Genomic DNA, 136646 nt, shown 5'->3' on the forward strand with positions numbered 1-136646 from the left:
GACTAATGCAGGTTAGCCTACATCCTAGTTTACTAGGCTTGTCCTAGGGAAAGATTGGACGACTAGTGTAACTAGACCTATGGTACGGTTGCTATCCATAGCAAGCGTCCGTGATGAGGCTGAACTCCTAACTCTAGGACTCCCTAAAACCTAAGACTCTCTAAAACCTAGGACACGACCTGACACCAGTGTTCCTAAATTGGGCTCTAATGGTTCTTATATCGGAAACCATAATCCAATGGTTCCGAAAGACTCGAGACAAATCGATTTAAGCTCTTGAAGTTAGTTAATTTCAGATTTCAAGGATTTTCAGTTTTTGGACATTTAAGGATTACCAATGGCTCTAGGGTTCACCAATTTCGGCCAAGAATAGCATCCAAGGAAGGGAATCGTGCGCTCTTTCCTTGTGCAATTTAATACTTAGGTTATAGCATCTTATTGCCTAGCATATCTCAGGATTTCTGTGGATAGTAACCTCGGAGCCAACAACATGCTATAGCTTAAGTATTCAAATTGTCAAAGATCGGTTGCAATTGGGATACGATTATGGATGCACTGGCCATTTCTCCAGGGAAATCTAAGGATCCTAAGATTTCTGTTTCAATGGATTAAGGAGTTTAATATGTGACAGAGATTTAAGGTTCTTTAGAAACTTTAAGATGATTTTCAATTAATTTCAATTTTTTAATGGATTTTATCAATTTTAAACCATATGAGTGATTTTACAAGTGAAATTGTTGGAAACGAATTCGAAATGAATCAAAATTTCTACAGCAACAAGATGGGAATGCATGTAGCTTACTCGATGAATTTTGCAGATTTTTACATTAAGCTCATATTTAATTTTGATTTAATAACAATAAGACCAGATTGCAAAAATAACACAGAAACTACTAGAAATAGAAATCTAAATTCAATGAAATTTCTACAGTAGTAAAATATAAATAATAATAGCATGCTATGAGATTTTCATGAATTTAGGAAACTATTTACTATCAGTTTCGGATTTTTCAATTTTCAGACCAGATTATGAATTAACACTACATCCCATATGAAACAAGATCTAAATCACTTGAAAATTTTACAGAAACTAGATATATAGAAAATAAGACTACTGTAAAAATTTTGGGAATTTTATCTGTGATCGGATGTCCGTAAAAAGTCTCCCAAAATCTGATAATTTTCAAAGAAAGCATAAAATAATATACCAAACCACATCCAAAAATTCGAAAAAATTCATGGTAGAATGTATTAGTATCATATTAGTTTCCCACGAAATTTAATTAATTGTCGAATCCGTTTAGTATATAATTTATTTTTCTTCGTCAAAAAGATATTTTTGAAGAGTTTTCTATTTTTAAAACACAATTTTCGAGAAAATTACGACTCCGGAAAACGTTCTTTAATCTTGTTCTGATATGATGAACACAATAAAAATTTAAAATTCCAAAAAATAGATCATCCTAAGATGGCTATTTTTCGAATTTCGCAATTACTCAGCCATTATTTTAAATAAAATTCTATTCTTCACTCAAATTTTTGAAATCCCTTAATCCAATGTCCGATCCGATCCGATGGTTATTTTAGTCTATTTAAGTAGAACATCGTATTAAATTTCGGGACGAAACGGAATTGAAACACTCATGCAGATCATGATTTTTAGCTCACACATATAATATTGAATTAAATTCAATTAAATACTTAAAAATCATGCAAAAAATATAAAAAATACCAAACAATCCTGGAAAAATCTGAGAATCGTGTACCTACCTGTAGTCGAGATCCTCGCCGAATCCGAGAGCCGAAAAATCCCAAAAATCTCGCCGACGTGCGATCCGATCCGATTTACTTTCTTCCTTTTCTTTCTCTCTTTTTGTTTTTCTGTTTTTTTTTTTACTGTGGAGAGACGGAGTGTGAGAGATATGGAGAGGGTAACTGAGAGAGTGAGGGAGTGAGAGATGAGAGACAGAGAGGTTGAAAAGCAGAGAGAGAGTGGGATAACCGAGGGAGTTGAGAGATGGAGAATGAGAGAGAGTGTGTAACAGAGAGGGAGTTGAGAGATGGAGAGAGAGAGAGAGTGTGTGTAACAGAGAGGGAGTTGAGAAATGGAGAGTGAGAGAGATAAAGAGAGTAGGGTAAGAGATAGAGAGAGAGGGAGAGATAGAGAGAGAGGGAGAGAGAGAGAGAGAGAGAGAGAGAAACGCGAAAAAAAACAGAGCACGCAATGCTCTGTTTTTTTCATGTTTTTTCTTTTTTATTTTTTTTTAAAAAAAGTATTGTGAAGGTGAAGGAGATGAGAGGGTGAGTATGAGATGGACCGAGAGAGCAGAGAAACTGAGAGAGAGAGAGAGAGAGAGAGAGAGAGAGAGAGAGAGAGGGTCCAAGAGGGAATGAGAATGAGAGAGAGGAGGATAATTCGAGAGAAACTGAGAAAGAGAGAGAAGTAGATACAGAGGGTGAGTGAGATGGGTGAGAGAAGAGTGAGAAACAGAGTGAGATGGGATAATGGTGAGAGAAATGTCTGTCGAGAGATGGGGTGAGAGGGATTTGAGAGAATGAGAGAGGGAGGCCGATCACTTGATGCTATTCTTTCCAAAAAACCACAAGAACAGAGCCTCGGTTTTTTTCTTTGCTCGCTCTTTTTTCATTCTTTTTTTTCGATGGGCTGCTCCGGCTTTTGTTAGAGGGAGAGATCGAGAGAGGTTATGGAGGAGTAGGGGAGATGGAGGGAGTGAGGGAAATCGTCGGTCCTGTTTGGAGGAAGGAAATAAGAGCTGCCGCTTTTCCAGGAGAGACGAGAGCTGCCGTTTCCTTCTTTTTTTTCCCTCCTCCTTTCATCACTCTTTTCTTAGAATCCCTCCGCAACATCTTTCTACTTCTCAACTTTTCTTTCCTTACAAAATATCCTTAGATTAGAAAATTGCCCACCAAAGCAAAATTGCCGAGAGTCCATAGCTAGAAAGGCCAAATTTTTATTTAGCAATTCACCTACAATAGACCACCTGTATTTATGGTATTCAAATAAAATAAAATAATAGGAATTTTGAGTTGGTCTACTTGGGACCCACGAATGGCAATTTAATTAAGCTAGCTTGGCCACTTTCCCATATATCCGAATATCCTTCTTATATGAATAAAGCTGCCAAAATTTTGATTTTTAAGAAAATAGAAGCTGCTGAAATTAGGATGATGGAGGAGCCAAATAAAACATGCCCTACGTTCTGTATGAGAGAGGGAATTGGGTAACACAGGACTGTCCGAACCCTCCAATTTAATGGGCCATAAACACAAACAGGTTGTGTCCTCGCAAATCAATCCCATGGATTGATCCAAACCATCCATTTCAATGGGCTACCCTATAAATGATTCGATGCTCTAATCCATTGCCGCAAGCTGATCTTGACCGTCCAATTGATAGGCTGCAATGTGGATCGGTTACACCACCTCTTGAATCACTCTATATTATTTAATTGGTGGCCCACAAATCTTTTCCGTTAGATTTAAATACGGACCCCGGAGAATAAGATTGAATTACTTCGGGTGGGCCCCACGCATATTTAGTGGGCCACTCCATTTTAAATCTCTCAACCACCTGCTAGGCCTACTCCTTGGCTGAATTTTCCATGAGATCCACTCATCAAAATTAGGTTGGTCCGCTTGTTTCAACCTAGTGAACCCCACCCCATGTTGGGCACACTTATTTATAAAATTTGATCGTTAATATCCATGATAAACTCCGCAGATAACTTGAATATTTCTTACATAGGCTAACTTTCTCGATCCAAATTTAATCCAAATGCTCAATGCGGGCCCACCAAACGGGTCCCAATTCTCTCTTGCTTGGATTCTTCCAAATAACCCTTCCCAACACTTAGGGAAAAGAAAAATGCGGAACATTGCGGAAATGATCGGAAAGATTGAGAAAGCGTAAGGGACGGACACGGGAATGGAAAACACTGAAAAAGACTGATAACAAGAACACTAACTTCTTTGTTGATTAAAGCATAGCAAAATGGGGTGTTTACAGGACCCAATTTTAAAAGTTTCTATTTTTGAAGTTTGACTACAAAGACTTTCCATTTTTAATTTTTCCCTTTAAGGGTGAACCAATCTGAGGGTATTTTGGTCGCATTTGGATATCTAACAGTCAAATATGAGCATTTTGGTTCAAAAAGTTATTTTCCAAAAAAGATGGTCCGATCATGGGTGAGGGATGCACCATAAATGTCAAATGCGTTGGGTCCATATATAGAATGTTGAATTTAGAAAGATTTTATTGATTTTTTACGGAAAAACCCAAAACCCGTGTGAAATAGCCCATACCACCATGGTGGGTGGCCCACATGGTTGACCCACATGAGTTGATCACCCAACCTTGATGATGTCACAATGGTGACATCATATTTGTTAAAAGAAAAATAAAAAGAATAAAAAATGAAAAGAAGGAAAGAAGGAAAAGATGAATGATTGCTTAAAAAAGTTTTCTTCCAAAGAAGCAATGTGGAATGAGAATAGCATGTCTTGATTGACAAGAAATTAAAATTGGAATCAAATCCAATTTGGAAACAAGAAAGAAAGAAAGCAAGAGGGGAAAATTGGAAACAAGCCAAAAATGGAGCTCTCACATTGGAAATTACTATTTCTCTCTTAACCCTAGTTTTTTTTTTTTTTTTTGTATAAAAATCAAAGCAAACAATCCTAGAAAGGAGAAAAAAAATCCAAATTCATCATTTTTCTCTCTCCTCCCAAGAAAAAAAAAACTCTTTTCTCTTGAAGTGTGTTCATATCTCTCAAGGGTTCTTCACAAAAGGGATTCTTAAAATCCCTTTTCTTCTTTAACAAATCACACATCAAGGATCTTTGGGGTGTTCTTTTGATCTTCTTCATCATATAAAAGGGTGCGACAAAGCGTATACCTCGGATCTACGCACCCTAGAGAGAAGGAGTGCGATCAATGGTAAGATCTTTATCTTTGTAATATCAAAAGTAGAAAAGCATGCTAGGGTTTTACTTTTGATAGATCAAATCAATGAATTTTTTCTTGAAATTTCAGTATGTTATAATATAGAGTATAAGTTTTCAAAATTCAAAATTTCACCAAAACATTAAATTTCCTCCATCTAGTAATGATTTTCTTTCGCTTTTTATTCAATATGGATTTAAATCGGATTATTAAAGCAAGTGTTAGAAAACGTGGGTTTCTTTAAAAACTGATATTTTTTTAGATTTCTATAAAATAAAATACTACTGGAAACTTAATTTCCAATCGCGGTTTGGCCGTTTTAATTTTCATTCTATTTTTTAAACAATAACCCCGAAAGGGGTTATTTCTTTATGAATGAATCCAAAAGTATATCAAACCTTGTACAAAATTTGTGAAATCTTGTTTCCAAACCAATGTTTTGATTTCCAAAACACCCAAAAAATTTTGGATTTTTTTGAATTTTTTTAATCCGGTTTTAAATTATTTTAAATTTTGGTTATTTTTAATAAATATCAGAATGTTTTACAAATTGATGAAACTCTCCAAAATTAATGTTCAATAGTAAATTGAATTTCTCATGAAATTTGGTTTTTTGAAAAAAGGTTTTTTTATTTTTTTTCTAATCGCTTCTTCGTTTTACGTGCCGTAATTCTTTTTTGTATAAAATTAGTAAATTTTTGAAATTCTTCTTTACAAACCAGTAACTTAGGTTACTGGAATGTTAGATAAAAAATTTCAATTGATTTTGTAAATTTTTAATATGGTTTTGTAATTTATTTTAATAAATGGGTTTTAATTCCTAGGAAACAAATTCTACTTTTCTATTTAAAAATCGATTTTAAGGAGGAGATTTAATTTTTAAGTTTTAAAATTTTGATAAAAAATTTTATAGTCTATTATGTATCTATTGGAATTTTTTATTTGATTTTAGAATACTATTAGGTTTGCTTTTTAAGTAATTCTTTTGTTTCATCCGATTTTTGTGTGAATTTTAATTGAGATCAAATCGTAATAAAAGTCTATGAAAGTCATATAGTAGTCTAACCTCATGATTATCTTTATTTTGTGAAAGTTTGGATTAATTTGAAATTGATATGCTATAAGTTACTGTGTTAATCTATGAACTGATTTGAAGTTTGAGAAATTAGAAACTGATATCAAATCTTAATGAAAATTCATATAAGTTTTCCAGTAAGCTATAATAGTCTAGATTTATATGCTGTGAAATGTTGGATTAATTTAAAATTGATATGCTATAAGTTATTGTGTTAATCTATAATCTGATTTAAATTTTGGAAAATCGGAAATTGATATCAAATCTTAATGATAATTAATGAAATTTTTTCAATAAGCCACAATCATCCATATCTTGGTACTGAAATTTTTTAGCTGATTTGGGGTTTTATTTCTTAGGGTTTCTGTGTAATCCTAGCAATCTGGTCTTAATGTTAATAAATCATAATTTAATAGCAAATCAACACAAAAGTCAGTAAAAACCTCCAACAAATCTTAAATTTATATCATGAATTTAATCCCTAACTTTTTTGAAACAGAAACCTTAGGGTTCATAGATCTCCATTGTAAATTCGTTATACCGCGATAGTCTAACTGTCGAGATCGCAACCGTAATCGTATACTAATTGTGATTAATCCTGCATAATTGGAGTGCGTAAATTATAGTATGATATTAGCTCCGAGGTCCACTGTCCACGGAAATCCTGAGAACTATGCTAGGCAATAAGATACTATCGTAGGAACCTTTAGGGCCCCTTAGGAACACTTACGTCATGTTGTGTCCTAGGTTTTAGGAAGTCCTAGAGTTAGGAGTCCAGCCTCATCACGGTCGTTTGCTATGGATAGCAACCGTGCCAATAGATCTAGTTACACTAGTCACCCCTTTTTCCCATAGGACAAGCCTAGTTACTTAGGATGTAAGTTCACCTGCATTAGTCAAAGGGATGTCTTGCACTTAGATAGAACCATATAGCATCTTAGATGGAGTTCTAAGATAATAAAATCTACTCAACTTGAACTAAATAATTTTTCTTAAACTGTAAAACAGTCAATCCAGTCTAGATCAGTGTCTTAGATGAGTTAGGCATAAATAGCTTAGTTCAGGTGCACCGAACTACGATCGACTCTGATTCCAGTGAGGCTGGGATACGTACGCAACTTGGATACTTGAGTGGCATACCAAGCTCGAGTCGGCTCCACACATAAGTAGTGGGGTTTTGTATATTAATCCTAAATTAAAAGTAATAAAATCACTTAGGACTTTCTATGAAATTAGAATTTTAGGAGAACTTTCACTTAGATTGAATTCAAACAAGTTAAGAAAATCAAGATACACATTTAGGAATTACATTAAAATTAGATCTTAGGATGCATGTCACGTAGTTCGCATATTAATATAGAGTTAAATGAGCCATTTAAAAGAAATTCAAAAGAGTTAACTTTTGGAATTGAAGACCGATTATCGGCCAGGAATGGTGCATGTGGTGGTAACTCCCCATACCTTCCATTCTCGTAACCAGGTAACAAGTCTAGATTTCTGATCAATTATGGGTCCTAGATCCCTCACCTAGGTGGCGACTCTGTCACTCTCTTTTGTTTGGAATTCGGATTGCCTTAGTGATCCCAAGTTCACGGAAAAGATGAATTAAATCACACCTTGCTAGGCTGGCGGCTTACCCCTGCCCTTATGGGTACTGGGTTGCACGTTTGTTTGCACCCTATGGCTTGGTTGCTGCCTGCTTGGTTGGGTAATTAAAATCAATAATAAAAAGCACACGCCATTCGCGTCGAGAGACCAAGAGAGAGTGTAGCGCCTCGCACTCATTGCCCTCTCGCGGGATCGAGTCCCACATGTGGGTATTAGAATGAGGTAGTAAATACTCAGGTAGTGGCTCTTTTCATCTATTAATTTTGTCTGAAATGCCAATTAAAATGATGGTTTAAACTGAATATTCTTAATGATTTTTTTTTTTAAAAAAAGTTGCTTCCTACTTCTACTTATTTTCTTGGATTTTCAGTCTTACATGTTGAGTTTTGGGTCACTGAGTTGTTTTCTAATGTCTTTCTTTCCTAAGAATACTTCTAGTTTCAATTTTGGAATCATGTGTAAATTTTTATTCCAAAAGAACTGTGACATGGTGCAGGATTTATTCATATAGTTAACTTCATTTGCTTTTTAGAATTTAAAAGAAAAATCAAATTTTGGTCACTACATAGATTCAGGTTTCATTGTTTTGGGATGGTGTTCATCTGATTAGAGAAATAGTATTCGAAACATTAGTTGAAAACCCATGAATTAAATGACAAAGTGTAACCATTCAAAAAAATTTCATGTGATCTAACTTACTGTCCCATCCTTGATAATGGCAGCCACCATTTCATTTTAATATTTGCAGTCATTACATCTTGATAATAGCACTATTTGGGATTTTGTTGTTGATGATTCAATATTCTACTTACAATAGTGTTGTCGCACATACACAAAATGCTTTCATGTTGAGCCAATTTTTAATTGCATATGTCACAAAATGAGTAAAATTGGTGTTTAAAGGCAGATGTGAATAGTAATCTTAAGGGTGTGATTTGAATCCTCGGCTACTTCATTGATGATTTTTATGTTTTGAGAGCTAAAAGTTGCCGCACATCACATAGGGTTATTTTCATAGTCTAATGACTGTTTCTTGTTTCTTCCTATTTGATTATGCTTCAATGCAATACAGTGTTAGATCTTGGATATTATCATTAGTTAGCATGTCATTTTCTGAAGATTCACTCATTTGTTTGAGGTAGTTGAGAAAAATATCTTCAAACCCTTTGTTTCTCATACAAAAAAGCAAAGCATTTAGGGCGATGAAGGCGTTAGCCCAAGCCCATCCTTAGAGGGACTTACCGAAGCATAGTAGTACCCTCTTCCCTCTTCTTTCCTCTTTCTTTAGGAAGAAACTTTCTTAGTCCTTTAAATACCCTCAGACATAGGTTTCCTTGTTCATTGCAAGGGCAATGAAAGAGTTATCTAGAGCCCACCCTTTAGAGAGACATGCTTTGTCTCATAGAAAGTCACACCCTTTAGAGAGACATGCTTTGTCTCACAGAAAGCTTACCCTTTGGAGACATGCCTTGTCTCATTAGTGAGTCTGCTTATAGGCGACTGTCTAAGTCTCAAATAGAACATCTTCTACTAGTTGAATACCAACTTGGTCTATTAATTGCCAATTCCATTTATCGTTGCAAGGGCAATGATAAGGATACTTGGAGCCTAACTCTGTGTCTAGGAGACTTGCCCAGGCTCACAAATATCCTTACTTGTCTCCCCTTCTTCTAAAAGACATGCTTTGTCTAGATGGCACCCCCTCTTAGAGTCACCAGTTTGAGAGTCAGTCCATTAGCATATGAGTCTGTCCTTAGTTAAAAAGTCAGTCCTTTAGGAGTCTATCCTGTCACATAGGGGTTAGGATTTAGTCCAACCTTTCATCAAATCTTGTGATTCTGTCCAATCATTGCAAGGCTTAGGTTTCTGTCCAACCCTTGCAAATTCGTGATTCTGTCTAACCCCTTGCAAAGTATAGGATTCTATCAAACCTTTGCAGGATATCAGGAGTCTGTCCTACCCTTATGATGATAGAATTCTGTTCTCTTGAGTCAAAACTCAAAAAAACATCTGAAAAACCAAAAATCTCAAAATTCTTGAGTCATTAGGAGAGTAGTTAGGAGAGTCGGTTCCGAACTACATTGGCTTGATTCTCTTCCACGAGGTAGTAGGCAGCTTGGGATTCTTATCCCAAGTTCAGTCAAAGCTTCAAAAATAAACATTTCAAAATACAAAAATTCTTCAAAATATTTTCAAAAAAGATCTTCCCCTAGAGTTAGGAGTATGTCCTAGATGTTTGGGGTGTCTTAAAGTTAGGAGTCTGTCCTGATTGTGTTTGTTCTAGAGTTAGGAGTCTGTCGTAGCTAGGAGTAGGTTACGCCTCTGTCCGGTCAGTTGGCGATCCACATCGCCGATTGATAATTAGACTATGATGCGCTAGTGAACCCATTGTTTTCCCTAGGGACACAGCCTAGTTATACATAGGATGTAAGACCCACCTACATTAGACTAAGTTAACTTGCATCTAGTTAGGGCATATAGGAAGTCCTAAAAATTCATAATTTACTTGAATTTAAATAATTACAAAAGAAGCTTAACAACAGGTCAAGTCTTCTAGGTTGAGTCTAGGATAGCAGTCCTAGATGGGTTAGGCATCATAGTTTATAATAGGGCGAAGAACTACGTTGCCTTGATTCCTGAAAGAGGCGGGGATCCGTAGGCTTCTTTGGATGAGCATCAGATCATCTAAAGACTCGGATTTAGGCCTTAGAGTCTTAGGGTTTGTTGTTAGTACTTTAAGGCTTGTGTTTGTATATTGATTATGATTTCTTGCATAGGATTATGATAGTGTGTGATCATTTCTTTAGTTAGTTACGTGTTTAGTTGTAGCATTCACCTGCTTACTTGTCTTGATTACATGCTTAGCTGTAGCATTTACTTGCTTATTTACCTTGATCATATGCTTAGCTGTAGCTCATTTATCTTTCTAGCTTATCGTATTTGTTATATCTTGTGCAGACCATATACCTTTAGTTATAGCATGCATGTGTTTGCACACCAGAACTTAGACATCATTTAGGCATGACACTCATAACCTAGCTACTCTTAGGTGAGATTTCTTTCATTTATTTCGTGTGTGTTTATTATTCATCTCTGAGACATGCATGATTAGGTAGACGTCTTCTCGGAGATATATGTTCTCATTTCACATGATTTTTGCCCAAAACTCTTTAAAATCAATAAATAAATGGCATAAGAGACCAGGTGCTTGCACTTGGGCGGATAAGGTGCTCTTCGGACCTTCCAAATTTCGTAACCAGGCACAAACATTTTGCATCTCTGGTTATCCATTGCAACAGAGCATAGTATGGGATCTAGGGCCCACTTCCTTAGATGGTGACTCTTCTTTGTTTAAGGTACGTCTCGAATCCGGGCTAGTCCCTGAATCGAGAGGTATCTCACTTTACATCACCACTCATGCTGTGAGAGGCACTTTTTTTTAGAGTTCCTCGGTAGAGCTCTCCTTCACGTGGATGATCTAGAACTTTTGGGGGCTCGTCCCCCACCTCTCTCAGATCGGGGTCCACACCAACCTCGGACCTACTCCACTCCACCAACAAAAGCGTTGATGGCTTCATTACGGATTTCTTTAATGGCGAGGAATCAACCCAATTACAACTTGGTTCGGCTCTGCCTCGCAAGATTTGCCACGAACCGGAGAAAGCTCTGCGTCTCCTTGCACTCGCTCTTGGGATGGCTCCGCGTCCCTTCGCACTCGCTGATTTACAAATATGTAAAAGAAAATGAAATTAAAAAACCCTCTTCAAGGGTGGATGAAGCTCTCAAGGTTATACAAATAAAACTTGCTCAAAAGATGCACAAATTGAAGCTCTAGATCTAATCCCTTTAGATATATCCCAAATGAGGCACAAGGGTGTTAATCACTCTTCACAAAGATTAAAACATGTTTGGGAATGTAAGAGTTCTCATTTAAAAGGTCTTAAATGAGGTATATAAAGCCCATTTGAAAATATGACCGTTTGAGGGTAAAACAGTAAAAAACTAGGTTGAAAAAGTCAACCTGCGAAAACCCCCACGACTCTATTGCCAGACCATTGCGGTCGACCGAGCCACAGCGGTCGCCCGCCCATATCGGGCTAGCCTTTTTTATTTTCAAAGTTCTACCGTCGCGGTCGACCGAGCCAATGGCGTTTGTCCGACGAGGGCTACCTGGACTTTTTTTTTTTTTTGTCCAGATACCTATCTGCGGTCGCCCGGCCATAGGCAGTCGACCGGCCCGACCAAGCTGGATTGTTTCTGAATTTCCAGAAACACATCCGCGGTGGTCCAGGACGCCCAGGTCAACCGGCCCGCTATTGGAAGCCAAGTGCTGGATTTCTAAACGTGCTTCCGCGGTCGCCCGGTGAACCTCGATCGACCGCCCTGAGTAAAATTCTATTTTTACTTTAAAACAACAGGGACTTTTGGGCCAAGGTCTTTGGGCTTTAGTCCTATGATTTTCAAATACATTTTCATAAGTTTTCAAATACATTTTCAAGTTCATTTTCAAACTTAGTTAAGGCCTTTAAAACTCAATTGATTAATTGTGCCTCTAAAAGGGATACCCAAGTGAGATTAGACTTACAATCTAACTCAAGACAAATATAATCAAATCTTCAACTTTGAGGCTCTTCATGTCTTGGTCACTTCCATGGATCTTCTCTTTGATTCTTTGGCTCTTCAAGATGACTCCTTGATTTCTCCAAGCCTTAAAAAATCCTTTGGCTTCCAATGAGATGTCTTCAATTGGTTCATGCCACGATCCATGCTTCCTTGACTTTGGTGTTTGATTCTATGATTTCCAATACTTGCACTTTGAAACATCAAACACATTAGATAAACAACACAAATCAACTTGTGTTTGGAATCATCAAAACAAGAAGGTAATGCCAAGGTGGGAACCATTGAGCTTACAGTAGCTAACTTAGCTACACCGATGGATTAAAATACAGTGGGACCCACATTGTTTGGGTGATCCAAACCATTCATTTGATAAGCCCTCACATTGATAGGGTGTGCCCAAAAAATCAGCTCCATTGGATGATCCCAACCCTTCAAACTGTGGAGGCAAAAATGGACAGATTTGTGAAAGTTTTTACACGTCCATTTTTGCCTCAACAAATCGTAGGGTTGGGATGATCCTATGGAGCTGATTTTTTGGGCACACCCTATCTATGTGAGGGCCCATCAAATGAATGATTTGCATCACCGAAACAATGTGGGGCCCACTGTATTTTAAGGCGTCGGTGTAGCTAAGCTAGCTACACGTATGTGTAGCCACACTTTTCTCATATATATACATATGTATATATACATATACATATACTAGTAAAAACCCCGTGCGATGCACGAGCCAACAAAGAACTGTACAGACCACATCATAGGTTGACCCAAACCGTCCACAACATCAATAGGTTGTGCCCGTCAAATCATTTCCATAGGCTGATCCTAGCCCTCCTATCTATAGAGGTTTTCATAATTAAAAAAAGCATAAAGGAGGGGGGTAGGATTGAAATTATGTGGCTTTAATGGGTGCCTTTGTTAAAAAGCATAAAGGAGGTGGTAGGATTGAAAATATGTGGGTTAAATGGGTGCCTTTGTTACAAAAGAAAAAAAAGTGATGTGTAATTGTAGACACCCTCATTTTGCTACACTTTAACCAACAATAACCTAATATATTGATCCGTGGAATTTCACTAGTAAAATATGCATCCTCAAATTTCCTAAAAACCAAAATGATAAAGAGATGTACCTGTAAGATGAATAGATCCAAAAAATTAAAAAAATCTTCCAGCTTCCAGAAAAATCCTATTCTAAATTACATGGCTATGGTGTTTAGATTAGGTCTATTAGCTTCCAGAAAAATCCTACTCTAGATTACCTGGCTACTGAGTCTAGATTAGGTCTACCAGTTTCCAGAAAAATCCTATTCTAGATTACCTGGCTATGGTGTCTAGATTAGGTCTACCAGTTTCCAGAAAAAATCATATTCTAGATTACCTGACTATGGTGTCTAGATTAGGACTCCCAGTTTTTTAGAAAAATTCTATCCTAGATTACCAGGCTATGGTCTCTAGATTAGGTCTCCTATCATCATCTTTTCAATCATCTGTAACCTTTACCCACACTTCTATCATCACATCTTGCATCATTAGGATAGAAAAGCATGTTGTATGAAAAAATAATAAAAATCATAAAAATTCTGCATTAGGCTGCATTTAGGACTGCATTGCATTGGGGGTATCAGGTTGTTTTGTTTGGAATATTTTCTTAAAATTGCCATAGAAATATAAATTGATACATCACATCGTCCATCTGAATTGGGCTATTGTCAGTTAAAGTTCCGCAAAATGCGAATGTTTCTTTAGCTTTGGCATGCGGTTACTAAGTAACCTTTGCCAAAGAGGGGCATCTGTAGACACCCTCATTTTGCTGCACTTTAACCAACAATAACCTAATATATTGATCCGTGGAATTTCACTGGTAAAATATGCATCCTCAAATTTCCTGAAAACCAAAATGATAAAGAGATGTACCTGGTAAGATGATTAGATCCGAAAAATTAATAAAATGCCCTGATTGGTGACTTTAGAGTATTAAATACATGTAAGAGTCACTCTATTATAGATTTATATGTTTAGGTCATTAATGTCTCGATCGACTTTACGGATCTTCAATCGGGAAAAAAATAAGCTAGGGTCACTTCACAGCCCGGGACCTGATTCCATTCCGAAACCCGATTTTCGTAAATCGTTAGATCAAGGGCAGATCTTGACCTGGGTGTCTTTCTTTACCAAGAATTTGTGATCATTTAGTGAAAATAATACCAATCAATGTTAATCTCAAATCAGGATTAAACATTGGGTTACTTAACTAAGTAAAAAACTAGTAAAAACTCACGGATCAAGGCGGGATAAGCGAGATCCGTCGAAATCATCACATTAAATAATTGATAACAGAACTTTTTGATGTCTCAATCATTGTCAATATCATGGTTTAATGATTTTAACCGTTGGCCCAAAGTTGATCGAATCGGTTGGTTCGTTTAGATCGTCGATTTGCTCGATCTTTAGAAAAACGATCTATAGGCGGAGATTGGGAGCCCTCACTGGTCGAAAATTTCAAAATCAGTATTTCTATGGCAATATTGGGCTTAAAAGAAAGAGAAAAAATCAACGATTCCAATGGCGAAAGAATTATCGAAATCGGACTTTAAAATCTCCTGAAAACCGCATTTTTTCGATTTTTACATTCAAAATATTTGGAAAATCTTTCACAAAGATTCTAGGAGATTTGGAGGCATCATCTCATCCATTCTTTTGATCTACTAAGGATTGCAATTGATCTCAACCACACAATCCTAGTCCATATTTTTGCAAAGATTTCTGGATATTTGGAGACCTCATCTCGCCCGTTCTTTCGATCACATGGAGATTTCAGTTAATCGCAGCCATCCAAATCGTTGCCATTCTCTACGAAGGCAACCAAATTGATCGTTTTCCTTGTCTTGAAATTTGCTTCCAAATACACAAAGATTCGAAGGACAAGTAGCGTCGTCCTAGACCTTGAATTATTCCTAAATCTTTAGTGCTTGATCCTGGTCGCATAAGTGCCTGCCATTTTGAACATGGCCATGGCTAAAATGGAAGATGCCAAAGAAGAGGGAGAATATTCTAAAAAAATTTGATCTTGACCATCCATTCTCCTTCCTTTTTCCATCACTCAATCTCCACCCTACACCTCTAGGACCCAAAGATGGCAACTCACTTCCTCCCTCACCTATAAAAACCCCCTCCTCCCTCTCATTGAGTAGGAGAATTTTTCAGCCCTCTCTCTCTGTCAAATTCGTCCATACCTCTCTCTCTCTCCATCATTTTCCTCTCTCTTTTTTATTGTGGAATCTCGCATCGAAAGCAAGGAATCATCATCGAGGAATCATCTTCATCGAGGATGGACACCAAACAACGGAGAGGTAGGCCATCATAATTTTTCCAAATTTTAAGAATAAAATAAGAGGGATTTGTTAGGGTCCATCGGAAATGACATTTCACGGAATGTCTGTTGCATAAGAGAGCAGCCACATGGGCTCACTTTCCAACAGATTTTGTCATGAGGTAGCTGCTCTCCATGCAACAGATGGATCCTAGCAAACATCATAGCTTTCTATATGCCTTTCCTCACCTCATGTGATGTCCACAAATAAATACACACCGTGTGCATTCTTTCATCATAATCCAAACCTACACACTGTGTGTATTCTTTTAACCAAAATAGGGTCACATCAATGCATTACATATTATGTGCTGTGGTCATTAGTAAAAATCCAACCGAACCATATGGATTTCATCATCCACACCCGTGTGGGTTTTAATTATATGCACTGTGTGCATTAGTTGAACCCAAAACCTACAAAGACCTCGCCCCAAGCCGGACCCAACCCAATTCAGATTGCACCCTCCTGCCCCCCTCACCCTGCACCACAACCCAACTCGGGTTCCACCCTGCTTAGCCCTTGTTTCACCCTGGTTCCCTGCTGGTTGCACCCTACTTAGCCCCTGATTGCACCCTGGTTCCTTGCTGGTTCACACCCTGGTTGCATCCTGCTTAGGCCCTGGTTGCACCCTGGTTCCTTGCTGGTTTGCACCCTGGTTGCATCCTGCTTAGCCCCTGGTTGCACCCTGGTTCACCCTAGTTCGTACCCTGGTTCACACCCTACTTGCCCCTGGTTAGCCCCTAGTTAGACCCTGGCTAGTCTCGGGTTTGCCCCTAACTTAGACCCGACTCACTTGCCCCTAAGCCGTACCCAAATTCCGAACCCGAACCGAAAACCCGCGGCCTATCTGGCCTTAACCCAAACCCACGGCCAACTCGGACTTGATCCGAACTCATGGCCTACTTGGCCCTGACACGAAGCCTTAATAGTCCACTCAGTAAGCTAAACCCAATCCCTTCCCAATCCATTACATCATCACATCTCACCCCATTTCTACATGCATCAGACCCCATGTACCATCCTCTCACATCTCATATGCTTATTAAAACAAAGTCACTACCCTTGTTACCATGCCCATAGCCGCTAACCATGTGCCACGCCCATTCACATGATTCCATCCCAAATAGACTATAATATACCTCATCCCCCATCCATTTAATTCACTCCATCTCACATCTCATAGCTATCATACCCTTAGCGTACATAGAAAAGCATTCATCTAATCCATCATCCCAACAACCCATTCGGTTACCCCATTGGACTTCACATTCACATTCCCATCCATACAGCACATTCCCCATCTCATCTCCACTTAATTTTGTATCCAACAGAACCCAAACCCATTTCAATCGCAAACCCAACCCTCAAACCCAACCGAGTCAACTTAAGTGACTCAATCCTCTGTCCAATCAAGTTGCAGCCCTTCAACCAAGTTGACCCACACAATCAACCCTTCCTAACTGAGTTACCTCTACTTTAACCCAACCCGAGTCACATTCCCACTTGAAGCTTCATACTTTACCCCAACTTAGTGACCCCTTTACACTGAGATTATGTTGCACTCTTGGAGCCCAACCGAGTCACCCCAACCCCATAGACCCACCTCCAACATTCGAGTTAACTTACCATGCCCGGCCTTCGCCTAGATTAGTGTCCAACTCACGCCAACCTTATCCTACACTAGTGCCTAGAATGTACCCAACCGAGCCTAGATTAGTGCCTAATTCGTGCTCCAACCCGTGCCTAAAAAGTGCCTACAACTGCCTATCAGCGCCCACCAGTGCCAAGAGTGGTGCCCACCAGTGCCTGTCATGGTGTGCAACCAGTGCCCAGAGTGGTGCCCACCAGTACCTATCCTGGTGTGTACTCAATGCGCACTAGTGCCAAGGATGGTGCACACTAATTTGCACTCAGTGCACACTAATGCCTTAGATTTTGCCTATCTCAAATGCGTCGGTGCCTAACAGTAGCATGCACCAATGCCTAAGATAGTCCATAACAAAGATGACTACGTTCACTTCCAACCCAAACCGAGTTGCACTCACCCTTCTTCTAACCAAAACAAACTCACACCCCATGACTCACCCGAGTCATGCACCCATCCCCAACCCGAACCGAATCTCACCCCTAGACCCAATCCCTAACTAAGTCGCACCCTTATCCTTAATCAAGTTGCATTAGGTTGGTCGAATCTCATGAATCCATCTTTAGATTCCTAAATCCAATTCCTTGAAGCCTATTCTTGACTCAAAATCCAAATCCCCAATTCCATGTTCTCAATCCATGTTTTTAATACAAAACCCAAGTTTCAAATTCAAATCCTAATATCATTCGAATCCAAATCCGTCAATGGAACTACGTGTGGCTTGATCCTCACCACGGGGTACGTAGGCAACTTGGCACTCCCAAGTTCAGTCGCACATTTCTCCATCCTTCTCGTTCCCCTACACCCTTCTTCATCCCTTCCATTCCCTTGTTCACCATTTCATTTTCCTTAAGCTTTTTTGCATGTTAGATGTTTCTTTTTGCTTAGTTGCATGATTAGTTGCATGTTTAGATCTCTTCATAAAGTTTTTATCGTATGCTTAGAATCAGATGCTAGTTGTTTTGCTTTGCTCTTTGCCTGTTTTGGTACTTTGCATGCTAGTTGCTTTCTTTGCATGATTAACTGTGTTTGTTAAATTTGGAACTCATAATAATTCAAAAATCCTAAAGAATCTAAGAACTCCTAATCATCTAAGTTGGAAAATCTCAATCTCCAAAACATAAAGTTATAGGTTCTAAACTTAGAAATCACACTCTAGGTCCTCAAAATAGAATTCTTAGAATCCAAAGTTCACAAATATAGTAAAAATACAAATTAGGTCAATTGCATTAGATCTAGGTTCATATAGCATAAGTCACTTCACTTCAAATTAATCAATCAAATTCAACATCAACCAAATCTCCCAAACCTCATAAAATATAAAAAAACACTCACATAGGCATGTAATTGCATGTAGGATGAACTCCTGGCCCGCATGAGTCTAAACTGTGAACGGCCAAATCATAAGTAATATTTAGATTTTCCAAATAAAACTTACATTTACCCCCTTTAGTTAAAACTTAAACAACTAAAGCATTTAAAATGTAAAGTCTGATTTTCGTCAGGCAAGATCGGTGTTGTACACATCGTGCGGTACACCTTCCGATCTCGTAACCAGGTAACTTACCCAGAATTTAAATCGTAGACCAAATATACAGAGTTAATTATGGGTCCTAGATCCCTAATCTAGGTGGCGACTCTGGTCATGACTTCTCTCATAAATTAGGATTTTTATTCCAAATTTACGAGAAAAGCAATCATATTCAAATCCAATAGACAAAGGCGCTATCATCATCATAACACACACCCCCGTGGGTCATCCTTCGGGACGGGATCCACAGTAATTCTCATAGAATTTTGGGAGAAATTCAAATAATTCTCTCCTTTTCTATTCTGCTATATATATATATATATATATATATATATATATATATATATATATATATATATATATATATATATATATATATATCAGGAAAAGGTTTCTGAGGTATCGCGCAGACTGAGCAGCCCTTTGAATACACGATCTCCCATGGTTGTTTCACTCATCCAACCCATTCATGCTATAGGTTATAGTTAGGATTATGGTTATGGTTATGGTTATGGTTAGGATTATAGGTTATGGTTATGGTTATGATTTGTGGAGGTTTAAAATGGATGGCTAGAAATTAGGCTCCTATAGATCAAATTGTTAGGATTATGGTATGGAGATGGTTTGTTAAGAACACCCTATCTGTGTGAGGTGCTATAAAATGAATGGGTTGGATGAGTCAAACAACTATGGGAGATGGTGTATTATGAGCTTGCTCAGGCTGAGCTATAGCTCAGAATACACCATCTCCCATAGTTGTTTGACTCATCCAACTCATTCATTCTGTAGGGGTTCTCATAGATAGGGTGTTCCTAACAAACCACCTCCATATCATAATCCTAACCATTCGATCCATAGGAGCCCAATTTCTAGCCATCCATTTTAAACCTACACAAATCATAACCCCAACCATAACCTATAATCCTAACCATAACCAAAAATCATAATCCTAATCATAACCTATAGAATGAATGAGTATGACGAGTCAAACAACTATAGGAGATGGTGTTTCGGAGCTCTAGCTCAGGCTGAGCTCGAGCTCAGAAACCTTTTCCCATATATATATATATAGGGAAAATTATTTAAAAAATGTAAAGTTTTGGCTAAATTGTGAATCAAGGGTAGACATTTCAAATTCATGAAAGAGGGGCTGTTAGGTACGGTCAGAGAAGGAAAATGACAAAAATACCCTTGTCATTTTAAAACCCTCTTTGTACCCATCTCTTTCACCCTTCTCTCTCTCTCTCTCTCTCTCTCTCTCTCTCTCTCTCTCTCTCTCTCTCACTGTTCTCTCTCCTCCATTCCCCTGAAACGAACCCTTCTCACCTGGACGAACATTTTTCTTGCCGGAATCCATCTCCTTGCCGCCGGAATCTGTCCCCTTCTCGCCGGAAATTGTGGTGGAACTCTGTGAAGGTATTTTTGAAGCTTTACATTTAGGGATTCTTTTTTATTTCATTTTCTTGTGGAGGGGTTAGATGTGAAACACTTTGAACCATGTTTGACGGTCTTAGAACCTCTTATAAGTGCCTCCTTGCTTATAGTTGGAACGGCTTTGATTGGTTTGTAATGTTTGAAGGGTTTGAAGTGCTTAGGAAATGGTTTCATTTGGTTATTTTTCATTTTTTTAGGGTTTCAATGGTCCCAAACCATTATTTGTTAGAAACAACATATGCTTTTAGGGTTTGAAGGATCTAATTGAGCTTTCCAAGGATTTTTGTTTAGGGTTGTAGGTTTTCAATGGTTTGGGTTTGATTTTGTGTTTCAAAGGGTTTCATTTAGGGTTTGAAAGGATGTAAATGTTTTCATTTATGGTTTGAATGGTTTAGGTTTCATTTAGGGTTTGAATTGTTTAGGGCTTCATATAGGGTTTCAATGGTGTGAATGGTTTCAATGGTTTTAAAGGGTTTCAATGGTTGGAAAGGGTTTCATTTAGGGTTTCAATGGTTCCATGTAGGGTTTCAATGGTTCCATTTATGGTTTCATTAGGGTTTCATTTAGGGTATGGATGGTTTCATTTAGGGCTTAAATAGATTCAATGGTTTGAAGCGTTCCATTTAGGGTCTAGAAAGTAGGAAACAATATTCCATGGAAGTTGAATCCATGGAACCACATATTAGAAAGTTGGAACCAGTATTCCATGGATCCTCTATCCAGTAATACGTGTTCCAACTGTGAAATTTGTGGTTCCCTGGATCCCCTATCCAGTAATACTTGTTCGAACATTCTAATATGTGGTTCCAACTGTTGTATTTGTGGTTCCAATGCTTTCATTTATGGTTTGAAAGGGTTTCAATGCTTTCATTTACGGTGTCAAAGGGTTTCAATGGTTTGAAGGCTTTCACTTTGGGTTTCAATGGGTTTGAATGGTTTCAATGGTATGAATGGATCCTCTCTGCAGTAAATACTGATTCCAATTTCGTAATATGTGATTCCAAATGTTGTATTAGTAGTTCCGAGGATCCTCTAACAATGGTTTGAAGTGGTTTGAAGTTTGTAAATAGTGGTTTTGTTTGAAGTCTCTAAATGTTTGTAAATTCAAGTATCTATATAGTGTTCCATGTGTCTAATTGTAATTAAATGTGGTTCCAAGTGTGTTATAGTGCATCGTAGTTGTGTCAATGGAATAATAGTGTTTTTGAAGTTTCTTTTCCTTCAAGTATCTTGTCATGGTTTCTATATATAAGAAGTGCAAGTGGTTCCCTTTTTCTTTTTGCAACCCCCTAACAATCTAAGCTGAAACCCCATATAGAGATCATGCCGCGCGCGAAGAACGTGAAGAAGACTGTGACTGTGCCCGAAGGATCTTCCAGCCGCAAACAGCATAGGAAGGCTATCTGTGAGCCCTCCCCTCCCACACCTCCCTCCGAGGAAGCCGAATATATGGGCGAAGGAGAGGAGGACGTCGAGGTCGGCTCCGTAAAGGCGGCATCCTTCGTCCATCGTATAGAAAGGAAGGGCATATTGCGAGGTAGGAAAATCATTTTTGAAGATCTCGCCGCATATGATGTTGGATCCCTTTTTGTTGCCTTTGGATGGGTCAATTTTCACAAAGTACACATCGATTTGTACCCGACTCTTGTCAAACAATTCTATGCCAATTTTAGAGTCGACGAAGATTATAAGTTCTTCCACTCCACAATCAATAATAAAACCTTTCGCATGACCATCGAGAAGTTTTGTGAAATCGCTTCTCTTCCCACCACATGCGACAAGATTTTCTTCTGGCCCAGTACCTGTGGACCCCGATCCGAGGACGAGTGAGGGAACGGGTCCCTACCACCCTCAGGATCTCCACAACGTGAAGGAGAGCTCTGCCAAGGAACTCTCGAAACTGTTGCCACCCTCACAGCATAGCATGGGTGGCGATATATGAAAAGAATGAGATACATCCTTATCCGGAGCCAGAGCTCGAAACCAAGATATATCTGAAAATAACTCAGAGTCGTCATCCATGGATGCGCCATGGAACCAAAACAAATGCTCTGTTTGCAATGGATAACCAGAGATACAAAAGGTCTGTGCCTGATGACGAATGGAGAAGGTCCGAAGAGCGCCCCCAATTCGCCCGAGTGCGAATACTTGGTCTCTTATGCCATTTTTCATTAACTTCAAAGAAATTTGGGTAAAAATCATGTGAAATGGGAACAAATATCCCCGAGTGAACGTCTACCTAATCATGCATGACTCGGGGATGAAATAATAAACACACATAAAGTAAGATAAAAGATGTGTCACCTAATGACAACTAGGTTATGAGTGACATGCCTAACAGGTGTCTAAGTTCTGGTGGACGAACACATGCATGCTACAGCTAAAGGTATAGGTCTGCACAAGAAAGTAAGAAAACACAACAAAATATACAATATAACAACACAGCGAATTCTAAGACTCTAAATGATTTAGCCCGAGTCCTCGGATGGTCTGATATTCATCCAAAGAAGCCTACGTATCCCCGCCTCCACGAGAATCAAGGCAACGTAGTTCTTCACGTCTATTCTAAGCTAGGATGCCTAGGACACCTAGACATCTATCTTAGACTCGATCTAAAAGACTGGACTAATTATTAAAGCTTCTTGAACGATTATTTAAATTCTAGTGAATTGTAGATTTTAGGACACCCTATATGCCCTAACTAAATGCAGGTTAGCCCTAAGCTAATGCAGGTGGTTCCTACAACCTATGTGTAACTAGGCTGTGCTTCCTAAGGAAAACAAAGGGTGGACTAACGCATCTTAGACCTAGTCATCAGTCGGCGATGTAAATCGCCAACTGACCGGACGGAGGCGCTCCTAGCTAGGACAAACTCCTAACTCTAACACAAACACACAACAAGCACACAACAAAAGACAAACTCCTAACTCTAAAACTCTCTATCTAGGACAAACTCCTAACTCTAGAGGAAGATCTTGTTGAAAACAAGGTTTTGAAGAAAAAGGGTTAAAACATTTATTTACAAAGTTTGGCTGGACCTGAGATAAGAATCTCAAGCTGCACTACGTACCCCGTGGAAGAGGATCAAGCCAACGTAGTTCAAAACGAACTCTCAAACTACGCTTCTAAAAGAAACACTTTAGATTTTTTTTTAAGGGTTTCAAATATTTTTGAAGTGCTTTTATATTTTTGACCATTAAAAGGTGTGCTAACACCCTTTGGCTAAAGGGGATCCGATAGAAGAGCCTCCTTACCCACCATATCGCGGTAGAGTAATTTAGAGGGAAACGGGATCCCTAAAGCCTAAGGGGGAAAGAAGACAAACGAGGGAACTAAAATTCCGATACGAGAAAAAAAAAAAAAAACAATCTCAAAGAGATGACCAAAAGCTGACGAGGCTTAGCCAGCAACCAAAAGAGACGAATTCTAACCTGCGAGGGAAAACCCTAAATAAACGAAAGATGAAGAACCTCTAACCCAAAGGGTAAACTTCTAAAAAAAAGGGGACAGATAAAAACTCTATAAAAAGATCTACTAAATGATCAGTCACTTAGGAACGGTCCTAACTGGCTAAACACTCTAAGAGGAGAGAATCCCTTAACCTACGAAAACTCTAAGGCAGGAAGGGAAGAGGCTGGCTCAAGAAACGTTCCATCGTTGCCAAACCCAAGAGAAGCGTTCCCAAAATCGATGGAATCCTGAAACTCGAAAAGGATCCCGAGGAACGTGCAAAGAATAGTCCCGAAAAGAAAGAAAACCCCTCAAACCCTGTGAAGACCCTAAGATGGGAAAAAATGATAAGAAGGGCAAGTGGTTCGCTCAAGAAATATCCCGTCATCGCCATAACCCGAGAAATGTGCTTCAAGATCGATGGAATCTTAAACTTCGAAAGTGATCCCGAGGGACAAAGAAGAGAAAAGGATTCCCAAAAACTAAAGATAAAAGGGAAGAGCCAACACTTGGAAATCGAGAGGCGGCGATTAGGACCTGTCCATGGTATAGGAATCTACTATTGAGGTGATAATATGGGCCATGAATATCCTAACCAAAAGGTGAATCTGATATACTCATTAGAATGAAGCAATGCCAATATCGTCCTATGACACCATTATCCGCATTACAATATTTGGATAAGCTCACTGTTAGTATTGCCATACACTCATCTATTTGAAGGTTGATTATATTAATGACATGGCATGCAAAGGTTAATCATTAAACCTGATGAGCGTAAAACAATATGACAATGCCGTTATCACAACAGAGTAGTGCAAATATGAACCCTCTAACACCACCTTGGGGCAGTTACATCACCACAGTTGTACTCTCGAAAGCTACAGACATGCTCTACTTGGGGTTTGAGCTCCGATATGAAGAAAATAGAAACATATCCTTCATCCATACCGCTATAATGAATACCAAAGATGAAAAGAAATGGTAATTCAAACTGAAAGTGAAACAAGGCCTCCATCATATACAAAGGTAATCCAAATAAAAAGTAAACAACAAATCTATTAACCCTAACCCCTGAAATCAGATTACAGAGGAGAAGCCAATGATCATAAGAGCTGGATTTTAAACCATGGGAAGAAAATGCCCTAAGGGAAACTTGCAACAGAAACAACCAAAGTTCGCTTTCTTAGACAATCAAGACATAAGGCTAGTGTAGAATGTAAATTTAAGAGGATCTAAGAAAAGGCTAGATCTAATTCATAAGACCTGCTAGAATTTTGATGGCATGGGGAAATACAGATTACTAGAAATGACAATAAAAATGCAAATCCAACTCCATAACAATAGGCATGATTCCGACTCCATAACAATAGGCATGATTCCAACTCCATAACAATAGGCATGATTCCAACTCAAACATATGTTAAAAGAGGGTAGCACAGATTACCTGAATTGTCACCCAAGATGATCTTGGAATCAGCTAAGCGAGGATGCTTTGCAGACGCTATGTAGAATAACCAATCCAAAGATGATTTCCAAGCCGTGCGAAGATGGCCGAAGTTGCATGAATGTAGCTCGGATCGAAAAAGATGAAGACGGCTTACCAGAGCGAGGTGTCGGTCATCAAAATCTGCGAAAACTCTCCAGATTGAATGAAGAAGATGGTTGCTCGAGAGGGCAATTGAGGTGGAATTAGGTTATTTGGGCATGGGGAAAAGAGGGTACTGGTAGTGACGGAAATGGCTTGTGGTGGAGGCCGGAATCCATGGAGATGGTGGTCGGAGGTGAAGAATTGAGATGATCGGAGATGATGGTGGAAATGGGCAAAGGCTGGCTGGAGATGTGGTTCGCCGGAGGGAAGAATGGGGTTTTGGGATGGTTTTTTTTTTTTATTTATTTGAAGTGATTGGAGGATAAGAAGAGTATGGGTGTTGGAGAAGAGGGTTTTGATGGAATCTAGGGGGATGGGTTTGGTGACGGATCAAAAAGGGGTTTGGCAAGAAAAATGGGGAGATGATCGGCTTGGGGATGGAAGAGGGTTTTGATGTGGGTTTGCAGAGGGGTGGTAAAGATGGGGGTATTGTGGTGGTTAAGATGGGTTTCCAGGGGAAGAAGAAGAAGGAGGAGAAGATTCGGATTTGGGTTTTGGGTTAAATGGGGTTTGGTAGTAAAAATAGAAGAAGAAGAAGAAGTGGAGGTGGCTGATGGCTTGGTCGGAGCTCCGGCAACGTTGCCGGAGAAGAAGACCTAAGACCCCTTTTGCTCTCTCTCTCTCTATCTCTCTCTCTCTCTCTCTCTCTCTCTCTCTCTCTCTCTCTCTTTTCAACGAAATGGGTTTCAACAAGGGTGAATTGCAAGGGTTTGGGGGAAATAATGGTGGTGGCCGAATTCTGGTGATGTCCACCGGAGAAGATGATTGAAATGGTTTCCCATAGAGGCTAAAATGACAGGGGTTTGAAGGAGGGTTTGGTGGATGATGGAAGCTATAAACCATGGGTGAGATTCAAATAGGTTCGGTCGGATTGGGGATGGGAGATGGGGTAAAATGAAATGGGTTTGGTGGTCGGATTTGGTAGGAGTCACCGGAATCCATGGAGGTTGGAGGTGAACAGGATCTTGGTCGCGGATTTGATGGAGATGGTGGCTGCTAGGGATGGAGAAGAAAAATGGTGGCTGCTAGGGGTGGAGAAGAAAATGGTGGCTAGCCACCAAAACCCTAATCCCTCCCTCTCCCTCTCTCCCTTTCTGCTCTGCGCTGCCTCTCCTCTGTTTTCTTTTTTCTAAAAAAAATCTCCTCTTAAACCCAGTTTCGATGGGTTTTGTAAAAAAAACCATATATATATATATATATTTGACCCCTCCCTCTCCAAGGACAGCCCCCTATGGTGTATGTAAGGCTACTCTTTTGCTTTGCAGGGGTGTCTCAGGCAGAAAACAGGGGTAAATATTTGCTTTTTCTCCACAAATCCTAGGCCTTCATTTTACCTCTTGCATTGGATGGCTAGGATCAAAAGAAGACTAACCACCTAGGAAGCTTCCTAAGATTCCCCCTAACTGATTTTGTTACACACTAATCTGTATACCCCCGTATCTCCCTGGACAACCCATTATGGCAAATTTGAACTGGCTTTTTAGGTTCCAGAGCACCCCCTTTTCAGGCTAAAACGCTACCCTTCCGAACTTGTACCACGAAACTTTCTGAGGTTTGCTCGCTGGGCAAATTAGCTCGGATTTCGACGAAATTTTACAGGGACCTCGGTGGGACCCTGAGCTAGCCTAGAGTGTAATTTGGGGTCCATACACACTGATTTGAAAAAGTTATGCACAAAACAAGGAGGTGCAGGGCACGGTCAAAATGGGGTGTCTACAGTACCATGGATGACTTTGATCGTTATATGGTTGATCCTGTCACCGCTTATGGGGAGCTTGGTTGCAGACCCCACCTAATGACGGGTCAACCAACGTGTCCTACAATTCCCTTAGCCGTAGGCGCAAAGTCCTACACAAGATTCTGACCAGCAATATCACGCCTCGCGAAGGCAATAGTGACATGGTCAGGCCTTTTGAGGCGTTTATTATGTATCGACTTCTAAAGGGCCATCCTCTTCACCTTGGCTAGTCTACCATTTGGGATGCTTCTGACACGTATCTTCCAACATGAGAAGCTGATCCAAGGTAGCGAAGAATGCGTTCGTCCTTCTAATCCAATGAATCGTACAACTATGAAGGCAATGCAACTTGATGAGCATGGGCCCGCTTCACCACCTCATCCGCTGGCTCAACTTGTAACGGCAGAGGAGCTCGTTGCACATCGTCAGTACTTTGACGAGAAGTTTACTGCCCTTTCTCAACTTCTTGCATCTCATCATGAGGACCATGTTGTGACACAGTAGGCTATGATTGCCATACAGACCGAAGTGTCCACCCTCCGGCAGGAGTATGGGACGTCATTCACCTCCCTCTCAGAGCAGGTTTCTTCATTGACCGAGTTAGTCCACTGCCTGCTGCCCCCAGATCATTAGGCTGGTGCTGCTTGTCCAGAGCTATAGATGCTCCCTTTGATGTTATTTACCTATTTTTGTATTCGCTAGCTGCCATGTTTATGACTGAGTTATGTTTTGATTAGTTTCTAGTATAGTTGTTATGGATATTTTTGAGGCTTTGTTCGCTGTGGAGCATTTTTTTGTTATAGTTGTTATGGAAAATTTTCATTCTCTTTACCTGTGCTTGTTTCAAGTGAGTTGGAGATTCATGTGTTGTTTCAAATGTTTTTTCTGGTTTAAGTTTCAAGGATTACCTATGGTTGGCCTTATTGTTGTTTGAAGTGACTAATATTGTGTTTCAAGTGATTGTTGGTGGTTTCTGCAGATTCTGTATAACTTAAGGATAGCAAGGTTCCCATTCCCTTCCTTGCGTCAGAAACGTCTCCATTCCCTTTTGCATCTACTTAAGTTTCTACTTCAACTTTTTCCTAATAGCTTTTTTTGCGGGCCAAATATGTTTTATCTAGATGATGTCCCTCCCGCTTCCAGGAGTCTCTAAAAACGTTTCAGTTACAGGATGTGCATAGGAATTTCATAAATGAGACCCCATTTAGATATGTGCTACTACACTAGGACCTCGAGGATGTCGAGTTGCGCAAGAGGATTTTGACGACATTGGTCACAAAGTGGGATCCAAAGTGGAAAGCATTTAGACTGGGTGGCATTGTAGTTCCTTTCTTAGTTAGTGATGTAGCCAAAATATTAGGTTTAAATATGAGAGGGGAGAGGCCGCAATTAGATTGGGATAGCATGAAAAGGGTGGATGGTTGGATGTTTGAGCTTCCAACAGCCACCTTCCAAGAGGAAGTAAATGTTATCCATGCGGAAATGGATTCAAGCGAAGAAGAGTTGATAAAGTCGACAGTGAAACATGTGATCTTATTATTCTGCAGTACTGTCTTGTTCACACAGAGGGATCATACGGCATGTTCTTGCATGTTCCCCTATATTGATTTGGGGACTATAGGAGATGTTGCGTGGGCTTATCTCGTTCATGAATTCTTGGTCGGGTCCTTAAATTCACATGTTGCACTTGGTGGGAAGAGGCATATATTGGGTTGCTCTGTCATTTTACAGGTAATTTTCCATTCATGCCTTATAGTTACATGTTTCTAAATTATAGGAGTGTATAAATAATGTAGCGTGATTTCATGTATGGCTATTTGAGCATACCACGTTCTGGGTACCAGATTACCCTGATGCTTATCCACGTCTATGTAAGTGGATCGGTGAGATGGATACTAAGAAGACGAAGCATAGAAAGTTCATTGACCGTGTTGGTGATGGGACGGTGAAAGCAACAAAGATGAGAGATTACTAGTAATTGGTCGTTGTATGTATGTCTTGCATGTTTTCTTACATTCGTATTTCTAATAAAAAATATGAGATTTATTTCAGGTGCTTATGACGGTTGAAGCTATGGCGAGGAAGGAAGCCCTACTACTCGTCGAGGTTCAGGATGACGTTGTTGGTATTGCAGAGAATTCAGTGGGGAATTCGATCGGGGCAATTGCGCCTGCAGTGGGGGATGCGATTGGGCCAATTGTGGCATGTAAGGGGAGGGAACGAAGAAGGGGAGGGAACGAAGAAGGAGAGAGAGGAAAGTAAGAGAGAGACTTGTGAAAGAAGCGAAGGAATCCGCATCTCATAGTTCTTTGTTGGAGAGGGTAGTGAAACTTAAACGTGAAGTGAGTGAGCTAAAAAGTCAGTTGAAAGGGACAGATTCATTGAAGAAGAAAAGTGTACAGTTATCGAGTGAGGAGGAGAAGGTAGTGAAGGGTAAAAAGAAAGATGCTCGAACAAAGAAGAAGCAAAAAAAGGAAGATGAACAAGTGGATAAAACAGGACATGCTGAAAAGAAAGGTGGGGACGTTGGGATAGGGAGTGATAAGGGGTGAATAGGGGAGGGTGGATTAGTAGAATATTCAAAGACGATGGATATTGTAGAGTATGGGCATGATGTTGGGAGTGATAATGGGCGAATAAGGGAGGGTGGATTAGTAGATGATTCGAAGACGATGGATATTGTAGAGTATGGGTATGATGTTGGGAAAGATGTGGTTGTTGATCCAATAGACCATACCTATATTAATAGTCAAATTACAGAGGTTGACAGGAAGGCTGCAGCTAATATAGTTGCTATATTGCTTGACACTCCCGAAATGAAGAGTAAACAAAATAAGAGACCTATTGGGAGCATTGAAAACAATGTAAAGCAACGTCGAAGGCGAACAACACCTAGTAGAGCAGTGAGTTCACGATATTACATAGGCAAGCGAAAAGCAAGGATGATGTTGGCAAAGTCACCGGGCCAGTAGTGAACAAGGTGGATGCATTGGAAGAGCTTGAACCTTGGTAAAGTTCCTTACAACGTAGACTGTGTTAGCCTTCCCTTTTCATGTTTTTCAACTCTACGTAGAATAATACGAGCTTTCGATACATCTCGACCAAAAAACTATTTGAGCTTTTAATATGTCATAGAGGGAAATGACTTGTTACTTTTTTGTAGTGACAAAGTCATTGAAAGCGATTGCTACTACATGTGTAAAGAGGACTTGGTTATACTAACCAATCCTATAGGGAGGTTATCATCCCCGGTAAGATATTACGATATTTGTTAGATATGGTTCAGGGAAGTAACGATAGATTGAGCTATTCTTCGTTAGACATTCCTTGTTCAGTATGGTTCATTGACTTATGATTTGTTCTGTAGATTGTGAATGTATATACCGACTACATGAACTGTCGGGATGAAGGTGTCCGAAAAGACAGAAAGGGAGAATGTGTTTGCCTTTCTACCCATCTATACGTAAGATAAATGTCACTTACAGTTGAAGTTTTTTTTTTTGTATCTAAGGCTGCATCGAATTATGACATTTCTCTTGGTCGTTGCAGCAAGTTGTAGTTGTCAGTAGTTGTCAAGATCCTGAAGTATGTGGCAAGTACGTAAGCCGTCTACAAAACATCCCCGTAGAAGAGCTAAGAAAAGTTATCATTCCAATCAACTGTGACATGCACTGGGTTCTTCTGGTCTTAGATATGGGTTAGCGTACCTTCTTTCTTTACAACTCTCTTGTCGGTTGCACGTATTATGGAAGGGTGCAACCCCTTGTGAGTAGTAACCCATATTTATTCGTACACTAAATATTAATTTGGAGTCAATACTGCCCTAACATACGCAAATTATTCAATTGTAGGTTAATTACCTTGTCGAATGGTTCAAAAGGGTGAAGGACATTGATATAAGTGAATTCCGCTGGGAAGAAGTGGCTTCTCGGCCCACACAAGAGAACATGTGATGTAACTTGGAATTACTTCACTTAGGAAACATACTATTAACTCTTAATTCTTGATGTTGATAGTCTTCCTGTTTTGCAGCTACGAGTGTGGGTTGTTTGTTTTGAAAGAGATGGAATACCTCACCCGTGACGCTAGTTTAGATTTTACACAAGAAGATATTACAGCTATAAGACCTACTCTACTCTCTGAAATGTTAAACGGGGTGTATGGGACGGTAACCCTGTAGGGGGTCCTGAACGGAGGAAATGAGATGGTTGTTTTGGGACGAGGTCATGTTGCTTTGTAATGAAAATGAAACTGATGTTCATGTTATGGTTCTTCTGTAATGAAACTGCTTATCAGAATGTTGTATGCAAGTCATGTTGTACGGTTATTCTGGGGTTATGCTGCTTATGTTGTACAGTGTAAAACTTTTGGATTCAATTCAATGCATTTGTTTTGTTAATCTTAACTCACCAACATGTACTCAAAGTGCTTCATTGCTCAACTTGTGCGGGTTTATATGATAATCGACTCATGAGAGACATGTTTTTTTTTGTTCATTTAACTTCGTATTTTTTTGCTCTTTTTTGGTTGTTTTTTTCCCTGACTGGAACTCATTCGGACTCCCGAAGGCATCATTCGGACTCCTGAATGATGCACAGATTTGGTGCAAAATCTACTGGACATCATTCAGGAGTTTGAATGACACCTTTAGAAGTCCGAATTGTTCCCAGAGAGGAAGCCAAGTCTACTGGAAGTCAATCGAAAGTCCGAACGTTCGTTTGGACCTTCGATTCGAACTCCCGAATGATGCCCATAATTGGTCGAATTTCTACTGGATTTCATTCGGGAGTTCGAATGAACCTTCGGACTTCCAAAGGTTCACTCGGACTCCCAAAAGAACCCAGGATTCAGTGCCAACTCTACTGGAGGTCATTCAGAAGTCCGAATGAACCTTCGGACTTCCGAATCGAGTGAACCTGGCAAAGGTGCCCAACTCTAATGGAGTTCATTCGGTAGTCTGAATGAAGCCAAGTTTGAGTGCCAACTCTACTGGAGTTCATTCGGGAGTCCGGATGAACCTTCGGACTTCCGAATAGTACTTCTGAAGGTTCATTCGGATTCCCGAATGAACCCAAGATTCAGTGCCAACTCTGCTGGAGGTCATTCGGGAGACCGAATGAACCTTCAGACTCCCGAGTGAACCCAGAAAGGAGCCCAACTCTACTGGAGTTCATTGGGACTCCCGAATGAACCCAGAAAGGAGGCCAACTATACTAGGATTCATTCGGGAGTCCGAACGTTCCTTAAGACTTCCGACCAAAGTGGTTCCCACGTCCAAATATTAATTCCATTAGGATAAGAGTGGTTCTGAGGTCAACCCTATCATTTCCAGTGTCAAAAGAGTGGTTCCAATATGGATAGAGAGTGGTTACAGTGTCAGGACAATGGTTCCAAATTCAGAAATAGTGATTCCAATATGAAGAGAGTGTATCCAATATCAATTAAATGATGCCCAACTCAAAATTGTGGTTCTAAAAAATGTACACTTCCGGCCAAATAGTGGCTACAACGTTTAATTTCTACCAATTCTATGTGAGTAAGTATCATGTGCAGTAATAAGGGTCCCAAAATCAATGCCACTTTGTACACAAAAAACCAACAACTACATCCCTAAGCAAAGAAAGGAGGTGCGAAGGACACACCTGGCCTACAAAAAAAAGTTGCAACAATCGATAAAATGATGGATTAAATATGGAAATCATATCGAGTGAGTAATAATGAAACATACATGTTTTGCGTAGGTGCGGAACCACTAATTTACACTCTTAGAACCATAATTTACACTCTTTGAACCATAATTTACATTGTTGGAACCACTACTAAACCCCTCAGAACCACTAAATTGTGGTTCCGAGGCATACGTAATGGTTCCAAGATGTTTAAAACGCAAATGATACACTCATGATCACTTTTACAATGAACCAACCACTACTTGCACTCTTGGAACCACTATTTAACCCCTCGGAACCAATAAATTGTGGTTCCGAGGCCTACGTAATGGTTCCAAGATGTTTAAAACACCAATGATACACTCATGATCACTATTACAATGTACCAAGTACTACTTTCACTCTTAGAACCATAATTTACACTCTTCGAACCACTATTTAATCCCTCAGAACTACTAAATTGTGGTTCCGAGGCCTACGTAATGGTTCCAAGATGTTTAAAACGCCAATGATACACTCAGGATCACTATTACAATGTACCAACCACTACTTCCACCCTTGGAACCATAATTTACACTCTTGGAACCACTATTTACAAAATCGAAACCACTAAATTATGGTTCTGAAGCCTACGTAATGGTTCCAAGATGTTTAAAAGACCACAGATACACTACTGATCACTTTTACAACCAAAACAATACTATTACGATGTACCAACCACTACTTGCACTCTTGGAACCATAATTTACATTATTGGAACCACTATTTAACCCCTCAGAATCACTAAATTGTGGTTCCGAGGCCTACGTAATGGTTCTAAGATGTTTAAAAAATAAATGATACACTCATGATCACTTTTAGAATGTACAAACCACTACTTTCACTCTTCGAACCATAATTTACACTCTTGGAACCACTATTTAACCCCTCCGAACCACTAAATTGTAGTTCTGAGGCCTACGTAACGGTTCCAAGATGTTTAAAACACAAATGACACACTCATGATCACTTTTACAATGTACCAACCACTACTTGCACTCTTGGAACCACTATTTAACCCCTCAGAACTACTTAATTGTGGTTCCGAGGCCTATATAATGATTCTAAGATGTTTAAAACACCAATGATATACTCATGATCACTATTACAATGTATCAACCACTACTTTCACTCTTCGAACCATAATTTACACTCTTCGAACCACTATTTAACCCCTCGGAACCACTAAATTGTGGTTCCGAGGCCTACGTAATGGTTTCAATGATACACTACTACAATGTACCAACCACTCATGATCACTATTACAATGTACTAACCACTACTTGCACCCTTGGAACCATAATTTACACTCTTGGAACCGCTATTTACAAAATCGAAACTACTAAATTATGGTTCTGATGCCTACGTAATGGTTCCAAGATGTTTAAAACACCACTGATACACTCATGATCACTTTTACAACCAAAACAATACTATTACAATATACCAACCACTACTTGCACTCTTAGAACCATAATTTACATCTTGAAACAACTATTTTTAGCCATCTGAACCACTAAATAAGAGTTCTGAGGCCTACGTAATGGTTCCAATATGTTTAAAACACTAATGATACACTCTTGATCACTTTTACAACCAATAAAATACTATTACAATGTACCAACCACTACTTGCACTCTTGGAACCATAATTCACACTCTTTGAACCACTATGTAACCCTTCGGAACCACTAAATTGGGGTTCTGAGGCCTACGTAATGGTTCCAAGATGTTTAAAAGACCAATGATACACTCTTGATGACTTTTACAACCAAACAATACTATTACAATGTACCAAACACTACCTACACTCTTGGAACCAAAATTTACACACTTGAAACAATTATTTAACCCCTCGGAACCACTAAATTATGGTTTCGAGGCCTACATAATGGTTCCAACATGTTTAAAACACCAATGATACACTCATGATCACTTTTACAACCAATGCAATACTATTAAAATGTACCAACCACTACTTGCACTCTTGGAACCATAATTTACACACTTGGAACCATTATTTAAAAAATGGAAATTACTAAATTCATGTTCCGAGGCCTATGTAATGGTTCCAAGATGTTTAAAACACTGATGATACACTAGTTTCGAGGCCTACGTAATGGTCCCAATATGTTTAAAACACCAATGATATACTAATTATCACTTTTACAACCAATACAATACTATTACAATGTACCAACCACTACTTAGACTCTTGGAACTGTAATTTACACTCTTGGAACCACTATTTAACCTCTCGGAACCACTAAATTGTGGTTCCGAGGCCTACGTAATGGTTCCAAGTGTATACTATGTTTAAAATACCAATGATACACTCATGATCACTTTAAAACCAATACAACAATATTACAGTTTACCAATCACTACTTGCACTCTTGGAACCATAATTCACACTCTTGGAACCACCATTTAACCAATCGAAACCACTCAATTGTGGTTCTGAAGCCTACGTAATGGTTCCAACTATATAAATAGTATCTCATATTGATTAAAAAGGGTCATGAGTGTATGTACACACTCAGAATAACTATTTCTATTCTAGGAACCACTATTGATTGCTTTCGAATAATTAATAATGGTTCCGGGGTATAAAAAGTGGTTCCGTGACTAATAAATTGGTTCAAACATGTAACCAAACATGATTGTATACATAGGAATTCCATTCAGGCTTACACACACACACACACACACACACACACAGAGAGAGAGAGAGAGAGAGAGGTCAAGATAAACATGGCAACCAAACAAAGAGCCTGCTAAAGAGGATGAAAATAAACCAAAGCACAAAAATATATGAAAACAAGATGTAAAACCTATTCAAGTATAGGAGAATGGACCTACCGGAGCTATGTTTATCACCCAAATAAAAATTTGTGAGAAGCAATGGAGTTTTTTTTTTCCTAAAATACAGGCAATGGAGCTTGAAATGTATGGCAATGGAGTTTATCACGTTGGAAGGCTTGAGGAAGCAGAAAGAAAAAGGTGAAATGGGTAGGTGAAAATAACATGGGGATTACAGCCTAAAAAGACGTGGGAAAAGCAAGGGGGATATACTTGTCCTAAAAGCCATATTTTCGTACCTGACAGCCCCTTTCTCATGAATTTGAAATGTCACCCTTGATTCACAATTTCACCAAAACTTTGCATTTTTTTAATAATTTTCCCATATATATATATATATATATATATATATATATATATATATATATGAGGAAAGTGTTGGTGAGCTTAAGCGCCCAATCACATGGGGGCGTACTTTGTTAGGATGATCCAAAGCATTCATTTGAAAGGCCCTTACATAGATGGGGTGTGTACCAAAAATCAGCTCCATAGGATCATCCTAACCCATCCATTTGTGGAGGTCAAAATGGACAGACATTGTTTGTCAACAAATCTGCCCATTTTTGTCCTTCACAAATGGAGGGGTTAGGATGATCCTATGGAGCTAATTTTTTGTACACACCCTATCTATGATAAGGCCTTGCAAATGAATGGTTTGGATCACCATAGAAAATGTGGGACCCATGTGATTGAGGCGCTTAAGCACACCATAAGTTTGGTGAGCTTAAGCTCACCAACACTTTCCTCTCTCTCTCTCTCTCTCTCTCTCTCTCTCTCTCTCTCTATATATATATATATATATATATATATATATATATATATATATATATATATAGAGAGAGAGAGAGAGAGAGAGAGAACGGTTTCTACACACAAGTGTAGATAAGTTATCTACACACTAGCTTAAAATACAATGGAGGCCCACATTGTTTGGGTGATCTAAACCATTCATTTGATTGGCCCTCACATAGATAGGGTGTCCACAAAAAATCAACTCCATAAGATCATCCTTTAACCCTTCGAACTGTGGAGGCAAAAAATGGACAGATTTGTGAAAGTTTATACACGTCCATTTTACCTCTACAAATCGTAGGGTTGGGATGATCCAATGGAGCTGATTTTTTATGGACACCCCATCTATGTGAGGGCCAATCAAATGAATGGCTTGGATCACCCAAACAATATGCCCTCCACCGTATTTTAAGCTAGTGCGTAGATAACTTATCTACACTTGTGTGTAGAAACCGTTCTCTCTCTCTCTCTCTCTCTCTCTCTCTCTCTCTCTCTCTCTCTCTCTCTCTCAGAACGGTTTCTACACACAAGTGTAGATAAGTTATCTACACACTAGCTTAAAATATCGTGGGGCCCACATTGTTTGGGTGATCCAAAGCATTCATTTGATGGGCCCTCACATAGATAGGGTGTGCCTAGAAAATCAACGTCATAGGATCATCCTAACCCTTCGAACCGTGGAGGCAAAAAATGGACAGATTTGTGAAGGTTTATACACGTCCATTTTACCTCCACAAATCGTAGGATTGGGATGATCCTATGGAGCTGATTTTTTGTGGACACCCTATCTATGTGAGGGCCAATCAAATGAATGGTATGTATCACTCAAAACAATACGTCATTCACTATATTTTAAGCTAGTGTGTAGATAACTTATCTACACTTGTGTGTAGAAACCGTTTTTTCATATATATATATATATATATAGAGGAAAGTGTTGGTGAGCTTAAGCTCACCAAACTTATGGTGAGCTTAAGCGGCCCAATCACATGGGTCCCACATTTTCTATGGTGATCCAAACCATTCATTTCCAAGGCCCTATCATAGATAGGGTGTGTACCAAAAATCAGCTCCATAAGATCATCCTAACCCCTCCTTTCGTGGAGGACAAAAATGGGCAGATTTGTGGACATCCTATGTAAGGGCCTTTCAAATGAATGCTTTGGATCATCCTAACAAAGTAGGCCCCAATGTGATTGGGCGCTTAAGCTCACCAACATTTTCCTCATATATATATATATATATATATATATATATATATATATATATATATATAGAGAGAGAGAGAGAGAGAGAGAGAAAACGGTTCCTACACATGTGTAGATAACTTCTCTACACACTGGCTTAAAATACAGTGGGGGCCACATTATTTGGGTGATCCAAACCATTCATTTTTAAGGCCCTCACATAGATAGGGTGTCCACAAAAAATCAGATCCATTGGATCATCCTAACCATTCGAACTGTGGAGGTAAAAAATGAACTAATTTGTGAAGGTTTAAAGACATCCATTTTACCTCCACAAGTCGTAGGGTTGGGATGATCCTATGGATCTGATTTTTTGTAGACACCCTATCTATGTGAGGGCCTTTAAAATGGCTGGCTTGGATCACCCAAACAATGTCGGCCCCCATTGTATTTTAAGCTAGTGTGTAGAGAACTCTCTACACATATGTGTAGGAACCGTTTTCTCATATATATATATATATATATATATATATATATATATATATATATATATATATATATATATATATATATATTTGTTTTCGTTTCAATATATGTTCCAATAGTTTCCTATAAGTTTCATTAAAATTTTAAAATCAAAACGCATAAGAGTGTTGCTCTTGGCTTAAAGTCACTCCCCATTGACGCAAGTTCAAATCCTCAGGCGTACCCAATGTATGTGGTTTATGGGTGATTGCACCCATCCGTAAGGAAAAGTCCCGACCTAAAAATTGGGGTGAGGATCATAGGGAAAAAAAGAACTTTAAAATAATGTTTCTTAAAGAAACTGGTTTTGCTGCAACTATATTTTAAACAAGACACATCTAATCGACCTCCAAGAACTGCAACTTTAGAAGAAAAAAAATTTTTAACCCTGTATCTTTTGCTTGTTAAAATCACAATTTCCTTTTTCAAGCACATGATAAGTTCATGCAGTTTTTCTTGTTCGACAGTCTTTGATATTAGATTCTTTATGCCTCTAGACTTGGACTTCTTGTTGTTCGGCGTTACAGATGCAGTAAAGTGGAGCTCAAGATAAAAGTTTTGATTTTACTTGGAGACACGGGGGAGAGAATCTCAATGGATTAAGGATATTAGTGATATGGCATTGCGAATTGCGAGTCTAAATCACGCAGTTTTTTCCAAGTAAAATCTTATAATCTCTTTCCTATGTTGCCATATCTTTGCAGAAGGCTGATATATTCAGATAAAAAATTAAGACATATCACAGCTATCTTCATTTGGGCCCATACCACAGGAGCCACAGGCAAGCCGGCAACCAACAGAAACAGTTGATTCATGTGGTTGTTTCCGTTGCATAGGCCCAAGTTCCGGCCATTCTTCTCCATCAACGAGTGTAAAGAGGAAAGTGAGCTGCTGGAATAGACTTCAAAGGCATGTGTTACCTATCTTTGTTCTGCAAAAATCAGTTTGATGGCGAGCATTGTCTAACCAAACTGCTAAATTTTCTTAAATGGGTTCATAACCCCCAAATTAATCTGGTGTGCGCCACTAATTGAAGTAATGAAAGCACCATGTTCCATTAGAGTTAATCTACTTATACAAACATTGAATAGAATCAAGAAATAAAAAGAAGAATGAAGGGAATACACAAGATCCATGGATCCTATACATCTTCACTCAAAAGGTGAAGCCCTCATACATTGATGCTAGCAACAACAATACCTGAATTGAGTTAACCCACTTGATTATATAAGTAGAGTTTACACTGCAATAAATAGAATACCTGTAGTTGTTTTGCAATCAAGAATCCACAATCCGAAATGTTGTGCGCGCAGAAATTGATCGCTGTGAGTGGAGCCATCCCAAGTACAGTGATGCAATGCAATCGATCATGGTGATGCACAACTATGGTCTTTATTGGTGCAAGGCAGGAACAGCTGGACGTGATCTGACAACGTTCAAAACTCCTCTCGCGGTTGCCTGTTGTTAGATAAGGTGCTATGAATTTTCTAAATCTTACTAGAACAATATAATATGCATTCAAGGTATGCAATTACCTCAAAGAAGGAATTGAAATTTAGACGCAGAAGGAATTGTCGCAGGAAAGGGGCTCGCTGGTGTCCCGCAAGCCTGCTACTTCGAAGTATTGTGTATAAAGCATTTGATTGCTTGTAGAAGTCCTGACAATGTAATGAGAAGTGAGAACTCATTAAAGTTCAGTAGCAAAGAAAGCTGCAGTAAGTTTGGTAAACAGAAATCCTGAAAAAGCCAATAGAACTGCAATGTCCCAATTCAAAAATATCCCTAATCATTAAATATGACATAGGTGGAAAAAATTAATATGCCCATAAATTCCATCAAACTGATAATGAACAAAATAGAAGGATGTAGAAAACTCCCTAAAGACTTCGATCTGCAGTCAACTACTTGTCACTATCCATCGCTCATAAATTTGTGTAACCTTGGATACACTTTGAAGGCTTGTGGGTCCATAGCGGCATCAACTCCTCTCCCCCAGTGAGAACTTGACTCCGCTGAGTTATACTGTTCGCTGTTGGAAGAGATCATTATCAAGCTCCCACAGCTCTTGTAAAGTGAACAACGTGTTTTCAACAGGTGAGTTGCCATTCGACTTTACAAGAAGTTTGTCCTTCACACCGACTGTAGTGAAGAGTCTTTGACTCTAAGGGGCCGTTTGGATTCGTGGATTTTAGAATCCAGGTTTTTAGTTTGAAAATAGTGTAAAAGAGGGTTCACGATCAAGCTGTTGTATGACAGCGTTTCTTTGATTTTAAGTGAGAAATTCAGGTTTTAAAAATCTCTCCTGCATCCTAAGATTTCTAAAACCTGGAAATATAGGGCGAGAAGTCAAAAAAGAGTCAAAAATGACGGCGGGTCCACTTCTTCTCTTGTCTCTTGGCTACAATTTTGAAGAAATCCCGGATTCTAAAATCTGCGTATCTAAACAGCCCCTGTAAAGACTCGGCCCCAAACGGGCCTTGAAAGTTAATAACCTTAATTAAATTTGGACCGTAGATCCCTAGACAAAAAATCAGTGTATTTTCGTTTCTTTTAGTATAACCAATTTTTGGGGCATCAAATCTTGTCCATTCGACATGATTTTTGTCCCGGTAGATGGGTATTTCGAATACCTATCCAACGGACTTAAGATATAGCGATTCGGACGTGATTTGAGCAAGTTATGACCATTTTTTCTGTCAGGGTTAGGCATAGTTACAAGTTGTCTTATTAGGCAACTTTTGGATTTTTATTTTTATGGGAAAATTATTAAAAAAATGCAAAGTTTATGCTAAATTGTGAATGAATGGTAGACATTTCAATTTTATAAAAAATGGGTGTCAGGTACGGTGAGAAGAGTGTTAGGACAAGAACACCCCTCCTACCTCTTTTTCCCTTCACCTTTTTGCACCTTTCCCTATGCACTTTTTACCTTCTCACCTACCACCTTCTTCTTCCTCAAGGCTTAAGAAACGTGGAAAACTCCATGCAAGGGTTTTGAAGCTTGCCATTTACCTACCACCTTCTTCCTCTAGGCTTCAAAAACGTGGGAAACTTCATGCAAGGTTTTCGAAGCTTGCCATTTACCTACCACCTTCTTCTTCCTCAAGGCTTCAAAAACGTGGGCAACTCCATCCAAGGTTGTTTTCATGTTTTCTTTTTTGTGATTTTTTGTTTATTCTCATCCTCTCTATGTTGGTGTATTTGTTTGGTTATTCTCATCTCTCTCTCAATGGTTCCATGGTTCAATGGTTCCAAAGTTCTAAATGATTCAATGGTTGTAAACCCATTATCCAACCTATTTGGTGACTCTATTTAGGCACTCATAAGTCATAACAACCCATTTACACATTTGGAACCATTATGTAGACCTCTGAACCACAATTTAGTGGTTCCAATTGATTAAATAGTGGTTCCAAGAGTGTAAACAAGGGTTCCTACATTGTAAAAGTGATCATCAGTGTAATAATAGTGGTATACGTACTCATAATCAGTAAGTATACACTTGGAACCATAATGTAGACCTCGTAACCACAATTTAGTGGTTCCAAGAGTGTAAATAGTGGTTCTAAGAGTGTAAACAAGGGTTGCTACATTGTAAAAGTAATCATCAGTGTAATAATAGTGGTACAGGTACTCATAATCAGTAAGTATACACTTGGAACCATAATGTAGACCTCGGAACCACAATTTAGTGGTTCCAAATGTGTAAATAGTGGTTCCAAGGGTGTAAACAAGGGTTGCTACGTTTTAAAAGTGATCATCAGTGTAATAATAGTGGTATAGGTACTCATAATCACTAAGTATACACTTGGAACCATTATGTACACCTCGGAACCACAATTTAGTGGTTCCAGGTGTGTAAATAGTGGTTCCAAGAGTGTAAACAAGGGTTCCTACATTGTACAAGTGATCATCAGTGTAATAATAGTGGTATAGGTACTCATAATCAGTAAGTATACACTTGGAACCATTATGTAGACCTCGGAACCACAATTTAGTGGTTTCAAGAGTGTAAATAGTGGTTCCAAGAGTGTAAATTATGGTTCCAAGAGTGATCATGAGTGTATTATAGTGGCTTAGGTACTCATAATGAGTATACGTACAATCGAAACCATTACCTAGACCTCAGAACCACAATTAAGTGGTTCCAAGTGTGTAAATAGTGGTTCCAAGAGTGTAAATTATGGTTCCAAGAGTGTAAATAGGGGTTAATGCACTGTAAAAGTGATCATGAGTGTATTAAAAGTGGTACTAGGTGCTCATAATCAGTATGTATACACTTGAAACCATTATGTAGACCTCCGAACCACAATTTAGTGGTTCCAAGAGTGAGCATGAGTGTAAACAAGGGTTGCTACATTGTAAAAGTGATCATCAGTGTAATAATAGTGGTATAGGTACTCATAATCACTAAGTATACACTTGACAACTCTACTGGACTCCCATAAGAAGTCCGAGGGTTCCTTTGGACGTCCGAGTCGAAAGTCCGAAAGAACCCTCGGACTTCCGATGGGAGTCCAGTAGCGTGGGCAACTCTATTGGACTCTCATCGGAAGTCCGAGGGTTCCTTCGAACTTCCGACTCGGACGTCCGAAGGAACCCTCGGACTTTCGATGGGATCTAGTAGCATAGTGGTCAAGCTTCTTTGTATTTAGGGGTGCAACTTGAGCCGGGTGGGGTCAACCCTAACCCTAACCCGGGTCGGGTTAAGGGCAACCCTAGACAACCAAAAGACCCAAAACCTCAACCCAAACCCGAGCCTCAGGTCAAGGAGGGTCAACCCCAACCCTAACCCAACCCGCCTTTAAATCTCTCAACCCTAACCCAACCCGATTTTCCAAATTGGGTTTGGGTTGACCGAGGCAAAAGCAGGAAAAAAATAACCCCATAGCCCAACTCGGCCCATCTAATGGACAGTTTGGATCATCCTATGGTACGGTCCATACCGTATTTTTCATAAAGTGAGGAGTGCCCTCATCAAAATATAGTAGTGCTGATAACATTTCCCTAAAAAAATGACACAAATTTCAATTTTTTAAAACCATTCTTTTGTTGGGCAACAACATAAATAGGTTGCACCCTATATATCATCTCCACATAATGATCCTGACCGTACGATCTATAGACGTTTCTATAAAGGGCAGTCCCCTATAGATCGGATGGCTAGTATGATCCTACCTTTAAAGATCGGAGCGTTAGAATCATCCTGTGGTGATGGACTACAGGGTGGAACATTTTTAAGTTGTGGACCAACAAATGAATGGTTTGGATCATCCAGTGAAGCTGACCCACTGTATTTTTTCAAAAATATTGGACTTCACTCTTCCCTTTGGTTCAAGTTTTTTGTCCCGTATTTGTAGAGAGAGAGAGAGAGAGAGGGAGAGAAGGGTGGATGTGATGGGTAAAAGTAAAACTATGTTTTTAAAAAGAGGGGTATTTTCGTCCAAATGCATCTCTTACCGTACCTGACAGCCCCTCTTTTACAGTATTTGAAAAGGTACCCTTGATTTACTAAATTGCGGTTCCGAGGCTTACGTAATGGTTCCAATATGTTTAAAACACCAATGATTCAGTCATGATCACTTTTACAACCACTAAAATAGTATTACAATGTACCAACCACTACTTGGACTCTTGGAACGATAATTTACAGTCTTTGAACCACTAAATTGTGGTTCCGAGGCCTACGTAATGGTTTCAATATGTTTAAAACACCAATGATACAGTCACCACCACTTTGACAACCAATAAAGTAGTATTACAATGTACCAACCACTTTGGAACCATAATTTACAGTCCTGGAACCACTATGTAACCTCTCGGAACCACTAAATTGTGGTTCTAAGGCCTAAGTAATGGTTCCAAGAGTCCAAGTATACATACGATGTCCATTCAGGCTTCTCTCTATACACACACAGAGAGAGAGACAGATAGAGAGAGATAGAGGGAGAGGGAGAGAGATAGAGGTCAAGATAAACATGGTAATAACCAAACAAAGAGGCTGTCAGAGACTATGAAAATAAACCAAAGCACAAATAACATGAAAATATGAAAACATAAAAAGATGTAAACCCTATTCAAGTAGAGGATTATGGACATACTTGGAGCTATGTTTATCACCCAAGTTCAAATTTGTGACAAGTAATGGTGTTTTTTTTTCCAAAATACAATGGGTTTGGAGCTTGCATAGGATGGCAATGGCTGCAATGGTTGTTTTTCACGTTGGATGGGTTGGGAAAGAAAAAGGTGAAGTGAGTAGGTGAAAATAGCTTAGGGATTAGAGCCTAAAAAGATGGTGGGAAAAAGCAAGGGGGGTATATTTGTCCTAAAAGCCATATTCTCTCACCTGACAGCCCTTTTTTATAAAATTGAAATGTCTACCCTTTATTAACAATATAACTAAAACCTTTGCATTTTTTTAATAATTTTTATATTTTTATTTAAAAACTTTAGTTTAGTTGTTAAATTTGATAAGTACACCCTTAGGGAGTTTTAATAAAGATTGACTCTTACTAATTGTGGAAGACTTAGATTAAGAAACTAACTTTTAACATTAAATCTAATTGAAAAACTAACTTTAAGCGCAAAACTCATTAGCTATTAAAAACCCAAAACATGGGCTTTTGCGACCCTACTCGTGCACGTCCAAAAACCAAGAAGAGAGAAAAAAGAAGAAAAGAACAGAAAAAGAGAAGAAAATGAGAAGAAGAATTGATGTTTTTCGTCGTTTTGGGTTTTTGTCTCCGAGTAAGTGCCCGAAAAACCCATTTTTCATATTTTTTGCTCAAATTGTGAATTTTTTTATTTGTTCTTTATTTGATCTGATTAGGGTTTCTAGTAATGTTTTCTTGATTTTGTAATTTTCTATTAAATCAAGAACCTTGTTTTGAATTTTTCTTTTTACGATTTTATGCCCAAAATATATAAAAAACATATTTTCTTCATTAAAAATATTATTGACTGCAATCTAAAATTTCCAGGGCATTGTTGTTGAAAGATTGGAGCTATGCGTGAGATCTTTATATAGTTTTAGCTGTTTTTTATACAAAATCAGCATGTACTAATTTCTGTTTTTCGAGCCCGAAAAATCCGTTTTTCATATTTCTTGCTCGAATTGTGAATTTTTTTTATTTGATCTGATTAGGGTTTCTAGCTATGTTTGCTTGATTTTGTGGTTTTCTATTAAATCAGGAACCTTGTTTTGAATTTTTCTTTTTAAGATTTTATGCCATAAATATATAAAAAACATATTTTCTTGATGAAAAATATTATTGACTGCAATCTAAAATTTCCAGGGCATGTTTTTGAAATATTAGGGCTATGCATGTGATCTTTATACGGTTTTAGGCTGTTTTTCATACAAAATCAGCACGCATTAATTTCTGTTTTTCAATTAATTCGTTATATATTTTCACATGGTGTGTACATGTTACTATTCACAAAGAATATATTTTTCTAAAAATCAGCACATAAATGCTATAAATTTAAGCATTAAAGAGTATCTTTTGGGTAAAACATCCCATATATGTAATAGAATATATATTGTAAAATCGTTTTCGATGAGAGAGGATTAGAATATGTAAGAAGATTGTTTACGCCTATCTTTTTAATAAAAACATTCTCTAACCGATGAATATGCACCCAAATATATATGTAAACCAAGATAATTAAGAGTCCTAACAATATATAGTTTCACACAAGCCTTGGCTACGTGTATGTGTATATCATTTGGAAATCTGGGTTGAGAACACAGAATGAATACATTTTGTTTCAGATCCAGTAGCGAACTCTATTCAGACATATGATTTTCCCACTCTTTCGCATCACAAATAACAAGTAGGTGGCGGTACTCTAAACTTACACTCTTGGACAATGATTGATTTAATCGTATGCAATGAAGATTCTTAGTAGTTCATGATAATGACTTGTGGACATAACTGCTGTTAAATGACATATATTTCACTCTCATGTTTTGTCATATTAGTAGCATGCAATCGATTTAATAATGATGCTATGCCCATAAATAATGAGATGCTAATGTTCACAAATAATGAGGTGCTATGATTCCTTGTTAAAGGAAAATATTTTGGAAGCAAGAAAATTGCTAATGAATATCTTACGAATATTGAAAATGGATGACGTACCAGAAAAACCGGTAATAAATAAATGAAATAAATGGCATTGGGAAATATGATTTGGTGGATTGGGCGGAGGTATGAGTCATTCAGGAATAATGAAATTCCGCGCTGGCCATGGATTTTTAGCGCACCCCATGGTGGCAAATGCATTCTCTTAGACCGTGATGTTAAGAGGCGGAGTGGCCAGTAGGCACGTCGTAAAATGTCCCTCATGCCCACTACCTGCAGACGAATGTAGCGGAATGTATTGGGGGCGGGACAACAAGCTAAGGGGGCTTGATTGTCATGGATGAGTCGTCCCATGCATTACAATAATAATAACAAACATAAGTTACTTGTAAAACGTTGTTTGCCTTGTTAAAATAACTGTTTGACATTGTTTAAATGCCATAACATGATCCCTATTAATGTTTCTTTAGAGATGATTGTTGTTACGTGCTCACCTAATGAATTAAGTTGTATGCTTTAAATTCAAAAGTTGTTTCAGTGTATGTTTATTACCGAATGAATCTACATAATTCTTTGAACTAACACCAAAAATCCCCCACAGGTTTTGCTACAATTGATGACATTGAGAAAAATGCTAATGAGGAAATCGAGAATAAAAAGGGGTGTGCAAGAGCGAGGATAGAGTAATTGGTGTGGCCGTGTGGCCTTGGCGGCTATTCGTCTTATTCTTAGTTTGTTTCTGTTTTTGGTAATTATGTCAAATTCTCTTGTTAGACTCTTTAGTAAGCTTTTAATTGAGTTTTCAAATTTGTAAAAAAAAATTGTTGTCTTTTGTTAACGGTCTGGGTTTAGAGTTATCCAAAAATCTGGGTCATTACAGCCATGGTTTAAATTTTCAATTTCGGTACCGGTTTCGGACTTCCCAAAAACCGAAATTTCGACAAAAATTCCGAAATTTTTGTAATAATTTAAAAAGAATATTTAATTGATTTCGAAATTTCGGACCGAAATTCCGAAATTTGGTAAAGGCCGAAATTCAGAATTTCGGGAAATTTCGGTTTCGGTCTCCACAGAAATCTGAAATTTCGGATTTCGGTCGAAATTTAAAACCATGGTTACAGCCCCTAAATGTTTTCAACTAGTTCGTGGTCTTGAGAGTTTACCAACATGAGCACGACATCCCTAATGTGATATACTGTAATTGTAGCCCAGATAATCATATAGATCGGCAATATTAAAGATGAGAATGGCATTATAATCTTTTAGAAACTCCAACATGTATGCATTCGGTCAAACCTTCTTCACAATAGGCCTAACCTTTTAGCCTTCAACATATGATAATTGGCATGTGGGAATATCTCCTTTCACATGTACACCATAACCCAACTGCTAATATCAGATTCCTTGACCCTCCTCATATCAGCCCTCGCCTTGGACTTGCATTGCTAGCCTCAATGGTTTTCGTAAGTTCATGTAACCGCTTTGAGAAAAAGTTGAGCGGTTAAGATTGTTGTTATATGCATACTTAGCTTGGGCTAAAGATCTGATCCCAAGTAGAGACGCGCTCGACCACAAGACACATTAATAAATACCCCAAAATGCAATTACTCACCTTGGTCTACCCACCAATCTGTGAATTATGGGTTGTGGAACACATGAGCTCTGTAACAAATTTCTTCCATAAGGTCATCGAAAAGTGTCACATAAATTACACGTCCTCACCCAAAATATGGACTTCGACCCCATGCAAGTGCACAACCTCCTTAAAATATAAATCAACTACCAAACGAGCATCAACAGTTAATAAACATGGAATAAAGTTGGCTGTTTTCGAGAATCTATCAATTATCAAGAAAATAAAATCATGCTTTCAAGAAGTACAAGGCAGCCCCCCAACAAAAAATGCATGCTGATGTGAAACCAAGGAGCAGAAGGGACTAGAGGCGAAATATAAAGACCAGTATTATGCTACTAACCTGTGGATAGTTGGCACGCTCAACAATGCTTAACTATGCGCTCCACATCACGATATATGAGGATAATAACATTTTTCTAGAACCAGTGCAGCAATTTTATACCTTTCAAAATTCTCACCAAAGCCATCATGTAGGTCACAAATAATCAGCCCTTGAATCATCTGGAATAAATAATTGAACACACGAAACAAATAACCATCTTCGACGATATAATGGTCAATTTCGCTTGGATTGGCCAAACCGTACCGATATACCTCTCCAAAGCAAGAATCATCTGCATATAGCTCCTTAAATGCCTCAAAACCCACGATTTAAACTGAAAGAATGCGTGAAAAAGTACAATTCAGCTGACAGCATGTGCTATATGATTCTGACTCCCAACTTTGTGCTCAAGTACAAATGTGTACTGCAAATATGAACTCCACTTCATACGCCAAGGATTATGCTTCTTTTGAGACTGTAGATATCACAATGCTTTGTGATCTGAATATAACTCTCCTTGTGGATAAAATATGCATGCCAATGTAATCGTTGCCTCTTTCAAAAAAATATATGCATGCCAATGCCTCAATGCCTACACCACCGGAAAGTACTCAAATTCATAAGTAGAGTACATCTGACTGTTGGATTGAGCTCCATGCAAAAGGAGCGTATAGGATGTCCATCTAGGAGCTCCAATACAAATTTGAGATGAATCACTCAAGCTAGAACACTCGGATAATCCTGAAGTTCAAGAATCGGTGCTTCCATCATGAGATGCTTCATTAGCTAAAAACTTTCCTCGGTTACTGTACTTCATGCAAGGGTATTACCCTCCAAACATTCTCTAATTGGTGTAAAAATAGTGCTGAAGTTGCAAATAAAATGCCAGTAAAAAGTGATCAGAACATGGAAACTGGGAACATTTCTAATGGATCTAGGTGTCCACCAATCAACAAGGGCTTTCAACTTCTCAACATCGACTTCTACACCTTCAGATGAGATGAGACTACAATACTCGCTCAAAAACACAACACGGTCCTCCAAAAAAGCAGCACTTTTAAGATTAATGTAGTGTTTTTATTGTAGTAAAACCCTCATTAACTAACAAAGTTGACCAATGTGCTTTACCAGATTTTTGCTATAAACCAATATATCATCGAAATAGACTATAATAAATCGACCAAAGTACCAACATCATCATTTGCATGAAGATAGTTGTGTTGGACAGCCCAAAAGGCATCACCAACACTTCTTACAGGCCATCTTTGTCTTCCATTTGTCTCTAGGCTGTATATGAATTTCAGGGTACCTGCTACAAAAATTGATCTTCGAAATGATCAAAGAACCAGCCAATATGTCAGCAAATCAACAAGCCTTGGGTTGGGGAACAGATAGTTAATGGTGATTATTGATTGTCATATTGTCCATGCACATGCACCTTGAGCCATCCTTTTCTGGTATTAGAACCTAGAACTACAGGATTAGCACATGGGCAGTGCACTCTCAAATCAGTCTCTTTTCTAAAATCTTTCCTTATTTCATCAAGCTTGACTAGATTCATACGATCATGGGCCAGGCTGGGAAATTTCACACCCAAAAATGAATCAAGATAATGTTGTACATGTCTCATGGACAGCAAGACACATGGAAGATCGTCTAGCATACATTCGTGCAATAATTCATGAATTTCCAAGATAGCATCTTGCACATCTGCCTCTCAGGTCTCTTCGACAAATCTTCATGTGGTCATAGGATCTGCTGATTTTTCCTCCATTGGATGATGTACATGCTTCTCCATAAGAGGATTTAAAGTGACCTTAACTCCATTGGATGATGTCATCTTTCTCACATACCCACAACCTCCCAATCGGCAATCGGACGTATCAATGGGTGCGACATCACATCACATCGAATCAGAGTACTTATCTCACACAGAAAATTAATCAGACATCTCTAAGTGATGGGGTTTAAGCCTCCTGGAACCAAGGTTTTAAATTTCAGTTTCACTTTCACTTTCGGTCACATTAAAAGGGAAACATTTCAGCTTAGGTTGGAAATTTTGGTCGAAATCGTGTAAAATCACGGAAACATATGGAAACTTATGCAAATAATACAATTTTAAGATGAAACTTAAAGAAATGCTAGAATAACATAATACACACTTAGAGACCATCACATAAGCAAAATAGCCATCCATAATGGTTCAAATTCAATAACATCAAACACCCAGTGACATGCACTATTGAGCTTGTCTGATAATTCAGTACATACCACATTTCACATGTAATTCATATAAATATGTATACATAGTACACACGACACATTTCACATGCAATTCATAAAAATATATTTTTGTAACACAATGATATATAGTATACCACTAGTTAACTTAAGATTTTGATTTCCATATGCGTTTCAGTTTTGGTAAGATTTCGGGGGTGATGGAAATGTAGACATTTCGATCGTTTCGTAAATGTTTTCTCGTAGGAAGCAAAGCATCTGCACCATCTCCAAGTCGAATAATTTTTTACCACTCTCATCAATAATAGTCACATACCATCCTATTGTCCTATTGCCAAGAAGCCACATGCAGAAGATGCTTTTGCGCGACCAATAATCACCCGTGTCTTCCGACACCATCACTTGTCTCATAACCAATAACTCTCCCACACAGGATTAATCAGTACTTCGTCCACCTATTCACTACAGAAGTAGTAGGATTTTCTATCTTCATGGTCGTTGTCATCATCTTCTTCCATCTCAGCTAGATTTGTCTGATGACTTGATCATTCAAACGATATGTGACCAACAACACCACACGAGTAGCAATATTGTCCAGACCCCTGAATTTCTTCCCACATGAAAATTTACCTATTTCTCGCTTTAGAATTTACCCAAAAGATTTTTTTTTAATTAGGAAGCACTTGATCTACCATGATTGAAAGTCAATCTGGAACCAACTCTTATTGCCAGTAACTACTCCACTATAAGCTGCCGAGGATTTTTGTATTTTTGAGATGTTCCTCTACCAGTAAAGCTGGCTCATATGCCTCGTCAATTATCCAGACTCATGTAGCAAAAAAATGATCACTAATATGTATCTTCAATCCCAACAAATACCGAGAAATGGCAATCGCTTTAGATTCAAACAACTCATTGTGCAGACAAGTTGACTGCATATTCATATTCAACCATTGTCGCGTCCTTTCTGTCAAAGGTTTTGGTACCTATCAAAGAAAATTTTCTCGTAGTCAAGGTTTAGAAATTTCATTTTAAATTTTATCATCATCTGCTCCAATGTTCGGGTCCTCAGGTTCCTCACCAGAGCCTGAAACTCCGAAAAAATGCTGTCACCATATAGTTACAGCCCCTTTTCATTTTGCTTTAACAAAAGGCACCTTTCGATCAGTCAGAATGTCTTTCAACTCACACACACACACACAAAAAAAAAAAAAAAACCTATTCATTCATGACGTAGTTGAGGAAACTATCTGCATGCATTCTACCATCGCACTCCAGCGTATCGAGCCTCAACCATTTTTTATAGTGATGGTACAATCTCTTACTTCGACCCCTTTCTCTGCGATTTTGAGGACCTAATCCACTTCTTCCATGCCCCTCAACACGAGTCCTTGGGTTGTGCTGCGCTTCAACATCCTTATATTAAGTATTAATGTCAGCTCCTTCCAGCAAAGAGCCATCTAAATGCTCTTGTTCATGTTCTTCATCCAAGTTACCTTCTGGCACATCCTTGAGATGCAACGGTCATTTGTTTCTCGGCACATGACCATCACCAGATTGCCCCCTCCACAGGGCTCGAACTTGGTCTGATATGGCAGCCACTTGCTAGGAAGCACGGGTACTCTCCCGGGGCTCCCGCACCAGCACCCGACACGTATGGGGTGCGGGTACATCCGAGGTACGTACCCCATTTTTTTTTTTAAAAAAAAAACTAGTTTTGGTGGTTGGGTACGTGTCGGGTGCGCACCACGCGTACCCGACACGTCCTGCTTCTCTTTCCTCTCCTATACTCGGTATTTACATGTAAACCATTTAAGTAAATGGACAATACCATTTACTTAAGATTTACATGTAAATAACGGAATACCCCCATTTTGGATTTATTAAAAATAGTTTCAACACCCAAATCTAAAAGGAAAAAAAGTCAACTCTCCAGTTCTAGTACAAAATTCAAAGAAAAAGGGTCGGGTCAAAATTTTAACTTTCTTAACTTCCAAACGGTGGGGTATTTTTCAAATTTTAAAAATTCATAAAATCTATTTTGTCCAAACATTATTAAATCCCAAAAGTCCGGTAAAAAAATCTCATAATTTGGTCTCTAAAAATTATTCATCTTGTCAGGCACTGGTCAACACACTGGTGACAGACTTTTTTTTTTCTAATGAATGATGTATTGATGCCTCATGTTATGAAATATGGAACTTAATCACTTATGAAATGAAGAGTAATATTAGAATTTTCCATTTTGGTGATGTTATTGTTATTTGATTGCTCTACAATTTTTTTTTTTAATTTTTATAAATATATAATAAAATATTAAAATATATTATTATATTCGGCGTACCCGAACGTACCCGCACCCGGTTTTTTTGGCAAATCACGTACCCGTGTCGTGTCGTACCCGTGCTTCATAGGCCACTTGTTCAGCGAGATCTAAAATTATATCATCCCTTTGACGTTGGGTTAACCTTCATCGGTATGCCATATTTGAAGCAAGATGAAACAAAACTTTGCTCTTATGCCAGAATTTTGATGCATCCTAAATAAATTTTTTCCCATGCGAGAGGAAACTCCTTCTCACAATCTCAGTTAATCCCCATCCTCGTCCCCCCAACCACCACCACCATGACACACACTACCACCACCACCCCACCCTTTCACTAATATATGCCGTTAAACCTCATAAAATTAGTAATAAACTAAATAAAAGGATGAAGAAAACTAGAAAAGTCATTAAAATATGCAGTTTGTGTAGGCTGCATCATAGGGCCTTTTTACAATAATAGATGGCTGCATCATAGAGTCTCCCATTTCTCCAACATATCTGTCAAAGCATTGGCACCACTGCCATCTTTTGAAAAAAAAAATCAGTTTCTCATACAAGCCAAATTCTTTACTTTTATCAGAGAAATGGCTTCCTAGGAAAATTTTAAATATTGACGTCAATCCACTTGTTTAGGAAAGTTGTGGTATGCCAGGTAAAAACAAGTTCATCGTTTGGACGTGGATCTGAGACGGTTAACCAGTTAACCTTTAATTGACGTCATTGGGGGGGGGGGGGGGGCATGACGACTAAAATAGCTAGGCAAAGGAATTTTGCAAGTCATGGGGGGGCCATGGCTCCCCTCAAGCTATATGTGCCTCCGCCCCCCCCTGCAATGCTCAATATAACAAGGAGGCCTGCAAAATTTCTGTAGAGAGCATTTAATAAATGCATTTACCCAAGTATTTAAATATATAAATTAGTATTTCCAGAGCACAAACTACAGGCGGTATGAGTGGTGTGGAAGTACCTCAGTTATGCGTTCCAGTTCGACTGTATTTGGATTGCTTTCCTGATTTTCAATGTTCCAGCAGAACAGTAAGCAAAGTTTCATTATGCTGCCCAGTATCTTAGACACAGACCCAATGTCCAAGAAGGACTGCGAAATCAAAGCTGACAAGTATCTGCAGGTAATATTAACAAATGTGTAAGAATCAGCACTTCTACCAACATTAAACAGTTGTAGACCATTAAAAATCATGAACAAGTCTAAAGACTTATAGACACAATTGGTTATAAAGCTTAAAAAGTGAACGCTGTTAGGAACTAAAGAGACTATACGCTACCTAAGGACATACAGAAGACACCGTAGTACATCTTCTGAAGAATTATAAATATCGGTACCTTATAAAAATGCTAGGAACTGATATTATTCTATGGAAGATAATTAGTATTTTCTAATATGCAATGTCCAATACTAATATAGAAAAATGCAAGTTAGTATAAGTTATCAGATAACTATAAGGTGAAGGAAGAGACGAATCCGAGTAGAACATGTAGAGGATTTAAATATTTTTTTTTTGACGGGTGGATTAATGAAAGCTAAACCATCAGTCAACCGAGACAATTAAAAATTGAAACCGACGAGAACAAGAACAAGAATGATTATAAATTTTAGATTAGGGTTGGGGGTGTGAGGTCTTGGATGTTTGAATCATTGTCTAAATCTAGAGGGTCAGTCAGGAAAGGAGAAAAGAGTGCTTTGCGTTCTTCTAGAGTTCCAATTCTAATCCATTGTTAGGAGAAAAGAGAAAGTAAAATGGAATTGGAAAAAGTTTTTTTTAAATGGCAACACCCCAAGAAAAAAAAAAGGAACCTAGTTCAATCCTAATGTTCATGCAAAATATATAATGAAAAACTCTTTTTTAGACTAGTTTGGAGTTACGATGATTTATTGTTCTGATTTATTAATATTTTTATGCAAGCGGGTGGTAATTAAATTACAGCCAGAAACACATGATCAATTAATTAATTTGCTGGAAGTTGCTGACTTTTTATTTATTCTGGACTAGGGTCATTCAGAAGTTTTCTCTGTTTTCGTACTATTAATGCAGAAGTTACCAATCAATTTAATTGTACCATCAAATGGTTGCGCACTGATAATGTAAGAGTGTATTTCTCCAAATCAAATGGTTTTGATGATTTCCTTTCCACTAGTGGTATTCTTCATCAATCTTCATATGCTCACACCTCGCAGCAAAATGGTGTAGCCGAACAGAAGCTGAGATCCTTACGAGATGGTGCCCGCACTCTTCTGATACAAATGCAGGTGCCCAAGAGTTACTAGGATGATGCCGTTCTTAATGCAAATTACCTTGCCAACAGGCTTCCTTCCTCGCTCCTTGGAGGTTCATCACCCTTTGCTATTTTATGTCCTCGTCATTACCCTTTCCCTCTGACTCCTCGGATATTTGGTTGTGTCCGCTTTGTCCACAACGTGTATTGCAACGCAAACCACTACAACAACAACAAGTGCAAAAAAACTACGCAAGGCAACTACACGTGTAGAAGCACCAACAAGGTGGATTGCAACGCAAACCACTACAACAACAACAAAGGCATAAAACTACGCCACGCAGTACACTCACATGGAGAAGCATCAACAAACACGACTCGCAAAGCGAGTCCACCAACAACCAACCACAATCAACCATCTAACAGTCCAACCAACCAACCTACAAACAACTAACCAACAACCAATCAACCAACCAACCAACCAAGCAACAATCCAACCAACAAACCATCCAACCAACAAACCAACCACCACACAAAGCTCATAGTAAGCTTAAAAATGGCAAATAAAGTGGGTGCGCTGAGAATATCAGGTCCCTAATAATATTGTATAAAAGCTATGATTTGGGGACATGGGTTCGAGGGTCAATGTACATACAAACAAATACGGGGTGTCCGACACAGCAACCCCGGCATGAATCCCCCTTTTGGAGCATAATCCAACTTACTCATTCGATAGAAGTCTCCCCAAAGTACTCCAATATAGAATAGTAGGGGCCCCTATCACTTGGATCTCCTCTGGTCCAGCACTTTGGTGCCCTCCTTTTGATCGTGAGTGATTACATGGGAGTGAGTGAAATATGGATGATTCTGAGTCTCGATCATAGGTACCATACGAAGAAAGGTCTTCCATTCATTGAAGAAAAGAGAAAACGAATAAGAAAGTATAATTACTAATTAATAACCATAATTTGCAACAAAAAAATTATGGCATTCATTTAACAAACTAATAAACAAATTCAACAACCATGTCTAAAACAAGCATGAGATAATCAAATAACAATACATCTATCAATCTAATATAGTTGTCTTCACTCTCCAATATGCAGCAAGAAGGAGAGACCAATAGAATACTATGAATATATTGTTAGAAGAAGAGTTTATTTAGCATTTTATGTTTAGGAGAGGGGGATGCCAACGAATATTAGTTACATAAGAGCTTATAATAAAACAAGAGGTAAACACAATATTCAAGAATAAAACATTCAAAAACGTGTCGACATGACCACAAGTCTGACTCTTCTAGTGGTACCGTTATAAGTGTCAAATGACATACTGATACTTGTCGACACGTGTCGATATGCGTGTCAGCAATAAATTCAAAGTGTCGGCGAAATCATAGTTTAAGAGGAAAAAGATTTACTTACTCTTGATGAAATCTAACAAGGTCAGTGAAATCATGAGAATCTTGAACATGAGCTTGCAATACATTCCACTGAGATTCAATAACATCAACCTGAAAAGATACGATATTTTATTATGATAAAAGAGACAATATGATTTACAAAACCAAAGTCTTGCCTTCAATCAGAAATATGTCCCATAAAATTGTACGGTATAAGGGACATTAGCAAAAGCGACAATAGAAACTTCACCGTGAAACACAAGTGTCTTATGAAGTGGCATCCCAATATTTTCAGAAATGAAATGGCAATGCAAAATATGAATGAATCAGCAAGATACTAGACATAATTATTTTAAAAACGCATAAAAGTACACTGGCAGAAAGAAATTTGAGTTGCAATCCAGTTCTGAAGTTTCCAATACAATGGAAGAAGTTTTACAGTTTGGGGTGCAATAACATTGTGATTTAAGGCAAGGAGTTTGGGGACCATCAGCTGAGAAACGCAAGAAAGATAGGCATGGGCCAAAGTTATCCAACAAGTGTGGAAGCGGGCCAACAAGTACAAGAAAAGAAATCTCAAGGAGAGGAACAATATCGAATAGCTGCAACATGTTAGTTGATAGGGACCATCTTTCACGAGAAACAAGGACTTAACTAGGAAGATGAGTCAATCAAGAAGGTTAAAAGACTCTTTAATTTAGTCATGCAGTGGTATTTAAGTCGTTTTAAGTAACAGGGGGTACCTAAGTCTGTTTATTATGAAATCACTAGGGGTTCTTAAAGTCTCTTTATTATGAAATCACTTAAGACACTTATGTGAATTCATCATTGAAATGGGGCCCATCAAATATTATGAAAAAAATTTAAGTGTCATTTTTCTTATTAGGGTTCTTGTCTTGTTCGGAGTCCATGTTAGAGTTTCCAAGGGTCCTAGTTTACATTGAGGCTTCTTCTAAGAGTCTCTGTTAAAAAAATAGTCCATGTTTTGGTCAATAAAGAGTCCTTAGATAGTTTTCACTTTGCAGTTGCTTCTTTTAGTAAGTTGTTTTAATTAGGACTGTTGGTTTGATTGTTTTAGTAGTTTCCAAGTTTGGTTACGAGTCTTTAACAAATCATAGGGAGAAATTATATACATTTGTAAGGCATTGACCATTGAATGATATAATGATTGATGAATAAAAATAAAGTTTTGCAACCTTGCAAATTATCGAGGAGGTGATTTCTGATCTTCAAGGTGCGATGGCTTGGAACCTTGGGTGTGATGCCCAGGATTGCCCTTGATCGACTTGTGATGTCATGTCATAATATCCTTCGGTGTGATATCCTAAGAAACCCTTCATGTTGGTGTGCTTCCAACACAACTATCCTAGATATATTTTTTGATCGTTCTTGTTTTATCTTCGTTCAATGTCAAGCTCTTCTTTTTTTCCTACCAATCCCATTAGATCTTAGGTTTTCTACCTTCACCTTCTTTAGGACTGTCACGGTATACTTCACTCCTGCAAGCTGTTTAGAACCATTCTCAATCCCTATGACCAACCCAAACCATGAGTTTTCTGTTTTATTTCTTACTGTTAATCCGCACAGGCCATTGAATGATATGATGGATTTATGGATAAAAATATAGTTTTGTAACCTTTCAAATTATCATGGAATTGATTTCTGCTCCTCAAGGTGTGAGGCCTTGAAAGCGTGGGTGTGATGACCAGGACTCCCCTTGAAAGACTGTATCTACCCCAAAACATGGAAAATACCTCATCTAGATTCCGCAATACTGCTAAGCTATATTTAATTCTCGGATAAGAATAATATCTTCGGAAGAAGTTTATTATTCTGAGCACAAAAAGGACTCTAGGTGACCCATTGTTTGTTAAAGTGATGCTCTTGATGTGCTATAACAAACAGCATTCATATTGAAATATCAATAACATGGTCTGCGAAAAATATAATCATTGCAATCAGAAGTTAAATCAATAGCCTTAGAAAGCCATCCAGCCCATCACTATTTATTGGTGTACTATTATGTCAACCAAAAAAAACAGCACAGATTAAAAAATTACGATAGGACGAATGGAACTCGTCTACATGGGCTATATATTCAACAAGCAATTTCTAAAGATATAATGCAATAAAAGAAAGGATTAGCATCAGCCTCATGACCTGGATGTAAAATTGGAGATTTCTAATTAAAAACGCCATATGCTCTCGAACGCGCCACATTGGTCTAGAACGTTGACGGCGTTGCTGAGATATGGAGCAATTCATGCGATCATTGCGATGTTTAGCAAAATCTGTGTGATCTTGATGCATCACCGAAGCCCATGATTTCTCCAACTCCATTTGTGTCCGTTTCAGCCTGAGCAAATACTTGAAGACCAAGTTGTACCTGAACCAGATTCCTTGTTCTCAGACATGGTATATCAACAGAATAGGTAAGTGGTTGTGATTGAAAAAATGAAATATTTTCAAATGACCTTCAGTATGAAAACTTTGTTAAGTGAATCCTAACTTTTAGAAATTACAATAGGACAGATTAGCAACGGCACTTAGGGGCCGTTTGGATACACGGATTTTAGAATCTTGGATTTCCTCAAAATCGTAGATGGGAGACGAGAAAAGAAGGAGACCAGTCGTCATTTTCTGATTTCTCGCCCTTCTTTCCGTCAACGAGAGTAGGTGATCATCCCATGTTTCCAGGTCTTAGAAATCTCAGGATGGGGGAGAGATTTCCAAAACCTGGATTTCTTACTTAAAATCCAAGATTGTATAGAAAAGCGAAACGGACGGTCTCCTTCTTCTCTTGTCTCCCATCCAGGATTTTGAGGAAATCCAAGATTCTAAAATCCGTATATCCAAACGGCCCCTTAAAGATAGTTATAAAGCCTTACATTAAAAGCACATCTCGGGTAAAGAACAACTGCAGGGGCCAATCAACAGAATATTCAAGTATGATATCATTCCAACCATCAAGGGACCGATCTGAATCAACATTTCCTTTTGAAACAGCAGCCAACTTTCCATCAGCATTAATTTTCACCTTAGATAAATCAACTTGAGAGGATGTGACAGTAACCCCAGAGGAAGGCATCCTGGTAGTGGCAGGGAGACAGAATTTATGAACCCCATCTTGTTCTTATAACAACTACGTCGCACCAAAAATATCTCAAGGGATAATTTGAAGACTTATGCTACTTATAGTATTAGAAAACAAGACTACTCAGTACAAAAGCACCAACCCCAGTGATACTCTTGAAAAGTATTTGTCTTCATCACCTATGGTCTTTATTGCGGCCTGCATTTCAAACAATTAAATGACTTTATGTTGTACAGTGCCTTTAACAGCTAGGCAAGAGACGGTGGTTATGTAAATTAAATGCAAGTAGATGAAAATAAAGAACAAACTCTGATACACATTTTTTCTTTAAATGATACACATTTATCACATAAATGATTTAGCATATAGCTACAATGAAACTGTTGTAACAAATAAGTACTACAGAAAGATGAACAGCTGGAGAAGAAACATGTGCAGTCACTGCTGCAATGGCAATGTTAAAGTAAAAAAGGGAATGGATAAAAGATGTTTGGAGAAAGAACTCAAGGAGAAGAAAGAAGAGAAGAAGAATAGAAAGAGGAGAAAATCCATAGGGTTTTGTAGGGCTTACCTAAGAATGCTATCAGCATTATCGATACTAGTGAATAAAAATAATACAAGTTTGACTCTATCTATGATGGGGTCCATCATAAAAACACATATAACAGAAATAAGCTTATCCTTTAACAATCCTCAAGCTGAAACATAGACATCATCCATGCCCAGTTTGGAATAAATAGTATGAAACGTATCACGACCAAGTGCTTTGGTGAAGATGCCTGTTAACAGATCTTTGTAGTTTGTACTGCTAAGGAGTGGAAATTTTTTTTACTCGAGATCTGTTTTCGAATAAAGTTGTGGCCACGGGTTCGAGTCACGAAAACAGCCTCTCTGCAAAGCAAGGGTAAGGCTGCGTACATCTAGCCCTCCCAGACCCCGCAATGGCAGGAGCCTCGTGCATTGGGCCGCCCTTTTTTTTATCTGTTTTCGAATAAAGTGGCAATCAACCTATGTTTGGTCCTCTCTAGATAAACTGAATATAGCTTATTATATGAATTGATGCCATGTTGTAGCAAAATATCTTCATAGGTTCATCAACCTTAGAACACATCCCAGATAAAAGTCTTTTCATCCACACTAACTCAATTAGCATCACCCATCTCCCCGTAATCACCTCAACTTGATCTGCCAACCAAAGTATTTCTTATTTCATAGTAAACACGTTTCCCCCCACAACTGCAATTATCCAGTAGCAGACCTTCTATCAAAGGGAGACATTGTGCAGTCAGTGTCTGAGTTAACACTCAAAATTTAAGTGACACCTGGGCTTCAAAATAATCATTTTACTTGGAACAACTTAGTTATTGTAAGATGTGCCTAAGTGCTTGCCAATGGAGATATATGTGAATGCATGAACTGAATTACCACACAGACTGAAAAAGCAATATCATGACAAATAACAGTAAAAAAGATAAGCTTCACAACAAATCGCATGTAGCTGATTGAATCATCAGAGAACTCCCCATGATCCTATAATAAGTGTACTAGGATCCACAGCAGTATCCATTGGTTGAGTGCCAAACAATCTTGTATCTTGTAACATGATATCAGTATTGAATCGACCTATTCAAATGTATTGGGCAACAAAATTGCACCAATATCGATTGGGTATCTACTGATATGAGGACTATATCGTCATATTGGTTCCCATATGGTGACGTAACACATCTTCTTTCTAGTGATTTGATTTCTGCATGTTTTTGTAGAGGAATATCGATCCTTTTTCAAAGACGAAGAGCCTTTGTTTCCCATCAGAAAACACAAAATAAAATCACTGAAATCAAGCAATCATATCAGTGAAATAGCATACCCCTTGGTTTTTTTTTCGAATCTTTTGATGGCTACAAAGCTCCACAATCTGGAGTTCCCCATCTTCATCTTCTTCGGCTCTTCTTTATCTTCTTTCCTCTTTCAACCCGGAAATCCCAGCTTCTTGGATATCTTCTTCCTCCATTCAATTAAACTCATCAGAGATTGCCCCTCTTTCCATCATTTATCATTCATGGTTCCTCACATTACTCTGGGCCACTTCTTTTTTTCAGTCGCAGCAAGAGCATCCTTAATGTTTCACACATGTGTTGTAATCTCCGACAGGTAAGCCTTTCTAGCTCTCCGCCTCTTCATTCTTCACTTAGTTCTGTTAAAGGATGAAAAACCTAAAATACTCTTATGAAATTTTAAGGGAGTAAACTGAGTAATGTAAATAACAAAAGCCACACAATCTTGTATTTGTGACTCAAATGCAATGTTTAATTATTCAGAGCTATTATTCAATGTAGATGATTTTCATGATATTTTTTATTTAAGGTCGCAGTGCCTGCTTAGGACTTGTTAGCAATGACTGACTCAAACCTGCTAAAGTTAATTATAGCAGTGAAGAAAAGAGGAGAGGAGTGTTAAATGCTGAGGTTTAGAGGTCTAGGAAATTAGGAGTGTTAAACGCTGTGGAGTTAATAGAAAGGGTGCCTGGGACTTGAGCTCGTGGACTACTGGGACTGGGTTTGGATGGACTGTTGCACACGTCTCTGTCAAACTGGGCTTGGTTGAACTGGGATGACCGTGAGATGGAGAGCTACGGAGATGTCAAGAGAACTGGATATAATGGACGATGGGATGGGGAACAGATTGGATAGATCTGGTTGAGGATTAAAGAGTGAAGGTCTAATGTAGAACTGTTCTGGATTTCTAAGCAGACCAAGAAAAGGGACTGATGTGTGGGTTTTCCTGTCTGTTGCAGGACTGTGGTTAGTCATTGTAATAGTGATTATGGTGTGGTTTGGGGAAGGGAATGCATGGACTGGCATAGGTATTTTGGACTGATAAGAGAATTCAGGACTGTTTTTTTATCTGAATTCAGCTCAGGAACAGTTTCAAGGAAGTGGTTTGGGCAAGCTGTCAGTTGGGAAAACGAAGAGAAATAGGTTGGGGAAAGGAGGGTGAAAGTTTTTCAGGGGTAGTGTATTTTTTTTTCCTGACGTAGAAGCTATAGGATTTAAGAACTGAAAACAGCAGCGATTAAGGCAGAAAGAGGGGGAAAGAGCAAACATAGAATCACTCTAGGGTTTCTTAGCAGTCCACCTAGGGTAGAATATCCCACTCCAAAGCTCGAGATTGTAACAGCGGAAAAGATCTTCAAATTTCAAATCTCAAAGGGTCATAGGCCTTACATATTGATAAGCAAGGTAAAATTCACAAAATTCTGTTGTGGGATCATAGAACTCAAATCCTACTCTACTTCAAAACATAAACAACCAATCTTTTTTTTATTGAGAGGTCCATAAACAACCAATAGTTGCAACATCGGCAAGGCTAAACATGCACTTTTTCAAACATAAACTCCCCTAGGACTTGGACTCTTATTTACCTCAAACATTGACTCCTTTGTTGATCAAACCTGAAAGAATAAAACTCCTAATTTCAATAGGAGTCTAACCCATGAAAATTGGACCCTCGCCTTTACGTTGTAAGTATATTGTGCCTCTCTCTCTCTCTCTCTCTCTCTCTCTCTCTCTCTCTCTCTCTGGGTTCACTTAAATAAAATTAGTGAATTAAATTCATGTGGGCCCTCTCGGATCACTTAAATGACTCAAGTGACTTGATAAAATGACCAAACTGCCCTGACAACTAAAAGGAAAGACAAATGTCATCATTAACTAGTGAATTTCCCACGTGGGCCTCCTCCATCATTACATGCCAAACTAGACGTGTGTAATGAGTCTAATGACAACATTTAAAAAAAACAAAGAAAATAATTTATTCTTTTAAAACTTTTATTCTATTCTAGTGATCTAATTGATAAAGGCACCCTAATTAACATACTTTAATAATATTAGTATACACACCCTATTTAGTTAGTAGGCCCCAGTAATTAACAACTTAAAGATCAAAAGGGATATGGGCATATTAGTAAATATGTAAAAAGAGAGACAAAATCTAAACTAAATAACGAAATTGGGGAAAGATCCCAATCTCCAAAATATTAGCCGCACACCAACTCCCAAAGTTGGAAGTTGCGCACGGATTGGGAAGGAGCACACCAAATTCCACAAATCCAAATTTTGGGAAAAATCCCATGAAATCTTGAATAAATGCTAAGGTTAAGATGCGATACTAAAAATAAGGAGTTGAAGAATATCTTTTGGAGGGAAAGAGTTCCCATTATTGGGAAACTTTCTCCCCTTAAAATAATATATATATATATATATATATGAGTGTGTATTCTCCTCTCTCCCCCTTGCGCACGCAAGTTGAGAGAGAGAGAGATAAAAGGAAGAGGGAGAGAGATAGTGGGAACCGACGGAGAGAGAGAAAGAAAGGAAGAGAAAGAGAAGAAGAAGAAGAAAATTTCGGGTTTCCTCCGATCGGATTTATTTTTGCAATTTGAGTAAGGGCCCGAAAACCCGGTTTCTTGTATTTCCTGCGCAAATTCAGTGTGTTTGGTTTTTATTGTTTCGATTTGTTCAAAATAGGGTTTCTAGTTATATTTTCTTCGATTTGGCTTTCTTTTCGAACCAAGAATCAAGCTTTTAATTTTCCTTTTAGGATTATATGATCTAAATACATGTAAATTCGATATTTTTCTTGTGCAAAACATCTTGCGTGTAATCTAAAGTCCTTAGGGGATTGTTTTTGTATGACTGAGGCCATGAATGTGATTTTAAAATGGTTTTACGACTGTTTTTCATTGAAATCAGCACACAAAATTGAGCTTGATGGACTGTTTTGAAATGATTTCATCAAATACATGTTATTCAAATAGTATGTGGTTGTTTCCCTCGACGTATATGATATGTAAACATGTATATGAGCCTCAACAGGCTGACTTTCACCAAAATCAGCACCTAAATATGTTAGAAATTATTTATAAAATACGTTTTCAAAAATCATATATATATATATATATATATATATATATATATATATATATATATATGTTAAATACAACTCATATAGCAACTGTTTTGCGAAAAATCAACACTCTGCGTATATTTTTGATGTACTAACCCAATTGTTTTCGGTAGAAACAGCCCTTTACATATGTATTTTAAAGATAGGGCAATGATTTATTGAAAAATCCGTACTTGTGGGTGTTTCACATGCTATATCAAATAATTTTGTAAAAACAGTCCTTTCAACTCAACTCAACTCAACAAAGCCTTTGTCCAAAACTAGTTGGGGTCGGCTAAATGAATCCTTTAGAAAAAAATCATAAATAATGTAAAAGGAATCTACCCAGCTCTAATCCTGGTTCTAGTTGGTTTCTTCTACGTGGATCATTTTCTTCCATTCCATCCTATCCAAGGTCATGTTCTCTGTTATGTTCCTAGCTATCAAGTCTTTCCTCACTATTTCTACCCAAGTTGTTTTCGATCTGCCCCTACCTCTTTTTACTCCATCAATTTGGCACGAGTCGCCTCTTCTCACCGGAGCATCCAAAGGCCTATGTTGGATATGTCCAAACCATCTTAAAAACAGTCCTTTCAAGTGATATTTAATTCATAAACCGGAATCTCCTTTGAAATTATCTCATTATATGTATTATATATGATGTATAATACCGTCTCAAAAAAAATATATATGATGTATAATTTATATAAGATGTGGAAACAGCAAATATATGTCGTAGATTAGTCATCTGATGACTTTTTGTGAGAAACATTCCATGTGTGTAACATGGATGGTTTCTAGTGTGTTGACTTTGAAAAATCAGCACTTTGCAATATAGTTACGCAAAGCATATTTTTGAAAAAAAAAATAGATTATTTATGTATTTATGTATTAGCCTGGAGGGGAGTCTTACGAGTAAAGACAAATAGGTTTGAGGGAAGTCGTGTAATCTAGAAAAGAATCTTTGCCCTTAGATGATCGACATAATACCGTTGATATGTAATCCTTTCAGCTTCACTTCCGTGACCGATTCACTCAGAGACTTTCATTCCATTCGCAACTCGAAATCCAAGTCAAGTAATGGTAGACTTGTATGATAATAGTAACATCAATAGCTTGATTATTATGACTCTGTCTGTTACAATAATGTGTTTTACTCATTGATTGTTTATATTATTAAATGAGAAATGAATTATGTTGTCTTCCTTTCATAAAATAATTAAATGAGAAAGATTGAGAATGAATTATAGAATTTAATGAGGAAGTATGAATGATAAAGTTTGCAAGGAGAAGAGAAATTTCATCTCGTGACTAATAGAGAAGAGGTACGTGTAAGCATGCATGTGTGTGCCATAATCTAGGATTTTAAAAAGAGGGAGGGAGGACTAAGGAGACCCCGTAGATTCAACACCTTGGGCAAACAAGCCAAAAGCCACCTAGACCGAGAGCGTATGACATATAGCTGGCGATGCATGTATAGGTGGAATCTATAAGGTGACCAAAGGGGAATCCTAGAGAGGATCACATTCCAATAGGGAATGGAGGGATGGTCAGTGATTGCCGGCTAAGCTATAAAGCCACCATAGCAAAAATGAGAAAACAAACATATGAGAATAGGCCGTTAGATCACTAGGGATACAGAGTTGCATATTGTGGTTGTTCATTTATGTATCCATGCATTGCATCTTTAAATTATTGTGCTTCATATATTGAATCCTTTTTTAAGGAAATTTGCAATTGTTCATTATTATGTTACTTCATTGTTGTAAAGAATGGTGTTATAATACCATGTTATTCTTGTTGGCTCATATTGTGCAAGACTTTTTCCAATACTTTGCTCTAACCCACCTTCTCTACAGGAAATGTAGGTGACAAGAAAGGAGCATTCGCTAGCGAGAATATATAAAGATCTAAACGGGAATGGGGAACGCTAGCATCGAGAGTTGTGGAATGACACAATATTCGAACCAAAAGTCATTTAGTTTTATTCGGAATTGGATTTTTAATTGGTTTTAGTTTTCAGACTTTAAGTTAGTTTGGTTTAAGTTTAAAGGTAGAGATGATGGCTTTTATGAACATTATGAGAATGGATGTTTTAATATTTATGAATGGTATATTCATTAAATAGTATTCTTATCGCTTCCACTATTACTGCGATTGGATTTAGAAAAAAAACATTTACCGATTTTCACTTGTCATTTTTCCCATAATGACCTTGATGCAGATATTAGGATTTATTTCCTCATTATTTAGTTTCTAGTATTTTTATTTCCATGTTATTAGTTTTTCTAGGATTTTATTTTCCATGTTATTTTTAGGAATTCTTATTTTAGTAGGTTTCTATCTTTTAAGTTGTTTATTTGCCTATATATAGGCCTCTTTACAGCTTATTTTGTAACTTTGATGATTATTGAATGAATTGAGATTCTCCCTTCTAATTTCCTCTCTTCTTCTCCCCCAAGTCTTCTTCTCCTCTTTCTCTTCTATTCGTCTTTTCTTCTTCCCTAAATTCGTCTCTTCTTCAAGTTATTTTCGCCTCTTCTTCCCCTATTCTTCTAATTCTATCCCCTTTCGTCTATTTCTCTCCCCTTTCCTAAATTTTTCTTCACGGTGCTACATCAATTTGGTATAAGAGCTAAAGAACCAAGAGTTTATGGCGGCGGAAATTTGTATTTTCACCGAGAAGATCGAAGTTTAAACTTCACCAATCAGCCGTTCAATGTCCCAAGAGATTAGTATTTTCTCCATCCAATCATCTCAGCCCACCATCCTTCTCTTTTGTTACAACAGATCCTACAACCCAAAATCACCAAATTTCAGCCCCTTCTTGATTCCATTAAACCCAGCCCCAACTTCTCTACAAACGACAAACAAGTCCACCATCTACCATTGTCCAACCCCTTGCAACCCCAACCAAAATTCAAGAACCCTAACCATTACGCTAACCCTTTGAGGCTTTTCATCAAACACCTTAAGCACATAAATTCGTAACCATAGTCACCCTATTCTTTCATCCCAAACAACCCTCAACTTTCAGCCAATCAATACCTATCCTTGTCCATTCGAACCAGCCCAAGACCCTCTTTACTATCACCCATCTCTGTGTTGAACAAACTCCTTTCTTGATTCCTTAGTAAGCCAAAGATCCAAATCCCTGATTTCTACTGCAGATTCAATACCCCAACTGAGACCCTGATTTCCTTGAATCCAAGGAACAACCAGCCATCCAACTTGGTACCTTCAACCATTTTTTCCGGCACTTTCCACTCTGTTCCGTAACATAGGAAGAAACTCTCGGATTTCTGTGACCATCGAGGGCATATTTCCTTTTCTGTTTGCTTGTTCCGTACGGGAAGAGGAAACCCACGTTTCCTTATTCCAGAAGTTAATAAGGTAACTTCTCAGTGAAGTTATCTTATAGGATATTAAAAGAAGGTAAAGGGGCAGGCAGTCACGTGCTTACTTTATTAAAAGAAGGAAGGATCCTTCTCATACAAGTAACAGGAAAGCAAGTGGGCCCCGTATATTAACAGCTGTTAGAATTGGTGGTAAGTAACTTGCACCACAAGTTTCATGAAGGGCCAAAAGACGAAAGCAAGCTGCCCAAATAAGTCTCGTTACTTGTATCCCAAAGTTGCACTTGTCTTATTCTACACCCCCACTTCTTCCCTTGGACAACCCTTTCTCATTTAGGAATACCAAATTAACATCCTTCTTTTTCCCACTAGGCACCCCCTCTCCATTTGGAAAAGACCAATTAACACCCCCCCCCCCCCTCTGCTTTTACAGTAGGCACCCAAAAAAAAATCAGGAAAAAAAAAGAAGAGAATAGACTTCTGTTTTTCTCTAATCTCTCTCTTTCTAGCCTCTCTCTCATCTCTCTCTCTAGCTTTCCCCTTTGTTTCGGGCTATTTCCACTCGAATTGGGCCCGCGCCTTCAACACGAAAGTTGAAGTACTTGGTTAGTAGAACACACCCATATCAGTTTCAGCTACAAACAGTGATTTTCAGCATAGTTTCAGGAGCCATCTCAACCGTTGATTGCGGCCCTCTTCCGATCATCAACTTTCACTCATCCGATTTCAGATCCGCAACAGATGTTGTGCTTCTTTCGACATGCCAGACAGATCAAACAATTGAATTCAGTTTTCATCACAGATCCCTATGGCTCCGCCAGCAGCTCCATATTGTGCTAGATATGATCCTTGATATTCTTATGCATCACAGGTTCCATATTTCTATGGTTATGATGACTGCACCTATGCCTATGGAGATGTTGAGAATGCATGTCTAGATTGGATCCAGGCACTTAATGCATACCATAGGTACTGTGGTTATGATCATCAAATAACAATTCGCAAAGTCACGGATACAGTGTGCCGCGAAGCCAAGTTGAGATGGAATTTCTTCGTTAACGAGCGTCGTGAGTTTTGTAAGCCTCCATTTTGTCGATGGGAGGATGTTCGTTATGAGTTTACATACCACTATCAAAATCAACAGAGATTGAAACGTGAGCGAACAGCGTATGACCAAAGATTGATGCATGAAGAAGCCGCTCGACGAGAAGAAGCAGCTCGCCGTGAACGACAAGCCGCAGCACGTCGTGCACGAGATGCTGAAATTGCTGCCGAAAACCGATATTTCGAGCGTCGCATGCGCGAGTCATATTTGCAGAGCCACTTCACTACTTCAACCGTCCCACCTAACGTTGTTGTTATTCTTACGGAGCCCGAAGCTGGTATTGATGAGATCATCGATGTTGAGCCTTTGATTCCATCAAATTCAGATTTAGAATCTGAGATGGACGATCCAGAGCCTGAGACTCCCTTGATTCCTAAGGTCGACATCATTGAGCATGACGATTACGGGATTTCTGCCGCACCGATTGCCGAGCATCGAGCGAGCCAATTTCATTCTTCTGAGGCAGATATTGTGGCATATCCACGTGAGGCTGATCCATTGCCTGAGTCCGAGCCGAGTGACCTGACTTTTGATGCATTACTTGAGATGGATGTTCGAGAGCATATTGTTGAGGATTGCACTATTTTTTAGCCGGTTGAGCAGATTGTCGAGATTTGTGCTGACAGAGAGGAGCTTGCTATGCAGATTGATCACGAGGATTGCCCGCCTGATATCACTATGCCATATACGATTTTAGCTGATATTTTATTGTTGATTCCGTTGAGCCGGATTTGATACCAGCAGGTGATATCTTTATTGAGGCTAGTCATGAATTGGTACTGTCCCTAGCTATTATGCCGATCCCACCGATCCCACCGATCCAAGAAGAGTACGTTGCCATCTTCCCAGCTTATTTGATTGTCAAGCGAGGTTCGCGTCTTTATGATTCAGCATAGATAATTTCTTCTATATTACTACGCTCACGTTCCATACAACTTTCATCACGAGCGTTGTACAATATTCCAGAGTTTGGAGGATTGCGACTCATGCTACTTGAGTGGGTCGTCTAGGTATTTGATCTAGGCGGATTAGAACTCGAGGGCGAGTTCCTTTCAAGCGGGGGAGAATGATGCATATATTAGGATTTATTTCCGTATTATTTAGTTTCTAGTATTTTTATTTCCATGTTATTAGTTTCTAGGATTTTATTTTCCATATTATTTTTATGAATTCTTCTTTTAGTAGGTTTCTATCTTTTAAGTTGTTTATTTGGCTATATATAGGCCTCTCTTTACAGCTTATTTTGTAATTTTGATGATTATTGAATGAATTGAGATTCTCCCTTCTAATCTCCTCTCTCCTTCTCCCCCCAAGTCTTCTTCTCCTCTTTCTCTTCTATTCGTCTTTTCTTCTTCCCTAAATTCGTCTCTTCTTCAGGTTATTTTCGTCTCTTCTTCCCCTATTCTTCTAATTCTATCCACTTTCGTCTATTTCTCTCCCCCTTCCTCAATTTTTCTTCACGGTGCTACATCAGGACCTGATATAGGAATTGGGTTGTTTCAGTTGTGGTATCAGAGCGAGGCCAAGTTAAACCAGTGAGGAACCTGGTAAATGAGTCTAGGGTATGTCTTAGAATGGGCTAGGCAAAACTGAGCTTAATTAAAAGACATCCATTCCCTTAGTTTATTCAAAGACACTTACAGGAAAACACACACCAACATAGATTATTAGGATAAATATGAATAAAATGCACCAGCACACCCATAATATGTTGTTTGTTTGAATTAAGAAGAAGGTTTCTCATAATAACTCATGTTAAATTTTATCCATCAGCTGAATACTTATCATAGAAGAGGAGGTGCAAACCAGGCTGATGGTCATGAAGGGGAAGGCCAGGACCCTCTGCGTGTGCTTCCCGGCATATTAAGAGGTCAAGCGCAATCTCGGGCGGCGAATCAAGTAGCAAATCAGACAACTCTGCAGAATATCACAGCAAGTCTTGCTATTCGTCGACACCGGAATGATTCGTCCCAGCGGAAGTTCGTTGATGGTCTTCGCCCTACCCTAATGGCGAACATCATCAATTTCAGGTCTCGAACCTTAGCTGAGGCTTGCGAAAAGGAGAAGGTAGCCGAGAGGAGCGAGAAGATAGTTCAGGCGGCTAGGGCATCTGTGTCTGGGAGTCAAGTCAGGCACCATCTCAGAAGAAGCAAAGGACAGAAGGTGGCCCCCAATCGTTACCCCAATGCCAAACATGTGGAAAGTGTCATGAGGGGCAATGTTGGAAGACGATGGATGTATGTTATGCTTGTGGAGATCTTAACCATAAACAGATTAATTGCCCCAAGTAGGGTAGGCAGACAAGTGGTAAACCAGCTCATCAGCCTCAGCAACCTCAACCCTCGAGACAGCCTAAACCAGCCAATCCACCCGTCCAAGTGCAAAACCAGTGGAGGGGAAATTTGAACCGACCTCAGAATCATTCAGTCGGCCACAAATCGGTTCTTCACAATTCCTTCACAAGAAACCAAGTTGGTTGATGTCATCGAAGGAGGTCAGTGTCTATTATTGCAATTTCATTTACCTTTGCTTAAATTTCATGGTGTTGCTGCTCATCCCCGACTATTTTAGTTGAATTCAACTCCTATAATGACATTAGTAATATTGGTGAAACCTCGCTATGGGAGAGGGGGTTAGCAACGTTGGGGAAACCCGGAAGGATATAAGGGATCCTTAGGGAGTCAGTGTCATTAGAAAAAGGGTAGTTTTGGGATCATTAGCTTCGTAAGGTTGGTCATTAGGAGATATTAAGGAGAACATGAGAAATAATCTCGGATACAAATGAAGAGATCTTGACGAGAAATGGTGAGAATTTTATTCAATAAGAGTGCCACTATGAAATAGAGTTAGAGGAATCGACACGTATGAACTATGATGATGTTTAAATCGATTGGATTCACTACGATATATGGTTATTGGATTTTGATCATAATTTGTTGATGAATGGGAAGTATTTGGTTTGAAGTTGTTTTTGACATGAGATTAACCATTTCCAAATTGTATATGATCCGGCCTGACAATTCCGTGTGTAACTTTTTAACTATATTTCTTTGAAGAAATTCAGGATGGTGCGTACGAAGCTCAAGAGAAGGAAGTCAACGACCAAACAATACCATCACAACATGCAACTTAAAAAGGCTTAGGAAGAATTGAAGGAGCGAGAAGTTATAGTGATCAATGACTCTTCACAGGAAACTGTACTCAAGCCTAAGAGGATTATCAGGGAGCCTGACTGGAAGAGGCGATGGAATATAAAAGCAAAAAGTGATTCATCCTGTTCTGCATACTATGTGAGGGGAGGAGAACAGACCCCTCCTTTCTCTGGAATACAAGTATCTAATATGAGCAGGAAGAAGCCAAAGTTGGAGCTAATCGATGGCGAATTTGTTGGTGATAATTTTTCGAGCGATTCAGAGGTATGCTTTAGTTTTATCATTAGCATCATCATTATCATAGCTATTAGAGAATTTCGAGTTAATATGGTTGATTGTTAGAATGGTCTTTTATCAAGAGTAAGTAGAAAGGAATTCCGGGGACGAAATTCTTTTAAGGGGGGGCAGCCAGGATAAAGGAGGGTAGGCGTCAGGTTGGCAGCCGGCTGTAAACTTTCCCACTTTTCTATAAAATGAGTTGAGAATGTAACGACCACATTTTTTTTTAAATAATAATAATAATAATTTATTCTTTTAAACCTTTTATTCTATTCTAGTGATCTAATTGATAAAGGCACTCTAATTAACATACTTTAATAATATTAGTATATTTAGTTAGTGGGCCCTAGTCATTAACAACTTAAAGATCAAAAGGGATATGGGCATATTAGTAAATAAGTAAAAAGAGAGAAAATCTAAACTAAATAACGAAATTGGGAAAAGATCCCAATCTCCAAAATATTAGCCGCACACCAACTCCCAAAGTTGGGAGTTGCGCACGGCTTGGGGAGAGGCCCACCAAATTCTACAAATCTAAAATTTGTGAAAAATCCCTTGAAATCTTGGATAAATGCTAAGGTTACGATGAGATACTAAAAAGAAGGAATTGAAGAATATCTTTTGGAGGGAAAGAGTTCCCATTATTGGGAAACTTCCCCCCTCAAAATAAAAAAAAAAAATATATATATATATATATATATATATATATATATACTAGTAAAAAACCCCGTGCGATGCACGGGCCGACAAAGAATTGTACGGACCACACATCATAAGTTGATCCAAACAGTCCATGTGATGGAACACAACATCAATATGTTGTGCCCGTAAAATCATTTCCATAGGCTGATCCTAGCCCTCCAATCTATAGAGGTTTCCATAATATGTTGTTCGTCTGAAGGTGCCCGAAATATGTAAATATTTTTACAGGTGTACGAAATTCGTAATATCCTGAAAAAATTAATAAGGAAAAGTAGTTTTTTCGTAATTGTCATACTTTGATACCTCTTCTTTGTAGTTTTTTCCATAATTGTCATATCCAGGTACCCGTTGTCCGTAATTTCCCCCCCAAAATTTACTAAGTAATAATTATTATTGCTAGCTTCTTTCTTTACGTATTCCCTCCCAACCTTTCAAGAAATAGTATTTCCGTGCAGTTTTTCATCACATCTAATAAGACAGATCTATGAATACATACAATTGCAAAGGATGGGCGAGACATAACGTTTGGAGAAGGTGGCTAGCGAACATTCATACCTTTTTTACCCTCACGGAGGGCAAAAAACGGTAAAAATCATCCACATTGACGTGTTAAATGGACAAAATTCTCTCCTTTTCTCTTCTGCTATATAGTAGTAGATATATATGTGCGTGTGTGTGTTCTCCTCTCTCTCTCTCCCTTGCACATGCAAGTCAAGAGAGAACGAGAGAGAGAAAGAGAGAGAGTCGAGGGAGAGAGAGAGAGAGGAGACAGAGAGAGAGTCGAGGGAGAGAGAGAGAGAGAAAGAAAAGGAGAAAAAGAAAAGGAGAAAAAGAAAAGGGAAAGAAAAGAAAGAGAAGGAAGAAAGAGAAGAAGAAGAAGAAAAACAAAATTTTGGGTTTCCTCCGATCGTATTTTTTTTCACAATCCAAGTAAGTGCCCCGAAAAACCCAGTTTCTTGTATTTCTTGAGCAAATTCGATGAGTTTGGTTTTTATTGTTTCGATTTGTTTGAATTAGGGTTTCTAGTTGTATTTTCTTCGATTCGGCTTTCTTTTTTAATCAAGAATCAAGTTTTTAATTTTCTATTGAGGATTATATGATCTAAATACATGTAAATTCGATATTTTTCTTGTGCGAAATGTCTTGCATGTAATCTAAAATTCTTAGGGGATTGTTTTTGTATGATTGAGTCCATGAATGTGATTTAAAAAGGGTTTTAAGACTGTTTTTCATTGAAATCAGCACACAACAGTGAGCTTTATGGACTGTTGAAAAGATTTCATCAAATACACGTTATTCAAATAGTATGTGGTTGTTTCCCTTGAAGTAAATGATATGTATGTATGCATATGAGCCTTTGCGGACTGATTTTCAACAAAATCAACACCTAAATATGTTAAAAATTATTTATAAAATACGTTTTCGAAAATCAGATTTATATATATGTTAAATATATCTCATATAGCAATTGCTTTTTGAAACAAATAGGTATGAGGGAAGTCGTGTAATCTAGAAAAGAATCTTTCACCCTTAGATGATCGACATAATATCGTTGATATATAATCCTTTCAGGTTCACTTCGGTGACCGATTCACACAGAGACTTTCATTCCATTTGCATCTCGAAAACAAAGGCAAGTAATGGTAGACTTGTATCATCATGGTAACATCAATAGCTTGATTATTATGACTGTCTGTTACAATAATATGTTTTACTCAACGATTGTTTATGTTATTAAATGAGAAATGAATTATATTGTCTTCCTTTTATAAAATGATTAAATGAGAAAGATTGAGAATGAATAATGGAATATAATGCGACAGAACGAATGATAAAGTTTGCAAGAAGAAGAGAAATTTCATCTTATGACTGATAGAGAAGAGGTCATGTAAGCATGCATGAGTGTGCCATAATCTAGGATTAAGAAAAGAGAGAGGGAGGACTAAGGAGACCCCTTAGCCAACCTTGGCCATAACGCTAAAAGCCACCCAGACCGAGAGCGTACAACATCTGGCTGGCGATGCATGTACGGGTGGAACCTATAAGGTGACCCAAGGAAATCCTAGAGAGGATCACATTCCAATAGGGAATGGAGGGTCTTTGATGCTCAATGCTTGCCAGCTAGGCTATAAATCCACCGCAGAAAAATGAGGAAAAAAATATAGGGGAGTAGGCTGCATGATCGCTGGGGATGGTGAGTTGCATCTTTAAATTACTTTGCTTCATATATTGAATCCTTGTTATAAAAAAGTTGCAACTGTTCATTATTATGTTACTTCATTATTGTAAAGAATGGGGTTATAATACCATGTTATTCTTGTTTGCTCTTATTGTCCCTTTTCCATTACTTTGCTCTAGCCCACCTTCCCTACTGGAAATGTAGGTGACGGGGAAGGAGCATTCGCTAACGAGAATATATAAAGATCTACAAGGGAATGGGGAATGCTGGCGTCAAGAGTTGTGGAATGACACGATAGTCATACCCAAAATCATTTAGTTTTATTCGGAATTGGATTTTTAATTGGTTTTAGTTTTCAGACTTTAAGTTAGTTTGGTTTAAGTTTAAAGGTGGAGATGATGGCTTTTATGAATATTATGAGAATGGATGTTTTAATATTTAATTATTTATGAATGGTTTATTAAGTAAATAGTATTCTTATCGCTTCCACTATTATTGCTATTGGATTTTTAAAAAAAATTACCGGTTTTTACTAGTCATTTTTCCCGTAATGACCCGATGTAGGAATTGGATCGGTACAACGTACAACTTGAGTCGGGCTCAACCAAACCTGAAGGGTTCAACCCAATTTCAGCTTGGTTTGGGTTGTGTTCGGTTGGATTAGGGTTGGGAAAACCCAACCCTATTTAATTTCGGGTTGTGTTAGGGTTGATGCATTGGGCAACCCAAATCCGAGCCCTTCATCCAATTTTATTGTGGTTTTAAAAATCTTAGTATTTTGTTTTTTTTCTTGTATTTTTTTGTTTTTATCCTATCCCAATCCGAACCCAACCCGACCTGAATTGGAAAAATCGGGTTGGGTGGGTCGGGTTAGGGTTGAGAGATTTAGAGGCGGGTTGGGTTAGGGTTGACACTCCTCAACCCGAGACTTGGATTCTTCCGGGGTAGGGTTGAGGGAATGCTACATTGTCTCCTTTGGTATACCTTCAAGGGCTGTTTTAGATTCCTATCAGTGACCACCGGTTTTGCATGGTGAGCCGGCAATGCCTGACCTATCAATTTGTCCAAACTACTCGGGCTCACGTGCATCATTTTTTAGCCTATGACATAGTTGAAGGCCACGATGTAAAGAGTTTCACCTTGAGTCTTCTATATATTAACTTCTTTCCAAAAGTATACTTGTGTCTTAAAAGATGCGGAACATAGCATCCATAGTAAGGTAAGATGTCTTGTGAACAAAATGCTTACCAATTTCTCATAGGTCACACAATAGAGAAAGAGCATACAAATTACAAGCATATACAACAGATATTAGACAAACAATATTTACGAATCTAAAATTATTCAAACCAAAGAACATAAGGAGGGTAGTTGTGCCAGTTAAAATTCAATACACATGGCTACTAAAATTCTACAAGAAAAAAGAAAGTAAATTGGAAAATGAGAACAAAACTTAATAATCCAAAGGCTAGGTAAAACACAAAGGATTTTGTAGCGGAGCATATTAATATATAGAAAAATGTGATTTTCTACGCATGTTTAGAATCTTGAAACTCGACTCTAATTGAAATTGGACTAAAGTTGATTACCTAGTGTCAACCACGGGCCAATTCGAACCTTTTGTTTTTTCTTAGTATTTGTGATTTTATTGACTCCATTAAGGCTTGGCCAATATATCTTGAGTAAACTAAAAAAAACCAAGCCAACCATGTGACTAGACTCTAGTGCAGCCAAGAGCCCAAGACAACATTCCAAATGCCCCAATCAAAGTGTTGATTTTATCAGATCACATGAAAAGTGTGGTGTGGTTCTTGCTTGCAAAGAGCAGCAAGAAGCCACAGACAACATTTAATTCAATTTTATATAATAGAGAGACTGAAGGTCCCAAAAATGGAGTTCTAGTTTTGCGCGTCTTCCAAGAAATGCGGGATAAAATCCGTAAGGCCAATACCAGCATGAAGATAAAATTGCACAATTAATAAATAATCTCAACTCAACTCAACTAAGCCTTTCTCCCAAACCAGTTGGGGTCGGCTACAATTAATAAATAACAAATGGCAAAAACAGGAAGCCTTCATTATTATAGGTGCGAGAACATTATTAAATGCTTAAAAACATCTCGTACTCTTGACAAATAGAGAATTAAGTCAATTGCAGGACACAATGTACTGTGCGTGAAATCTTATAAAATGATAAAAAAAAATCATATTTTAGTTAGAGACGACAGTTATAATCTTACCAGCTGAAATGGGACCATAAGATCAGCTGCAGGAGTTGATTGGCGAGGTGGTAAACGCATTAATTGGCGACTCTCCTCAAGAAAACACTGCGTGGCAAGTGAGTTTTACATTTGTAAGAAACAAATAGAGAAGAACTTTTACAAAATATGAACACACCATTACTTCATCATCAATAGGATAACTATAGTGTGTCCTGCATTGATAAGGAGAGTAAACTGGAAATTAAAACAAATGTTCCGACCCATTAGAAACGTGCCAAAAGAGTTCAAATAATGCAGACGGTAAAGGTATAGCCAAAGGATTCAAGAAAAAAGATTCCTACATGCCATATTAACAAGAAAAATGTGAAAACATGGCAGCGTAAGAAATGAAAAGCAAAAGCAAAAAAAAAAGATAACATTCCGAAAATTGATCATTTATAAATATACAATTCTACAAACCCAATAAGAGAATGCAAAATAATTTCAACGAGTTATGAGAGGTTAGATTCAATCCATACAAATTACAAAATAAAATCAAATGTCAGATAAGAATATGGAACTGTTATCCAATAAAATTCAGCATATGTTGTGGATGGATACCTTCCTCTCTGATTATGGCTAAATCGTGTGCATCAATGTGCATGGCATAAGTCAAAATTCATTTTAATCTTGAATTTTCCTAGATTCGCAGAAATTTGTAATACTTTTTGTTGATGGCATTCGTCGGCAACATGTTCTTTGTCACTGCTCACAACAGCCTTAGCAATACTCTAAATATAAACAAAATATTTTGTTTGAAAACCCCAACAAAATGCATTTACCTAATTCAGGTGTTGCTTTTAACTCATCGACTTGCACCATTCAGGAGTTAACTGAAGTATGAATTTAATGTGAGAAAATAACAAAGTCATGACTAGTCGAGTCTTCAAAACTTGTATGAGTCACTGATAAATGCCTCGAAAAATATTGGGCAAAGCCAGCATTCTTTTACATGAATTATACCAGTTTTTGACTGGGTTTGTTGACAAAATGGACTGACTTGGGTAAACCATGAACCAACTAAATGAGTTATTCAGCCTTGATGCAAACATTTGCATAACCTTAGTGTGTGGGAATTAGATCTCGAGTGTTTCCGGCTATTTCTAATAAGAGACCCTTTTCCCATTCCCAAGGTGGTTTGCCCAATAAAAAAAAAAGAGAAAAGGAGTAAAGGCTCACAAAGTCACCACCATTGCCAAATGGCTACAGATAATTGATAGTTCTGAGTATCAAAGACAATACATCCTTTACCTGGAAGAAATCTCCTTTTGCTAAAAGAAAATAATCTTTAAGGGCCTTCAGGTGGCCATTCAAGTCGGCACGTATAACAACAAGCTGTAGATAAACACAAACAGTAAAAAAATGTACAAGAAAGCTAAAGAAAAATTGTATTATGTTCATCACCTGCCAAAGATGACTGGCTGCAATAGTACGAATGGAGTCAACAGCAGATTCAAATGATCTCTTACGGAACTCAGCCAACTTCTACACACGGAAAACGACATAAATCTTAAAAGATTGTATCATTGGTAGTAGAGACACAAGAATAAAGAAATTTGTTACCAAAAAGACATGAAAAACATTAGTATTCTACATGAAAACATGTGTAAGCTTTACGACATGTAAGAAATGCAACATGACACAACCAATGTAACAAGGAATGGGGATTTTTTCAATTTATCGAAATATAGTATTATTTGGAAAGAATTAAATTCCAATATTACTTTGCAGTATTGAAAAAATATTGTCCAGATATTTCTCACAAAGTATTGCAATATTTTCAGTTTCTAATTATTTTAATTTTAAAAATAGGATCCCTTCATTAGTTAGTTATCTTTATATATGTTTACTTATTATATGTACGATATTTTCCAATTGATATCCCGAGTAAATTCAAATTTGACACCTTTACAGAAATTACAAGACAAGAAATGTCAGAGAAAACTATTTGTTAAGAGTGCGACGCGTTTCAGATGGATAAATATAGTGATTCATTTACTAAAAATGTCAAACCTTTAACTCTTGAAGCATGGCATCAATTTTATCGGCCTCAGATTGTGGAAGTAGTTCCTCTGTCACCAACTTGGTATCCATGGAAGGCTCCTTCAAGAAAGCAAAGCGTCCCATAAACCCCTGAACTCTATGAGATCCTTTCTGAATTTGCTGATGAACATCCTCACATCGGAAAGCAGGATTTGGATTTCTAAGGATTCTTATCGCTTTACCAGCAAAAAGAATAGATTGTGCAACACGCAAATGAATATATTCTGGTAGCATGTCCTGCATAAAGAATGTGAGCAACATTATAAATCAGCTAGAATGAACTTCTAAATCATAGTTGGCCATTAAAAATAGAAAAAGTTGGCCATTAAAAATAGAAAAAACAAGCATTTTATACATAAAACATTTGTAGAAGGAAGTAATGATGAGCATTTACAAAGTTACGGCCCAATATTTGATGAGTACTCCTGAGTCCTGACTACCAAAGAATAACATTGAAAAACAAATGGATAAAATCAATTGAACATGTCAATGAATGTAGAAGGAAGGCCGTAAGTGAAACTAAAGATTCAAAACATGCAAGTAGTTTGAAAATTAAGACCTAGAGGTGAGAAAGACCAGTAGAGGACGCAAGATCAATGAAACAGCTTCAGCATGTTTTTGCACCATTACTCACAACTTACTCTAACATTGACGAATACCCATTCCAAAGGCTCCCTTGATTGACAATCAATTGAATTTCTATATTCCTTTCCATAAATTAAGACAATGTTATCCCTTTTTACTTTTATCTTGACTTGACAAATTCCGTTAATGAAGGATAATGGACTACAAAAGCTCCCATTAAAGGCCGGAAAAAACACAATACGAAACCTGACAAAAAAGTGGGCACAACCATAAATGACGATGTCTGCAAAGAAGAGAAACAACAACCTCAAACATGGATCTTCCCGATGATTATGGTAAGGGAGATGATATTTTCACCGCCCCCCCCCACCATCCCGCATTACACGCACGCTCCCCTTATAACGTGATTTGATGTCAAAAAACGTTAAAGTTACCCACTTTTCAAGTCAAACCACACTATAAGGGGAGCGTGCGCATAATGCAGGGGGAGTGAAAATATCATCGCCCTTATGGTAAACATAACAAAATTAAGTTGGGGGAATATGGATAGAAAATATGAGCAACTATAGGATCAGATCTCCACATAGACATCCTATCACTTTGTGTTACAAATGACATTAAATGAATCTACTTCAATTTCCATGCCTTCTAGTGGACAAGCTAAATTGCTCCAAACCTTCCCTGACCACTCCAATGTTGGCCACAATAACACCTAAAGTTTCGACTAACATTCAAGGAGTCCCCTTCAGTTCCCACCAATTTTGGTGGAAGAGTTAACTTCCTTCAATCCTTTCATGGGCACTCTACTTTTAGTCACAGTAACACTCCAAATTTTACATCAAGATTCAAGAGAGAGAAGACTGATGCTTAACAAAGGCGTGCCAAGTACCAACCATTTGATGATAGAGACCTCTTTCGATGAAGGGGGCTTTCATAAAGTCAATTTCAATGTTTTCAAAGGAGTGGGAGGCATGTGCCTCAACACGAGGCACACAGAAAACACCTCAAAATGCAACAAAAGAGGGCGAGATAGTCCATGTAGTGGCCACTCCTCGACCTGTGTCCCCTCTGAAGGCAAAACCATTCTGAAAAATGATCTCAAATACGCGTAAGATTGTCTGTCCCTGAATACATTGTGGTCGTTTGCTCCCAAACCTCCTTCAACGACAAAAGATACATCAAGGCGGCGGCTATGGTGGTTTCCATACAAACCCAGAGAAACGATCTAACGACGGCATCATCTTCGCGCTATTGATCATACTGCAGACCAGTAGTAGCTGGCAGTACACGTTCTAGAAAAAGGATTTTCCTACGTCCAAGGAGATAAGTGTATACGGCCATCTTCCACGGTGGATAATTTGTCCCATCCAACCTGATGGACGTCATCTGAAGGGACGTTCCACATGCGAATAACTTGATTGGCCCGTAGAAACCGAAGAACTGGCCTCATCAATTCGGGGGGCAGCAGTTTGGTAGTAGGTTTGGTCCTTAGAAGCCATAATGAAAGCACTATCAATCACCAAAAAACAACAAAAATCACCGTAGGGAATTAACCAAATCCCACAACCAACAACAACCAGCAGCTAACCCAGCAAAGTGCTCGAACAACCACTACAAGTACCACAACCAACAATCAATTGTAAAAAGTCACCAAAAAAATCTTGGAACCATCAAACGACCCCCTTCAACAACAATCACCAGTAACAAACAACGATAACCCATACAAGAAACCAACAACACACGAACGAGCAAAATCCATATGCGACAGAATCAACAATAATATAAACTATGCGAAGGGAACAACTCACATTATGAGAGGAGAGGGTTAGGGTTTGGGTGAAGGGTTCTGGCTAGTGTGTAGGTTGGAATAGTGGGTGCGGTTAGGGTTTTGGCTGTGAATAAGAGGTGCGGCTAGGGTTTGGGTTTTGAATAGGGGTTGTTGGGTGTTGGGGAGGTGTGGCTAGGGTTTGGCCACCTTGGTTTGGGGGGGTTGGGTAGGGAGGGGTAATAGAAGGTGTGAATAGGAGGTTGTAAGGTAAGAGGTTTGATGATTTGGGTGTAATTAAAAAACCCAAAAAACTTCAGTCAAGAAAAAAAAAAGAGGTTGTTAGGGTTAGGGTTTAGGGAAGGAAGAAGGAAAACTATAGTTGATGTACCATGTAACTTTACTATGGTAGTGAGAGAGAGAGAGAGAGAGAGAGAAACGAGAGGGGGTAAAAAGTGAGAGAGAGAGAGAACCAGTCGAGATAGAGAAAACAGGTGTGGGTGTGGGAGAGAACAAAATTAGTTCTCTCCCACACACACGACTAAGATATATATATATATATATATATATATATATATATATAGCAAAAGAGAAAAGGAGAGAATTATTTGAATTTCTCCCAAAATTCTATGAGAATTACACATCACTTTTTTTTACTTTTTTTGACAAAGGCACCCATTCAACCCACATATTTTCAATCATACCCCCTCCTTTATGCTTTTTAACAAAGGCACCCATTAAAGCCACATAATTTCAATCCTACCCCCCTCCTTTATGCTTTTTAATTATGGAAACCTCTATAGATTGGAGGGCTAGGATTAGCCTATGGAAATGATCTTACGGGCACAACCTATTGATGTTGTGTTCCATCACATGGACGGTTTGGATCAACCGATGATGTGGTCCGTACAGTTCTTTGTCGGCCCGTGCATCGCACGGGGTTTTTTACTAGATTGCGTGTGTGTGTGTGTGTATTTTTTTATGTTCCCAATATGCCCTTACATATACGTGTATTTATTCAACAAGATTGTAAGCAATAAATAGGTATTGTCTCTTACTCTGATGGAATCCAGTCAAGTGGGGAAAAAACTTACAAGAGAGAATGCAATATGTTTGTGTAAATAAGTTGTCAGATCTGACTAAAAGTTTACCTTAAAATGCAAAATCACTGGCATCCGTTCACTTCCAAGACAAGTAATTACAAATGATTCAAGTGTTTGCATAAATAGTCAAAGAAAAAATAGATATATAGTTGTAAACATATATACATCGGAAAAGAAAAAAATTAAGAAATGTGTCATTGGTATAGGGAAACAAAAGGTGAAAAAAAAACACATATTTTGCTCTAAACTTCGAGCAGATGGTTGTTGTGAGTGTCCATTCGCTTCCTACTTTCCACTTCTTAATAGGAAATAATACCATAGCATTTACCATTAACAAAGCAAAAAAGACTGAAATGACGAATAAAGTAACAAATAATATAAAGGAAAAGATGAAAACATAAAGCAATTAAAAATTTAGCATTAAGAAATAAGAATCACAAAAGACGAAATAAATAACAGAATAGGGTTCTACTATGGGCAGGGAGTGGTCAAAAAGATGACCCAACATCTCTTGTATATGGCATGTATATGGTGGTAATTGAAGCCATTGATCTACAAATCCACCAGCAATCCATACAATTGGCATTTTGAAGTTGATCAGATGCTAAAAAGAAATGCTATCCCCCCCCCCTAAAAAGGACGGAAAAAATGAGTGGTTTAAGGTTTCTAAACATAAAATCAATGATCAAATACCCTCTTCACACATCAATATGTGGTGGCGATGTTGGGACCAAACTATTTTGAACCATTGAACTCACCCCATCATTTCTCAACAACAAAATAGCATATCATTAACAACTAAGAAACATAAGAGAAAAAGAATATGCAGTAATAATGTAACATTAAAAAATAAGAACAATGAAGGAAACGAAAAATGAAATGATGGATAAAAAAGATAAATCTTGGAGGCTTAATCGATTGGAGACTATGTGGATGAAAAATATTATAACTAAAGAGAAGATCCAGGTGAGTGTACCAAAAGAATATCGAATCCCAAGCGCCAACCGGATAGTGATGCATCATTAGGAGACTTTTGTGTTAACTTTTCAGACATATCTGGACGAGATGATTCATTCTCTACATCCCTATCTTCCAGTCTGCAAAATGAAAATAGCTAAATTTTATTTTAGAAAGAAGTATGTAGCCATCAAATCCTAGATAGCAGCAATTGTTACAGCAATATTAGAAGAGGGCAATACAAGGATTACAAAATAATGAAAATTAAAACCCTCATAACAAACGGAAACCATTATTTCTCTCTTAATGACTGGATAATACAGGCCGACTCTTCTTATTTCAGTTCGCTACAATTACATGCAGAACTCCTTGAAATGTGTGTGTGTGTATGATTATGGATAATACAGGCCAACTCTTCTTATTTCAGTTCGCTACAATTGCATGCAGAACTCCTTGAAATCTGCGTGTGCGTGTGACAAAGGCTTAGTTGAGTTGAGTTGAGTTGAGTATCCATTTAAGGAACTTTCTAAAGGAAATTAACCACTTAGCAAGTTACTAGATCTAGAAAATATGACCATGTAAGACTGACCCACTAAGACCAATTTCATTTCTAGATTATATGGTAGAACCTAATAATGAAATGAGGAAGAGATCGATGAAACTCCCCTTGAGTTGTAACATATGCTTAAACAAGAGGAGGAGCGTCGACCTCAGCCCTTCAAGAGTTGAATTGAAATGATAAACATTGACACTGAAACTTTAATTCAATAAATGCCAATTGGAAATACATTACCCTCCAACAGAACGTGAAGAATTAATACACCCGTATCGAGGGTAAGAGGATTGTATAGAAGCGCTACAACCTATATCAGGGGTAAGGCCTCGATGAAAAGTTTAAAACAATAAAGGAAGTGAGCGACATATGTTATACAAGAGGCATGGATTGGAAACAACTTTCATATCTCCAGTCGATGTCTTTGGTTCCCAAATTCATCAAATGACAATGTCAAGATGACAAACTCAAGATAAGAAAGTTCAGAAGCAAGCATCGAAAAGCGATCATCATATATCAAAAGTTACTGATTCAGAGATAAATGATATCAAAGAATTAGTTTGCTCTCTCAAAATCAAAAGAGTATATCAAAGTCCAGAAGGAAGAAGACCAATCATCTCTAACCTGGAAATGCCGTCAAACTCTGTGAAAAAAAAAATTATATATATATATATATGAGGAATATGTTAGTGCGCTTGAGCTCTAACATCAAATGGTGCGCTTGAGTGCACCAATCACATGGGTCCCACAATTTCTGGGAGGATCCAAACCATTCATTTGCAAGGCCCTATCATAGATAGGGTGTGGACCAAAAATCAGCTCCATTGAATCATCCTAACCCCTCCAAAAGTGGAGGGCAAAAATGGGCAGATTTGTGGTCTGTCCATTTTGACCTCCACAAATGGAAGGGTTAGGATGATCCTATGGAGCTGATTTTTTGTACACACCCTATCTATGTAAGGCCCTTTCTAGTGAATGCTTTGGATCATCCTAACAATGTGGGCCTCATTGGTTTGAGAGCTCAAGCACACCATAAGGATCCAACGCTCAAGCTCACAATCCTTTTCCTCTATATATATATAATATATATATATATATATAATATATATATATATATATAATTTATCAACCTAGATCAATTCCAAACTTGAACATTGGCAAACCTCCTTTGGCCGAACAAATCCCAAATTCGTGACCCAATGTCAAAAAGAATACCCGTTTGCAAGCCCTTTGAGCCTGAATAAAATTCCTTTGAATACCCACCAAACTACGGGCATCCGCCCCGAACTACGCGAGACCTGATCCCTACACTCGGGTACGTAGGTAACTCGGTCAAACTGAGTTCGGTCATTTCAAAAAAAAAAAAAAAAACTAATCGTTGCAAAAGAAATCAATCGAACAAAAAGGAAAAGAAAAGTGAGTCAATCAAGAAAAAAAGAAAAAAATTAATTTAACTTCAAACTAGGGGCATCCGCCCTGAACTAGGCACGACCTGATTCCTACACTGGGATACGTAGGCAACCTGTTTACAGGTTCGGTCAAAATTTCTGCACAGTCTTCAGCATTTTCTTTGAAGAGCCTCATCCTACCTATAAAGTCCTTCCGGTGTTTAGAATCAAGGATCTAGGTCCTAAAACACAAAAAAGAAGAAAAAAATGAAAAGAACGGAGTTTGAAGATCTGCTAGACTGAAAATCTGAAAGGGCGATTTAAGCAAAATTTAAGATCATTCACTGCTAAGTTGACCACCCGAAAGGGCGGCTTAGGCAAAAGCTAAGGGGATAGCCTGCTGGATCAAAAACCTGAACGGACGATTCAGGCAAAAGTTAAGGCCAACACGATCCGCCAAGTTAAAAACCCTAAAAAAGTGACTTGGTCAAGGTAAGATAATCATTATAAGAAGGATACAGCCTGTATCAAGACTGGAGATCGAAAAGAAGTTTAAGCGAGTTCAAGTGTCATCCTAGAAACTGGAGGCATTGAAACCAAGCAATCCTAGGAATAGTAATCAAACCCTTCAGGCATTACTGTTTTAAGGAAGAAGTCCAGTGTTTATCAATTGAGAAACTACTCTTTGAAAGATTAGACTTGTCAAATAAAATATTAACTAAGTCAGAAGCATCAATGTGTCTGTCAGTGTAGTCCGTCGATCTTTGTTATTCTAAGTTCACCTTTTCAGAGTTCCTCAGTCCTTTGAATAGTGTCTTTTATCCCAATTCCCTCTTTAAGAAGAGTCAATCGCCGTCCTTATATCCAAATGATGCAACTGTCTCGGTGAAAGAGGCTCGGTGTCATCAGCTTCTTGCATTTGTATCAGAGCCAAGTTAATCCTAAAGGAAAGATCTCGAGAATCTAGTCAAAGAGCTCCATTCCAAAGAAGATCAGCTCAGAAGCATTCAGAAGTATAAACATTGGAAAGTGCAGTTTCCATAAGAAGACCATGCCCCAGAAAGGCACCTGAGGCTTGGGAGAATTTCATATGTGATGATGGTTAGGCCAATTTCTCAGAAAGATGAACCATTAAAATTTAGAATTTTCTTCCAGCTAGTTGAATACTATCATGGTCAAGAAATGTTTGTCTAAACACATGTGAATGGAAAATTTATGCTTCCCAATTTTCAGTATCCAAGAGAGTCATTGTTCTAGATTACCAGTTCCAGTTATTTAGATCAAGGTTTCAGTTATCAAAATCCCCAGCAGAAAAGACCAACAGTCTCTTTAGGAAAAATCTTGTTGAAGCTTCTTGAAAGCGTTCCTAAAGTTTGTCGTCTCGTCGTTTGTCAAAGTCTAAGTTTCCAATATCTTCAACGAGCACGATCTCTATTGTCCCCGATTTCATCCCTCACCAATTTCAAGCATCTAAAATTCATCAAATTCAAGTTTACCTCGAATTCAAGTTCATGAAAAATCTCCAAATTCTCCATCGTCAAAGTCATCAATTCGTCTCAATCAAAGTCATCTCAATCAATCAACAATTGATCAATCAAGCAATCTGAATCTCGACCTCCCGTCTCGCTCGCAGACAGGTCAATCTTCTTGACCCTCAGGCTTGCTAGCAGCCGGGTCAATCCTCTAGCCTTCCGTCTCGCTCTCAAACAAGCTAATTCCTTCTGACCTCCTGTCTCACTCGCAGACAGGTCAATCATCTTGACCCCAGGCTAGCTTGCAGGCAGGTCAATCCCTTAGCTTTCCGTCTCTTTCGCAGACAAGCTAATTCCTTCTGACCTCCCGTCTCGCTTGCAGACAGGTCAATCATCTTGACCTAAGGCTCGCTCGCAGCAAGATCAATCCCTTAATTTTCCGTCTCGTTCGCAGACAGGCTAATTTCTTCTGACCTCCTGTCTCGATCGCAGACAGGTCAATCCTCTAGACCCTCGGGTTTACTCGCAGCCGAGTCAGTCCTTTAGCTTCCTGTCTCGCTCGCAAACAAGCTAATTCCTTCTGATCTCATGTCTCGTTTGCAAATAGGTTAATTCGTCTCGACGTCTCGTCTCGCTCGCAACATGTCAATCATCCTAACCCTTGTGCTCGCTCGCAGCCGGGTAAATCCCTTAGCCTTCCGTCTCACTCGCAGACAGGCTAATTCCTTCTGATTTCTCGTCTCGCTCGCAGACAAATCAAATTATCTTTAGCTCCCGTCCCGCTGACCCTGTCTCATTCGCAAGCAGGTCAATTTCGCAGACAGGTCAATTTTCATCCGACCATCTAGGCCAATCCTTTTTTATCTCCATCTCGCTGACCCCCACTCCCGCTCGCCACGTCTCATTCGCAGACAGGTCAATTTCACAGACAGGTCAATTTTGCAGACAAATCAAATTATCTTTAGCTCCCGTCCCGCTAACTCTGTCTCATTCGCAAACAGGTCAATTTCGTAGACAAGGTATTTTCATCAGACCATCCTCCGAGCCCGTTTGTGAACGGTGTCTCATTTTCCGAGTCCATTTGTAAATGGGGTCTCATATCTTCTTTGAGCCCGTTTAGGAACTGTGTCTCATTTTCTGAGTCCATTTGGGAATGGTCTCTTATCCTCGTTTGAGCCCGTTTGGGAACGGTGTCTCATTTTTCGAGTCCATTTGGGAATGGTCTCTTATCCTCAGTTGAGCCCGTTTGGGAACGGTGTCTCATTTGTCGAGTCCATTTGGGAATAGTCTATTATCCTCTTTTGAGCCCGTTTGGGAACGGTGTCTCATTTTCTGAATCCATTTGGGAATAGTTTCTTATTCTCTTTAAGCCTATCCGAAAAGAAAAAAATGATATCTCATTCATAGTCTTCCATATGAATATGGCGCTTCATTCCTTTGGGCCCGTTCGTCAACGGTGTCTCATCTCTTTTAAAATCCGTTTGAGAACGATGTTTGTTCCTTACTTTGCAGTATCCATTTCAAGGTAATATCTCATTCCCTCATTGCCCGTTTGAGAACGGCGCTGCATCATCATCTTTTACTCTAAGTTGCGTGATTTTTGCTCTTAGATTAAATTCAGTTCCCCATTATTCTGAACTACTCACCCATGGTGTTGAGAATAAATGATTTTGATTACATTCCAATTCTAGGACTTCGTCTAGGGTCTTCCATTAAGTAGTATATGTTTGCATTTAGGTTGCATTATGTGTAGTGAATCTTTTGTTGATTAAAGCTACGCAAAATTGCTTTGTCATTTTTGCTTTGGTATTCGATGACAGCGTCATCTCTACCAAAGAGGGGTATCTGTAGACACCCTGATTTTGCTACGCTTTAAAAGGCGAATGGTTTGTTTAATCTGTGTCAGTCATCTGCATTAGGTTAGACATTTTTGTATTTTAAGGAAAATTTCACCTCATTTTAGGTGTTTTAGTGTTGATTCGCAATCCCAAATGTCTTTAGGAGGTTTCATTGATCACCAAAAGATGAGAATTCAAGTTTCCAATCAAGTGGCAAAACCTGCTATTTTTTTAGTTTCTCAAGGTTTCCTTTATTTTTGCACCTCAGGGGTATTTTGGCCATTTCCCATGTGTCTAAGATTATTCCTAGAGTGTGTCTAAGAAATGTTCAGTCATTTCATTAATTTTGGGAAACTTGCTTTTTTGGAATTTCTCAGCATTTTTCCTAATTTTATCAATTTTGGCACCACGAGGTAATTTGGTCATTTCCAATGTGTTTCATTTGACCCCGGGGTTGTGTCTGAGGAATCATGAGTTATTTCAAGAATTTTGGAAAACCTGCTAAAATTAGAATTTCTCAGGAGTTTTACTTGTTTTGGAAATTTTGTGTCGAGGGCATTTTGGGCATTTTCAGGGGGTACCAAGTGGTCCTGTCTGATATCACCCACCAAAATAAGCAAACTTAAAAACTTTCTATTTTTGAAATTTTCCAGTGAAAACTTTCCATTTTTAACTTTCCCCTTAAGGGTGATCCAATTTGAGGGTATTTTGGTCGCTTTTAGGTGTGTATTGATCAAATGGGGCATTTTTTGTCCGAAAAATTGTTTTTCCTAAAAGGGATGGTTCGACCACGTGCCGGGTGCACCATAAATGTCATATGAGTTGGGTTCATCCATAAAATTTTTGAATTTAAAAGATATTATCAAATTTAATTGGAAAACCCAAAATACCCATTAAATAAGCCCAATGGGTTGAAGCACACTTGGGGGAGGCCCATGTGGGTCGGCCACATAAGTGGGCTCCCCACATGGTTGGGCGCCCAATATTGAATAGGAAGGTTACTTCATTTTGAAAAAAAAAAAAAAAAAGAGAAGAAGAAAGGTTGCTTATGTAAAAGGGTTTACAAAATGAGGCAAGATGGAATATTCTAGAATGCCTTGCTTTGCAAGGAATCTTAATTGGAAACAAATACAAATTGGAAACTTAAAGGGAAAGCAATCTTAAGGTGTGGAATTAAAAACTAACTAAAATAAGGAGTCTTCATATTGTAAACTTCCCATTCAAAACCAACTCTGACTTTCTCTATAAAAACCACAACACAAACCCTAAGAGAGGATCATCAAAAAAAGGTCCCATATTCTCCCCTTCCAAGAGAAAACGTTTACTTCTTCTTGGAGCACTTGATCATCATCCATATTGTGTTCTTTATCAAAAGACATTGGATTTCTTCTTCTTCTTCATCAATACACGCCATATTGGAGTATACTCGATCGATATTGGGGTTTTCTATAACGTTTATAAGGATGTGTCAAAGCGTATATCTCGGATATACACACCCTAGAGACAAGGAAGCGATCAACGGTTAGTATTCATCCTCTTCGTAATATAGGATCTAAGAAAGCATGTTAGGTTAGAATTTTGGGTTTTCTTTCATAGATGATGCATATGTATGTATTTTTTATTGAAATTTTGATATGATAAAGTATGAACCATATTATTCTTAAATCCAGATTTTTGCTGGAAAATTAATTTTCTATAATTAAAAATCAAATTTCTTTCAAATCTCTTTCGATATGGGTTTAAACTCGATTTTCAAAGCAAGTAGTTTGAATCAAGGAGTTTTCTCAAATCTGATTATTCTGAGATTTAAATACATTAAAAAATTTCTGGAAACCCAAATTTCCAGTTAAGTTTGATTCGTTTTGACATCGATTTCGTTCTTCGAACGGAAACTTAGAAAAGGGGTATTTTTCGACGCATAAAAACGAATATATAACAAAACAAGTCGAAATTGGCTGAAATTTTGTTTCCAGTCGTTTTTCCATATTTTCAGATCACTCAAGAAATTTCATGAATTTTCGAATTAATTTAATGCTGTTTTTAATTATTTTAAAATTCATTAAACCTAAATAAATATCAAACGGATTCGAAAGGTCACAAACTTTCCAGATCATTAGTTTAAATGTATTTAGAGTTTTCTGTGGAATAAAATTTCGAAAAATTAGTTTCCTATATGGTTTTATATTCGAAGTATCGTTTTGCGTGCGGTAAAGGTTTTTCATATTAAAACTAATATTTTCGGAATTTTTCTCTTCAAACCAGTAACATATGTTATTGAAATGATGTAGAAAATTTTTCATTAATTTTCAAGAGGTTTTGATATGTATTTCGAATTTTTATGATAAAACGGCTTTGGAATTTCAAGGAAACCGTTGATTTTTCAACAAAAATTGAGTTTCTGGAGAAATAATTATTTTCAAGTGCTGAAATTTGGAGGTAAAATAATATGGTTCATATTTGATCTATTATGATTTTTTCATGATTTAAGGATTACAGTAAATGTGCTATATGATCTTTTCTTTCGAAATAGCCAGTTATTAATAGGTTTGGAATACGTAGCAAATCGTAATAAAAATTGATGAAATTGTTACAGTAGGTTTTTCATGATTATCATGTTACTGTAACATTTTGAACTGATTTGGAATACGTTTGCTATGTGTTGCTTTGTAAAGTCAACAATCTGGCCTAATTTTGATAAAATCATTTAAAAGTGAATTTAATTCTAACAATCATGCAAAATTCCAGAATATTGTAATTTTTCAGGATAAATCTAATCCTTTAGTTTCTGGGACAGAAACCTTAAATATCTATATGTTTCTTTGTAAAATAACCAATCTGGCCTAATTTTGCTAAAATTATTAAAGATTCAATTTAATTCTAAAGATCATGAAAAGTTCCAGAATGCCCTAATTTTCCAAAATACATCTAATCCTTAAGTTACGTAAACAGAAACCTTAAAAATCTATAACTTCCTTCATAAACTTGCTATTCTAGGTTAGTTTGGATGCAAGGGTTGAATTCATAATCGTTTCTTTATTGCGGTCAATCCTAAGCTTTTTATCATCTAAACTAAATATATTGTTGGCACCGAGGTCGTTGTCCACGAAAATCCTGAGAAAATGCCAGGCAACAATATATTGTAATTTATTTGCCGAATTGTGCAAGGGTGGAAAGCACGATTCCCTTCCATGAATGCAACCCAAGCATGGAACTTGTCAGCCCTTAGAGCTTTAGATTTTCCCTAAATTTTAGGTGTTAGGAAGCCTTAAAAGACAAAAAAAAATCATTAACTTAATAAATTTGGGTTGGGCAAACCCAAGTTCAAGTTGATCTTGGAACCATTAGATTGCGGTCCCAACTCGTATGAACCCCTAGAGCCCCTTTAGGAACACTTATGTCAAGTTGTGTTCTAGGTCTTAAGGTGTCTTAGAGTTAGGAGTCCAACCTCATCACGGCCGGTTGCTACTATTAGCAATTGACCTTTAGACTAGTTTCACTAGTTAACCTCTTTTCCCCTATAGGACAAGCCTAGTTAACCTAGGATGTATGGCCCACCTGCATTAGTTTAGGGACCGTCTTGCACCTAGATAGGACCATATAGCATCTTAGATGAAGTCCTAAGATAATAAAATCTACTCAACTTGAATTAAATAATCTCTCTTAAACTGTTGAAATAGTCAGTCCAGTCTAGATCAGTGCCCTAGATGTCTTAGGCATGTAGCTTAGTTTAGGCCACCGAACTACGTCGACTCTGATCCCAGTGAGGCTTGGGTACGTAGGCAACTTGGATGCTTGGATGGCATACAAAGCACGAGTCGACCCTACACACACTTTAGTAGTGTTTTAGGGTTTTATTTTATTTCTTTATCAATTTCAAACCCTAAATTAAATTGATTAAATCACTTATGCTCTGTTTGGTTGCTGGTAGATGTTGGGAGGATTTGGAGAAGAAGAAGCAAATGGGAGATTAAAAGCAAATCAAAAGGAAATCAGTCAACGGGGAGATTGAGAGTAAATCTAAAAGATGGTGTATGGTTTGGCCAAGATTTGTCACTTCCTAATAAAACTAGACCTGGCAAAAAGTGACCCGGACCCTCGGGTCCACCCGGCCCGCTCGTAAATTACGGGTCCGGGTCACCAATCCGTGACCCTTTTGAAATTGACCAGCGGGTCCACCCGGCCCGTCAAAACGGGACCAGGCCGGGTGGACCCGCGGGTGCCCGTAGATAAGTGCAAAAGTTTTATTTTGGCCTTTTTCCCGTAATTGTCATAATTTTTTAATTTTCTTTGTAGTTTTTTCGGTAATTGTCATATGTTACATCCTTTCGGTATTTTTTTCGTAATTTTCCTACTTTGATTCCATTTTTCCATAATTTTTCATTTAAAACTTTGTACTTCTGCCACAAATCCGTAATGATTACTATTTTTTGCTATTATGTTTTTGCTAGCCACCTTTGCACCCATGTTACTTCTGTCAATCTTTGCATCAAAGGAAGGGCCACAAGCCGACAAGTGGCCTTGGCGAAGGTGGCTAGCAAATTCGTATACAAAAAAAAGATTTGCCCAAGAATTTCTCTCATTTTTTCTTCATTTTGGAGAAATGTGTTGAGCGAGTTTAGAGGGCTCCACGTCAGCAAACAAGGGCCCGACAACCCCAGTGGTCAAACTCCCTATTTTTGCTACTTTGATCATCCTCTTTTGCGTGAAATTCAGATTTCTTTTGTAATCCCAAGTTCACGGAAAAGATGATTTATATCAATAATAAAAAGCACACGCCATTCGCGTGGGTACGAGAGACCAAGAGAGTAAGGCGGGCTGCGCCCCTCTCGCAAGATCGGGTCCCACAGACTAGCCAATCCTTTTTATTTCGTGTCTCGCTGACCCCCAATTCCGCTGGCCGCATCTCATTCGCAAACAGGTCAATTTCGCAGACAAATCAAATTATCTTTAGCTCCCGTTCCGCTGACCCTGTCTCATTCGCAGACAGGTCAATTTCGCAGACAAGCTATTTTCATCAGACCATCCTCCGAGCCCGTTTGTGAACGGTGTCTCATTTTCCGAGTCCATTTGTGAATGGTCTCGTATCTCCTTTGAGCCCGTTTGGGAACGGTGTCTCATGTTCGGAGTCCATTTGGGAATGGTCTCTTATCCTCGTTTGAATTTAATTCTAAAAATCATGCAAAATTCCAGAAGAAGATAATTTTCCAGAATACATCTAATCCTTGAGTTTCTGGGACAAAAACCTTAAAAATCTATATGTTTCTTTGTAAAATCACCAATCTTGCCTAATTTTGCTAAAATGATTAAAAATTCAATTTAATTCTAAAGATCATGAAAAGTTCCAGAATGCCCTAATTTGTCAGAATATATCTAATCCTTAAGTTACGTAAACAGAAACCCTAAAAATCCATAACTTCCTTCATAAACTTGCCATTCTATGTTAGTTTGGATGCAAGGGTTGAATTCAGAATCGTCTCTTTATTGCGGTCAATCCTAAGCTTTTTATCATCTAAACTAAATATATTGTTGGCTCCGAGGTCTTTGTCCACGGAAATCCTGAGGAAAATACCAGGCTACAATATATCATAGTTTATTTGCCGAAAAGCGTAAGGGTAGAAAGCACGATTCCCTTCCATGAATTCGACCTAACCATGGAACTTGTCAGCCCTTAGAGCTTTAAATTTTCCCTAAATTTTAGGTGTTAGGAAGCCTTAACAGACAGATAAATCATTAACCTAATAATTTAGGTTGGGTAAACCCATGATCAAGTCCATCTTGGAACCGTTGGATTACGGTCCCACTTCGTAGGAACCACTAGAGCTGCTTTAGGAACACTTACGTCGCGTTGTGTTCTAGGTTTTAGGGTGTTCTAGAGTTAGGAGTCCAGCCTTATCACGGCCGGTTGCTACTATTAGCAATTGACCTTTAGACTAGTTTCACTAGTTAACCTCTTTTCCCCTATAGGACAAGCCTAGTTAACCTAGGATCTAGGGTCTATCTGCATTAGTTTAGGGAACGTCTTGCACCTAGATAGGACCATATAGCATCTTGATGAATTCGTAGGATAATAAAATCTACTCAACTTGAATTAAATAATCTCTCTTAAACTGTTGAAACAGTCAGTCCAGTCTAGATCGGTGTCCTAGATGTCTTAGGCATGTAGCTTAGTTTAGGCTACCGAACTACGTCGACTCTGATCCTAGTGAGGCTTGGGTACGTAGGCAGCTTGGATGCTGGGATGGCATTCCATGCACGAGTCGGCCCTACACACTTCAGTAGGGTTTTAGGTTTTATTTTATTTATTTTTGATCATTTTCAAACCCTAAATTAAATTGATTAAATCACTTAGGATTTCTTTAAATTAGAATTTTAGGAGGACTTTCACATAGATTGAATTTGAACAAATCAAGAAAATCAAGTATGAACCAAGGAATCACACTGAAATTAGATCATCCAGGGTACATGCCCCGTAGTTTGCACATTAAAAGAGTTTAAATGAGCCTTTTAAAAGAAATTTAAATGAGTTATTCAATGGAATTGAAGACTGTAATCAGGTAACGAATCTAGATTTAAGGGATCGCAAATCATTGCAGTGTCACTTATGGGTCCTAGGTCTCTTACATAGGTGGCGACTCTAGTTATTCCCTTTTGCGTGAAATTCAGATTTCTTTTGTGATCCCAAGTTCACGGAAAAAATGATTTATATCAATAATAAAAAGCACACACCATTCTCGTGGGTACGAGAGACCAAGAGGGAGGCGGGTCGCGTCCCTCTCGTGGGATCGAGTCCCACTTATACTGCTAATACAGTTAAGATATTGATTTCGATATGTGTTTCAATTGCGGTATCGATTTCAGTGGGGAGGGAAATAGAAACATTTTGAAATTTAAAATCATGCCGAAGCGTAGTAAGATTTAACTGGGAAAACCCTCTTACATTCTGGGATCCATCTCAACTCATTAGATTATTCGGCAGATCAGATAATAATCTTCACATCATTTAGCAAAGAGGACAGCATTTTGATTTCTGATGTTTTTACTCCAAAAACTAGTAGACTTTGGTTTGCAAACCTGAACCTGATTGATCAATGCACCTTTCTAATGATAAGGACATATTCCATAAGAAATTTTGATGGATTCTTCCAGTCCTATTTACTACTGATGCTGGAATGTGAAACACTGACATGAAATAGATGGGATGTTTGGTAACGAGAATTTAAGGAGGGTTCCACCACCATATTCATCAAGTTAAATGCATGGTTTCCAGATAATGTTTGGATGATCAAGGATGCTTATTTGTTGCATTTGTAGCGTCCGACACCGTCTATTGTGTGGTTCGTCAAATATCATTTAGCATATTTTAGAGCTGTTTTAGGTCATGCTAAACAAGATAAAATGGCAAAGATTGTTCTGTTTATAAGAATAATTTTTAACTTCCATCGAGACCTGTCAATTTTGGCTGACACATGTCAATTTCCATGAAGACCAAAGACCAAAGTTTGATTCCTTGCTATGCATCCAAAAAAAAAAACTGAAGCTTATTGATTTTGACCAACACGTGTCAACTTCCATATGGAATGAAGTTTGAAGTTCGATTTCTTCATCCGCAGCCACATAACCAAAAAACCCTATATATCCAGAAAATATTAATGTCGCGCATTCTATCAATAAGATAAGTTGAAGAGTAAAAGAAATGGATCAATCATCACTTGTAATACGTATGAAATATCTATGTTTAGAATGAACCTTACTGTTCCAAACATGCGTGACAACACGTCACTAGATTTTTTATATTGTTAAACCATATTATAAATGGTTTTCTTACTTGTGTGATAGTTTCTAGGTGTATAATTATGCTTATTAGAGTATTTCCTAAAGTTCCATCTTAAATTTCTTATGATTTGGCCGACACTTCGAATTTATAGCAGACACACGTGTCATGTCATATCCGACACAACACCCATGTCCACACATGTTGACACTCCTTTAGACACTTTACGTGTAATGCTAGAAGTGTTGGTAATTTTATATGTATGTATGTGTATGAGTGTGACACTATTTCTAGATTTTTACGGTTTGCCAAGTTAGATACCTCATATCTGTGTCAAAACTCAACACATGAATCCATGTCCACAAATCATGATTATATGTGCTTTCCATTTTAGGCGTGTCCCCGTTTCTAAATTTTGGGAGTTCGCCGCGTCCGACACTTCTTGGCCGTGTCGAAACGCAACACTCGTGCCGTGTCCACAAATCATAGTAAATTTCAATTGTTTCCATGGACTTCCATAAACTTCCACGAAGTACTTCAACTTATAAGTTATAACCATTAAAAAAAAGTACTTCCACTTGTATGGGAACCAAAGTCCGGACGAGAACCAATCATTGAATTCTTGCTTATAAGTACAAGGGACAATAAAGTAAATATAGTTGTTCTCAATTATGAACCACTTTTCATGTTTACTTGCAACCATCAACAAAGCAGATTTATACATCGTCCATATTTTTTTTTGAAATGATATACATCGTCCATATTAAAATGACATGGTCCTATCAACCGTTCAACTGAAGTATTTAACTGCTGCACTTGTTGAGCTTTTAAGGGAGGGAATAATGCTTCTATTATATCAACATATCTATCAACCCATCAATGCCATCACAAAGCATAGGGACAGTCCTTTTACAAAAGCCCCTACAAGAGCAACTTATTCAACATAGAGATATGAGTTCCAAACAGCAATTTTAAGAGGACCTAAAAGTGCTATGTATAATTTGTATGTTGCTTATTTTGAAATTCAAGAATACCTTCTGATGAAAAACTCTCCATGCTGATCTTGAAGAATTCCATAAACCATCCAAGATGCCAGTTGCTGATACATGACCTGATGCCCATGCCAAAGAAGCCTATGATTTGAAACATGACAACAAACAAATCAAATGAGAGTAAGTCTGCATTTCATCACATGTTCATATCTCAATTCTCTCATTTTAAAGATAATTTGACGCAATCTAGATACCGTGAATCAACGAAGTATATTAAACTTCTTGAGAGTTGAAGCAAAAGAATTGCATAAACATTAGAGACAAAATTCAGCCAACAGAGATTGATCATGAAATTGGTTAAATTTGAATAAAAGCTCCAAGAGCAACAATGAAAAGAAAAATAATAGATTAGATTAATTTTTCTTTCCCCGAACAATCTTCAAAACTTAAATTAGAAAGACTCTCACCAAGGTTTAATATCATTTTCAAAAGATTGGAGGTTTCCAAAACCATCTAGAAAAGTTTTTTAAATCCAGAAAACCAAACAAAAAAACCAATTGATAAAAGGATCCCTTCAGGAACTTTCCGGAGCTTGTCATCAGCAGTTTTCATTTTGGGTCGTCTGCATCTCCCTTTGTTCTTTCGTTGTGTTCGAGCAGACCTTTGGGACTGTTTTGAAACGGAATTCACACCAGCATCAGTCTAGAGCATAATTAACCCAAAATAGTTACATAAGTTCCATGGCAGAGATGCCAAATTTTCTGTGTAGATACATGTATAATGCCAAACAGTTTTTGGAAAACTTGATTTCAGTTAGCATAATAGCTACTTTGGGGAAATAAGCAAAGGGAGACTAAAATGTCATGGAAGCTCCTCCATCTCTGAAACTGAAAAACACAGGTTCTTCCTGAACCACTCAGTCCCCCTTTGCTTAGTTTCGAGAAATTGGCAAAGGGAGACTAGAATGTCATATAAGCTCCATCTCTGAAAAACACACCTGAACAGAGTCTGACATAGTGTGTGCAGTTATCAGAGAGACTCAGCTGGAAGTGAAAATGGACTGAATCCATTGACCTACATTTCCAGGTTCTAACTAGTTCTCCTTCATAGAGACATACATATTTTGGATTCTCGGCCAAATGAAAATAATCTTTTTTCTTTTTGGAGTTTGGGTCGCTTTTAAATCTGCCAGATTTGGTTTATTGATCCATGGCTTATGTGAGAATATCTAAAATAAGAAAATTCAATTCTCCAAACAAGGACAAATTAAATACAAAGAATTCTTGGTAGAAATTAAGTCAATTCAAATGCAACTTTCTAACTATGATACCCGGACACTTGTCTACACCTAAGATACCAAGTTAGCCACATGTGATACCAACACTTGTACATGAATACGTTTATTGGTCAAATTTAATACCATCTTGCAAAATGTTTCCTTAAATTATCATTTTTTTTTCTTGTTTGTGTTGCATATTTTTGATATAATTTTGAGTACATGAGTTGTAGAGATACTATAATCAATAAAAAATTTATTCTATTCAATAAGTGAAATTTAGTCAAGTTTCATAAAAAAAAAATCATATATGCATTATGTCTTTTCTCATAGTATGTGATACCAGTATACTTATCCGTATCCTTCTTTTTTTTTGAATGGTAGATTATCTTCGTGTTTAATACTTATCCGTATCCTAGATTTCAGAAAATGTTATGCCCCGTAACCCTGTTATCTCTTTGTCTGTAGTTGTAAGTTGTAACCATATATGTATTGGGTTATCTCTTTGTCTGTACTTGTAACCATATCTGTACCTGCGAATTTCCAATAGATTTTGGTGACCAGAATACTAGCCTTGTTAAGTGTTCAAAGACACTAGTTACATATTTTTAATATAATGTGTCTCATGTTATATGGTGTGTTTTCTATTTATTTAGGTCATTTAATTCATAGGGGTATATGTGTCATTATGTAAATATCACTTAAGTGAATAATATAAGGCATGCCTCACACATCGAGCATTGGTATATGTGTCATTATGTAAATATCACTTAAGTGAATAATATAGGGCATGCCCCACGAATTGAGCACACCCTCATTACAATGTTTTTCCTCCCTCTCTTTCGCAATTTCTTCCTTTCTTACCTTTCCTACTTTTTTAACTTCTCTCATTTCAAAAGAGTATATTAGCAGGATAATATCCAAATAATCCGAGATCATATACTTCTACTCCTTCAATCCACAACAAGTCAAAGAGGAATTACTTTGGAGTGACAAGGACAAAACCCCATCTTCCCTGGGCTGTGCAGCAGACCTCATGGACTGTTTGAAGAGGTATTACGCACAGTTTTAAGTTTCAGTTTCGGTACGCACGAGAACAAAAACATTTCGGTGGAAATTTTAATGGAAATCTTGTAAAATCACAAAAACGTATGGAAACATATGCAAATGCTGACCATTTAAGATGAAACTTTGGGAAATGCGAGAATAAGCACAAATATATACTTAGAAACCATCACATAAGCAAGAAAGCCATCCATAATGGCTTAATCACATCGAACACTTAGTGACATGTGTTGTTGAACATGACTGGAATAGTTCTCAGGGTGACCACAAAAAATCATTATAGAGTACAATTTTTCTATTGCATAACTGATCTGCGGTTGGGATTTTAACTTGGACGAACAACCAAAGGAAGGCCCACCACCCATGAAGATGGATCAGGGTCCCAAATCACGAGAATTTGAGCTGTATTTTGTGGAACGGATGAGAAGGGATTTAATTGAGAAAAGGACAGGGATATTGGGAAACCAAATAACCTCGTAATAAATTCCCTGGATAATATGAAAGTGATTTGGAGTTTAGAAGGAGAAATAAATTCGGTTGAGGCTCAAATAGAAAGGCGAACATAGGTTTAAAGTTGGATTTTGACCTTTCTGTCAATATATTTGGATACCAAAGTCCTGGTCTTTATGGCTTTCTTGAACACAATGAGGAATTCATCCACTAGGGAGGAATCTTGCACAATTTATCAAACCATAAGAAAGTATTGGTTCCATTTCCAATGTCAAAGTGGATATGTTAAATAAAAGCGAAGAAAATAGGCTTACAAGACTTCCATAGGTGGGAGCGGTACGAATACTGCGGAGGGATTTTTTGAGGAACTGGTCTTTGGCCCAGAAAAATCTCGTCTGAAGGTCATTTGTATAAGCAAAAGCCTCCATCTCCATTCCGTTAAATGGGCAGAATTTCGGGTTGTGGTCATTTTGAGGCCTAGGCCCTGCCTTTTTGGGAAAGAAAGTTTGGTTCCAATTGACTAAGTGCATTTTCCTAAGCATAGATCGGCATTCCATAAGAATTCCTTTGAATCCTTTTGACCTAATGGGGAGCTCGGGGAGGAATTTTCAACATAAAGAGAAAGCATGTGGGATATCAGAGAGGGAAGCCTTGATAAGAGTTACTCAACCTGGAAGGTAAATGTTTCTTCCCACCTTCCATGAATCGATTCTTAAATCTATCCTCTAAATAACAATCCCAATCGTGAATGCTTAGCCCTCCATAGAAAGGCGGGCCAAGATATTTAATTGGGAGAGCAGAGGATTCCACTCCCTGTACAGAGTCCAGCAACACAGAGTCCAGGAACAATGTTAATTCATTTCTCATGTTAACGCCACAAAAATATGATTAGGATTTATAATTTATTAATTCTCTGGCCCTTCGTTTCTTCAATTCGTAAGTACAGCTATTTAGCTTTTTTTTACCATCTAGCTACCTTTTTTAACATCTAATCTATTTCAGTCGGCTTCAATTTTTTTACCTCCTTTCTATTCAACCAAAACTTTTTTTTTTACCTCCTTTCTGTTCATCCAGGACTTTCTTAAACCACTCTCTCAAAATCCCTAAATTAACATAAGTACATGATGGAAACTTTTGCATCATCTTACAATCAACATCAGAATCACATTTCACTTTAGATTCGCATTTCACAAAGAACCTTTTTTGGTAAGTTTTCACAAAGAACTTAATGCCTCATTTTAGTTTCATATCCATTTACCAACATTGTGGCTTGAGTCAGTAATGTGTGACTCATCCAAGTTGGACCAACTCAAGAAGCATGAGTCTGCTTAGAAGTTTAGGCCAGATCACTCTGCTAGTTTTCATAACATTGAGTGCAACTTAATGAGCACTTTTCCACTAATAGGAAGGAACAAGGTCAAAAGTCTCAGTTTGTCATAAGAATAATTGCAATAACTTGATGCAAGAAAATTTTTGCAAGATCAAATTACCTGTCTATAGCCAATTTACAAGAAATAAAAAAAAACAATTATGTACCTTTGGAAACACGCTTGTAATTCAGGCACTCCACAATGGCTACGTTTGTGCAAAAGGCTTAGAAGTTTTCCTCCTCGGATATCATCACACTCAAGCTCAACAATAAACTGATGAAGAGGGGGCAACAGCACATCAAACTGTGAGAAAACCAACCATAGAAATTCATCAGGAACAGCAAACAATATAAAGTTTTAGGAGAATTTTAAGTATAGAAAAAGGCAGGGCTTGGGATTAGAAATAATGGGAGCTTGCAAAACAGCATGATTTTCGCTGAAGGCACAGCGGCTGAAATAGCTGCTCCAAATAAAATAAAAGCTACTAAAACAATAATATGCATTATTCCGCTTTCACTTGGTCTCTGTTAAGTACTCATAAACCTGATAGGGCCCATCACAAGTGTTTAAGTGTTGTTTATGTTGTTTATGTTATATAGGATGGGGCCCATCACTGGTTAACTTTTTTTATTTTTTGAAAATGATCACTGGTTAGATTAATAATGGCATACTTGTAATAAGCTACAGATCACTAATAAATAATAAGATGAAAATATAAAATAAGATGATTTTCATGGGGTGGCCCAACATACATGGATTTTCTTTTTCTTTTTTCTTTTTTTTTTCTTTTTTTTTTGTTGAATGGAAGAAATTTATTAATGAGGAAAAAACAGAAAAACCACGACTGAGATGGTCAATATAAGGCGGGAAAGCGAATACAAGCATAGATGCAAAGACGGACTCCTAGTACATAGTCAAGGGGGTACAAAGTAAAAAAATTCTAACCTTAGATAATCCTGCTCTATGTAGCCTATCGGCTTCACTATTGACTCTCTTGACATATGGGTACGAAATGAAGGATACAACCACTTTGTCATGAATCTCATCAAAAAAAAAGTGCAAAACTCCATGGAAATGGGTGGGACCCAATGAGCCACCTTATCATATTGAGGGAGTCTCCTTCCACTATCACATAATCCAAGAAAATGTTCTCCACGAACTTGATACCTTGTAGGCCCACCCTAACTTCAGCCTCATTAGAGTCTATGGTACCAATGAGGCCCGAATAAGCCCGCCTCGTAGACCCCCTCTCGTCTCTCAAAAGCCCACCTATACTAGCTAGCCCGAGGTATCCCAAGCTGGATCCATCAATATTAAGCTTCAAATGTCCTTGAGGCAGAGGATCCCATTCTTAAGACGAACAGATCACAGGCTCAAAGCTAACGCAAACCTCCTTCCACCCATACCACAAATCGTAGGCTGACACAAATCTAAAGCAAGGCAATATCCTTACCCAAGAGATGGTTAAGTCTATCACCTTTAAGAATAAATAGTGGGAGCTCTTTACCCAGCCTCCGAAAACTGGCATTCCTCTCCTTCCATAATACCCACATCATTACTAGGAGAATTACATTCCATTGTATCTTTCCCTTTTTCCGCCATGGAAATACGAACCGGCTTTCTAATAGGTCAATTGGTCTTGCAAGAAAAAACCTAGGTGATACCAAATCTACACAAGATTCTACTCCAACACACACATGAATTTTCGTCTCCCAATATTTCTCTCATATTCTTCTTACACTTTTTCTATTTCTTACAGTTAGAGATCACTAATATATAATAAGATGATGTTCTCATTTCAATGGGGTTACCCTAAACCCACACGAATTTTCTTTGCCTCCCAAGATGGGTTTGAGAGATGAACTCGGGTGTTGTTGTGGGAGATAAGTGGACGTTACACAGAGGTGTAAAACACCAAAATCTAGGATGTGGGTGAGGCATGATCCACGAGGATTCAACTGTTAGGGAATGGAAGATGGTAGCATTGTGGAAGGGATTCAAGGGACTGTTGGTGGGTTTTGGGTTCAGGATGTGGAAGAAAAGGCTAGGGTTAGGGTAACAATTTTGGGAAGATGATGGTAAAGATGGAAGAAGAAAGAGTAGTGTTAGGGTTTGAGAAGAGAAAGGGGCGGATCTGTTGAAAGAGGGACAGAAAGGGAGATGGGAAAAAGAAAAAAAGCGATAGGGAGAGATGAAGAGAGCTGGGATCTTAGGATCTTTTGCTCTGAAACCAAATTGATCTGGCCCAGAATAGGACAAATAAGAGAAAGAGGGGAAAAAAGAAGAAGAATAGAAGAAAAGAAGGGGAAGAGATTAGAAGAAAGAAGAGAGAAGACAAGAAACTAGAGGGCAGAAATAGAAGAATAGGAGGAGGAGGAGAATAATAAGGGAAGAAGAGAAAGAGAACAAGAGGAGGGATAGGGGAGAATCTCTGTTCTCAATTCATTAATTCATTATCAAAATCTAAAAACCCTAATACATGAGGGCCTATATATAGGCATTTAAATAACTTGAAAATAAAAATAAAATTTCTAAAATCTAAAACATATAAATAGAAGCCCTAGAAACTAGATGACAAGGAAATAAAAATCCTAAAAGTTCAAATGGGCAAATACGCCGCTTATTGGGTCTACAATACGCATCAGTATGCAACAAAAATAATAATAATATACCTTTAACAAAAGCTAGGTAATCCACTATACAAGGATTTGGCTAAACAAAAAGTAGATAAATAGTCTTGAAGTATGTTGTTTAAAAGCACAAGCCTATAGTATTACAAGATGTAGTTACTAAGCCCCTATTCGTTTTGGGTATTAAGAATTGATTTTTGAGTCCAAAACGAACAGGGCCTAATTATACCTTCAACCCATAGTTAGCAAAATGCCATTTTAAACAATATTCTTCTGTGGAAAAACAAGTGTTTTGTAGGTTTGCCGTTTAATACTCCATTTAAAAATTTTACAGCAAAAACCCTCTGTTTCTTTAATGAAAATATTTAAAACACATTTTAAACATATTAAACGCTTTTTTTACCAACTTTTCAGCTTTACCCCCACTATATTTTGTAAATGACAAAATTTTAAACAAAGGAATGATAGATGCAAGGGGGGCATGCATAAAGAGCTAGAAAAGGGCTCTTGATTGGATCCATTTCATTTTTTGTAACGTTTTAAAATCGGCGAAAAATTAAATTCGGTTGCACTTAATGATGTGGATCCAATCGAGGGCCCTTTTCCTGCACTTTATGCAAGGGTGCCCTTGCATCTATCATTCCTCTTTTAAACATATTCTATTTGACCCTTTTCACTACCTTTTTTTAACACACATTGTATTAAACTCAAATTTTTTTCAACCCAACTCCTCCCTCGTACCGAACTGCCCACACATACATGTGGAAAGGAAAGAAATAAATGATGGCAACCGACAAGCAGATAGCCATCTCAATTATAAAACCACATGTCCAAATTCCAGGGAATACAGAGAATTATTCTAGGTAAAAAAAATAGCTGATTCTCTTCAACTTTAGTCTAAATAAAACAACCCAAGGAGAAAAACCAAAATAAAACACTCAAAATATTTGAAGAAAAAAAAAACAAATCAACAACTCAATTACCTATAAGATGACAATCATGTAAAGAGAGAGATTAAAAAACCCTCGATTAATTACACAAAGAACCACATCCATGTGCCGCATTTAATACTTTTAGGTTTGCTTGAATCAACGGAGAATTTAATCTAAAACTAAACATATATTAAATTTATGTGAAGAACCCCTCTCATTCATCTTCAAACATCACTACGATCTTTATTCAACATGGTGTAAACAAAGCATCCAGCCAAGATAAATCAAGTAATTAATAAGATAAAAGAAAGTGATCTAACTTACATCAAACAAACCTTATTGAGACCTTGAGTTATAGTTGCCAAAATGGGCGTAGGATCTGACAGCAAATTCTGCTCGATCTGCAGAACAGCGGATCTGTAAACCGATAAAATCTCCACAACGCCATTAGCAATTGCCCTACGGTACACGCTAGGCTTACGTTTTTCCCCTTTCAACAACTCGGGAGTTCGCAACAAGGGAGACTCGTCTGCACAGAGTATCCAACTCAAATCTCGAGATTTGGCCGCGAAGCGATTGAGCTCCCTATAATAAAACCCTAAAGGGATGAGCTTTTCAATCGCGTCCCTGCAGGTATCAAATTATCAACAATTCAATACAAACAAAGCCCTAAAAAAAGGGTTTTTGGGTTTTCGACGTCAAACCCTAAAGGAATGAAGATAGCTATCGCGATATCAAACTCTCAGAAAAAAGAAAGGCAAGGATTTTTACTTCTATGGTGAGAAAAAAAAGGGAAAGAGATTGATAGATCTATTTACCTTTCGAAGGGTTGGATGAAGGAGAGATCGGGGGCGAGTTTGAAGGTGGAATGGGGTGAAATGTGGGCGTTAGGGGATAAAGGTATGTGGAGGGTTTCTTCTGGATGCTCCCGCTCGTCGACGATGAGATCGCCGGTGTATCCGATCAGAGCTAACAGGAGCTCCTGCAGCATTTTCTCTTTAAGAGCTAAAACAAGTAATCATGCATAATTTCCCTATAAACCACCATGAGTACACGTTTGTGCTTCTGTTTTAGGGCTTCTGTTGGCAACGTCCCTCGGTTTTTTTTTTCCCCACACGCGACTTGCACGTTCTCCTCGGAAAATAATTCGATTCCGTGCAGAAAGCTCGGATATACAACCGCGGAAATGAGGCCAACACGTAGGATAAAAAGGAAACTTCACGCTTTCCCTATCCGAGCAACAGAACGACATTTTTAGTGCGTTTCCGCGGAAAATGTACCCATTTTCCTTTCCGTTTCCATAGAAAATGTGATTTTCGTTTGGGAAAAGAAAACAAATCCCCTCAAAATAAAGCCTTCGACCCCCCTTTTATAATAAAACGTTATATTTGTGCCCCCTATTCTTCTCAATACAACCTCCTTCAAATACAATTCACTCCCCCTCTTAAGCACAATAAGGCCTTCAGATGGTACTTCTTCATTCTCAAGAGCATATTAAAATGGATACTTCACTCCACTTTTGTGTTGAATATAAATTGTATGCTTTCATCCTTTTCCCCTGGGCAACCCGGAATCGAATAAGACCCCCGCCCCCCTCTCCCTTCTGAATATTAACTAGAGAATGACAAATGCACTTAATCAGCTCGTCTTGTTAAGCATTTTTTATTGGATTTTCCTAAAATTTTATAAGAACCTAATTGGGATCCTTAACTATTCTAGAGTTAAATTTGGGACATTACTTCGCTTATTTGAAGGAATTTTTATTCAAAATTAGGGTTTAGGGTTCGGTCAAAATGGGTGTCTACTTTGATTACAGCAACAATAACATCACCAATGAGCATATCGGCGATTACTAGCTCCGATTATTCGAATACACATCAATTCTCGAGCCCCGTTGTTATCCGCTACAAGGTAGCTTGCAAAGGTTAAATTTGGGACACTACTTCGCTTATTTGAAGGAATTTTTATTCAAAATTAGGGTTTAGGGTAGACCTGGCAAAAATTGACCCGGACCCGCGGGTCGACCCGGCCCGCCCGTAATTCCAGGGTCCGGGTCAAGATGTTGTGACCCGTTTCTATCGTGACCCGCGGGTCAACCCGGCCCGTCAAAACTGCGAGGGTCCGGGTGGACCCGCGGGTGCCCGTAAAAAACTAAACAGAAAAAAGTCGTTTTTTTTTTTCCCATATAACTTTTTTTTTCCCATATAACTTTTGGGTTTCTGAGATTTACAAAATAGGGTTTGGTTCTCTTCGTCTTCAACCTCCAGAAGCGTCGCCAGTCGCCACCTCTCCACAGGTACGGCTCTCTCTCTCTCTCTCTCTCTCTCTCTCTCTCTCTCTCTCTCTCTCTCTCTCTCTCTCTCTCTCTCTCTCTCTCAATGGTGTCCCAGCGTAGTTTTTTTTTTAAAATAACTTGAAGCTTAGATCTCTTGGTGTCCCACTGTCCCAGCTTAGTTTTTTATTTTTTAATAATGCCAATTTTATGTATGGTTTCTAATCCAGAAATAAAAAACTCTAATCAAGATTCAAAACCGGATTGAGAAATACAAGTTTTGGGGATTTTGTTTCCTGATTTTTAGGGATTTAACCCTCATCTCCACTTGGAGACCGATTTATCATGAAAACAAATTGAGAGAGAGAGTGAGTTTAGGAGGGTTTGTAGGCATTTTGGAAACTAATGGGTGTAATATCTTAAGAATTGGACGAAAAAGTAAGTGTGTGTGTAAGAGAGAGAGAGAGTTTAGTGTAGTTTTAATATATGAGGCAAAAAAATGGCTAAGATTCAAGAAGGTTAAAAGAGACGGGAAGTGTGAAAAAAAGGTAGCGAGGATATCATTCTCCTTGGCTAAAAATGTTGAAAGTTATGCAGATAAAATTAAAAAAAGAGGGAAAGAAAAGTGAGTTTGAGAACCATTTCTTACATAGATTAGAGGGCTAGGATCATCCTATGGAAATGATTTTTTGGGCTGAACCTATTTATGTCATTGCCCATCACATGGACGGTTTGGATCATCCTATTACAGTGTGTAAAAAATAGGAAAAATGTAGGCATAAGAACAGGGAAAAAATAACAGAAAACGTGTAAAAAAAGGCAAAAAACCCGGGTGACCCGCGGGTCGACCCGGCCCGTACGGGCCGGGTGCGGGTCCAAGGTCCGTGACCCGTAAAATTTCCCGGGTCACTTTGACCCGGCCCATTTGACCCGGACCCGTACGGGCCGGGTCAAATCCGGCCCGGCCCGCCCGTTTGCCAGGTCTAGTTTAGGGTTTGGTCAAAATGGGTGTCTACTTTGATTACAGCAACAATAACATCACCAACGAGCATATCGGCGATTACTAGCTCCGATTATTCAAATACACATCAATTCTCGAGCCCCGTTGTTATCCGCTACAATGGTAGCTTACAAGGCTCATAACCTTAGAGAGAGAGGAGGGGGTGAGGGAGGGAGGGTTTGGCACCAACCTTTTTCGGTTTTGATGCTCCGCCCCCGCTATAAGGTGGACCTTGCTCAAAAATGGATTGACCTTAGGCCATGTTCATTTTCGAATTTTGAGAATGGATTTTGAGTCCAAAATTGATTATTGCACTCAAACTTCTTTTTTTATTATTATTAGAAATTGGGGTTAGGTAGACCCCAACCACGGATACAGAGAGAAATTGCACTTAAGCTTGACCATGCTCGCTTTGGATTTTTCGTATTGATTTTGAGTTCAAAATTGATTATTATGTCATATTTGTTTGGGATTTCGAGAGCCAATTGTGAGTCCAAAAATGATTGTTGGAGTCAAAGTCACTAATCAGTTTTGGACACAAATCAGTTCTCAAATTCCAAAACAAACTGGGCCTTAGACACAAAATTAAATGCAATTTTGAGTGTATTAAGCAGTTTTGGACTCAATCAATTCTCAAAATCCAAAACAAACTAATAGGGCATTAATCCTCCAATTGAAGGCTTTTTAAGGGTCCGTCTATTTTGACTTTTGGTAACTTATTCTAAGTCCACTGCTTATTGGACTCAAAGCCCTATTTGTTTGGGATTATAAAAACTTATTATTGGACTCAAAATTACGGTTATTTTGAGTCCAATAGTTAGTTCTTGACTCACAATCAGTTCTCAAAACCCAAAACAAGGAGGGCTTGATTGGGTGAGAATCGATTTATCTTTTTTTAAGTTTGAGTAGGTAGACAACTGCTCTAAATCAATCCTTGACAATAGAGGAATTACATTCTACTATTGCATTGTATTTCTCAGTACATCTCCATTCACGATTACAACAGGCATATAAAGTCGTTTACAAATTTAAAATCCCATGATTAAGGGTGTCATAAGAATCAGAATTAGGCAAGACTATCAATACAACGAGATAAATATACAAGGTTCTATAATAGGCAGGGGAAAGGTTTTCAATACAGCAAGGCAAATATACAAGATTCTCATAATAGACATGGGAGTGGATTTGGTCATATCCAAAAATCTCTCAAAGATGAGAGAATCATTCCAATATCACAATATTGCCCCTCAAGTTGGAGCGTTGAAATGTGAAATACAGGTGTGACAATCCAAGAGGGGGGTGAATTGGTCAATTCGAAATTTTAGGCTTAATTAAGTGGAAGATTAAAAGTTAATCCATTAATTAAGCACTAATTAATCTAACCCTTGTTCAAATAGGCATATTAGTGAAAGCAAGGATTTAGACATTCTAATTAAGTGCCTATACTGACCCTTGTTCCATTAAAAACATAAACAAGTTAGGGTTAGAGATTACCAATCACCACACGTGTAAGAGAGAGACAGAGAGAGAGAGAGAGAAGAGCAAACATCCACAAGGCACATGATTTATAGTGGTTCGGTCTATCACAAGACCTACTCCACTCTTCCAAGTTTACCTCCTTGGGATATCCACTAAAATGTTGAAGCCGTACACCCGACTCCTCCATCTCCAAAGGGAACAAACCCTTTCTGCACGAAGCCTTGGCGGGGTGACACACCCTCGCACATGATTCACCTTTCTTCACGGGCCGAATCGGAGACTCTCGTCTTCAACTTTCTTCACGGGCCAAAGAGGAGACCCTTGTCTTCACCTTTCTTCACGGGTCGGAGAGGAGACCATCGTCTTCACAATTCTTACCGGGCCAAAAAGAAGACCCTCAATGAAGAACAAATATAATGAAAAACACTCAATGCCTCTTAAATAGGCGGATTACAACTTTGTAAGCTCACATTCACTCCAAAAGAATAAGCAAAGAAAAGCCCTATGGAGTGCCTCTTGAAAGAATGTAGAAATGAAAGCTCAAAGAGGTTTTGCTTTTAATTTTCAAAATGAAGCAGAAAGAGAAATGTGATTTGATCTTTCTCAAATGTTCAAAAGCTTGTAGAGATAGGTTTTAATCATGTATATATAGTATATTTGAAAATATGACCGTTTGGGGTAAAAGTGTAAATAACTGGCTTGAAAAAGTCAAGCAGAAAACGCCCCAACGGCTAGTTTGCCCAACCGTCGCGGTCGACAGAGCCACCGCGGTCGCCCGCCCCTTTCGGGCACCCTTTTATATTTTCAAATTTCTTACCGTCACGGTCGATCGGTCCAATGGCTATCGTCCGGCGAGGCTAACCTGTTAGCTCAAAAATTCGGCTCAAAAACCTATCTGCGGGCGACCGACCCATTGCGGTCGTCCGCCAAGCCCAAACTGGATGTTTTCTGGATTTCCACAAAATCAATCCACGGTCGACTGGATTGGCCCGGTCAACCGGCCCGATAAATTTCAAGATGTTCTAGCGGTCGCCCGGCAAAGCCCGGTCAACCAGCCCTCTATAAAATTCCATTTTTACTTTAAAAGTTCAGGGGCTTTTGAGCCATGGTCTTTGGGCTTAAGTCCTAGGTTTTCAAACACTTTTTTGGGTGTGTGTATGGTTTTCAAAGATGTGAAAAGTTAAGTATGAAAACCATTTGAAAACCTTTTGAAAGTGCATTTAAATATAAAATCAAGAGGACTCCAAATACATTCTAAAAGTGAATATCATGAGTATTCTTGGAATATCTTGGCTCCTTTGCACTTTCTTGGACTTCTTCGGCTTGAGAGTGAACTTCTTGAACTCGTTCCAGCTCTTGTGAATCCTTCCAATCTTCAATGCATGTTGTAAGGTACATGAGGGTCACCAATGGCATGTTTAACTCCAAGCTTCTTCTTGACACTTGCTTAGGGAACTTGTGGAATCTTCACGATGAGCTTCCTGATTTGAACATCTTCAAATGAGGATGTCTTCACCGTAGGTGCAAGCTCTTGGTTCCTTTGATCTTTGATCCACAAGCCATGTGTTGAGAAGAGTTGTGTAATGGCGATTATGACATGAAAATCCTGTATATAACACAACACCTCAAAGCGACACATCAGTCCATAAATGCTAATCAATTTGATTTGCTAACATCAAAACAAGAAGGTAAGGTGAATGATTGAACCCATGGGAATCCTTGGGCTTACAAAATGCAAGTGTGACAATCCAAGAAGGGGGTGAATTGGTTAATTAAAAATTTTAGGCTTAATTAGATGGATTATTAAAATTAATTTACTAATTAAGCGCTAATTAATCTAACCCTTGTTCAAACAAGTAAGATAATGAAAGTTACGGTTTAGATGTTACTTTATGCTCGTATGCTCTAACCCTTGTTTTAATAAAACATAAATGCAAGCAAATGGTAGAGATTAACAATCACCACAAGTGCAATAGAGAGAGGAGGAAATGAAGCATCCACAAGGCACAAGATTTATAGTAGTTCGGTCTATCACAAGACCTACTCCACTCTTCCAAGTTTACCTCCTTGGGTACTCCACTAAAACAATGAGATTCTTCAATGGGCGAATCTCCAAGCCGTACACCCAACTCCTCCAATCTCCAAAGGGGACAAGCCCTTTCTGCACGAAGCCTTGCCGAGGGGACACACCCACTTACAAATGTCTTCTCCTTTCTTAACGGGCCGAAGAGTAGACCCTCACAATGTCTTCGCCTTTCTTTACGAGCCGAAGAGAAGACCCTCAAATACAATGAAGAAAATAAAATAAAAACTCTCTCAAAGCCTCTTAATAGGCGGATTACAACTTTCAAAGCTCACAAACACTTCAAGGTAAAATACAAATGTAAAGCCTATGGAGTTCCTCTTGATAGAATGTAAAAATCAAGTTCAAAGAGGTTTTACTTTTGATAAGAAGGTTTTGGCTCAAAGAAATGGGATTTGATATTTCTCAAATGTTCAAAAGCTTGTTTAGATAGTGTATATATAGTGTATTTGAAAATATGACCGTTTGGGGGTAAAACTAACAGGGTTGAAAAAGTCAACCTGCGCAAGCCCCAAGGGCTAGTTTGCTCGACCGTCGCGATCGACCGGGCCACAGTGGTCGCCTACCCCCATCGGACGCACTTTTATATTTTCAAATTTCTTACCTTCGCGGTCGACCAGCGCCATGGTGGTCGCCCGGCGAGGGCTACCTGTCTGCTCAAAATTTAAATAAAAAACTATCTCGGTCAACCGACCCACGGCGGTCGCCCGCCCAAACCCATGACGGAATGGTTATGATTCCACAGAACCATTTTTGCGGTCGCCCGGCTTACCCTGGTTGACCGGCCCACCTTTGTTCGGAGGATGCTGGAATTCCAGCCATCCTTCCGTGGTCGCCCTGGACACCTAGGTCGATCGGCCCTGTTTGAAATTCCTTTTTAACATTTAAAATTCAAGGGCTTTGGGCCATGGTCTTTGTGCTTTAGTCCTAGGTTTTCAAACACATTTTTGAGTGTGTGTATGATTTTCAAAGATATAAAAACTTAAGTATGAAGACCATTTGAAAACCTATTGAAAGTGCATTTTACAAAATATCAAGAGGACTCTAAATACATTCTAAAAATGACACCATTGAGTCTTCTTGAAATGTATCGACTCATTTGCACTTTCTTGGACTTCTTCGGCTTGTGAGTGAACTTCCTCAACTGATTTGGCTCTTGTGACTTCTCCTCCAATCTTCAATGCAAGTTGAAAGGTACATGAGATGTCACCATGGCATGTTCAACTCCAAGCTTCTTCTTGACACTTGATAGGGAACTTGTGGGATCTTGAACTTGAGCTTCTTAACTTTGAACATCCTCCAAATGGTGATGTCTTCACTGTGAGTGCAAACTCTTGATCATCATGTGTGCGGATCCACAAGCCATGTGTTGAGATGAGTTGTGTAATGGCAATTATGACATGAAATTCCTATATATAACACAACACCTCAAAGCAACACATCAATCCATAAATGCTAATCAATTTTGTTTGCTAGCATCAAAACAATAAGGTAAGGTGAATGTTTGAACCCATGGAAACCCTTTGGCTTACCAGCGTGAACATCGAGAACACCCAACTTGTTGGCAAGGGTTTTGAATTGTTCTTTTCCTAAAGGCTCCGTGAAAATGTCTTAGGAATGGTTTTAGTGTATTGATAACACCAAAGTGGGTCAATCAAGAATGAATTTAATAAGTTGACTCCACCCAAGTGTGTCAACTTGAAAGTGAAAATTTTTAAGTCACCATCAAAATTAGAATATTTTTTATGATTTGTTAAGGAATGTCCTACCCAAAGGTTGGCATTTCTTGTTTTGTTCTGCAACAAGAGTTTGCAGATTGGCACAAATTTGACCTTGAAATGATTTCCTTTATTTTTCGGACTCCAGCTATGGACTTGAAAACCGCATCCATGAATGAAATTTTTAAGGTAGAAACCATGGTCAGGTCCAACTTTCAAAAATGAAAAAAGTAGATCAAATCATTGATATCCTTTGAGGGAGTCGACGTAGAATTAAACAATCCTTGTCCACATGCAACCAATAGAGAGAAATTTGAGACTTGCAGAAAGGCTGACAAACTATGCAGCCTTTATATCAATAGATCTGTACTGAGGAGATAGGCAAAACTTTTAGCAGGTGCAAATCTGCTAAGGAGTTGATGACCAGTTTGGAGGCCAAATTTGCAGGGTCATCAAAAGCTCGGATGCACTCACTAATCAAGAACTTAATAAACACTAAGATGGCTAAAGAAGATGATGTCAGAGAGCACATCCTAAAAATGGCGGGGGGTCATAAATGACTTAGCTGCCATTGATTATACGTTCAAAGAAGAATCTATCACATATGTTGTTAAGAGAAGTCCTCCTCCTTTCTTTGACACATTCATGGTCAATTACAACACTAGTGACAAAACTTGCAATTTTGATGAATTGTTGAATCAATGCATACTTGATGCTTATCAAAAAAAGCGAATGTTGAAATTGCTATTGCAAACCTTAGTGAACACAAAAAGATGAATGGTGGGAAGCACTATAAGAAGAAGTATTCCAAGTCCCAACCCAATTTTAAACCGCGTTAGGGCAACTTCAAACGTCAACTTCAGAAAAATGCAAATTTTCCTAACAAAATGATTGTCAGTGATAAAGTGTGCTTCAATTGTGGAATTGTTGGACATGTCATGAAAAAACTGTCGCAAACCCAAGAAGCCTACTACACCATCCAACAAAGGTAAGGTTGAATCACTTACTTGCATTGAGGCAAACTTTATGAACGAACATTCAGACTCTTGGCGGATTGATGGTGGATGTACAACTCATATTAGTAATTCTGTACAGGAATTCGAAACGTTAAAAAGGACCGACCGGACCGAGGCGTACATCTACATGGGGAATAATGAAAAGGCCAAAGTCGAAGACGTAGGATGTTTTGAGCACGTATTTGGTGATGGAAAAACTTTAGTTTTAGATAACTTTATTTACTCCGATTATTTGGAGAAATTTGATTTCTATTTCTGCTTTAGATTCTCTTGGTTATTCTTTTCTCTTTGAACATGGAAAAGTAGTAATAAGGCGTGTAATTGAATTAATAGCCACTGGTTATAAATTTGATAAACTTTATAAGTTGTGTTTTGATGAATCCCTAAATGTTGAAAATCTGAGTTTGAGTAACATATTCAAACAGTCTATGGATATGTTAAATCACACTTTGTTGTGGAACTATAGATTATGTCATATTGGGAAGGATAGAATGTCACGTCATGAAAGAAATGGAATTCTAAACAACCTTGATCTTGATTTGTTGGGAGAATGTGGTGACTGCATCAAAGGAAAGCTCTCTAGGATACCATTTCCTCCCAAAGCTTCTCGAACAGATGAACCACTTAAGCTCATCCACATTGACGTATGTGGCCCTTTACTAGTTACTACCATTGATGGTTTTAACTTCTTTATTACATTCATTGATGGTCAAACACATTATGGGTACAATTTCTTACTTCAGAATAAATCCGATGATCTCCAAACATTTAATATCTTAAAAAGTGAAGTTGAAAATCAACTAGATAAGATTAAAATTATATTATATCAGACAGAGGAGGAGAATATTTTTCTAGGGATTTTGATTCATTTTGCTCGGAAAATGGAATTATTCATCAAATGTCTATGCCTCATTCTCCACAGCAAAATGGGTTGGCAGAACGAAGGGACAATCATGTCTACACCAAGTTCTTCCTACGTCCAATTCCTTGGTCTGAAAGATACTTCCTTCTACATTCAAAATGCATCATGCGTCAATACGGAGCCAAGCAAGAAGTCATTGAACCCATTGTTCGTTTCTTTCCTCCACAAGAGTTCTCCAATGACCTCGCCAAGACCATTACGTCTAAATGGAAAAGGAGGAAAACCATTCCCAATCGTGATTTGGTTACTCCCATGTACAAATGAAGTAGCAGTCAACTATTACTCCATACTCGGAATGGATGTCCTTCAGGAGACCACTTCCATCGGTCGTTGATCCGATCTACGTAGAAGACAGAGAACGTCTCTTTCTTTTCTTTTACCGATTTTTTTTGTAAATAGCCTGCTAAAGGCCTCCGTCTAAAAGAGAAAAGGAAATGTGAATAAAAAAAAAAATATGTGCACAGGTTTGTACTTATTCCTTTTGTTTGTCTCAAAATTTCCTTGTTACCTTCTGTAAGGAACAGACCATGTCTACAGAAATGATGTCCGAACGGATACGAAACTATGGTGAGTCAAAAACCTACTTATGGTTCAGTCATCTCACTCAGCATGAGCAAACCTTTCCCTTGTAAGATTCTATCCCAATAGATTGGAACCTCCTCAAAGCAGCGGCCAAATGCCGGGATCCCCGGTATCACGTCTTTCACTTTGGTCTGGAGGAAGTGTGTCCCACTTTTGAAGAATGTTGTACTCTTTTGCAGTATTTGCAAAACGGGCCCCCCATTCGTCCTAAACTTAGATATGGAATGAACAAATTCATGTGTCTTCGACTACTCTGTATGCCAAGACAAGACTCGAAGGACTATATGTCCTCAGACGGTCTTTACTTAGATAGGCTCATCGACGCCTATGGCCCAGAGGGAGACTTAGAAGATCCGACGTTCCAGCAACATTGTCGTGAGGCTTATATACTTTGTGTATACACAAAATTTCTCCTATGTCAGGAAGAGAACATAGTTTCTCTCGCCTTCCTCAGTGTTCTGGATCAGTTGTCAATAGATGCCAACCCTATACCCACCATACTTGTGTGGACCCCGATCCGAGGATGATGAGGAAACGAGCCCCTACATCCTCTAGATCTCCACATGAAGGAGAGCTCTACCAAAGAACTCTCGAAACGAATGCCACCCTCATAGCAAAGCACGAGTGGCGATATAAATGAAGTACCTCTCGATTCGGGGACAAGTCCAGATTCGAAATGTATCTAAACAAAAAATCAGAGTCACCATCCATGGATAGGCCATGGAGCCCAAAACCAAATCCTCTGTGCAATGGATAACCATAAATATGTATGGGTTCGTGCCTGATTACGAATGGAGAAGGTCCGAATAGCACCCCCAATTCGTCCGAGTGCAAGCACTTGGTCTCTTATGCTATTTATTATTAAATCCAAAGAGTTTTGGGCAAAATCATGTCAAATGAGAACAAATATCCCCTAGTGGACGTCTACCTAATCATGCATGACTCAGGGATGAAATAATAAGCACATACAAGATAAAAATAAAAATAAAAGATGTGTCACCTAAGCATAGCTAGGTTATGAGTGACATGCTTAATTGGTGTCTAAGTTCTGATGGACAAACACATGTATGCTACAGCTAAAGGTATAAGGTATGCGAATGAAAGTAAGAAAACACAACAAAACACACAACACAATTTAATTCTATACACGATTCGACACGACGAATCCTAAAACTCTAATGCGATACTTGACTCAGACCAGAATGACCATCCACCCTGGCTGCTCTACGTATCTCGGTCTCGGGAAGAATCAGAATCAACGTAGTTCGATGATTTATTCTAAACTACGATGCCTAACCATCTAGAACCGCTATCCTAGACTTGATCCATTAGACTCGACTGATTTTTAAAGCTTTTTGTACAATTGCTTAAGTTCATGTGAATTGTAATTTTTAGGACTCTCTATATGCCCTAACTAATGCAATTTGATTAGCCTTAAGCTAATGCAGGTGGGCCCTACATCCTATGTGTAACTAGGCTGTGCATCCTAAAGAAAACCATGAGTTGGCTATATGCTTCCAAGTCTAGCCATCGGTTTGACTAAATGTCTAACCGACCAAGACTCGAGGCCTCCTAACTCTAAGGGCACTCACTCGACAAGACACACCAAATCAACACAAACAAGATAGACTCCTAACTCTAAAACACCCCAAACAGCTAGGATAGACTCCTAACTCTAGGGGAAGATCTTTTTGAAAAGGTTTTGAAGAAGTTTTATATTTTTGAAAAACTTTGAAATGTTTATTTTTAAAGGTTTGGTTGGACTTGGGATAAAAATCCCAAGCTGCACTACGTACCCTGTGGCAAGGGATCAAACCAACGTAGTTCGGAACGAACTTTCCTAACTATAACCTAACACTCCAAATGATTTAAGATTTTTGATATTTTTTAAAGTTTTCATATGTTTTTGAATTTTAAGATACTTCAAATGTTTTTGTTTTGAATTTTAAAGTGTTCAAGTGTTTTTTAGATTTTTAAAACGTTTTCACCTTTTGGTCAAAGACCCAAAGGGAACACACAAAGCAACAAACTAGGGCCAAAACCTTAAAGCTATGGGGTAACCCCGAACAAGCAAACTAGTGTCAAAGACACTTGAACTAAACCACAAACAAGTAACTAAAATTCAAAGTAAAAGAGAAAGGATAAGATCTCTAACAAATCAAACTCGAACAAGACTAAGCTAGTTTTAAGGATAAACCTCTAAACCAAGCGACACTAAAGAGGGGTTACAAATTGAGGTACAAGTATGGGACCTTTCTATTAAACCAGGGTACACTCCCTAAGGGTAAGCTTTAAATGAGGATTATCTCCAAATGAGAACTGCCTAATGAGACATAGTGTGTCTCCTAATGAGGGCTCTACTATCTAAAAGGTATCTAAAAGACAGTGTTAGTCTACTAAATAAAGAAGAGAGCACTGCTTGGACTGAGCAAGTCCCCTAAGGATGATGGGCTTGGGTTGACACCTTCATCGCCTTTGCAATGATAGGAACAAATTTCTATAAGATGAAGTTAATCTCATATAAATAAGGGGAAAATATATATAGAAAAAATCAAAAATCTCTGAAAGATCTCTAAGGGTCCGGGTGAAATCCCTACCCATTTAAGAGCAAAGATAATAATATAAGCTTTTAACCAATTCTGATATCCTTATTTATGGTCACAATTTGGAGCTATGATGAGAAGAAACCATGTAAGTCTTATAAAGTAAGCATTTTTTTTATTCAAGACTACATAAAACTTCCCAGTTCAAACATGTTAAATGCTTTTAAAGACATTAACTCACTCCATACATTTGTGATAACTATAACCATAGCAATTATATGCTCTACACTAGTGAAGAGCCCATAAGGAAAAGCTTTTTAATGATATAACCCTATTCTTGTTCACCAAACATTAAAATAATAACAAAGTGAAATGAATTCAGGTTATGGTATCACTATTTCCTAAAACAAATGCAGGTTTTAATACATATATAGAGGTGAGCGAACACCCCAAATGAGATATGCTTTAACCTCTTTCTTATCGAATTGCCTATGCAACAGAACATTTATTTCTAAAGTAACCCCAAGAAAGACGAAACCCACATTAGGCCTGAATTCTTTCACAAAACTCACAGCATAAATATGCAAACCACACAATCATTTGTACTATAATCATCGACTCAACTGAGAGGCATAACCTGAAATCTTAACATACTCCCAAGAATATAAAATCGTGACATCAAAGAGAAATATATCCATGACTTCAAATTGAAGTAAATCAAATAATACATTCTATTATTCCTTACATATACAAACAAGAATCCAAGAAAGAAAACATCATGTCTTTTTCATACTTTAGTCCCAACATAAATTTCTTGACAGTTTAGAGACACAAATACTATGTTCCAAAAAACCTCTTTAATCAAATCATTCTATCAATTTCTTGCCATAGTATTGTTATATACAAAAGAATGAAAACTCCTTTATACAAGACCAAAATACTCATGACATTCAATAATATGCCGCTATAAAATAAAGCCTTTAAAATAGAATCAAAAGAATAAGAAAATAATAATATAGAATAAGAAAACATTATACCCTTCAGTTGTCATCAGTATCTTAGTTCTTTTTCCAAAATAATGTGTCAAATTGATATCTTTTCATGATTTCTATAAATTCCCATAAAACATTCCTACTAAGAAACAAGGTAATGATTCCAATATCATATAGGCATTGCCTGGAGTCAAATTTGTACAGTCTTCACTTGATTTACACCCATTACAAATAACACTACACATATATAATCCCATTACACCTCAACCAGTAAATACAACATATAACCATTAATAAACTTGACTAATATAATGATAAGAAACAACATCAAGGTGTGCAAAGGCTACCAACATCAAGGTGTATATGAGCTGTCATAATCAAGGGTGTGTGGGGCTACCACAATCAAAATGGTAAGGGCTGCTATTATCAAATATGCATAAGAGGGCTGCACATATCAAAAGTGGTTAGGGGCTACACATATCCAAAAAGGTTAAGGGCTGCCATTATTAAAAATAGTTAGGGAGCTACACATATCAAAAAATGGTTAGGGGCTACACATATCAAAATGGTTTGGGGGTTATACATATCAAAATGGTTTGGGGGCTGATGTTATTTTGTATCAAAATGATGAACAATATGACTCTGTATCATCCAAATAATGAGACATATGATTCTTCATGATCATCAAAACTCTGTGTAATATTTTTTAGAGCCTAATACCCGACTTCAAATAAAATCCAAACTCTCTATGAGGATTCCCTGATTGATCAAAATTTCATCATATAGAAATTTTTCTAATAAAATTGCTATTTTTTGTTAGAGGATATTCGAACAAAAATGCATTCCAAAGATTATTTCAAACATAAAATCACCCTCTTTATAAGTGTCATAATTCTCAAGATGGTCTTATCAGTGAACCATGCAAATCCAACTAAAGCAACTCGAACATGACGCAAAAAATATCAAGAACCATGACATCAGACCATATACTTTGACATGAGAACTTTCCGCTAACTAGACAATACCCCAAACTACACTACTAATGTATCATCAAAAAAAAAAAACTTGTCAATGAACAAAAAGATGAGTTCACATCCTTTAAGTAATTGGACCGAATATTTTGTCCAACAGAAACTCTTAGGCTTGCAACTGAAATGTGATATGTTACAAAATCACAAGAAAAACTACTAATCGTTAAAAATAATCAATATATCATTTTGAAAATTTTAAATAATACAATTAAAAAAAATACTAATTGTAGACTATCAGCACTTTATGTAACCACCAAGACATAGTTGGGAGCGAAACTTTATAAGACCTCTAAGACATGATTACATATGCTACCATTGTGCCTTTTAGTCAAGCCTCCATTGAGACCTACTAAAAAAAAATAGTGCTCTAGCTGTACAGGTCATATTCCCACAAAAGAAATCTCAACTAATTCGTTAGCACCTGAAAGTCTATAGAATATTTTTCACAAGCACTCACCTGTTCACTATTTCAAGAATTTCGAAACATTCTTCCATTTGTCACAAACTGTACTTGACAATATTTCTATTTTCAGACTAAAAACACTCAAGGAATCATGACAATCACATTCTTTCAAACCTATATCTTCTTTATAACAAGGTAAACTCAGATGAAAATTCAAAACTAATATCTAAAACAACTGAAAACAAATTTTCTTTCCTTAAAAAAAATCAGAATATAAAGCCAAAATCATTGAGAGGCCTTCAAATAAACACTCATATATCATAGTTTAGACATTTCCAGCTTATACACATATATAATTATAAGATGAAAAAACAGAAAAAAAAATGAATGGAATCACTTGGAATTCCTAATTACCAAAGCTTGAAAAGCCAATGAAATCAACAGAAAGCATGAAAAACTCAACCGATTAAAGATCTGCATAATTATAAAATAGATGTAAGAGCTGAACTCTAAATCATCACATAGAACAATATAGGAAAAAATTTCACACAGTAGGGTTACTTGCCTGAGGTTGTAGCTTAGCTGTAAAAATGACTTGAATTGTTGTATTGATGATGATGAGTAAGATGTGTATAATTTGTAAAAATAGCAAGATCCGTCAAATCTGAACTAGTAGTAATCAATTCTATGATCAACTAGTCAGATCACACAAAGAAAAACACTAGAGCTAGGGTTCTTGGTTCGAATCTATGATTGAAAGGTCAAGCTAGGGTTTGACAAAAAGAAATTAGCTCGAATCTGAAGCATGAGAGCCAGCTAGAGCTTGCCGGAGAAGAAGAATGACCGGCCGGAGTATGGCCGAAGCACAGCCGGAAAATCTACCAGAGAATATGGTGAAACAGATTAGGGTTTGGCTCAGATCTACTTGCTCTCTCTAAGAATCTCAGAGCTTCTATCTCTAAAAGAATTTGGGAAGAACCATGATTAGCAAAAATGAGGCCTTGATCCTCTTATTTATAAAAAATTCCTTTAATTAATTACCTTCTGAATTTGTGGAGACAACCCCCATACAATGTATTTTAATTATGCTTTAGTTGGAAAGGGTGGTCTACAAGAAAAGCTTTAATGAAAATAAAGGAATAAAATCGCCCCATTTAAGCTGCTTGGACACTCCCTCTGTGTATTTTTTTTACATTGCTTTGCTGGAAAGGGTGGCCCCTGAGTAAAAATTTTAAAGAGATAAAAAGAGATAATTCGCCTCTCTGGTTACCCAGGGACACCCTCTTGGAGCAAATCACCCATGTTTTACTTCTACCAGGCCACCTCCTGGTCGGGATAATACACACCTCTTCTTCCTACACTATATTTACACTACGCTACTTGTTACGCTCGTTCGCTAGGCAAACTGCGACGGATTTAAACGAAATTTTAAAGAGACCTTCCTAGGATAAGATTTGGGACTTTAGTCGATAACACGGGAGGTCATGCCGTACTCTCATTTATGGACGGTTTTTCTGGGTACAATAAGATAAAGATGGCTCCAAAAGACAAGACCAAGACATCGTTTACAACACAGTGGGGAACCTATTGCTGCAGGGTGTGCCATTCGGTCTGAAGAATGCTGGTGCAACTTATCAAAGGGCTGCAACTACCGTCTTGCATGACTTGATTAACAAGGAAGTAGAGGTATACATTGATGACATGATAGTCAAAGCCAAAGATCGAGCAGATCATGTTCAAACTTTGAGAAGATTCTTTGAAAGAATCGCAAAGTACAAGCTCTGGCTCAATCCAAACAAGTGTATTTTCGGAGTTATCTACAAAAAATTGCTAGGCTTTCTAGTCAGTCACAGAGGAATCGAGGTAGATCCTGTCAAAGTCAAAGCCATTTGGGAGATGCCGTCCCCGCAAACAGGAAAAGAAATCAGAGGATTCTTGGGAAAAGTTCAGTACTTAAGCCGTTTCATAACACAGCTTACCAGTACATGCGGGTCGATTTTCAAGCTTCTAAAGATAAATGCTTTCAAGCAGTGGAACCCCGAATGTCAGCAAGCTTTTGAGAAGATTAAATACTGTTTGTCATCACCTCCAGTGTTATCACCTGTAGTCGCCGAACGACCCTCTCTTTTGTATCTTTCAACCATGAACACGTCTCTCAGATGTATGTTGGCACAAGAAGATCCAAAAACAAGAAAAAAAAATGCCAATTTATTATCTCAGCAAGAAGATGTTGGAATATGAACAAAATTACACTCAACTGGAGAAAACATGTATAACATTAGTGTGGGCCACTCAAAGGCTCCGACACTATTTGTTATCACAACAAATCTTCCTCATATCTCGTATGGATCCGATGAAGTATCTGTTCGAGAAACCAGCCCTGATCGGAAGGCCCGCTCGTTGGTTGCTATTACTATTAGAATTTGACATCACATATGTCACCCAGAAGTCTGTCAAAGGTAGAATCATTGCAGAACAGTTAGCTGATGCACCTATTGCAGATACAGAGCCAAGTCGTGAATTTCCACATAAAGGGATCATGACGATCAGAGATGCACCCCTTGACGATCAGAGATGCACCCAGAGACACTACTTGGATGATGTAGTTTGACGAAGCGTCAAACTCAAGAGGCAAAGGATTTGGTATTGTTCTTGTCTCACCTCGGGATGAGCACATACCAATCTCCATCAAATTAGAATTCGACTGCACCAACAATATGGCTGAGTACGAAGCTTGCATAGTCGGTCTGCAAGTAGCCATGTTGTTAGAGGTACAAGACCTCGATATGTACGGAGACTCTCTGTTAATCATCTATCAAACAAAAGGGAAGTGGCACACAAAATAAGATAGGTTGATTCCGTATCACACTTACCTTACGAGCATGATGAAGAGTTTCCACTATATCAGCTTCACTTACATCTCTAGATTGAGAAACAGATTCGTTGATGCCTTGGTCACTCTTACATCCATGGTTGATATTCCAGTAGGGGTTAAGGTCCGTCCTTTGGTAATAAAGCGACAAGTCATCCCTGCACATGTACACAAGGTTCAGATAGGGGTTAAGGTCAGTCCTTTGGCACATGTAAGACGGAAAATCTTGGTATTTCGATATAAAAAATCTTGTCTCCCGCAGAGGACACCCCTCAAAGGCCTCTTTAAAGGAAAAAAGAGCATTGCAAATACTGGCATCCAGGTATGTCATTTGTGGAGACCTCTACTGCAGATCATTTGACGGAGTCCAGCTCCTTTGTGTCAATGAAGACAACCGCATAAATCTTAGAAGATATTCACTCAGGTGTCTGTGGTCCTCATATGAACAGAAAGATGTTAGTAAGGAAGATCCTTCGTCTAGGTTACTTCTGGACTATTCTCGAAGCAGATTGCTTCTCTTTTGTCAAGAAATGTCACTTAAATCAGATTCCTGCAAACTTGATACATGTGCCACCGTGCTTCACTCGCTCACGTCTACGTGGCCTTTCTCAGTTTGTGGTATTGACATCATTGGCAAGAATTCCCCTAAGTCCTCCAACGGGCACGAATATATACTTGTTGCAATTGACTACTTAACATAGCCGATCGAAGCACAATCATATGCTTCAATATCATCAGCATCAGTTTCCAAGTTTATCAGGGCTAACATCATATGCAGATATGGAGTCCCTTACCAGTTAATATCAGACAACGGGTCCCTCTTCAAGAAGGAAGTAGCCTCGTTGTGTGAAGAATTCAGAATTAAGCATTATAAGTTGTCTCCATACCGACCTCAAACTAATGGCATTGTTGAAGCATCCAACAAAAATCTCAAGACTATTCTTCGAAAAATGACTCGATCCTATAGGGATTGGTCAAGTAAGCTTCCGTTTACACTTTGGGCATACAGAACGTCTGTCCGTAAATCCACTGGAGCCACTCCGTACTCACTCACATATGGTATGGAAGTTGTCCTACCAATCGAGTTGAAAATCCTGTCATTCAGAATCCTGATGGAAAGCAACCTATCAAAATCTGAATGGGCCCGCATTCGTCATCAAGAGCTACGCATGATGGATGAGAAAAGATTGAAAGCAGCGTACCATGTACAACGCTATCAGCGCAGAATAGAAAGAGCTTTCAATAAGAAGGTTCGAATCCGAGAACTCAGAGAAGGAGATATCGTGCTTGGAGAATGCCGAGCTTCTATCTTCGATCCACGGAAAAAGTTTAGACCTAAATGGTTTGGCCCCTACATCGTTGATGAAATCTTATCCGGAGAAACCATCAGACTTTTTGACCAAAATGGAGAGAGAATTTCCGAACATACTAACCTCGATCAATTAAAAAGATATTATTCTTGAATATTGAAGGCCTCCTTATGTCGACCAGAGCCTAAAATGACTCACCTACAAAGTTCGAAGCCTTCTGAAAATACCTTCAAAGTCTCGAACTATGCAGGCCTGATCCCAATCCTTCTTTGGGGTACGTAGGCAGCCTGATCATATCAGGTTCGGTTCCTTTTGGCAAAGCCAACAGAAGTCATTCACTTCACTCTTATTCGATCCCCTTTTCCCCAAAGAAAAGCCTTGAACTACGCAAACCTAATCCCAATCCTTCTTTGGGGTACGTAGGCGGCCTGATCATTTCAGGTTCACTCCTATTTGGCAAGATAGATTATAATAGGTCGATCGAGTAGTGAGTGGGATCGTAGCAAGGATTCAATGATAGATCCTATGAACCCACAACTGGGCCCCACTGCGATTATTGCCCCGTAGCTAATGTTACAATCGCATTGTGTCAGTAGCCTCTATTGAGACTAACCCTGAAGAAAACCGTCAAATCATCATACCTATAATCACATCAAATGTGCAAGTCCTTTCTCCAAGTCCACATCCATTGAGTTGACTCCTTTGGGGAGTGGACATTAACTACGCCATGGGCTCACTCACGGTATACCTTTCGTCAAGTAGGGTCGGCCGGCAAATGTATTTGCTAAAACCATTTCAAAACTTATTTATTGAAATCCTATTGATAAACATCTTATTAAATCCACCTTTCCAGATATTTTTCTAGGCCTACTGCTCTGACCAAAATCGTAGATGTTATCCTATTAAATAGGCAGAGACTTCCATGTCGAGTATCACTATTGACCTTGAAGGTTTGTCCAACACTCCACTACTACCCTCTAATGACTCTAAGAGAATCACAATTAGATAGACAAAAAATGAGAGACTCGCCAACAGACCAATATGAGCCCTTGGGTCAAAGGACATGTAAAGGGTCATGTCTGGTAGAATAGCTCAACTGTCTCCTGTCCACAAGCCATTCTAATATGATCCTGTTCAGTAGGCAATCTCATTGTCGTACCCATTCTATCTTCCTTAGGGCCCACTACCGAAGTGATTGAGATAAGTCACTCAACATCTCGTGCATATAGGCAAGATAGATGCTCGTTGTATACATGAGGAGGTGTCCAACCTCAACCCCAACTAGGAACTATTATGGTCTGCAAAGAATTGGAATTCAATATCTCCTTGCTCCATAGGATCTGTGAATCCATGAGCATGGATTTCCTACTTTGCTACCTAAGGACAAATACGTGTCAATAACAAGTAATATATCACACATTGATAGGTAAAATATACATATTTAACTTTTAGTACTCATAAATATCATGAAAAAAGAAAGTTTTATTGATTAACATGTGAAATATACTGAGTTTTAGGGCACCAACTCTAACAAACTCACCCCTCAAAGCTAGCCATTGGAGGGAGGGTGCCCATTCCCTTATAAACCCATCCCTGTCGATGTCACTCATGCGATGTGGACTCTTTGGTTTTGCGTGGAACCCCAACAATCTCCCCCTCCATGCGGAAACAACGTGGACAACCTCGCCCCTCCATACGGCGGCAACGTGGGAACCATAAGATACTACACCGGGGTTTTCGATATCTTCCCCGAGGGACATTCCCGCCCTCGGAGGCAAATTGGGGTTACCATGCCCTCAGCTCTAATACCATTTGTAGGGAATTTATCTGGGCAGAACTTACCCCTAAAACTAGCTATTAAAGGGAGGATGCCCATTCCCTTATAACCAATCCCAATCCGTTTCACTTATCCGAGGTGGGACTATTTGCATTTGTGTAGAACTCCAGACCGACGAAAATGGGTAAAAAGATAGAGTAAAAACGTAAAAGGGAGATAACCAACTTGCAGGAGATTGAGGGGACATACCGCTAGAGAGAACCAATTAGTCGAACAAAGAAGCAACTTACGATTTTAGGGCTTTTTCGTTTCCTGCAAGAAAGGTAAATTGAAAAAGTAACTTGAGGGGCACTTTTGTCCTAAATTTTAATTTTTTTATAAAATAACATTTATAAGAGTTTTTTCATAGTTAATTTTTTTATAAGCCGCATTTTCAAGTTATTTTCATGACTTTTCCCTGTAACAGTAAATAACCCATTTTGTTTCACTTGAAACAAAATATTTCTTGTCATTATCTGAAACATTGAAGATATTTTTGTAAGGGAAATGCTATCAGCACTACTATATTTTGATGATCGCACTCCTCACTTTATTAAAAGTATAGTATGGCCCACACCATAGGATGATCCAAACCGTCCAATAGATGGGCCGCAGCCTAAATAGGTTGTGCCCCAAAAATCATTTCCATAGGTTGATCTTAACCCTCCGATCTATAGAGGGTTAGGATCAACCCTCTAACATTCAGATCAGAGGGTTAGGATCAACCTCTGGAAATGATCAACCTATGCACATTTTTTAGAGTTTTTAGGGTTTTAGGGTCTGTGATGTATTATATGACATTATTTCTGGTATAGGGGCATGTTAGTGTGTTCACTTCTCCGCTTTGATTGTTTATTCTATATTTTTTGCACAGTCTCACATGCTCATACGTGCTTACCTATGCACATTTTTTAGAGTTTTTAGGGTTTTAGGGTCTGTGATGTATTATCTGACATTATTTCTGGTATATGGGCATGTTAGTGTGTTCACTTCTCCGCTTTGATTGTTTATTCTATATTTTTTGTACAGTCTCACATGCTCATACGTGCTTAGCTGTAGCTTATTTTTTTGTTCTTGCTTTGTTCATGTACATGTTCACATGCTTAGCCATAGCATTTACTTGCTTATCATATCTTGGTTATCCGCGTATTGCTTTCTATTATATCTGCATAGGATATCAGTTTGTCCGTTTAGCTGTAGTTATTTATTATCATTTGCTTACCGTATCTCATTACATCTGCTTATTTGCTTAGCTGTAGTATGCATGTGATTGTTTACCGCTTTCCTAGATGTAATGAGTTAGGATTAGATGTGTTGTGTTAGGATTAGTGGAGACAGGTATCAGGGTTATCTGATATTGGATCGGCACTAGTCTTCTCCGCCTCCCCATGAGTGATGTGAGGTTATTGACAGATTCTATATGTACTCATGCCTGTATATATTTCATTTTGAGAGGGGAAGACGGCGGATTCTAGTGTTCTTTTCAATGTCAGGTGATGTTGATATCAACCCTCCGTACGATATGGATGTTTTTCCCTTTTATTGTGGATGTTATTGCCCATCCCCGGGTCACGCATGCTAAGATAGATCGTTCTTCTCGGGGATGTATGTTCCCATTACATGAATTTTTGCCTAAAATTCTTCAAAAATAATAAAAAAGGCTCAAGAGACTGAGTTTCTCTCTGGCGAGTGGGGTGTCTAACACCTTCCCCATTCGTAACCAGGCACAGACCTGTTATTTTTTGGTTATCCATTGCACAAAGTATACATATTGGTTCCAGGCCTTAACCCTGGATGTCGACGCTTCTTTTAAGTTTCCCATCATATCCTTGCATATGTGTGAGGACATTATATTGAGATACGTCTTGGTTCCGAGTTCTACTCCGAATCAAGAGGTATCGCATACGCCATGGCTCATGCTGTGAGGGCACCATTTTGAGAGAGCTGCAACGGAGCTCTTCGTCCACGCCTCGAGATCGGGTCCCACAAGGATCCTTCACCTGTCCTTAGACTTGAGGGATCTTATAGGTCTGTAAGCCCGTTCTAGGATCTTAGTCTATCCTATAGTGATTCTAGTATAAAGTCACATTCGGATAGTACTATATCCTAGAGCAAACCCTCGAGACCAATAGTGATACTCAACATGGGATTCTTCACCCTAAAATTTAGGGAATGACATAAAAATTTTGTGAGAGCTGTAGGCCTATTAAATAGCCTGGCATGGTGGATTTGATAAAATGTTTATCAAAATATTTTCAAAATAAGTTTTCAAAGGATTTTACAAATGCATTTTGAGGCCGAACACCGCTTGACCAAAATGGTATACCAAGAGTGGGACAAGGGGGTAAGAAGTTTTCACCCCTCGTATGACTCAACTCAGTAGATGTAGTCAAGAAGAAAGAACTTGCACATACAAGATGTGATTAGGATAAGATGATCTAACGGTCATCTTCAAGGTTACGTCTCGATGGAGGCCACTGACCTAATGCGAGTGTAGTTTAACTACAGAGCGAGATCGCAGTGGGACCCACTATAGGGTTCTGCAAGATTGACCGCCGGATCCCTGCGACGATCCCACTCACAACTCGAACGACCCAATAGCATCCAAATGGATCAGGGTTTCACATTTTATGTAATTGCACGGACAGATATGATCTGTTAGATCAATGTGGATTTTTATTAAGTAAATCTATATATCAGAAGAGTGATCCAACTCGGTCGAGTAGATAAGCTATCTACTCGGTCGGGTTAAAAACATTGGGGCCCACATTGTTTGGGTGATCCAAACCATTCATTTGAAAGGCCCTTGCCTAGGTAGGGTGTCTACAAAAAATCAGATTCATAGGATCATCCTAACCCATCCAAAAATGGAGAGAAAAATGGAAAAAATGGACATACACTGTTTGTCTTAAATCTTCCCATTTTTTCCCTCCATTTTTTGATGGGTTTGGATGATCCTATGGATCTGATTTTTTGTGGACACCCTATCTAGGTAAGGGCCTTTCAAATGAATGGTTTGGATCACCCAAACAATTTTCGTATATATATACATAGTTAAGTAACAAGAGACAATAAGAGAATTTGTCGAGAAAAAAATTGGAGCCATATAACTCCCATTGGATGCAAGTTATTAATTAATTAAGTGGATAGTTAATTATTAATTGATTATACATTAGTATGTATTATTAATGTGACTAATAATAAGTATAATAATGTGAAATTGAAATGAGGATAGTTATTCCCAAACCGGTTTTGCAAGAGGGGCGTAATTGGAACAGAATAGGGAATTGGAATTGTCCTACACTTTGGAAATGTTTGGTGGGGCCTACCACATGCCCAAATCAGTTGGGAGAGATGGAAATACGTTTTCCAATGGCGAACTCCTTCTGGAGATTAAATTGCTAAAATGTAAGATCTAGGATTCAAGCAATTCAACTCCAACACCAATACTTATTGGATAAGGCCACAAGGGCTGGAGAGGGACTTCAAAATTCATCCCCCAAGGAGACGTGGGTGTGCACCACTCAGCCTTGAACATTTTTGGGAAGAGTCCCAATGCTTCAAGAAGTTTTAATGCAACATGACTTTCAATTGGATAGGAATTGGGAAAGAGAAACATGGACAAGACAAACCAAACTCTTTATGAATATAATGGAGAGAAGGGCTGGACGAATTCAAGAGATTGAGAAGCTCCAAAACTTGTCCCCCTTTCTCCCCTTGAAAATTCATTTTCACCCTCTCTATACCTCTTCTCCAATTGCTGAAAGTTACACCAAAGTTCAAAGAGAAAGGCTTCCAATCAAGTTCCATAATCTTTACAACAGAGGTACTAATTAGATCAGATCGTTTAGAAGTGAATAATAGTTATTCACATCCACAATCAATGGTGCAAAGAAAAGAATACATCGGTTCAACTTGCGGGGTTCGCAGCGTTCGGAACGATCGCAACTGTTCGAAGAGTAGATCAAGCAGAGTGGTTTCTTGTTTTTTTCTTCAAAGAGGTTTTGACTGGTGTTTAATTAATAATAATAACTAATCTAAACTCTAGGATCTTGGGCAAAAGCAAGATCGAAAAGAAAATGTAAAGTTCTATACGATTGTACTTTCTGCTGCGCATAGCGATCTTTCCAGAAGGGGATAACCTTCCTTCAACATAGACCTCTAACAAATCAAAACAAAAAAAAAGACTCAACGAATGAGAAACAAACCCTAGAAGCTTGCATTACAACAAAAAATAGGAAAGAAAGCTATAAATGGCGAAATCAAGCCCATCAAATAAAAACCGAAAGGGCAAAAGAAAAAAATTCCAAAACTTTGAAATTGAAAAAAGAAAAGGAAACAAGGAGAGAGGTACTAACCATGTCTTCAAAATTCCTGTTGGAATTTCTTTCCAAACAAAGCAATAAATTTAGGGTTTTGTTGACAGCGATTAGAGAATGTGAAGAGAAATCCTAATCCCACAAGAATTTCTTCTGCCGTCGGAGAAACTTACATAAAGGAAGGAGGAGGTCTTCATTCGTCGAAGGGAGCTTTGTGCGCGGGGAGAAGTTCATCTTGCGGTGCTGGAGAAACGAGGAGCTTTCACTGGAGAAAGAAGGAGCTTTCGCTCGAGGAAGAAGGAGCTTCCACCAGTCAGTTTGAAAAGATGCAAAATTGGATCCTCTATGGAATTTAATCGGGTAGAACTCACCCCTAAAATCTAGTCGTTAGAGGGAGGGTGCCCATTCCCTTATAACCGATCCCCATCTATTTCACTTATCCGATGTGGGACTGTTTGCTTGTGCGTGGAACCCCAACAATCCCCCCTCCACGCGGAAGCAACGTGGACAATCTCACCCCTCCATGAGGAGGCAACATGGCCTGAGCTCTGATACCATTTGTAGCGAATTTAGTCGAATAGAACTCTGTTAGAAAGGTTGAAAAATCCCGAACAAAATCGTTACACGTAGTGGAAGAATAAATCGTGTAGAACAAAAAATTTGCTCTAACCCAGGATTCCTAGGGACTAATTGATTTTATTGTGATTTAATAAACGCATATATAAATACCTTTAGTTGCTGTAGAAAAAGAACTTGTCTGCTTGATCTACTCCTCGAAAATTCACCGACGATCTAATCAACTCGAAACCGTAAGTTGAATTGATAGATTCCTTTTGTTGCGCAAAGGATCTTATGTACAACTCTTTGTTCACTTAATAATCTGATCTAAATCAGATTATAATATGAGAATATGTATTTAGATCAATGGAGCTTGGTTAGATGATTGTCTTTGACTTAGAAAAGACAAAACTAGTTGATGGAATTGAAGAGGAAGAAGAAGAAGAGAAGGACTTTGGGGTGTCTCTACCAATTTTCAGCTTATGGAATTATGGAATAGCTATAGAAAACTTTATTCCTTTGTCTTGTATTTATAAAGTTTTCGATTTCCATATGCTCAATCCAAAGTTTCTAGAAAAATTCCAAAAACTAAGGAAACAACCCACAATTGGAAGCTCCAATTGGGAAGCAAGCAACCCCTCTTTAGGAAACCCACTTGGGACGTCCCCAAGGGTGTTGCTTGCTGCCCAAGCAACCCTCGGTTGCCCAATGTGGTTCCCAAGTTTCCAATTTTGTTTATTCCATCTTTCTTTCTCTCTCTCTTTCCAATTTCATCAAATATGTTGCTTTAATTTGGAAAAACAAATCAAGCAATAATATTCTAAATATTATTTGAATTTCAAATTAATAATGACAAACCACATGGGGCGTGTGGGCATGGGTCCCACCGAATTTCGTCCCATGTGAGTCCATTTATCCAATTCAAATTCCTATTGCATTCTTTATTTAATTTCCAATTAAATTAACGCAGTCCAATCTTATCCAATAGGATTATAGCTCCAATATAATTTATGATATTCCTAAAATACCCTTATGATTAATACTTAACCATTTTGGTATTTCCAATGTATCCCATAGTGCATATACACTATATATATATTGTTTATATCCTTTCAATGCATCCAATGCCACGAAACTAGTTCGTGTAAGCAACCAAATAAATGCGGGACCTCTATCCAATAGATTATAATAGGTCAATCGAGTAGTGAGTGGGATCATAGCAGGAATTTAACGATAGATCCTTTAGAACCCACAAGTGGGCCCCACTGCGATTATTGCCCCGTAGGTAATGCTATAATTGCATTGACTCAGTGGCCTCCATCGAGACGTAACCCTGAAGATAATCGTCAAATCATCATACCCCTAATCACATCAAATGCACAAGTCCTTTCTCCAAGTCCATATCCACTAAGTTGAGTCTTACGGGGAGTGGACATTAACTACCTCCTGGGCTCACTCATGGTATACCTTTCAGTCAAGCAGTGTCGGCCCGCAAATGCATTTGCTAAAACCATTTCAAAACTTATTTTGTGAAATCCTTTTGATAAACATCTTATCAAATCCACATAGCTAGATATTTTTCTAGGCCTACTGCTCTGACCAAAACCGTAGATGTTATCATTTTAAATAGGTTGAGAATTCCATGTCATGTATCACTATTGACCTCGAAGATTTGTCCAACACTCTAGTACTACCCTCTAATGACTTCAAGAGAATCACTATTAGATAGACAAAAAAATGAGAGACTCGCCAACAGACCAATATGACCCCTCAGGTCAAAGGACGTGGAAAGGATCCTGTCGGGTAGAATAGCTTAATTATCTCCTGTTCACAAACCATTCTAATGTGATGATTCTGTTCAGTACGCTATCTCATTCTCGTACTCATTCTATCTTGCTTATGGTCCACACTACCCAAGTGATTGAGATAAGTCACTTCATATATCGTACATGTAGGCAAGATAGATGCTCGTTGTATACAGGAGGAGGTGTCCAACTCCAACCCAAACTAGGAACTATTAAGGTCTGCAAAGAACTGAAATCCCATATCTCCTTGCTCCGTAGGATCTGTGAATCAAGAGCATGGGTTTCCTACTTTGCTACCTAAGGACAAATACGTGTCAATAACAAGTAACATATCACACATATTTAACTTTTAGTTGTGGGACCCGATCCTGAGAGGGGGGCGCGACCAGCCTCCCTCTTGATCTCTCGTACTTACGCGAATGGCGTGTGCTTTTTTATTGATATCAATCATCTTTTTTGTGAACTTGGGATCAATAAAGCAATCCAAATTTCACGCAAAAGAGAATAATCAAAATCGCCACCTAGGTAAGGGACCTAAGACCCATAAGTGACACTACAATGATTTGCGATCGCAAAAGTATAGATTCGTTACCTGATTACAAGAATGGAAGGTATGTCAGATTACCATCATATGCACCATTCTTCCCCGATAATCTGGTCTTCAATTTCAATGATTAACTCATTTAAATTTCTTTTAAATGGCTCATTTAAACTCTCTTGATGTGCAAACTATGGGACATATATCCTAGATGATCTAATTTCAATGTGGTTCCTAAATGCATCTTTTGGTTCTCTTGATTTGGTTTGGTTAAATCTATATGAGAGTTCTCCTATAATCTAATTTTGGAAAAATCCTATGTGTTTTAATCAATTTAATTTAGGGTTTGAAAAATAATTTTCAAATGATCAAGAAATAAATAAAACAACCCTAAAACCTTACTGAAGTGTGTGTAGGGTCGACTCATGCTTGGAATGCCTTCCAAACATCCAAGTTGCCTACATACCCAAGTCTCACTGGGATCAGAGTCGGCGTAGTTTGGTGGCCTAAACTAAGCTACATGCATAACTCAACTAGGTCACTCATATAGACTGCACTGACTCTTTCAACAGTTTTAGAGATATTATTTAATTCAAGTTGATTACATTTTATTATCCTAGGACTTCATCTAAGATGTTATATAATCATATCTAAATGCAAGACACTCCCTAGACTAATGCAGGTGGGCCCTACATCCTAGGTTAACTAGACATGTCCTATAGGGGAACATGGTTAACTAGTGAAACCTAACAATAGCAACCGGCTGTAATGAGGCTAACTGGACTCCTAAATCTAGGACTCCCTAAGACCTAGGACTCAATTGTGACCTAAGTTTTCCTATAGGGGCTCTACAGGACTCCTACGGAGGTGGGACCATGAACAATGGTGCCAAGAACTGTTGTTAAGAGGGTTATACCAACCCAATTCATTAAGTTGGTATATTTAATCTTTTAAGGGATTCCTATGACCTAGAATTCAAAGTATTCTAAGGCTCTAAGGGTTGGCTATTTCCATGCTTGGGTTGAAATCATGTAAGGAAATCCTGCTTTCTACCATCACACTATTCGGCAAATAAATTACGATATACTATTGCCTGGCATTTTCTCAGGATTTTCGTGGACAAAGACCTCGGAGCCAACAATATATTTAAATTTAGATGTTAAAATGTCCAGGGTCGATCACAATGAAGAAGCAATTATGAATTCAACCCTGACATTTAAGATGACCTATAATAACAAGTTATGAAGGCAATTAATGATTTTTAAGGTTTCTGCTTCAACAACTCAGGAATTACATGAATTCTGGAAAGTTATTACATTCTGAAATTTTTCATAATTTTTAGCAATAAAATGGAGTTTTAATGATTTAAATAAAATGAGGCCATATTAATGGTATTACAAAGGACCTATAGCAAACATAATCCAAATTGGGTCAAAGTTTTACGGGAACCTATTCAAAATATTATAAAATCACAGTAGAAATTTTACACATTATTTCTAGATTTTACTATTTTAACATATTTATTTATGTTGTGACCGAATCAAGTAAAATCAATAATAAATATCAAAACATGCATGAAAATTCCAAACAATTTAGAAAAAAAAATTTCTAGGCCCATTCATCATATCACAAAATTTCAACTTCAGAAGAGTTAATTTGGCAGTAGCTCCTTTGTACATGTGAAAATAAGTGATTTTCATTTAAAAAATCTAAAAT

The 136646-nt window shown here is 38.2% G+C and overlaps 1 protein-coding gene across 2 annotated transcripts; it reads right to left on the reverse strand.

Annotated features, from left to right (window-relative positions):
* Positions 1 to 39191: 39191 nt before the first annotated feature.
* Positions 39192 to 106893, reverse strand: GCP4 (GAMMA-TUBULIN COMPLEX PROTEIN 4). 2 transcript variants are annotated; one of them, XM_077366894.1, is made up of 16 exons: positions 106490 to 106886; positions 106007 to 106298; positions 102276 to 102412; positions 97991 to 98089; positions 83954 to 84074; positions 79495 to 79761; positions 78886 to 78966; positions 78733 to 78816; positions 77461 to 77547; positions 59644 to 59699; positions 59296 to 59496; positions 58568 to 58793; positions 56430 to 56518; positions 53741 to 53894; positions 39697 to 39819; positions 39192 to 39619 (listed from the first exon to the last, which is right to left on the reverse strand). In XM_077366894.1, the coding sequence occupies exons 1-16, from the start codon at positions 106660 to 106662 to the stop codon at positions 39554 to 39556; spliced, it is 2256 nt and encodes a 751-aa protein (XP_077223009.1). In that variant the 5' UTR covers positions 106663 to 106886; the 3' UTR covers positions 39192 to 39553. The 2 variants fall into 2 exon arrangements, 1 of the variants encoding a protein (XP_077223009.1); XR_013238291.1 differs by lacking the exon at positions 39192 to 39619 and adding an exon at positions 48225 to 50182 and having other exon boundaries at positions 106490 to 106893.
* Positions 106894 to 136646: the final 29753 nt, after the last annotated feature.

Source organism: Tasmannia lanceolata, unplaced genomic scaffold (assembly GCF_043159265.1).
Source record: "Tasmannia lanceolata isolate RefF3 unplaced genomic scaffold, GAP_Taslan_0.1 ptg000023l, whole genome shotgun sequence".
Taxonomy (NCBI): domain Eukaryota; kingdom Viridiplantae; phylum Streptophyta; class Magnoliopsida; order Canellales; family Winteraceae; genus Tasmannia; species Tasmannia lanceolata.

What these genes read in the sequence shown, in the direction of transcription:
- GCP4 (XM_077366894.1), bottom strand. Translation starts at nt 106,662, where the DNA reads ATGCTGCAGGAGCTCCTGTTAGCTCTGATCGGATACACCGGCGATCTC. An exon ending in GGAGAGTTTTTCATCAGAAG is followed by an intron (nt 84,075 to 97,990) that starts GTATTCTTGAAT and finishes TTCATTTTGCAG; the next exon opens with ACTGGAAGATAGGGATGTAG. An exon ending in ATCTCCAATTTTACATCCAG is followed by an intron (nt 56,519 to 58,567) that starts GTCATGAGGCTG and finishes GTATCTTTTCAG; the next exon opens with GTTGATGTTATTGAATCTCA.